Genomic DNA, 125,313 nt, shown 5'->3' with positions numbered 1-125,313 from the left:
TATATATTTCTTTAATTCATCTGACATCACATGGTATTAATGAATAAGCAGAAGTCTAATTATAAAAACGAAGATAGCGATATTTTCTGTGCGAATTTGTACGACGGTTCTGCAAAAGCGAACAGATCTTCGTTTGTGGAGAAATTTCGCATACATGCTGATATCGGTTCGTTGAATCCAAACACCGTACGATGAAATCTTTTTTATTTTTTATTTCGATTATAGAGGTTTTAACTTTAAGGTCATTCGCCTCTATGGGTTAGAAAAACCTCTAACCCTATGTACGCGGTTGGGATTCGAACCCAGGTGAGCTGCGTACAAGGCAATCAATTTACCAACTACGCTGTGCCCGCCTCCTGATGAATTCTTTGTTGAAGCAAGCCAGTTGAGCATAGAGGTCGTTGCGAGGCGCGGAAGTCAATAAGGGATAGAATCTTCGGAGAGCCGATTTCGGTGTTGATCATCTTCGCCACAAATACTACTTGTTGAATTTTTCTATGGCTTGGTGGTAGACCCAAAGGACTAGGTATCGTAGAGCGAGTCGAACGAATCTTTTATGCACATATTCAATCCGTAGAGTCCAAACAAGCTGATGAGAACTACAGATCAGGCTGGCATTTTCGAGTAGTTGGCGAACAATATAACGCATTCAAACAGGTCTGATTCTTAAAGTCACAAAATAAAAGTCCGGTTGTCGAGTTGCTTTCGAGATTAAAGCTGAGCGATGCAGATTGAAGGTTGGCTTATCATCCAATAAGACTCCAAGGTCGCTGACGTGATCAACTCTATTGAGCCTTTGCCCCTCGATCTGGTAGTTGTAAAATTTGACTATGCGGTAGAAAGTTATAATTTGACTATGCGGTAGAAAGTTATAAGAGCCAATTTCTACGACACCAGCCGATGAATGTATGAATGTAGCTCTGGAAGCCGAGCGCAGTCGTCGATATTACGGACTACAAGGTACAACTTCAAGTCATTAGCGTAAACCAATTTTCATCCAAAACCAAGCAGCAAAGTAGCATCGTTGAAGAACAGCACAAACAGTAGTTTATGTTGCTGCCTTGGGGGACCCCAGATTTGTTCGTAAACTGAGAAGAGACATAAAAGCCAAGCTGCACACGTGGGACTCTATCGCGTAAGAAAGAACTCAGCTATTTAACAAAATTGCGCGACGCTCCCAACCTTGAAATTATCTTTAAAAGTATTCGGTGCTCGAATCAGATCGTCGTGGCATAAATCCATGTTGGTCGGTGGAGATGTAGCTTTTGGTGCGCGAATGTGCAACGGTCCTCACAACGGTGAATTTCATGTTTTTCAAAGACAAAGACTAGTTGAGCGACTCAAGGAGCTTTGTCTTTTTCAAACGTCTGCTGCGATATAGAGTTGAGTGCATAGCAGCGCTAAACAGCTATGCGAGTGCACACATGAATGTGGTTAAAGAAATGGCACTCGCTTGTTCACTCGGATTGTTGGCGTACTCCTCCTAGATATTTCATGTCGTATTGGTAGGAAAGATAACTAAAAAAGTTATTGCGCGATTAAAAAAAATCATGATGTTCAGAATTGAATTCTTTGCTGCTTAAACCCCACATCGTAGGACTAAACTGCATTTTCTTATGTTATATAGCACGCTCTGCTTCACCCCAAACACATACATTTTCTAAGAAACCTCGAATAAAAGTTATGATTTCACAAATTTCTGCAATTTTTCTTAGTTCATATGTGATATGAATATACAGGTCGGACTCGATTATCCGGGGATTCGATTATCCGTGATTCGATTATCCGGGGAAAATGGTTCGATTATTCGGGTGTTTTGAAAAAATATCAAATTTCAACTATAATGTCTTTTTATAGTGCTAATTCGATTATTGGAGTCAATAGAACATTTTTTCGGGTTATTGGGGGGTCTAGAATTAACCTCCTCTCAAATTTTAACCTACCTCAAAAATAGCTTATATACGAGTTATTCCGCGCAAATTAACCTAAATAAACCAAAACTTGGAATCAACCTTCATGGATTGGAACCAGTTTTGACGAAATTGTTCATTTAGAGCCAATATATAATAACCTAAATTGTTGTGCCGTTTGAATAGCCCCTCAGTCCATGGGAACACTCTTAATTTTAACAAATTGCTTAAAAAATTGTTTTTATTCGGATTATATCTCTGGTACTGTTTGCATTAGAATCAATCAGTGAGATAATTTTTTGAAAGATTTGTTTGAGGAATCCAAAAAAAAAAATATAAGATTTTAGCGCCAGTAATATGCAACTTTTTAATTTAACACTAAAAGTACATTTTTCTCGTGATGCACATATCAGTTACTGCAGGCCACATAAAATATAATTATACCTACATTACTTAGTTGGTTTCTGGCTATTTCTTGGGATAATGATGACATGCTTCTCAGGATTCTGTTTGAATACTTTCCATGATTCTTAGCATCCCAATGCAATCTATTTCAGATTTTCGATTGAATTTTTATCCGTATTTTTACGGTTTTTTCTCTGAATTTTGATGCAGGATTCTAGAGAAAAACTTCTTAAATGTCTGATAGAATCCTTTTCAAGATAGAATTCCACTGATGATGATTATGATTTATTCCAGATACTGATAGAATCATGGTCCTATTTTCATTGAAATCCGGTGTAAATATCCTGCTCTGAGTTCTAGTGGACTTTGACACAATATTGCTCTTCTCCTATTATCCCCTTCAACAATTGATTCCTGCTCAGAATTCCAATGGCATCTTTAACCTCCTCATGCCCTCTTGTTGGTAAACAACCACGTTTCTAAATGACTATAACTTTTAGTTTACACAACGACAAGTAAGGCTACTAAAATCGACTAAGATCATTCATTTGAGCATTAAAAGCTATAAATATTATCAGTAGAACAGAAGTTATTACAATTAATCTGATTAGGTTCCGCTGAAGCAGTGCTGCCAGGGATAGTTTCTGTTAATGGTTAAAATGAAATTTTGGAATATTTTCTTAACCTGGCAATATTTTTGAAAACTGCGAAAACTTTCTAATTTGATTTCCCTCAATTACCTTTTTCATGCAATATGACTAGATCGGAAGGTAAATATTGAGCAGCTTCTAGCACTTCAAAAGAAGCACCTCTGTTCATTAAACCAGGTTTTTCGTATTTCTTGACGCCAACAGTTCTAAGGAAAAATAGTTTTGGAACCCTATACGCGGTAGAAAAACGTTGGTCTAGAAATGTTTAACGAGATTCTGACAAGAGACCCGGCTGTCACTGGAGGTGATTTCAATTGTTGGGTAGCTCAAGCAAAGATGGATGATAGGCTATGTAAAGAGGGCGCCAGCAGTACTTCTCACTGAGGCGGCCGGGAACCCATCATCTACGTACCCTGTAGTCCTTCGCTGGTGATAAGTATGAGTGGGAGAGTTTGGGAAGACTACACGCGTAGTTATTACCTGACATTCCGGTACAACATTGGTCAACTAAATGATGTTACAAGGACAAGGATCTCTTTGTGGAGGCGCAACACGCACTCTTCTAACTAGAATGAGGGTTAAAAGACATGATAGCTATGATATGTAACACCAGCACGTAAATTAAACTGGAGCCAAGAAACAGACGACCCCCTTACTAACTTTATTGTTTCTGGTATTCGAGTAATCGAATCATTTACCTAGGAAAATCGAAGCCCCGTGTAATCGAGTTTGGCCTGTATTGCAAAAGACACACTTTATTAAAAAGTTCGTCTTAAAATTCTTACACAAGTAGCTATAAACAACTGATTCATACCGTTAACTCGTTACCAATATAAATAATAAATGAAAACCAACTGAAAATACAAGTCACACCCTGAAAGTCTGAAAAATCGACTAGCGCCAAAATAGGTACATTTACATTTACCATAATAGGAAAATTTATCCTGACCATTTTATAACCAATTTTCCACGAATGAAGCTTAAATTCATAAAATAACGCAAAAAACTTTGATTCGATTATCCAGGGTGCGATTTTTTTGAATTCCCCGGATAATCGAGTCCGACCTGTAGTCACATTTTTGAGTATTCTTAAAATTTCATAAAGCTTGTTCGGTCGTTTACCTTACTAAAACTCGCGGAAACAGTTTTTTTATATTTTATTTGATTATATTGTTTTATTTGCATTACATTTCTAATTTGATATATTGGGTGTTCATCCATAAGTGGTGACTTTTCATCCCTGCTGTTTACATTATTCGGTTAATTTTTCTTAAGGTATACTATGCTTTCGAAGTTAAGTGACTTTTGCAGTATGAAGTTTTAAACATACTTGTCAAGTGAATAAGGGGCTAAACAAATCTTTTAAATTAAAAAGAGATCTAACCGTTGCAATTGGTGATTGCAACAATTTTTGTGGGAAATTGCTTAGTACTATTCGTCATAATTTCTAATGTTTCTATGTTTGCAAGTCTGTGCAATTCGTTTTTGCTAAACCGCTTCAAAATAATTTTCGGAATTTTGTTCTGAATCCTTTGAAGCGTTTTCTTTCTGGCGGAAACAGTTTCTTGTTTTCTTCTGAAGCAGCCCACCACTTTAAGGAAAAATAAATAGTTGTGAGAAAAACTGTTATAGTTGAACGACTCAAGGAGCTATCAAGTTGTATGATCTGATCGAACGGATGTTCAAATATAACTGTATTGCCTTTCTCATACAGAAATGTTATGCAATCACTCTGAAAAACGTCAACCTAATCCCGGCCCGGAGGGCCGAGTGTCATATCCCATTCGACTCAGTTCGTCGAGATCGGAAAAAGTCTGTATGCGTGTGTATGTATGTGTGTGTATGTGTATATATGTGTGTGTATGTGTGTGTGTATGTATGTGCGTATGTGTCAAATAATGTCACTCATTTTTCTCAGAGATGGCTGGACCGATTTGCTCAAACTTAGTCTCAAATGAAAGGTACAACCTTCCCATCGGCTGCTATTGAATTTTGAATCGATCGGAATTCTGGTTCCGGAATTACGGGTTTCAGAGTGCGGCCACACAGAAATTTCTCATAAAAACTATAGGAAAAATTAAAAATAGAATTTTTATTTTTGATGCTAAATGTATTCAAGGTGCATAAAACGTCGAGATTTGATGCAAACACGAAAAAAATTTGACGAAGATTCACTTTTTTGGATTTTGCACATTTTTGCCTTTCTCATATAGAAAGGTTATGCAATCACTCTGAAAAACGTCAACCTAATCCCAGCAAATTTTTTTTTCGACTCGCATAAGGTTTCTGGATTTTAACAGGGGCGTAGTTGATGGTTTACGGAGAGGGGTTACACCCTCCCTCTACACTCCCCTCCTTTTTTTTTTCAATTTGTTTATTTGATAAGGCACGTATGCGTTAGCTTAAAGGTGCCATTTTTTCATTGTTTTACATTTTGAATTTCTTAAAACTAGGGGGATACACATTTCAATATTATTTTGTTTTATATAATAAAACTAAAAAAAAAACTACAGCTAACTTATACATATAAAAGAGGGTATAATATAATATTCGTAAGATTTGGGGGACGGGTCATTTGTGTGTTCTTTGTATAGTAATTCACTTTATGATTTTTAGAAGGGAGATTGTAGAAAAAATAATTATTAACTAAGCGGAACATTTTACAAGCTTATTAACTAGAGATAACTAGAAAGAGTGGTTCAAGATTAAGGGGAATTAATTAGGACTATTTTAAAGTAGTGGTACTGTTGCGCATTTCTTAACGAGATTAAATATTGTTCAACTAAAACTAGAAGATAGGGGGGCACATAAATTTTGGGAAGATATTCAAGGGGAGAAGGGGGTGAAGTCATACATCTGTGTATCAGAGATATGGGAGGGTGGGTGGACAAGGCTGAAGGGGGGGGGGGGGTGAGATATAAACTTTCAGTTTCCGGCATCAGGAATTAACGGCCAGGATTACAGATTCGAATGGATTGATCAACTAACACTAGAAGATAGGGGGGCACATAAGTTTTGGGAAGATATTCAAGGGGAGAAGGGGGTGAAGACATACATCTGTGTATCAGAGACATGGGAGAGAGGGTGGACAAGACTGAACGGGGGGGGGGGATATAAACTTCAGTTTCCGGCATCAGGAATCAACGGCCAGGATTACAGATTCGAACGGATGTATCAAGTATTGGGACGCCGGGCGGTTTTCCTCGAGCCGGCAGGGGTTCCTCCAGACGATTTCGTAGTACGGCTCAGATACGGATCGGGAACACACCGCGCTGCGCGTGTGATGTTGTACTGTAATCTCGTGTTGTTGGTTCATTCGACAGATGTTTTGTCTCGTCTTGGAGTCGTATCAAACCATCGTTGGGGTACGGTAGGCGGAAGAGGGCACTTCTGGGAATGATAAGAGAAAAGATAGGGGCATTTAAATTTGGATATTGATGGTTTTGAGGAACGTGTATATAAGGGACATGTAGAGAATATCGCGGCTTGCTAGTACATCTCGAACCGGGACATTGGGTGATCTTCCTCGGGCCCGAAGGGAATCGAATAGTTGAGATCTGGCAGAACAGTACTCGGCGCATGCCCAGACAACATGTTCGATTTCGTGATAACCGTTGCCACAAGCGCAGATACCGCTATCCACGAGCCCAATACGCCGGAGATGTGCGTCCAGCGTGTAGTGATTGGACATGAGCCGAGACATCACGCGAATGAAATCCCGACCCACATCCATCCCTCTGAACCAAGGTTTCGTCGATACCTTAGGGATTATCGAATGTAGCCACCTTCCCAGTTCACCATTGCTCCATGATGTTTGCCAACTTTCGAGGGTTCTCTGATGAGTAATACTGAAAAATTCGCTGAAGCTAATTGGTCTTTCATATATGTCACCTTGCAAAGCGCCCGCCTTAGCTAAAGAGTCCGCTTCTTCATTACCTGGAATGGAGCAATGCGAGGGAACCCAAACTAAGGTAATCTTGTACGATCTTGCAGACAAAGCACGCAGGCGCTCCCAGATTTTCCCCAGAAAATATGGAATGTGCTTTCTAGGTTTCATTGAACGGAGAGCCTCGATTGAGCTGAGGCTATCCGAGACAATAAAGTAATGATCGGTGGGCAAAGTATCAATGATCTCAAGGGTATACTGAATAGCAGCAAGTTCTGCGACGTAAACTGAAGCAGGATCATTGAGTTTGAATGAGGCGGTGAGGTTTTGATTGAATATACCGAAGCCAGTGGAGCCGTCGAGGCTTGACCCGTCGGTGTAAAACATCTTGTTGCAGTCGACTTCTCGAAATTTACTATGAAAGATGCTTGGGATCACTTGCGGGCGTATGTGATCCGGGATTCCACGAATCTCGTCTTTCATGGATGTGTCAAAGAAAACAGTTGAATCAGAAGCATGAAAGAGATTGACACGGTTGGGATAGTATGAAGAAGGATTGATATTTTGTGCCATGTAATCGAAGTACAAGGACATAAATCGGGTTTGAGAATTGAGCTCGATAAGCCTTTCGAAATTTGCAATTACTAACGGGTTCAAGATATCGCATCGGATGAGCAATCGATAGGAGAGTTCCCAAAATCGATTTTTCAGCGGAAGGACGCCCGCCAGCACTTCTAAACTCATCGTATGTGTCGAGTGCATACAACCCAAAGCAATACGCAAACAACAATACTGGATTCGCTCTAGTTTGATGAAATGTATGTTCGCAGCGGAGCGGAAACAGAAACTCCCGTACTCCATCACCGACAATATTGTTGTTTGGTACAGCCTGATCAGGTCTCCTGGGTGGGCACCCCACCATGTTCCGGTTATTGTACGGAGAAAGTTGATCCTTTGCTGGCACTTCTGTTTCAGATACCTAATGTGACATCCCCAGGTTCCTTTAGAGTCGAACCAGATATTTGAAAGTTGAAACCTGAGCAATAGTTTGACCCATTAATTGAAGCTGTAGTTGCGCTGGTTCACGCTTCCTTGAAAATACGACTAGCTCAGTTTTCTCCGTGGAGAACTCGATACCTAGCTGGAGGGCCCAAGCAGACAAATTGTCCAAGGTATCTTGCAATGGTCCTTGCAGATCGATGGCTTTGGGACCTGTAATAGAGACCACACCGTCATCTGCAAGCTGCCTTAGCGTGCAGAAATTGACAAGACATTCGTCAATGTCATTCACGTAAAAGTTATAGAGAAGGGGGCTTAGACATGAGCCCTGGGGAAGACCCATGTAGCTAATTCGTGATGTCGATAAATCACCATGCGAAAAATGCATATGTTTTTCAGACAGCAAGTTTAGCAAAAAGTTGTTTAGAGTCGGTGAAAGACCATGCTGGTGCAGCTTCTCAGAAAGAATTTTGATAGAAACTGAGTCAAAAGCCCCCTTTATATCTAGGAAAACTGATGCCATCTGCTCTTTGCTAGCATAAGCCATTTGAATTTCTGTTGAGAGCAACGCAAGACAATCGTTCGTCCCTTTGCCTTTGCGGAAACCAAATTGTGTATCTGACAGTAAGCCATTTGCTTCAACCCAATTATCGAGGCGAAACAAGATCATTTTCTCGAACAACTTTCGGATACAGGACAGCATCGCAATCGGTCGATACGAGTTGTGGTCGGAGGCTGGTTTTCCTGGTTTTTGAATGGCAATGACCTTCACTTGCCTCCAGTCATGAGGGACAATATTACCCTCAAGAAACTTATTAAATAAATTCAACAAGCGTCTCTTGGCAGAGTCTGGCAGATTCTTTAACAAGTTAAATTTGATTCTGTCTGGCCCTGGGGCTTTATTGTTACATGATAAGAGAGCAAGTGAGAACTCCACCATCGAAAACGGTGTTTCGTTCGCGTTATTGTGAGGGGACGCGGCGCGGTAGATCTTCTGTGCCGGGGCGGAATCCGGACAAACCTTCTTGGCAAAATCGAATATCCAACGGTTTGAATATTCCACGCTCTCATTGGTACTGTTTCGGTTTCGTAAGCGCCGGGCCGTACTCCAAAGAGTGCTCATCGATGTTTCTCTCGTTAGTCCGTCGACGAACCGGCGCCAGTAGCTACGTTTTTTGGCTTTTATCAAACTCTTCATGCGCGTTTCCGCCATCGCGTACTGTCGGTAGCTAGCTGGCAGCCCGTCGTCCCGGAAGGTCTTATACGCAGCGGCCTTCTCCGCGTACACGTCTGAGCACTCTTTGTCCCACCATGGATTGGGAGGACGCCCGCGTGAATTCGCGTCTGGTACGCGTTTAGTCTGAGCTTGAATCGCGGTATCGAGAATCAAGCCAGCCAGGAACCCGTACTCTTCCTCCGGAGGAAGCTCTTGTGTCGATTCTACTTTTTCGGATATCGCGGACGCGTAGCTCTTCCAATCAATATTTCGTGTGAGGTCATACGAAACATTGATTGTATTCGGTGGCCCTGAACCGTTAGCAATATTAATTACGATTGGCAGATGGTCGCTGCCGTGGGGATCAGAGACTACCTTCCACATGCAATCTAACCGCAGCGATGTCGAGCAGAGGGACAGATCTAAGGCGCTCGGTCGCGCTGGAGGGACAGGAATCCGTGTCATTTCACCCGTATTCAAAATAGTCATATTGAAGTTGTCGCAAAGCTCATGGAGTAGGGTAGATCGATTATCGTCATGAAGGCAACCCCATGCCGTGCCGTGGGAGTTAAAGTCACCTAAAACTAGCCTCGGTGCGGGGAGGAGTTCCGCAATATCGCAAAGCCGTCGGTGGCTAACTGAGGCTCTAGGGGGGATGTAGGTGGAAGCAATGCAAAGTTCTTTGCCTTTAATTCTGGTTTGGCAAGCGACAACTTCAATGCCTGGTGTCGAGGGGAGGTCGATCCGATTGAAAGAATAGCACTTTTTGATCCCCAAAAGTACTCCTCCGTAAGAGTCTTCTCGATCCAAGCGAATAATATTAAAATCGTGGAAGTGTAGGGTTATTTCTGAAGTGAGCCATGTCTCGCATAGGGCAAATGCATCGCATTTCAAATTATTTAGTAAGATTTTAAACGAATCGATTTTCGGGATAATGCTTCTGCAATTCCACTGTAGAACAGTGATTAAATCCTTGACCTCGTTCGATGAATTAGCCATCGAAGGATACAATCGCTGAAAGGAGGGGCCATTTCGCAGTGAACTGCATCAAGAATGTTTTTACTGCGGGGAGAAAGCTTATCAAGATACTTTTAAGGGGGTCAGAAATGTTTAACGCTGTAAGAATACGGTCCACAATGTCAGAGAAATTTATTAAGCCAGCACTGTTTTCTTTCTCTGGCTGAGATATGGGAACACTTGGGGTTTTTGATGTTCCTGGAAGTGCTGGGAACTCCTTTTCTGAGCTCAGGTTACTGAGACCGGGAGCGACTTGCTTCGGTTTTGCACCAGTACTTCCTTGAGTAGTTATTTTAGGGGGACCATGAAGAGACACCTTCTGGCCTTTACGACGAAGCTTGGAAGAGGAAATGTTTTTCCTTTTTCTACTACTTCTAGGCACAGCAGAAGATGTTCCCTCCTGGGGTTCATCACAGTCGCCTTCGTCAGTAGACAAGTTGGTAAAGATGTTCGTAGAGACAGGTGGCGTAGCTATCTTAAGCATTTCTGCAAAAGATCGCTTAGAGCGTCCCTGAAGGGAACGCTTAAGATTTTCCTCGCGCTGTTTGTACGCGGGACATGAAGGGAGATCATGTGGGTTTCCCCCACAGTAGAGGCACTTTTCGACATCTCTACCACAGGAATCATCCGCATGATTCCCACCGCATTTCCCACAGCGGGCTTTATTGCTACAATGGGAGGCTGTGTGTCCCAATTGTTTGCAATTAGTACAGTTCATGACCCGCGGCACAAAGAGGCGAACAGGTAGACGAACCTTGTCAAAAAGGAGGTAATTAGGCAGGGCAGAGCCGGCGAAGGTCACCCGATAAGAGTCTGAGTTGACGTATGTTTTCTTCCCGTCAGCTGCGACTGATGCTGAATGCAAACGTTTGCATTCCAGTATCTTCACTGGCTTAAGCATGGGGTCTTTGAAACAGCCAGTCCCATATTTTAGCAGGTCCTCGCAATTCAGACTCGAATCGGAAACGACCCCACTGACTTCAACCCTGCTAGCTGGAATATACACCCTGTACTCCCTCGTAAAGGGCTCGTATCCAGCAATATCGTTTGCCTGAGTTGAACTGTTAACCACCACCCGAAGCTTATCAGGCCGAATTTTCGATATTTCTGTCACGGCCGAATACCGATCCGTCAGAACTCGAGAAATCTGCAACAGATTCAAACACTTTTTTTCTTTGGTCCGAAGGAAGATCACAAATGGCCCGGTGGCCGAGCTCGGATATACCTTGAGCCGGGGAGCCGATTTTATTTCGACGTCCATCTCACCTTGAGATGAACCGCCGTCAGGGGAAGTCATTTTTGCACGGGCCTATTGCCCAGTGCACGTTATTAAGACAACCAAGAAGGGGAAACGAAAACTAATACTTAGCTTGTGTATGTAACGGTATCCAGACGGCTTACTAGAAGAACACTGCTTCACTTCACTGACCGGCTAACGGTACTCAGAAACAGAAACACAAAAGAAGGGAAAAAATACTGAAACCTCAACTAGGCGCAGAGTGTGTAAATAACCTTGAACGCGGATTAACACTATTTGTCGCTATAGAGTGTACGGACCGATGACAAAAGACTTCTATCTCGACTGAGTGCTCGATAACGAATCAACTCCCCTCCTTTAAAAATCTCCTTAAATCACCCCTCAGACCACCACCTCATACCCCTCCCTTTCAACCCCATCATCTTTAAACCACCACTATATTACAAAGCATACCAATTTAAGCTGGGGAGTCGTTCGTTCATGGTACTTTCGCCCTCCTCACATACCCATCCCCGCATGACAAAATGAGTTAGCAAGCAGATAACATTGATCTAATGCTGATTAGGCTAATGGAGTATGATATTTTTTTGTTTCAAGTGTTTCACCGTCGACACGTAGCTCATCAAGTTCGTGGCTGGCATGCCATTGTGTATAAGTGCAAAGTGTACTAAGAATGTAATGGACATTTCCACAATTATGTTGAACATAAAAAGCCTCCGTGCCATAGTTTAGAGAAATGAGAAAGGCACAATTGCACCGCTAGGTGGATTAAAACAGTTTTTTTTTAACTTTATCTGGTGTTAATGTAATGGTAATAATTAAACTGAACGAATCGTGACTAATGAGAACGGCTTGTATCGTATCTAAAGCAGTGTATTAAACATAAATCGGACACGAAGAAGTTCAGCTGATAAGAAAAATTAAGTATGTAGGTGTCAAATTAATAAAAAAAATAAAATTTAATTTAATGTATACAAAAAGAGCCAAATCTGTGTAACATATCACGAAAGAAAACTGCATGTTTATCTAGCATAAAGACTACTATGTAATGTGAGATAGAAAGGGTAAGCCACAAAAGCGGTACCAACATACTAGTTTATATTGCACTCTGTATTTCTTTTATAATACTAACAGGAAAATGTTTTTATGCATTTTCGAGTTTTTTTTAACATTGGCCAGTTCCATCCAGTATTTTTCTACTGTATTCGTTGTCTGTTGAAGACATAAATTTCATTTCCTTTTCTTTACCACAAAATAGGCATTGTCCAATCTATTTACCATCTCGGGTGGGTAGGCTAAAAACATAAAAGTAAGTTATTTATGAGCTATTATTCATATACGTTTTGGCCTCATTATTATAAAGAGACAATGTTGAAAAAACCCATCGAAAGTAAAAGGTTGTTTAGCCCTGTATTGCAACGTTAAGGTTACTAATCACCAAAGAATTGTGAATTTAAGAATATGGTCCGACTACCCACTTTTGTTCTGTTTGTTGCAGATTTTCGTCTAATCATAAAATGAAAATTACAATAGATTTGTTTTAGTATCCGAGGAAATTGGATGTATTCCGGAGCAAACTGGGAGAAAGTCATTCTTGTATTCGCTACGAGAAAATTTATTTTTTTGCTTTTTCTGGTGGCAAACCGGAGTAAACGGGAGCTGTTGTTTCAGTTCTGTTTTCCTCGGTGGATATGGGAGCAAGAAGCGACTACTGGAACAAACCTAATCTATCCGCTGTTTTCATGTTTATGGCCACGCGTCCCTAGCATTGAACTTACGATTTTCATCTCATTTTCTATTTCAAATAGGATACAGACCTAATTTTGGCCCTAACAGAGAGGGTGCCACACTATTCTATCAATTGTACCATATACAATCAATGAAATGCGCATAAATTGGCATTCAGTATCCTTGCTTCGTTAGTAAAAAATATATCACTCCCATAAAAATATTTTTTGTTATATTAAAATGTAACTTTTGTCAAAATGTATGTTTTATATTGCCAGTAGAGACTGGCTCATGCTCTAATGTTATCCATCACATGTGATATTTCCATTATTGTTTGTTCGAGTTATGGGAAATCATTCTTAATATCAGTTGATGGATTGTAGCAAGCTTATAATGGCTTTAAGTTCGTTTGGTATCATTCTGCGAATTGAAAATAATATGCGATTAAAACAGCTTTTCAACTAATTTTTAAGGCAGAACCTCTAACAAATAGGAGTGTAATAATTCTTATGAATTCTTGTGAATGCTTCTATTGACACTGAAAATCCTTTCTGATAAGGATTCGGACAAACGTGTCATGTATCACTAAGCATGATAAATGATATTAGATTGGTTCAATATCACTATTGGGCGAACTACATCGTTTTACGAGTACCCAACTGTGTTCCTCTGATTCTGAAAATCATTCTCAAAATTTCTTTTAAAGCGAAATCAAGAAGACTGGAAACTCTTTTCAGAATCTGGACAGCAACGCCAATTCCGGGTAAAGGTGGTACTTCCCATAGTGGTGCAAACACACATGAAAACTTTTGCATTAAGTTTCCTATCCTTACACAAAGGAAGTGTTGCAATCTCTCGTTTGTACGCTGGAAGGAAAGATATTTCAGTCTTCTCAATATGTAGTCTTCGGTTAAAGACACCAAGCTGCTGAGATAAACATTCTCTGAGATATTTAGAATTGAAACGTATGGTTTGGTAGTAGAGTGCTGCACACAGAAGTAGGTTTTTTCGATTTTTTGAAAAATAAAAAGGTACGTTACCCCTTAAGGAAAATATAGCATAGTTGCTCCTGAAAATGATAGTTTGGGTGGCCAATAAGCTTCCCTGTAAATTTCAGCTCATTTGGTACACTGGAAGTGGTTCCGAAAATGGCTCAAACTTTGTATGGGAAAAATTGACCAAATGTATGAAGAAATGCATTAGTTTCACATTTTCAGATCTAGGTGGTGCTGTAATCGATCAATGTTTTCCGTAAGAAAAATGAAGAATCATTTTGTAACAACAAATCGACTCGTCAATACCGCAAGTCAATCCAACAAAAACTGGCAAAGTTATAAGCGCGCAAAGTTGAGGGTGTCATGGGTTGTAGTTGGGGTGGCTCTGTCGAAAGTGAAAAAAGATGGGTGGGTAATGTCAGAGACATAATCGGAGTGAAGTAGAATACACTTTTGGCTGTTAATACGAATGCTACAATTTTGACTATCTTCTGATAGGTTGTATTAAAATCAGTTATTTCGTTATGGAAATACCGAAATATCGGTACACGTTCATCGAAACCTAAAATATTCATATGGTAACCCTGAATAGAGCATTTAATGAGAGTGAAATAATTCTTTTGGCAACTGAAGAGAATCGGATATACTTGTACCGATATTTCGCTATTTCCATTAGAAATACCGAAATAACCTATTTTAATAAAACGTTTCAGAAATTAGTTAAAATTGCAGCATTCGTATTGACAGCTTAAAATGTATGCCACTTCATTATGGTAATGTCGTTGACATTACCTACCCATCTTTCTAATCTAAAACAGAAAAATTGTTTCGAAAACCTAATAATTGCATGACCTAAGGCTATTTAAAGCTTTTTGTGAAATCCCAACAAAAAACAAAATTACGTGTTTGTCCAACGAGCTTTCTGTCCCGCTGTGCCCCCTTGGGTCATTAAATGAAAAAAAAAATCTTTTTTAATTACATACATCCATAAAGCTGATTTTCGTGATTACAAAAATGTGTTTTTCCAACTCAAGAAACGTGAAAATAAAATAAAGAAATATGTTGACAATCTTGAAACATTTGACTATCAGAAACATTTGACATATCGAATTTCACGACAAATGATGCCCTGTCAGAAAAAATGAACACATGTTTTCTGTGTTTTCCCGCAGGGTTATTTTTGTTTGACATAAACACCATCCAATGTATATTTTTTTTCATTTTGGGGGTTGTCTTGATAGGCCAGATATAAACAACCGTTATCCTATGTATGGTTGTATATGTTTACATAAGTTTACATAAGATTTATTTAAAAAACATCAAAAAAATCGTTTCTACGTATCACAACGAAATTTTTTTTGAAATAATGTTATATTATATGTATTGGACCTAAAATTTTTCGAATGGACCGGAAAATTATATATAGCTTAATGACCTAATTATAGGGGGAAATGTTGGTTGAATGATATTTATCAAATTCTCCCAATCAATGTTCTATAGCTAAACTATAGCTATCCTATTTTCTTAGGGGGCGTATTTTACCCCATATTTTCATAAATAATAATATGCTCAAACATTAACGAAGCAGGTATTTTAGAGTGGAATTTTGACAATAACCCTACAATTGTCACGTCTGATAATCGACAACGAATTCAGTACCAGGACATGACTTTTAATGGATCTTTTCACTTGTGTAGCCGCGATATTCGCAATCAAAATAGGTAAAACGCATTGCGTCATTTAGCCGCTCATAAAATAAGCCGGGCTTAATGTAGATGCAATTAATCAGGTTTTACTGATCGTTATTTAACTGTGTTTATAGAATGATGATGCGTAAAAATTTTTCTCAGTTTGCTCCGAGGACCGAGTATTTTAAGTTTCCCATTGTAGTGTAAAAATGCTCTGTAAACTCGTAAATAAACTTTCCGAAGTAACTCGTATCAAATCATCAACAGAAAATCATAATATCAGCATCCATTAAGCCAACACCATCTCCTTTACACAACGAAACAACCATTGCTTATCTAACCGTTAATCGCACCCGCACTACCGCTTGCCAGAGGAAAACTTACCAAAGAGCATACGCCAGTTACAACTTCATTGTATACACCACAGTGCACTCTGGAACGCGTACATGCACCACATATAATTTAAAAAGCAAGAGAGCGCGGTTGTCTCGCACCAAACCACCCCATCGCCAATCCATTAATTCAGCTCCAAAAGAAAGAGCTTTTTGCTTTTTCTGTGGTGTGCCATCATTGTATCTTCCGTGTATGCATGAAACTGGCACGCTAGTGCATCATTAGAATAAAATGCTATCAGCGCTTGGCGGCAGTCATGGGATGTATTACCTACCACCGAAGAATGCGAGCTGACATGAAACGCATCAGCTGCTACACTCACAACGTCAGAACACAAACTATAGAATTTTTCTTATGTTCCCTTGTTATAGGGGAAAGTCGGCTAATACGGACACGGTGGGTAAGATGGACACTTTGCGTTTGTCACAAACTGCAAAATTAAATAAAAATACAATGGTGCGGTATCATTTCAAAGAGATTTTAAATGCTTCTGAAAGATACTACAATAATCAAGTATGAGAATTATAAGATATACGAGCAAAACAATTTTTTTTTCGACACCGTAGTAGTGGACATCATTTTTTGATAGTAGAAAATTCCGATTAAAACGTGAAAATCGTTGATCTCGGGAAATATTTCTAAGTGGGCATGAGGTACTGGGTATTTAACACTTGATTGGCGAAAAAAAAAACAGATACTTTACATAATCATTCCGAATGTAGACAAATTTTTTTAAAATTTGTGTCATGTTGGGTATGACTAAGCTGACCAACTCTGACGAAAAAATCCGTACACTGTGCGAGCTGTTTGCCTGAGCGTCGTGAACGATCACGCTTCGTTGCGGTATGGTGTAGGGATTTTTTGTCAGAGTTTGTCAGCTTAGGTATGACGGACACAGTAGGGTAGGGAAAGATGGACATATTTACTACGCCAATACAAAGCAGAAAGCCGTCAAATTGCATACCCTTGGGCTATATTTTGTTATAGCTACATTGTGATGTACTGACAGAAAATAAAATTTATTGATCGAGAAGCGTCTCACTCTGCCCGTATCCTATGTCCATCTTTACCCACGCTGCATGTTCATCTTACCCACCCCAGGTGTCCATCTTTCTCATACTACTTTTGAAATGACAATTTTAGGTCTCTTTTTCAAAACCATTTTAAACATACTTAAACATCTGCTTGTAATTTTATTTTTCTAACATCTGCTTGTAATTTTATTTTTCTAAGTTTTTATATTGATGCAACATAATCTTAAATCACGGTTTATGTGCAATTTGCGAGCAAAGCAGCCATGGATGAGTCGAATTTGCTATTTAACCTTAAGGTGTCCGTCTTAGGCACCGTTCCGCTATGTGTCGCAGTTCATTCGATGAAAAAGAGGCAGTCCTAGCAACGCTTGCTACTTGAGCGAATTGTACCGACCAATCATGGATCAGATAATTACTACTTTCACAAAATCCATTATTTCCGTTATTTTTAGTAATTGTACATCCTACGGAATTGGATAAAAAATTGTTGTACATATTTCCAATCCGATAGCGTAATAATCTTATTTTTCCAATCATTACAACGGCAGATATTCAAGTTAAAAAAACGGGTAAAATTCCGGCAGAAAATTTTGAAAAGGAACCCCTAGATTGAAACGTTAGAAGTATTCTACTTCAAAAGATCATTTTGGCGAATACAGGTACTATTCGTGTGATATTACGCAATATGACGATGGGAGTTTTCTCTGCGAATAAAAACTATTCCGGTTCTATTTCTAGTTTATCTAGTAATCATGTACAGAGCTGCATACTGAGTAGGGATGTGGATCCAATTATGTCAGACTGAGAAAAACTTTTTGATTCCTACTAACAAGCTGGTATCAAATTTCGAAGCACACCGATTAAATATAGAAGTTACTTACTCTGAAACTTATTGTTTAAAAATACATAAAACGTGGAATTTAGATTCCAAGGACGCAATAAATCAATCAATGTTTGTTTGAAACAATCGAATAAAAAAGAAAAACAAATGTACAACATCGAGATTTGAAATGCAAAATTTAAAAAGTTAGCTCGTGCTGATATATCATAAATTTATGGTGGATTGCTGTCTCATCTTGTACAAACGTTCTATACTGCGGTGGTTGTCTCGACTCTACCTATCTTTTATGGCTATTCGCCATAAAATGAACATACAAAACGGATACAGGGGAGGTGATTGAGTTGTCTGTGTTGGCACTTTTCTTGTTCTCTTTTGGTCGGTTCTTCACTCGTATTGCCACGGTGCATAATACTATAATACTTTTCTACCATCTTTAAATAAAACTATCTAGTGTTGCTATCATGTTCGGTTCTATAGGATGTTCGACCAGTATGTTTGTTTAGTATAATTGTTGTTTTGATTGTAAATAGATGAACCAGTGTTAACTGTTGTTTCACATTTGAACAGTGATCGTTACAAATATAGACGTTATATTAATAAACGTAACGTGCATTTACTTGGTCTTACTTGTAGTGCGATTGAGCCAAAAACTGTTTCAACAACTAAAATGAGCTATCTACTCAAAAAGATCATCGCATTAACAGTGCGAAACCCTACAGTTCACCTCACTGCACTGCTATTGCCGGAGTTTGCTGTCGACGGTCGATCGTTTTTGTTATTTTTAGAGGTGAACCATTAAATTGGCAGTTGTACAAAAACTGAGGAAACGAGCACGTATCCTGTCTACTAGCTGTTTGACCAAATCCATCTTTGCGCGCAATTTATTCATCACCGATGTCTATCGAAGTCTCAAAATTTCACACCATAACGAATCAGTGAAATAGCGGCCTTTGGACTTTCATTTATTATTTACAATAGTTGAAACACAAGCAGAACAATCTTACCTCATACAACAAATTGTGCTTTCTATCGTCTTTTTTTCTTGCTTTTTAATGCGTTTAGTAAAGATCGTCGTAGATTGCCTAATTGGTTGATTTTGAAAGAGCTAACGAAATTCATCCTATATCCTACGATTCCTAGTAGATTCTAACTTGCAAACATTGACACGAGTGTAAAAGTTGTAAAAAATGGCTTGATATTGTTGATAGCATTGTGATAATAGACAAACAAAAAATTCGAAGTTAAAATTGTGGTCTACCTATCTGAGAGTCTGATTAAAAACGTTTAGGCATAAGAAAGTAGTTGTGGAAAGGAGATTGGCCCGCGTGGCAGATGGCATGGCCCTTAGGATACTATTTAATCAATCAGAAGCTCAAAATGCACGGATCCAAGACGTTCGTGTCTATCGTGGATGATGTTGTGTGCCCACGCTTTGCACTCGATGTTGATGATGATGCCACCTGGAAGTAGAGCAAAGTGTTAGTGGCTTGACGGGAATTTTATTTAATTCGAGCATATGTTGCGAACAGGTTTTGCTTTGGCGCATGTCTTATATTCGACTTAACAACTCGCGATGTTTGTGCTGTCACAGTCAATATGACTGTTGATAACAGAGGCAGAAAATACGTCTATCGTTTTGTATATTTGCTGCACAGCGAGTCGTAGCCTTCTGATGATTTTAAAATACCTTAAGTATAATACTGTGGAAGAAATGGGCTTCCACTCATAATCGGCAGTGTTGAAAAAGCTCAACAAATAACTTGGGGCAGCTCAGATATCAATTTGAGGCGCACTAAATTTATAGAATATTTAAGCAGCCCAAATCTGCATATAATCAATGTACGAAATCGATCAATATTAGCTCGATTTGACAGGGAAGAGGTGTTAGATGTAACCCTCTGCTCCTGTAGCATTACGCATGAGCTGGAAAACTGACGGGTACAGAACGAGCTCGAAACGTCGTTCTCTGATCATAAGTCTTTGATTATTTAAATATCACGCTAGAAATCGTCACCTATCGTATTCCCAATACTACGAACTGAGACCTCTACGAGGAGGGTTTGGCGACTGGGTCTCATAGGTATTTTCGCACAATTAAATCTGACTAGTGACGTGAATGAGGTTGTGGATAAAACACTCACTCATAGTACTAGTTGGAGTTATGTGTGCTTCTAGAGGAACTCCTTGGTGAAATGCGGAGTTTGTTTGACTCTAAATTTTTTTTTTCCTTTTTTATTACGTCTATGTTAGTCATTTCTTTTTTACATTTTAACGACATTCAATTAGCTAGAGATTACTGGATAGGGAAAGTTATGAAAATTAGAGCCATAGTACTCAAGTGAGAGCAAGGATGTGAAGTAAACAGATCGGAAAACTAGAAGTGGCAGAGTCATTAGAACAGGCTTAATATCGTACGGGCTTAATCTTAGTCTTCTGCTAATGAGGATCGAGCTTAGGCAGTATTACTACGAATCACCCGAGTTTACTAGCATGTGTCTAAAATTTATATAGAAGAGCTTGGAGTTGCAGAAGAAGAGACGGGTCAGAGACATATAAATCTAGTTGCAAAGCTTACAGAAATACCCTTCAATCCTCTGAGCGAAGTGGTTGGAACGCCTTTGCACAAAAGCCTCAAGTGTCAACGAGGCAGTGAATTAAAAAAGTTTCTTTAGAAATCGAAAGACTTTCATGTCAGTTTAATTAGAATTGCCAATAGTGAATACTCCACTTACGAAGCTAAAGTGCACAACTTTCTTTGTGACACACACTATCCAGGCTGAACGAATGTCGGTGAGTTCTTTGTAGGTAGTGTGGATTCCTGGGCATTTGGTCGTAGATTTGCAACAACGGAAATAGCTCTTGAATGTTTTGCTCTATATAAATATCTGCGAAAACATCGAATCAACCCATATCTACTTCAAAGAAGATAGGAACACATCAATAATATTTTGAAAAAATGGAACTTGTAGTTTTGCAACAGGATATCTTCCATTAGCGTGGCGGTAAATAATTGTAAAGCATCCCCAAAGGTGGACGCCAAAATGCTTCGTCGAAAAAACGAGGAATAAATTCTATCATTGTGTGATACCTTTTGTTCTATTCACGATTTTATTTTTTCAGTGTAAACAATATTGCAATCGTTTTGTCTTTTTTATGACCATGAAATTCACAAAATAGAAGGGGATAACGCAATCAACGAGATCCGCATACTCGGATTGATTCACTTATGACATGTACATGAACCTAAACAATTCACCGCAGCTGAGATATCCTAAACTTTGCTAAACGAAAATTTCTTCGAGGAAGATGAGGCCACCCGATCAGAAGGAAATAACACAATTATAACTCATGCTGATATTTTGTTACGAAAAATTTCCTATCAAATTTTGTTATAAAGTAGAAACCGTTAGGTGTTAAAATAACAAAAATTCTAACAAAAAATTCTCTACGAATATCACATTTATAACAAACGTTGATAGCAATATAACACGATCATAACAACCTGAGATAGCATAATTGACCCCAACATAGCTTGTATTACTTATTGTATAATATCAACGATTTTAGCGTGCACGTCTAAAAATAGAATACAAGAAAAATAAAGCATACATTAGGGCGCTTTTTGCTTTGGAGCAAAAAGCTTCATGCAGCAAAAGCTTTTATAGCATTGCCAAATGATTGCATACATTCTGGCTGATTAGTTATTGCGAATATATGACACGCACATTATTTGTCGATATTGCCGCTTTGAACCTGGGTATTCTGAGTTTGATGGGGAAGTTTCCTGCATGAAACAACGACGTTGTTTTCGACCGATGTTTAATGTTAGCATAATATTCCACGCCTCCGTCAAGGGCAAAACGATTATAGATGCAGAAGACGTTTCCAGAACGCACACATTGAACTTTGCCCAAGCCTGTTTGCTGTTTGTTTTCCTGATGTCATACGCTTTGTTTTTATTCAGTTTACTCACTAATACAGCTGCCTATATGACGATAGACTGAATAGCTTTATAATATCTTTTCAGATTAGGAAAGAGGGGCTATTTTTAGATTCTGAATAGTGCGCTTTGGCGCTTCTCTTGTACGTTAACGTGTTTTACATGGTTTTTAGAAATAATGTCGATGCGACATGGTAACATTGAGCGGATATTTCACGTACATTATTTTACGGAGCATACGACAAATCTTATTTAGGATACCGCATAGATTCAAAGCAGCAAATGAGTTTTGAGGTTTCATAATAAGTCTCTTTTGGGGATTTGTTATGGGCATTTTTGATATGGGGAAGACTAAACCAACCAGTACAATTATCTCGCACCTAATAAATTGCTAGAAATGCAAATCTTTCACAGAAATTATATCTATCAACTGCGAATATAACAGACATATGAGAAAATTCGAGAAATTTTTGATGTTTCTTCGATGGGACGAATTCTTAAATATTTTATATTTTTTTTCTGTTACAATTTTTTTTTTCCAAATTTGATTAAATTTTAAGGAGTATATTAACAATATTTTTGCATATAAGTTTTTAGATATCTCAAGGATTATCTAAAACGCATTCAAATCACTTGTCATTTCAACCATTAGATATCAAACTTATCTTACGGGGAATGAAAAGATATAATACTCAAGTAAACTCAAACACTTTTTATGCGGAGGATAAAATAAAAAAGTCGCGATAGTTTAGAAATTCAAAAAACTCACAAACTAGAAACCCACAAACTGGATAAGTTTGGATTGTTCATAAAAACCCACATAAATTGGAGCAATCGCACTGAAAGTCTTATTACGATACACTACGAAAATTTTGGTGATCAGTATAATATATTAGATAGTATTTTGTTACCTGAAAATTCGTTATCGCAATATGCAGCATAGATTAGAGGAAAATTTATTATATACTCATTTGACTAAGCCATAAAAACTAGTTTAAAAATGCTTTTTGATTTCAATTCGCGTTTCTTTATTTGATCTGGACTGCTGGATACTTCCTGCATGTTCTACGAAATAAGTTTTATAGGAAAATTATAATCTTTAGAAAAGCTCTTTGATAACTTTACGATTCCAAAGCTTTTTATAATAATGGCTTTAACATTTAAATCATACGCCTCCTATTCGAAGTTGTGTGTCAGACGAGTGTCTCAGAAAATAGGCAATGTCATCTCTTAATCCAACTGCAACCAAGTCAGTCAATCAAACACCTCACTGACGAGTTCTCCGACCACATGCATCTAAAACTTGTCTATACTCAAAACGCGAAATTTTGAAAATCCATGTGAAAAATGCAAACCAAAAATCAGAAACTTCAAAAATTCGCTTTAAAAAGGTGAAATACGACGCATAAAAAGAGACTTCAGTGCATTAGCAAATAGACAATCATTTGTGTAACCGTTAGCGTTCAAAGATAATTGTGAAATAATATATAACTTACTGCAACATCATCTTTGTATGCGTACATTTATATCATATTATTAATCCAATGATAGCACCAGAAGATATAATCTTGATATAAGTTTTCTTGCATTCCTGATCGGTATATCATAAAGATAACACAGAGAGTAATAAATATCAACATGAGATATAAATTTGATAGCTTTCTGTTATGTTGTTCTGATCGGGCATGTTTCGGTTTGGTTATCCGCCTAATTTCTCAAAATAGGCTCTTCAACCATGTGGTATTGCCCATGGATGCAAAATTCCTACCTTTTCTGAGGCTGTAAGTTTTCTACCTATATTCTCATTTCTAATACGACGCTGCTGTCGTTCGCTAGTGTAGGACGCCCAGCGCTGTACGGCAGCCTGTAAGTGAAGCAGTAACATGACAAAAACATACTGCCCCCAGTACAGCCACCAGACGCGAGCTGTACAGCTTCTCTTTCCTTATTTTACACTTTTTAATATTTTTAATCTATTCAATATTTTTAATCACATCTGACGACAATGAATGCGGTTCGTTTACGCCACGACCGGCATTAACGCATTCGTGTCCGGCCTCTCCCTTTGACTACGCAGAGAAAAGTGTACAAAGCGAGAGAACAAACTTTACTACGCCACACTCTCACCGAGCAGACAGCAGCAAAACAAAAATGTATTTTACTGCTGTACGGAAAAATATACTCGGTTTGGTTACCGTTCTGGCAAGAGCTGTAGTGATGCGTCGCTGTAGCGGGCTGTACGGCTTGTGCAAATGTAAATATACCGAAAGACAGTTTACCGGTGCCGTTCGCATCACTGGTATTGTCTACACTCCAGCAACGGTCAAATTTTGTTGGAGCATAGAAAGTTTCTTGTACTGACAAAGGTGGAAATAATTTGCTGGAAGCAGTGGTTCAGATTTTGCTGTAGAAGAAATACGGGGTGGGGATAGTGATTAAAAAATCGATTTCAAAACGCGCATATGTTGTTCATTTAAATTCACAAACTTAAGTCTGAATCTGAGCCTATCTAAATTGACACATCAAAAAAAATTTTTAAAAATTCTTTATTGGTTTTAACTTCGACACCGCATTTATGTCTTAAGGTTGGACAGAGAATGCGCAAAATTCGCAAACGAAAAAAGCAGTTTTTTTCTACACCGTATGTCAGATCTTCATAAAAATCAATCAGCGTATGTAGAATGTTGTTACAGTACTGCTGATTGATTTTTATGAGGATCTGACATACGGTGTGGAAAAAAACTGCTTTTTTCGTTTGCGAATTTTACCCTTTCTCTGTCCAACCTTAAACTTTTACGGAAAATATACATAGCGAGAAAACTGACGTAGCCTTTTCAACTAAAGAAATAGTTAAATTTGTAATTTAATTTTGTTTTTATTTTTCTTGTCTTTATTTACAGGAAACTAATTGCTCCTAAAACAACCTTTTTTCACCATTGGTGACTCGAAAATCAACAAAATGTGTAGTTAGTTAGATTAGCCATTTTTAGTTGAAACAATCAAGTTAAAAATCAAAAATTACAAGTGTAATTCTACGATTGTAGGGCTATCAAATTTAGTGCCTTCTGACATTGTAGTTGGCATCATTTTTAATCAATTGGTGCATTAAATTTTGTTAGTTGTTGCTTGAAAGTTCTTTGATATTTCTGTATTTTTATGCATTTAACGTACAATGCAGGGAAAAAATCCGTTCACAAATTCATAAACAAAAATCACGATTTATTGAACTGTACAATTTACGAAAGTCGTGACCAAATTCCTGAAATTTTGGATATTAATCTTCATATTCATGAAACTGTGCGTGTTTTAAAAAAACTAGTTTTTGGTTGGGTTACTGTGGTTGTTCCCTGGGCATGTTCAGTTTTTGTTATGATTCTTGTTCATACTTTGGGGATACACTGGTTTGCAGTATATCAAATAAAACGATGGTCATGATTTCAGCGGCTTAGTCGCGATTTTCGTAATTTCTCATCATGTTACTGTGATATTTTATTCATGAGTTTAACATGGGATTTTTCTGGCAGAGTAGCACAATTTATGTTTATTATTTCAGGGTTTTAGTCACAATATTCGTAATTTATATTCACGCTTTCGTGATATTTTATTTGTGTTGAATTTTTCTGGCAGAGTAATGTGACTTATGTTCATGATTTCCAGGGGCGGCGAAACACTTTACGCCCGAGTGGGTAGAAAGCATAGGGTGCGGGGTCCATTAGTAATGATTTTTTCACTTTTCGCAATGCACACGCTTACATTACATTCACATTAAGTCACGTTCGATTATGCAAATGTAATTGTGGTACATCGACGTTTTCAAATCTGTGTAGTGCGAGATACATGCGTTGCACATCTAAATTTTTTGAAATGGTTCAAAATTTCGAGTGGGTAATTACCCACTCGGTTATTTTCGAGTGGGTAGTACTACCCATACTACCCACGCTTTCCGCCGGCCCTGATGATTTCAGTATCTCAGTCATGCTTTCTGTAATTTTTATTAACGTTTTATTAGCGATGGCATTTTGATTCTCGTTAAGTTTTAGCTCTACGTTAGATATATCAAATAGAAATAATTTTATCAAAAGTTTTACGTACCAAAAGTGGAACGGAGACAATATTTTGCGTATTGCTAGCACAAATTCGAAATTGCTTTTATTAACAAATTTAATTAATTATGGGTCGGATTCATGATAAGTAGCCCATGGAAGACCATCTCAAAAATTGTAAGACGTATAAAGATAAATTATTGATATAACATTCAATTTCTGAATTGCTTTTTCTTGATGCAGAACAAACATAAATGATATCTGCACAAATAGCTCATATCTAGAAACCAAAAATATGAATTTTATCGTTAACGTAATTCAAAACGTGACATAATTTAACGGACCGTAATCCACGAAATGACGAGATAAAACCGTGTTCCGCTTAATTTTACATGAAAGATGTACTTTGCATGCGCTTTGCCATAAAATTACACCTATCAAATTTTAAAATAAACGCAATATGTGGAGTCAAATTACGCTATTTACTAAATCCAATGTCATGTAAATTGCAATCACGTGTAAAAATATGTAATTTTTTATTCTCGTATATGTCAGGGTCAGGAGACGTAAATTTACACGATTTTTTCTAGGTATATTTTAGAAATCCTCAACGACACTTGCTTCAAAGACAATTTTCAAAATTCATTTGAGCTTTGAGATAATTTTATTCAAACTATTAGAAAAATAAAATTAATATTAACAAAAGAATTACATTACATTGATTTTGGGGGAGTGCCACTGTGTGCCGGTTCCAATCTCTTCTTTCAAGCTCAGCCCTCCACCGAGAGGTTCGGAAAATATCCATAAAGTTTAGTTGCCAAGTTTTCCAAAAAGATGTCCCAGTTTGTAGATTTAGAATTGCGTTATATTACCACATAGATGGTGACATCAAGATGATCAAAAATATATGTTCGTGATTGGATAGACTGTTCAGTTTCATTTTGAATCGGCCAATTTCCCAGTTCATGCGAAACTCTTTCAGAGCAAAGCGTTATATCTGACACCACCTCTCTTCTATTCCTCGCAAAAGTTGGTCGGATCACTACATTCAGAATATGTATATTTATACTATTTATGTACACTCAAGTTTTTTACGCGGTTTTTTTTGCGCGGTATTTTTTACGCGTTTTTTACGCGGATTTTGAAATTAACGCGGTTTTCATTTACGCGGATTTTGAAATTTACGCGGTTTTCATTTACGTGGATTTTGAAATTTACGCGGTTTTCATTTACGCGGTTTTCATTTACGCGGCGTGTATCCCCCGCGTAAAAAAACCTGAGTGTACTCCATCAGTTCAGAGCCTCGCGGATTGATGTCTGAGCTACTCCAAATGAGTGATGATGCACAGATTTCGCGAGTTGTGAGCTCCGACATGATACACGCGTCAATAGCCTTATTTACAAAAATGCATGCACGAGGCATTTCACGTGGATTAGTTATGCCTGTCTTGTTGTAAGCAATAAAGGCGGTGAAAAATAAGTTTCCTTTATGGATGTACGGTTCTTGCGCCAATGCTATGGAAGTTTTACCTTCATGCATAAGTCGCGATAGATTTATAATTGCTGTATGTTTGAGATTGATTTGTGCTATTCTAACCATTTATGATTAGAAAACTGCATTTAATTTCCAACATGTATTGCACAACAAGTTGGGATGTTAACGTATTTAGCGAGCCATATCAGGTTTAAATGGGGCACGATCATTTGCGAAAAAAATATTGGTCCTCTGTGTCAGATTCCGTGCACGATTGGCATATTTTAGACCATTAAACCATTCAGTTGACAGCACGATTGTTATTCCTTGTCTTCAGTCGCCCCCTACGACATGGTAGCAGGAACGCAGTGGCTCAATTCTTGGCCGGATGCCACACAACCTCTGGGCAGGTCCGTTTGCACACACAAAATTAGATAATCGAAATTCAGCCCAAATTCGCCAAACTACCATCAGCTGAAAATCTCACCAAACCCCCAACCAATAAAAATCTGGCAAAATGATACCTTCCTTTCCATAACGCAGCATACTGAGGAGTTAGTTCGGCACTTCCGTTCGCCATTGAGAATATTTTAAACCTCCTCAACAATTTCAACCATAGCACGGGTCGCATGACTCTGGAATTGAGGTTCCCTGTTTGGTGGGGTTTTACCACCGGAACAGGTAGTCCGAAGTGTACTACTTAGCTTCCGTAGATTATTATTCTTTAGGAAGCGAAATACTCAGGCTGTGTGCCATTTTCTGTTGTAATTGTATTGTGTTACCATTTTCCATATTCCTCCCTTCTTCAATCATCTAGTTTTTCCATCAGAAAAATTATGAGATGATCTGGCAAGGGACAAATCTCCGATTAACATGGAGAACGTCTCAATCAAATCAATATCTTTTAATTTCTAGTTCCTGGTAGGTTCTATTGAAAATTTTTCCCAGATTTATCTGTATCTTTTTGTTGATCAAGCTAGGGAAACTGACACATATGCTCGTGTCACATAAGTCTTTTCTGTTTTGTTACTAAAAATTCTTTTTTATATCATCCCTTATACGCGTTCTAATTAGAAGTTGAAGTGTTTATAGCCAACTTCTGCGCAAACTTGTATAACTTATGGTCTTATGACCCCAGTATCTCTGATCATATCACGCGATTATGATCATTATGTTGGTGAAAAATAGATGATAACCACATCGACGAAAGATGGGTATCAAACTTGTGAATTATTAAATTATTATAGAAACGACTCATTACGATTGCCCATTTCTGGTATTTATTGCATTAGAATAATTATTGATTATTTGAAAATAAATGTTTACTCACTTCAACCGAACTTGATCTGTGACCTCACTTCGGAAAAAGGAGTGTTGAAACTAAGAGAACACTGTTGCTAAAATCAATATACAACTACCCTAAAATGGGGGAACCTTGATCACTTTTTCAAAAGTTTTTCAAATAACTATCTTCAATTCAAGTCATGCTGAACAAAATTAGAATATGGTTTGGTTTTTGTTTCGATGTTTTTGTTAGAGGGCATCTTATCGTACACTGATAATATAAATTCGTAAGTATAATGAAATTGATCGTGCAATGCACGAGTTCATTCGTCGTTTTCTGCAACGAAGTTTTTTCGTACATTGTAAGTAGTAAGTTTCTTTCATTTCATGCACAAGAATGGCCGCTTGGTGAACGAAAGCTTTCGTAAATTTTACATATTTAGTGTACACTGCACGAATGTTATCGGTGATAGCAACATGATTTTTCGCGAAAGAAGCGAAATGTTTCGTTTATTATAATAAACGTTCATGTATATTATGAACGATTTCGTTGGTCACACGAATTCATTTCGTTCATCTTAGAAAAGATTTCGTATTATATTATTTTGACATTTCTCCAACAGAGAAAAACTCAAACTTATTCATACAAAACCAACGAGCAGTTCGCGATGGCTCAACTGAATCCGTACTGCTTCGGATTCTGGATCCACTGGAAGCGAAAAAGTTTCAGGAAATCTTCCTGAAACCGGCGGACACGGATACGGTTACTAAAGAGTCAGACCAAGATCGTCGTGATAATCAACAATTATCTGACATATAGGAACAAGGATTCCATATTCTATCTTTATTGAAGCTCTGTAGACGTTGACGGTTTGACAAATGGTGCTCATAAATATTATTAAGACTTTCGTATATAGCAGTGAACATTTCAGTTGCCTAACGAAACCGTTTCGTAATAAGCCTACGAAAGTCATTTCGTGGTTTTCATGAAAAACTCGTGAGAAATAAGGGTTTCAATAGACCTACAAATGATATATCATATGTACGAAAAATTCGAATATTTTATAAAAATTGTCTGAACGAAACTAATTCATTTACGAATATATTCTATCAGTGTACGTTTCTCAAAAAATTCTCATTTGATCAAACATACCCCGGTGATCAAAGATACCCCGTTTTACGGTACTATTTATTATTTTGACATTCCTAGGCGAAGCATAAATTACCCAATTAAATTTAAAATAGGACAGCATTACTACTAGAGATAAATGTGTTTTGTACTGGTTTGGTATCTTTTTGTTGTGTCGTCGATATAGTTGGAGAAATTTTTAATAATTTCATTCGTCGTGTTGATTGGAATAGAACGAAATACTTACGAATCGGTCGTTCAAAATGCACAGCAACCAGTGGACTCAGGTATCCTTCTGAGTTCTCGTATGGGTAGTAATATCCTGGAAAACCACGTCGCGGATAGTAGCTGATTGGACCGACGTTTTCCAAATCAGCCGGATTTTCTCCTGTGCACGACACCCATACTGTGTTCATCTAAAACAAATACAGTGCAGCGCATTAGTGTAAGTCGCAATAATGGATAAAGGGTAAAGTTTAGGGATGAATATTACCGTGTGCTTGGCTTGAGCCTCTACAGTCTTGATGTAATCCGAAAGATCACTTGGCATGTTGTGTGGCAGTTTGCTTGAATCATTGTAGAAAGCGGGAACCCAGCCGTAAATCTTGTTCAGTTTCAGGAACACACAGGGAGCGCTCTTGTGATAGTTGTAATGGTTTTCCAGGGTACATGGTCCATACTGTTTGATGTCCACATCACATACTGTCCTTGGTGGGGGTGGTTGGGTGTAATCACAGTTGTAAATGTTCTGTCCTCGGCCCGAAATCTGTCCGGGCGTCCTATAATCTACACTCAAACGAGAAAAAAAACAAATTTCTTGTTATGATCGAGAGTTTTTCGTTGGAATTCTTGGAAAGCACAACCATTAAAAATAGATGCATAGCAAATTTTTGTTTTCGTTGCCATTTTATTTGCTTTACAACCGACCTTTCCGCTAGCGATTTTGCACGACATGTGAATATTCGCTGAACATCACGAGACCAGGCCGACGGGACACCGAAAAATCAGCATCGCAACAATACTAAAATAGCATCACACCTGGCTCAGTTCCATCAAACTATAGTTTTGATTTATTAAGAAGTGAGAAATTACACTCAACTCTTTATTGTTGACTAATGGTTTTTAACCGCATAAGCTGTAGGTTTCGGAACTAACGCATGAATTTATTCGTTACGTGTCGCTTGAAGTATTATAGTTTCACTCACCTTGTAGAAAAGTGTCCAGTGCATCGGTCCACTGTTTGTAGTTTTTCTCTTCGGTACCTTTGTACCAAATCAGCGTACTTTCCACATTGTCCTCGGAGGGTAGCGGGCGAAAACCGAGTCCTGGAATAGAATGAAAATTTGTTCATATCAAGCGTGCGTTTTTTTTGGTAAGCCAATTTGTTTATATTTGGAAAATTAAATCACTTAACAAGTTCAGAAAATATCTTCAGATTGTTTGATAACTATTTAATCATTGATCTCAAGATATAGGCAAACAGAAGGCAAACATCCCTATAAAGACTGCTCCGAAATATATCGATCCGCCAATTTTTCCAGCACACTAGCTCCATCTTTTATACACGGTCCCAAACACCATTTGCAAGTGAATTATCCCTTAGGCTCGGAATCAAATTTTCTACCCCCAGTCCCCTAGTATACTTGCACGTATGTCAGTGGCGTCATCATCGAATATGCGATGATCCCAACAAAAAATCTATTTATAATGACTGTTGAAGCGTTAAAAAAATGTATATCAATTGTTACATATGTTAGGATATGCTCCAGATTAATGATTGGATTATTTACCTTTCATATTAATTTCATATTCGTATCCCTGTTTGTATTGAAACATCAATATGATATGAATCGTGTCCCCAGTGGCGTAGCGTGGGGGGGGGGGGGGGGTTGTGGGTAACCCCCCCCCAAACCAAAATTAATTGAATTAAAAAAAAATGATTGGTGGTTACCAATTTAAAATAAAAAAATATTTTATTTTTAATATTTAAATAATAATTTTGGAAGTACTACGATGGGATGCATATGAAAGACGGAAAGCGGAGACGGCGTATGAACAAAGAATTGCAACAGTAGCTTGGAGAACCATCCATTGTTCGCTCAGCGAAGTTTGGGTGGCTGCATGTTTTCAGAATGGTGAACAACTCGGTAAAATGGCTCAAGAAACTAATCGTTCTCAACACGTTGCATTCAAAATCACTAAGAACGCGTTGATCTCCCGCCAGCATGCTCCAGGTTTCTTGACCGTAGAAGACAACAGGTCCAATGAGCGATTTGTAGAAGATTAACTTCATTCGCTGTCGTACCTTCGTCGATCGAAGGGTTTTTCGAAGCTCAAAGTAACAACCTTCACCTGCTAGAATACTTTTCTAAATTTCACTGTTGGTGTCATTATTGGCGGTCATTAGTGAGCCCAAATACACGAGCTCACCCAGTAAATGAAATGGTGACTAGGCGGGTTAAAACATGCCGACGAGTGGTAGGCTATTGAAATATTGTTCTAGGCTACCCGCTGTAACTCGCCAACAATCTCTCCTAATTGTGTGGGTATCAACCAACTTGATATCATCGTCATCGCTTCAACCGTCAGTCGGACGTCAGTACGTCAGTACGTTCCCACAATCGTCTCAAGATTGTGTGGCACAATATTGACGTTACCGGCGAAGCTAAAAAGCTGAGCAGACCTCCGGAAAACCGTGTCTTAGCTTTATTATCACACCATACCGTAGCCCTTTCCGAGTTTCAAAAGGACTCAAAAGTATTTCAAATACTCATCACATATCACTCGATCTATTTCCGCTATTTTCCGGAAATCCGTATTTGGGCGTTATATGCTACTTTTCTCAACGATCTCGCTTGCTAACGGTGATTCATCAATATGATTGCTCGATAACTATTTGCAGCAATCCCGCTTAACACCCTTTTTAAAGATGGGACATACTACTTCCTCCATCCAATTTTCCAGTAAAATCTGTTTCTCCTAGATCTTTAAAACCACCCAGTGGAGTACTCTACACAACGCCTCTCTTCCGTGTTTTAGCAGCTCACATGGCAGTTGATCATTGCCGGCGGCTTTATCAGTCCTCAACACGCCGATCACCTCATGAATCTTCGGTAGATCTTGCGCTGGGAATCTGTCGTCGGCTGCGCATGTCCCCAGACTGATTCTTGCGATACTCTCGTCGTCTACTGCTATTTCGATATTCATCATAATACACTTATCGATCAGCTCGCACTCGGTCGTGAGAAGGTCTCCATTAGTATCTCTTCATATGTCAGGCTGTGGCACATAGCCTTTGCTTGAGCGATTTACCTACTCGTAGAATTTTCATAACTCTATACAGATGCTCCCTCGCCTATCTTCCTGTAGGCGATTTCGAATCTATATTTGCACTGTGGAAGGTGCGCACATTTGTAATGTTGGAGAAATTTTTTCCGTTCATTAGAACGTGGTCAATTGGGTTATACATTTATTAATCAGGTGATCTCAGGGGTGAGGTTCATGTCGCTGATGAGGAGCTTCACTTTCTGCCGCGGGCTCCAAATGCGCGTAAAAGGTATCTTTTTCGTTCTCGGGTTACGCTTCGTGAGGGCAGTGCACGCTAACGATGCTGTAGTTGTAAAAAATGCCTTTGATCCACACACCTGATCGTCTGGTACTTGATTACGTGTTGGTGCATCTTGCACAGCACTACAAAACTGATTCCCAACTTGTTTGTTGTGCCGTCGCTCTAGTAGAATGTAACCGCGCGATGCCCGCTTTTCCACACATTCTGTCCTGCCAAGCAAGTTCCTTCAATGCTTCGTCTTTAAAGTTGCGAGTTTTACGTTACGTTGGCTTTGATCGACTATTCCGATCCGCCTTGTCCTCCTGATTCTTCGTAACGTGGTGTTTTCCAGGCGGCTTGTTGGGTTTTACACAACCTCCTGTCTCCTCGGACAGCCGCGCGGGGTTTCTTTGCCACCTCACGTATTCAGTTCTGTCTACGGTAGGGTTATAGCGCACATGCCCACTCGCACTTGCTCATTTCGCTTCTACTGCAGATGACGGTAGTACCCAGTCGATGCCGGGATACAGATTAAATGTCATCAATAGACGAACAGGAAAGCATGGGATAGGAGCTTGTGAACACTGGGAAGTATTCACCATTTGATGACCAACCTTCGAAGTTGATGGTTTCGAAATTTTGTGATGTTGACCGTAAGATATATTCCATTTTAAAACTCTATGAAGATATTGAAGGTATTCTTTATTTTTTCTTATTTGTAGAATAGAATGGTAACCGCTGAACTGTTTTTGTTTGTGAACTTTCAATATTATATCAAATTTACAATATATTGAAGCATTTTTGAAAAACCAACGATTTTCGTCAACCCCCCCCCCCCAAACCAAATTTCTGGCTACGCCACTGCGTGTCCCATTAAAAGAACACTTCGAGTCTTGCCTTTGGAAATTGACAAGTATTAGACTTCCCAAGGAAAACATTCAGATTCTTATTACTAAACGTCTATGAAGTGTTTCAACATTTATCTTGAGATAACAGAATTATAAACTTTCAAAACCTAATCGCATGTTGTCCAGTTTTGTTCAATTTGCAAAGTGCATCCCCATATCGAAAACAAAAACGTATAGTCCTACGTCAAAAAGCGATGGATTTATGCAATTCAACAATCGCAACAAATAAAAAACTAGCATAACTATCAACCTTAACCAAACTCAATGCATTGTGATCGTGCGTTCATTTCGCGGAACTTGATGCAGTTATCAAGCAGGAAGTTGAAGTAGCAGATCTGTTTACCCCAGGATATTACCTCCAACGTTGATATATTACACCCATGAGGGTTACATAGTAGAATCATCTCGATAAGGTGCAGCGGACGTGAATATATAAATATTTACACTTCTTCTGAAGCATTGCATAGGTCTGATTGTGAAATGAGGCATTAGTTTGCTATCGCCAGCACTCAACACGTCATATATTGCTCAGTGTGATTTTTAATGCAGTTGTGAATATCAATGATGGAACCGAAATCAGCAACACGAGCCCAACCTGCAGGCGTCTAATAGATATTGCACATAGTTTTTTAGTTCGTGGGAAATAATCAACAGGAAAGGGCCTAGTTTTAATTGATTGGATCGTATACACAGTAACGAATTGATCCCATTTGGGTATCGAATATGACGAAAACATTGCTTTGATCTACGTTCGCTGATCATAAAGCATATATGATCAGAATAGTGCTGCTAAATTTGAACGATTCCGTAGAGCAGATACTTTGGAAAGTTCAGTGCACGTGTCAGTTGGTAATTCCAATGTTGGCATGGAGTCAAGATTTGCATTCAGCTCATATTTCTTATGGATGTCAGTTGGGTACTTCATCATGTGTCTAGGTAGCTGTCAAAGATCAAGGAAAAGTATGGGTTTATTGAGAAATATGGATTTGTACTAAGTTTAGCTGATTAATGGTTTTCACTTCAGGCAGCAAATGGATTATATTTTTTTCTGATGACTATATGGTCGGCATCACCTGATTGTGACTAGAAGATCTTCATTGCATATTCTGGTTTTCTTCTTTTAGTTTTTCGTATTTTTGAGTTTCAATTACGTTTCTCGTCCAATTTTAAGTTTCTGACGTAACTGACTTAAAGTAGGGTACGAGATATCGTTCATTTTATCTGCTCGACGTGCTCTATGTTTCTTCTCAAGATTGTAAATTAGCGCATACTTCATAGTTACACTCATAGCCAGGCCTGTTTGCGTTTAGCACATTATTTTGACAACCCTTCACCAAAAATTACAAAAGTCCTTCATGTATCCCTGCAAAACGTGGTTCACTTTCCATAACCAAATTTGAATTAATTTTAAGCTGGCAGGAAATATTTACCTTTGCAAATTTTTGCTTGAGCTTGAACTTGAGCTTGTACGACTCAGTTATCGATCGGGACTAGCTGAAGTTGCACAGGGGAATCAGTAGATAATTTATGCTTGGGATTAGCGAAACATCCTTCAATGTGCAACTCCTAAAGTGTTTCTGATCAATACCGGCGCCGGCCAGGCCCGAACGTAGATCGCGGAAGGAAAGGGAAGGAATTGTTAGTCCGATACTTGCTTTTGCTAGAGGTCGTATATACTACTGCGCACTTCACAAGTATCACGGGAGGAGGATATTTTTGTTAGTAGAGTATAGGAAGTTGGATATACTTCTTCTTTACCGACGCCAGAGAGGTGATTCCACTACCTGGACTAGATATCGATCCACCAATTTCATGGACCGGGGACCAACGGCTTTACTTCCCTTCCGAAGTAAGACGTGACCACAGATTTGTTCACCTCAGAAAAATCTCAACGACCTCGGCTGGAATTGAACCCAGGCCAACTGGAATGAGTGGCGGTCACGCTTACCACTCAACCACCGGCGCCGTCTATTTACCTTTGCAAATTTCTTCATATAAATAACAGATTTTGCACCTACTTACAATAACTAAAAACTTTATGCAAAATTCCCAAGTGGGAAAAATTTTGGACAAGACCAATTTCTTTGTGCATGAGGGCACATGCCTTACATGAAGTATGGTTTTTTTTGTTTTAGTGTTTCGGATTCTCCTCGTCAGTAACTAGCACCATCTGGGTGTCCAGTTAGACTATGTATCTGAACTAGTACCCAAATTAGCACTAGTTAGACACTAAATTCCAAAAAGTCACACGTCTTGCGTGAACACTAAACCACTGGCTTATACCGAGTGATGTCTCGATAGTAAGCACAGTGGTTCTGTTTGCCGACGAGGAAAATGAACCGAAACTGTCTTTTGGTATGAGTACCAAACGCCTGGAATTATGCAAAATTCCCAAGTGGGAAAAAATTTGGACAAGACCAATTTCTTTGTACATGAGGGCACATGCCTTACATGAAGTATGGTTTTTTTGGTTTTGAAAAACTTTATGATGTTTAGTCTTACAGTCTCACACATTTTCCAAAAAAAAAAAACGCGAGGTCTCAATTGAGGCAACTTTTAATGTACAATAATTTTGATTATCTGTAAAAGTGACAACAAACACTTGACGCTATCGCAAATGCGTGTCAGGTTAGCTTACCGACAGATCTACCAAAATGCCTAAGGTTTGCACTAAAATTGGTAGAATGTGACGTAATATCTTTAGTGATTCACATATCCCCACTCTCTTCTATGATTCAGCTATAAAGTTTAAAGTAAAGGGGTAAAGGTTTCAGCATTAAAAAAATCAGTTTTTTTGCCAATTTTTTTAAAGGATGGGCTAAGCGAATTGATCACAATTTTTGTACATTATTTTACATCATTTCAATAATATTCTGTAATTTTTTCAGCGAAAATATCTACAAGCGATTCGGTGGCGAAGCTTTTTGTGGAACGTGTCTGGAAAAACACTATTTGCGGTGTTAATTGCCATTCAAAAACTACTTGACCGATTTATTTAAAACTTTGCATACGCATTCTATGTAAAAAATGCCTAATCCCTACGTTGAGTTTTCGGGATAATTTTTCAATTAAGGGGGCTTTCTACTCATAAAATGGCGGAATCTTTGCGTAGATTTTGAAGAAAAAGTGTTAATCATGATTTTGTGCAACTCTGGTATTAAGGAGCGGTATGTAAAAATTGAGCAGCTTTTCACACTGCTAGATAAGCATCTATCTTGATCAAAACAGGTTTTTTGTGTTTCTTTACTGTAATACTTTTAAGAAAAACCTGTTTTAATCCACCTAATGGTGTAATTGTGCCTTTCTCATTTATCCAATAGTAAGTTATATTCAATAGGTATATTTGTGAAAATGTCTATTACATTCTTATTACACTTTGCACATATTTACAAGGGCACGACTGCCACGAACCAGATAAACAACATGTTGACGATGACGTCCTTGGAACAAAAAATAAAATTCTATGCTACGCAACCGTTTAACAAATAAAAAAATAAAATATTTTAGTGGATAAATCAGCATGAATTAAATGTTGTCTTCATGTTACCATATTTTGGAATGCAGTGGTAGGAGAAGGGATTATAACTGTAAAAGAGGATGTGAGAGAGGCCTAGTTGGTGAAACGGGATTCAGTCATCACCGAATTCGATGTGACTTTAATTCTACCCGGTATCTTGTTTCGGTTTTAATTCCTACGTAACCGTAGTAACTCCGGAAAGAAAAGTCAGATCTGAATGAAATTCAATAGCAGTCGATGGGTGTATTGTATTTATCATTTGAAACCAAGTTTGTAAAAATCATTCAAGAATTTGCTGAGAAATAGGTGTAACATTATCATACGAACTTTGATAGTTTCCCGGAGAGTATCAAGAACCGTCATAGGCGGTCAATATTTTTTTGTTTTGATTATAGAGGTTTTGACCTTAGGGTCATTCTCCTCTTCGTCGGGTTAGAGAAATCGCTAACCCTATGTGCGGGGTTGGGAATTGAACACAGGTGAGCTGGTACAAGGCAATCAATTTACCAACTACCCTATCTCCATCCCCCTAAGTGGTGGTCAATATGGCCAAAACTACTTTGATTGGTCTTTAGTAATGTTAAATCCGTTTCAATATGTATCACATTATTTGGACATTTTCATGTTGCAAGTTTATATAGGAATTTGCTATGTGGCTGCAGTCTTCAAACCGTAAGTCCGGAACCGGAAGTAGGATCAACAAATACAATAGCAGCTTGTGGGAGCGTTAGAATCGTTCATTTGAAATTAAGTTTGTGCAAATCGGTTCAGCCATCTCTGAGAAAATTGAGCGGCTTTATCTGACACATACATGTACCCACAGACATTTTGCGGTCTCGACGACGTGGATCGAATAGTATGTGACATTTGGCCCTCTGGGACTCAAATGGCAGCTCGATTTTTGAAGTGATTTCCTAATATGTATATAAGAAAGCCAAAAATCATTTATATTTCCAAGCCAAACTAATTTCATATCGGTATTGCAGTGTAGATTTGTTTACGAATGACGTAATTGATAGGTCGATTGATTTGAGATATCAACTAACGAAAGTAGTACTGTTCGTGAAATCTTTGTTCAGGGTGTAGCTTCGCCAAACGCATGCCTGCTCATCCATTTTAATTTAGGTATGTAATTTTTTTTTCGTAATAGGTCTTCAAGAACATGGTAAGCATGTTGGGTTATATTCAACATGATGCTGTTTGAATAATACTTTAACAATAATAGTATTATTTCAGCAACGATTATTGGCTGACAATTAGCTAAAATATATATTTTCGAAATTTGGACGGATCTGATTTTCTCAGATTTTGACGAATCTGAAGCTGACAAGTCCATACAAGTAACAAATAGTGTTTTAATAGTGTATTAGGAGAAGATTGAAGATTTAAAATCATTCATTTTATAAACTGGCTGTCCAGAAATGGACGAAAGCAATGTTATCAAATGGATCTATTTTACGGAGAGTACAGTCGCAATGAGACGAGAAGGTATTTATGGAACATTTTTGTCATGTTGTTGTACCATTACATTGTACGATTGATAGATTATAGTGAAGACCCGATTTTATTAGCCCACGATTTTGTCAGCCTCATATGAAAATTGATAGTTGGTAGTTTGATGGGCTCTAGTAGACGAACCAAGTCGAATGCGAGTAAATTGTTTCTGGAGCATATTTTTCTTATCTTAGAGATCCTTATTAAGAAAAAATCCAAATTTTAATTTTATTTTAAATTTTGCGCTGTCTGACCCTATTAATCAAAATTTAAACTAAATAATCGGAAAGGGTTATGAAGCTATATCTAGGAACTAAAGAAGAATATTTTAAGAACTTTGGTTGTTAAAAAGAAAAAAAAAATATATGTCCCAATTTTGTCAATACCCCCGTTTTAACAGCCTAAAAAAGGGCTGTTAAAATCGAATCTTCACTATATTAGAATTGTCTAAAGTTGATGCAAGTTATTATGAAAATTCTGCTCAAGTTAACTTGAGTGCTTATGCTACAGAATTTGCGAAGTTAAAGACTGATGAAGTACAATTTCTGATAGTCGACACTAAGCTAACAAGGCATCAATATTTCCGATCTGTATACTTCACATCCTTGCTCTCACTTGAGTACTATGGCTCTAAATTTTCATAACTTTCCCTACCCAGTAATCTCTAGTTAATTGAATGTTGTTAAAATGTAAAAAAATGTCATACCCAAATCAAAAATACAGCTAAGAAATCAACCGAATTGAGGCTAGTCTAAACACACCATTAATAAAATCGTCGATTAAAACCAACAAACGATACCGAGTTGATAGCTGAAAGTCATAGTAAGAATGTCGATAGATTCTATCATCTAATATAAAATTTGTAATAAAAAAAAGTTACAGTTCACTAAATTGGCGAATTGGCGATAATGAAATCGGATAGGTTATTTATGTTCTCATTCGTATTCATTACCAACTATTGGTAAAACTTATATCATAAAATGTGTAACAAAATCAATATATCACTATAAGATGAATTGATCTGATCTTTTCGATACCAAATTTGAGCTGAGCGACTCCAAATTCACTTATAATATATGGCTATGGGACGAAATTCTCTAAACATGTATATGGCGGATGAAGAGAATATAGGTCAAAGAAGAGGGAGGGGGGTTATGTAGAAAGAGATGGTGTGAGGGGAAGTTGAGAGAGGGCTGATGGAGTATGCAACACCCAACCGCATATTATACCCTCAATTTGAGATTTGGTTTATGAAAATCGGTTCAGTCATCACCGAGTAATCGATGTGACTAATTATGGAATACGTCCTGAACCCGAAAATTCCGGAACTGTCGATAGTGGACATTATATTCAAAGAATCTTTGATTGGCCATCAGTGATCTAGACTTGCAAATAGAAATGATGTGACTTGCAAACAGAAATGGATTTTTAACTTTTGAAGTATTACGATTGTACCGGTTTATATGGGAAATTCCTATGTGGTCGCATTAAACAACCTGTAACTCCGGAACCAAATGTCAGATACGAATGAAATTCAATAACAGTCCATGGGAGTATTGTATCTTTCATTTGAAACCAAGTTTATAAAAATCGGTCAAGAATTCCCTGAGAAAAAGGTGTGAGATTAACTTACGAACTTGGAAAGTACAAGAACCGTCATAGGTGGCCAATGTGATCAAAGCTGCTTAGAATGATCATTAGTGATTGATTTTTAACCTGTAAATCCGAGTTATGTTGCACCCTTTTTAATATGTTTTACACCATTTGGACAGCATGGTGTTACCATTTTATATGGGAATTTGCTGGATGATCGCACTCTTCAACCCGTAACTCCGGAACTGGAAGTCCGATCGACAAAATATTCAATAGCAGCTTATGGGACCCTTATTGCACCCTTTTTAATATGTTTTACACCATTTGGACATCATGGTGTTACCATTTTATATGGGAATTTGCTGGGTGATCGCACTCTTCAACCCGTAACTCCGGAACCGGAAGTCCGATCGACAAAATATTCAATAGCAGCTTATGGGACCCTTATTGCACCCTTTTTAATATGTTTTACACCATTTGGACATCATGGTGTTACCATTTTATATGGGAATTTGCTGGGTGATCGCACTCTTCAACCCGTAATTCCGGAACCGGAAGTCCGATCGATAAAATATTCAATAGCAGCTTATGGGAGCGTTATACCTTTCATTTAAACTCAAGTTTGAGCGATTCGGTTCAGCCATCTCTGAGAAAAGTGAATGAGTTGTGAAAACACACACACATACAGACATTTGTCAATTTTGACGAACTCGAATGGTATATGAAACTCGGCCCTCCGGGCCTCGGTTAAAGAGTTGGTTTTCTGAGTGATTGCATATCCTTTCTGTATGAGAAAGGCAAAATGATTTGAAATTAGTTTAAATTGTGTATACGAAATCATATGAAAAGAAATTCTAGTAAAGCGTTATTTCAATTCAAATTCGGTCGAACGACTGCAATGACAGTGACCTTCGGTGACATCCATTAGGTTAAATAACCCCGAACCGGGTTTTCCTATCTGGTGGCTCGTATCAAGCAACAAGCTCCTTTCTTTCAGGAACATCGTAAAAATTAGTCAGTCGAGTCGAATGTCTGCTGTTTAGTATACATATTCGCCTAGACGGTACATAGTCGCGACTAGTCGTTTCTTTCCCGAAACCTGCCAAAGCAGATATGTTAATTACATCAAACGCAAATTACCGGCATGCTAGATTTCAGTTTGGATTACAATCGCTCCAAATTCGGTATATCTACATTTACGTCTACAGACCAACAAAAAAGTGTGTACTAATCAATATCCATTAATATTAATATTATCCACTGTTTTCCTTCTTCCTTCGACGGGCTAGAGTTACAGAAAAAATTTGTTATGAACAACAACAATTCAGTTTCTGATCAATGTCGGCAAATGCTCAACAATCAAGACGAGGAAAAGAGTACATGCTATATGTCTATGTAGGATACCCGCCAATCCTGCGAATCTGCCTAGCTATTACCCTTTCCAATATCAACAACAAATCAATTCGATGATTGCACCGCACCTTCTATTGAAACTCATTTCGGATAAAGTTACGTACTCAAATTGGTCGGTATTAAGTCAGACCGGACTAAGTGACAAAATATTGATTTCGAGAAAAACGAGTTTAAAGTTTGAATCGCAGCATCCTTTACATTATAATTGGAAATAATTTTTCTCCATAATTCTTGTTTATTGTTACATATTTAAAGTCTGACAAAAGTCGAATGTAGCTGACGAAATGCTTTATCCAGTGCTATCATTTTCTAATTTTTTGATGTTTTGCGACTTAGTGCGGTCTGATTTAACACCGACCAATTGTTCTTTCTATATGCTCAATAGAAACGAATTAACGGGGCTACATGGTACATTAAACCACTATGATCCCTATCCTTTGCTAAGTTCAAATACAATTTTTTGTGGAGAATTCGGCAAGCCAAGAGTAATAAAAATGTAAATGAAATCTTGAAGGTCAGGTATTGAATTAATTGAAAACACTACGAAATAGTCCAATGATAGTTGGAACCGTACAGCAACAGCCAAATTCTAAGATGATAAATTGGCCCCGAGACTCACTCCAAAATCGCATTACGAGTTGTCTTGTTTTATTTAAGATTATATTATAAGATTTATATGTAAGTCAGTGAGCAAAATTTTCCCACAATTCCAGCAAATCCGAAATCGTTGAACCTGCTCAGAGAAGTAAAAGAATTATTCACACCCGGTTGCTCGCAGATCTGAAACCTTGTTGTACATCCGCATCCAGATCCAGATCAGATGAAATCCAAGCAGCTCGTTTGTTCAAGTTCACTGGAATCTATTACGGAACCGTAGACCGGAGTGAAATAATTTAATCATCAACTTCCTGTCATTATGCAATATATAAATGAACTAGTAGGCCAGCGAGCAAGCAATTCAATGAGATGCTGCCGCGTATTGGATGGATGAGAACGAGAAGCGAAACGAGATACATGTGTCATTACCGGGTCGAATGGGATCTATACGATCCAATTTAGCTACATTCATTGAGGCTGGCACAGTGACAGCTTATGGCCCGAGTCCACATAAAAGTCAAATTTTGTGAGATTTATATACCTAATATCAGTCAACGAGTTCGTCTGTTTTTTTGCCTTCAGTTGAAACTGTGAGCTTCAGAAAATCGGAAGAAATGAACCTATTTTGATCTTAGCAGGGAGGGTGGCGATCTATTTCGTTTATTATCGACCTTATAAAAATCTCTGTGTCATTCCTAAGAAATTATAGCAAAACAAAAATGGCCTGAAAAATGTGAAATAGGTACTCGTGTTTAAGCGCAATGAAAACTTGAATAGAGTGTGAATAATAGAGTGATTAACACCCTAATACTTCAATATTTCTTAAATTTAATGCGAGATGCTACATCAGGATGAAGCTTTTTATGAATTAAAAAATAACTTTAATTCTATATACGGGTCTTGGTAATCGAACCCATGTCAGTTGCATATAGAACGAACATCTTATCAGCTGAAATGTACCGTTCCTTATCGAATTTGTTTAATTTTAAAGAGAACTATGCAAAAGAAAAGAATACTTCGCATTTAAGTACCTTGAAAGTTGAAAAATTATCGTACTGATGCATTGATAAGCTGTAATGATCGTCGTTTGCATAGAGCCGAGTATTTCGTGTTTCGCGTGTTAAGTTTTGCATCCTTAGTAAAAGCGAACTAAGTATAATTTATCACGTCCTATCGCTCGGTGAATTGTTTTAAGTGTGCAAAATGCAAACAGTTAAATGGTTGTGATAACTGAAAACAACTGTCATAAAATCTAATGCTGATTAGTTTTTCATATCCAATTGGGGAAACCTGGAAGCGACACGTGATTCCAGGTCTCGTGTTACCGCTTTCATCTTGGACTGTCTATAGCTATCCAAGCAGGCAACATCAATCTTTCCAGTTTATTGGGACGTAAAAACTGTGCACGATGTTATTGCTATATTTAAAATTATTTATAACGTTTCTCAATTCGCGTTGCATCGTTTTAAAAACAAAACGAGTTTAGGATCATGTTATAACCAAATTTTAATATGTCTTGTTTGCTCTGAATAATAAAATCCATCGTTTAATCTAAATTAGTGATTCTCAGCCTGGGTCCACGGACCCCTAAGGGGCCGTGATAAGCTTTATAGGGGTCCGCGAAGATGGATAGCTTTTCCGGTTGGATATTGAAATTTACAGTTTTTTTTCGCAACAAACTTAAATTAATATATTGATATCAAACAAAATCGATCTTCACAAACGGTATTATATCGAATAACGCAAAAAAAAAAATAAAAATGCGGGTAAAATTGGTAAATAAAATTTCGATTGACTTAAACAAATCTCTTCGACCTACAGTCATGTACTGTTGAATTATTTCTAAAATTGAAAACGGATCTAAATCTCAAGGAAGCGACATACATACAGTTACACCACGTGAGAAACTGTGTATAGATAGCGTTTGAAGTTTAGCCCAGGCAGAAATTTTCATTGCGAAGAACAAAATGACAACTTTGAAACCAGGATCCTGATCATATAAATGACGATAAAATCGAGGTGCGCCTACTAGAACTAGCGCCGCGCATTAGACCACAACACATTGAAAGATTTACGTCAAAATACGGAACGGTGGAATTTGTTACAAAGTACGGATAATTGAAATCCCTCGCTTGAGAAAAAAAATTCAGTGGCAAATAACGCTGTGCAGTGCAGTGGAGTACGTAGAGTGGGACATGGTTATATGAAAAAAATAAAATTTCGCTCCGAGTAACTTTTTGGGTCCCATTTAGCTCCCAGAACAACTCTGCAAATTTTTAGTTCGATCGGTGAAACTATATTTTTGCGCCCACGGTTTAAAGTTTACATGGGATTTCGTATGGGGAAAACGTCTTTTGCAAATTAATTCTTCCAAGAGTCACCCGTTACATCCTAAAAAACAATAGATGTCTGATTTTTATAGGAAATTTGTCAAGGAAACAAAGTCTAGAAGACCACAAAACGATCTGGTGCTTGCGGAAAAAGTTATTAAGCAAAAACCGATTGATGCCCTAAAGATTAATGAAAATTTTACTTTTCATGGCATCACTGCTGCTGACGGTCGAATTATATACAAAATCTTTAAATTTCTCTTATTATTTACAAAAGAAGACTCAATTTATCCCTCAAAACTTTTGAGAAGTGGCCAAACAGTATAGAAAAATGATTTAAACACATTAAGAGAAGATCAAAACAAAATTGCATATAGAATTGTATCCCTAGTTTTAAAACACCGGTGAATTTTCTCATAAACATTTGTTCCCCCTTTTGTGGACCAAACTATATTGTTAGTTTTAAGATAACTGTAAATATTTCCTAAAAAACTATTACTATTGAATTCCTTGTTTTAAAATTTTTCATAAAAAAAAATCTTTTGCTCCCTCTCTTGTATATAGAATCTTATTTCTAGTCTTAAGATAGCTGTAAAATTTTTCTTTTTTAAAAAAAAATATTTCATCATTGTAACCTCCTAGTTTTAAAATATCCAAAATGTAAAAACAAAAGAATTTGGCACCGCCAAGCTAACGCATTTGTGCCTATCAAATAAACGAAATGAATAAAAAAAAAAATTGCATATAATTGAACAACCAACAACAGTGGTGCTAGAAAAAATGAATATTTTATCAATCGTTAGAGCATCAATTGGTTTCAGCTTAATAACTTTTTTCTCAAGCGTCAGATCGTTTCGTAGTTTTCGAGACTTTGTTTCTGTGTTAAATTTCCTACAAAAGCCATACAACGGTTTATTTTTAGGAAGCAATGGGAGACCCCTGGAGGAATTATTTTGTGAAAGTTAATTTTCCCATATAAAATCCCATGTAAACTTTAAACAGTGGGCGCAAAAATATAGTTTCAGGGATCAAGCTAAGAATTTGCACAGATGTTCTAGGACCCAAATGGTACCCAAAAAGTTGCTCGGAGCTGGAATCTATTTTTTGTCCCACCCTACTGTGCACCTACTCTGACCAGAGCAGTTTTGTATCCAGACGGCGTATTACGGAAAACAATGCTTCGAAGTCGCTAAGAAAAATCGATTTACTACAACCACATCAAAAAACTATTTTCATCAGATGTTTATAAATCACAATCGTTTGGCCAATACATAACTGGTGCGCTTTGTATATCGAAACTAACTCCCTGTACCGACAATGAAATAACAACGATTGCTCTAGTTTCTCCAAATCAACAACCAGCACAATAAGAGCCTATAAATACGGATCTATGACAGCGACCCGTAAAAGCAAGAAACAAATAAGAACTTCGAACATCTCGAAAGCTGTATCGATAAAGACATGAACGTGAACAATAATGCAAGCGAAGGCAAAAGCTGGTTATGGACAACACAGGTATTGCATTAGCGCTTAGAAGAAGGATCTCAACACGCAGCAGCAAGCTGCATCCACAAGACCCTCCTGTCCGCAGTAACTTTGTGTGAGTGTGGGGGTTCGCAACAATCCAAAGTTATATCGAAGGGGTCCGTGATATGATGAAGGTTAAGAACCGCTGATCCGAATCATTCAACTCAAAGCATGCAAAATAATAACAGTATAAACTATTCGTTGTTGCAGGTTTATTTTATCACAGCATTGATACATTTTTAGAGGCTTTTTTTGTTTTCACTGTGTCATATATTACCTTAAAATTTGTTTAAAAATTCAAATATTAGAATCAGCCAGATTAGGGCATTTACTATGTAATGGGTAGTGGTCGAAGCGATGAAATAGGCCCGTAGCCAAGACTTTGTTTCGGGAGGGATTGAAAATACAATATGTAGTTTATATAGTGTTTACGAGTTGAGGTAACCGATCACATAGTCTCAGAAAATTTAATTATCTTACGAAATTTCTCCAAACGGATCCAATATTGGTTTACAAGTTGCAAACTAAAATGAGGTGCAGGAAACAACAAATTGTATTGTCATCGCAAAAGTTCGTGTTCGGCAATGCAGTTTCTCTCCAATTCGAATCGTGATCGATTGCAAAATATGCGTAGAAATTAACTTCAGTTTACTTCGTGAACAAGAATATTGCAGCGGTCCAATCTGAGTTAGGAATTTCAGAGTATGTCGTAGAATAAAATTTCGAAATTTCCCAAAAAGAAATTTTATCTGACAGGCGATTTAAGGGTGTGGTAAAACTGGCATTGAAATCTACTTGTTACAACTAATGCAGTGGAACTATTTGCATTGCCATTACGAGAAAAATTCTTGTAAATATTATAGTTTTGCTTGAATTGAAGCTAGTAAATGATTGTATTATCGCCTGGGCTGATAGACTATCATACTCAATAAATTCCCTAATATCTAAATAGGGGTGGGAATAATACTAAAACAAATGAATTTAATCTGCTCAGTAAACTCACGTGATGCATATTCGATAACTCTAGATCGTGTTCATGAATTTTTATTAATGCTATAGTAACAATCCGCAACCGCAAATAAAAATCAACGGTTTATTTCTAAATAGTATATTAATAGTAAATTGGTAATAATATTTTAGTCAGATGATTCTGAACGTTTAGTGCATAAAAGAACACAATCCATCGACAACTGGCAAATGAGGAATTCCATGAGAAACTGGCCGATCACAAAATATGACCGTCGTCGATACGAACGAAACTTTGAAGTTGTGTTCGGTTTATGAATCTCCATTATTTTCTCTGACAATTGCAATATTTTGATACAAGAGCATTTTTTTAAAAGTGCGTAAACATTTCTACGTGCATTTATTTAAAAAAAATTGTTCGAATTTAAATTGCAAAAATCCCATTTTTTCTATTTTTTTATATTTTAGAAACAAAAACCTAAAAAGAAAAGAAATTTTTTGAATGTGATTGAATGATGGAGAACTTATCGGTAAAAAAGTTTTTCTAACAATGACTTTATACATGTTTTTAAATTTTATACTAATTGACATACAAAACTGTAATTTTATTACAGAATATAATTCTTAGTCTTATTCTAAATCAAAATGTATTTAACAAAAATCTTCCAAAATGCGATAGTTTTCGAGATATTGGGAATTTCGTTCCAACAAAAACAGTTAATTCGTGTGATTATGCCCTTTTTAAAAGTTATTCGCGTTACCCCATCATAACATGTCAAAAATTTAAGGTTTATCGTTTTAAAGACGTAAAAGAAACTTTTCCAGTGTATTTGGATCAAGAAGAAGCTTTTAATAAAAAAGTTTTCCTAACAACAACTTTTGACATATTTTTATAATTCAAAAATGCAATTTTCTTTTTGAATAGTAACGCTATTTTAAATCAAAATACTACTAACAAAAGCCCTTTTAAAAAAAATTTATTTTGAGTCAAAATAATCTTACTGATTGTGGAAAATGTTTAGTCTTCCATGCCAATGAAATGTGTAAAGTTTCATAGGAATCTAAGATGGTCGGTCAGGATTTTAATTATTTTCGGACGGATCTTCGTGGAATTCCTCAAATGTCTCATACCCCCTGATAGTACTTTTACACATTTTTAAAGCCAAGAGCGATGTTTCGCTAAGTGTTCAATCTTCGAAAAGTATCGTTGCTGCCTGAGCCTATGATTTGCGAGCAACTTGAAAACTTAACCACTCGCAATACGGCTCAATGAGCTAGCTTAACGAAGCCATGGACCTATCATATATTTACAATGTGTAAAACTTTTGAATAGGTGCCCGACAGATCACGCACGCATAACCTGCTATTTGGCGTGGAGATCTTCTTTCAGCTGGGAGAAACAAGGGCTTCTTCGCCTACAACATCTTGGATGTCATCTAACTCACTCTCGATTCCGTTATCATCATCGTTAATGCTGTGATGGTGTTCGTGCTCAGATGTTCTTCCTTGATTTACGGATCACAAGTCGTCTTTGTTATTAGCTTCCTGCTGTCTGTTTATCTGGGGGTACCGTATGCAGCTCTTGACTATTGCGTCTGTCCTGGATATGAGCACAGCTTGTTTTGAACTGATTACGTTTTGGTGTCGCTGCTGTTTCATTATACATTGCACCTGTGTGTTTATATACATACAATCATGTAAACAGACTAAAATGTTGTCGCTGACAGCAAAACTAAGTTCCTCATGTTAATTTTACCTAAGAGTGAACGATGGAACGAACGAACATTGATGTGACTAATAAACCTATATATGATCGACATCTGACCGAAAGAGACGACTGAATCGCATAACTTATTTTAAGGGGAGGTTTTCATTCAAACTGACCAAAAAGTAAGCAAAAATTTGCAATTGTTGGTGGATTAATGAAAAAACATAGAAGCATTCGTCTTCATTTACATTTTTTTCAAGACGAAAAAAAATGGCGCCCGTGGTGACATTCTGTCTAAGGCAAGGTGTGCGTGGAATTCCAAAACTGCATACAGCATGCTGCCTCAGGATTGATCTGAAACACAAAGCTGATAAAAAGGCTCTAAAGTAAACCAAAGTTTTTGGAGGAACGACTAAGAACGAGTAAAAAATTTCAAATTTGAAATAATGGGGCGATCTCAAACTTTGAGATCGATTTTTTGGCCCTTTTCCACTTTAAGCTTTATTAAAATTAGATTCACTAATACATCTATACAATTTATACAGGATAATTCTAACAAAGAATTGTTAGATTGTGTAGGTCTTTCCTCCAATGAAAGAGGTTTCCTTTCGAGAGGTCAAAAAATAAAATCTGTAAATTAGCGTTTTCAAATGAGATTACACGCAGTTTTGAAAAATCATGTTTTGAGATAAGCGCGTTTAAAGATTTGTGAACACCTTCGTTGAATTATTTGTGGTAGAATGTCAACATTGTATAGAAATATGGGTTTTGGACATCGCTGATTACGAATCTGAAGTCAAAATTCAAAATGGCCAATCCAATATGGCGGATCCCCACAATAAATTAGTGATATTTCATGCAAAAAAAAGAATTTGTGATTTATAAATAAGAATTTGAGTTAATATGTGTCAAAATAAAATATAAAATTGCGATTCAAATATGGCAGACTAAAATGTTTTTTTATTATTTCGATTATAGAGCTTTTAATCTTAAGGTCATTCGCCTCTTCGGGTTAGAAAAATCTCTTATGAAAAATTTCTAACCCTATGTGCGGGGTCGGGACTCGAACCCAGGTGTACTGCGTACAAGGCAATCGATTTACCAACTACGCTACGCCCGCCCCCTTGAGACTAAAATGTGACGCCAACATTTTACGTTTTTTTGAGCCTGTACGCACGTAAGGGAATTATAGGTAAAACCGACACTGTGGGAAAAACCAACACCCCACAACTTTCCCTTGAAATCAAATTTTTAATCATTGCATGATGACATTTTAATATTGGGCTGACAGTAGCGTTCTTACTCGTCTGGATGTTAGATTTTGTTAGTAGATTTTAAGATTTTAACCGAACAAAATATTTTCATGTTACTAGTTTTTTCAGTACATATTATTATCAGCCTTTCCTATGATCAACTGGGTGCATTGAAGACGAGTTTAAGAAATTCAATATTTTTTATCGCTTTAAAAATAAAAAAAAAATCGCTGTTGGGGTAAAACCGACACCCTTTGGTTACTGTAAAAACGACACGCTGTTAAGTTGGGTTGCGTTTACTTTTTTTTATATTTCGTTTATTTGACACGGGTCATAGCGGTAGCTTAACGGAGCCGTGGATCTTTTATGTGTTTACAATATGTAAAAAATAAAAATAAAAACAAATATTATTGTTTGTCCGTTGGATCTCGTACGCGCAACTTTTTATTGCGAGCGGAGACCTTCTTTCGCGACTCGCCTACTGCGTCATGGGGACCGTTTAATTCTCTCCTGTCCTCTGTATCAAGGTCATCATCGTTAAAAGTGGCTTGGTGCTCGCGACCAGATGTTCTTTCCTGCTTCTTGCACTTACGGGTGACCAATGTAAATCCGTCGTCATTCTTATTATCTTTATCACCGATGTTACTTACTTTTGTTTCAGGGGTGCTGGATGCTGCTTTGGCAGTTGTCAATATGGACTGAACAGCTGCTACAAATTTGGCAACCGTTTGTGGTTCAGGTATTGGTATTGAAAATTCTTTTTTGGGTTGGTTTTCCGTGGATTCGTTGGCAATCGGTAGCGATACATTCACCTCTGTATCTTCCGCGCAAGGTTGTCCGTGGTGTGCTGTCTGATTACAATACTTGCACGTAGGAGTTTGCCCCTCATGGGTGCATAACGTAGTTTGATGAATAGTAGCTTCGTGGATTTTAAGTTTTATAGTCAAGTGGGATGGGATAGGTCTTTCGATCCGCATCCTCACCACAAGAACACCGTTAGGTGTACCCGAGAAGAAATTTCTCCACGTATCACGTGTAACGGATTCTACTTCTCCGTATTACGACATGTATTTGGCGATTAGATCACGTGCTTCAAGTTGTTCTGCAAAACGAGACGTTCGGCTTGTGCTAACTTGTTGAATGATATGAGCACTACATTGCGAAGATGATGATACTGTAGATACATAACCTCCTTGAGCTTTAGCTGAAACTTCATCTTCAGCAGGTATTCCACTTCACGAAAACTCAATCTTATTGAACAGAATTTAAAGTCAACGACCGCTGTGTTGGGTCGGAGCAGAGATTTTTCGTCAACTTTATTCATGATGGCAAGAATAAATTAAAAGATTCCTTTGTTCTCGAGACAATGCACACTAGATCGAGAGGTTGCTAGTTGTTGTTCACTTGGTTCGATTGTACGTCTGACTTGGGCAGAAGTAAAAAGTAGACTGGTTGTGTTTACTTGCGACTCATTACAAAAGGCTGGGGATTTTTGTGACAAATCACTTACACTATTAGCACACTATAGTAATAGCAGAATTACACAGAAATACTTGTATTGAGTTTATTTCTTATACGTCTCTTTAAAAATCAAAAATTGGAATTTAGGCTTATCAGATTCTATCGAAGCTTTTGCTATTTCTGCAGAAATCTCATCAAACCGAATTTCTAATGTTCTCTTGGTTTGTCATAGATGTAGTTTATCACAGTGAAGCAATGATCTTTTGTATACCCCGATAGATCGTTGATGATCAGAGTCCCGAAAAATCAAAATCTGAACAAGATAGTTTTACCAAGAAGGGTGCGTCACTTATAAGTGAATGAATCCTATTAGCAGAATGTAAAACGCTTGCAAATCTTCTCTTAGGGACCATTCATAAATTACGTAACGCAAAAATTGCCCAAAATTGACTCCCCCCTCCCCCCATGTAACAAATTGTCACAAATTTCTCCATCCCCCCTCTCCTATTACGTAACAAATTCCAAGAAAAAATATGTTTTTCTTCGGTGAAAACATGTTACGTAACGATCTAGCTAACTCCCCCTCCCCCCTATGTCACAACATGTCACCACTTGTTGTACCCCCTCCCTCCCCTAAAAGCGTTACGTAATTTATGAATGGTCCCTTACGAAATAAAGTGACACTGAAGGTTTCAATGTTGTGCGTAAGGATTATTTGGAAATATCCATATCCATAACAAGAAATAATTCTGTAGCATAAAATATTCTTGTTTATAACACTACGCTTTCGAACTCTTTTGCCCTCACTACATGGTGAAGCTACAAAAAGCACATGTTTGCATCACACATACTCACACTTTATTACTCACGCATATAACATATTTTTAATAAAAAAGTGGAGGGAAAGTAAATAAAAGGGGGTGTCGATCTTACCCCTATGGGGTGTCGGTTTGTAACCAATAATTTTTAATGAAATTAATTTTTTGAAGCGCTGACAAAATTAAACCTAGTTAAGAATTTTCTGAAGAAGAATTCTGCGTAGAAACTATAATTTTATTGGTTTTGTGGTAACCCAGAAAAATTGTTAAGCTTAAGGTGTCGGTTTTAACCGCAATTCTCCTACAGTGTAACGCGAAGCATGCTGGGAACGTGCATAATGCCATGAAAAGATTTTTACCTGAGGAGCACGTCTCGAGTCGAGAGCGTCCCGTAGCGGCCAGGATGCCGCTTCGAACAATGGCATGTATAAACTTTTTTGATGCGCTAATCACAATATAGTAGACACTTATACTTTTCAAAAAATGCAAGAAAAGAATTGACTTTTGAATGAGAACCTTTTGTCCTATGCTACTGTATACGTACTCAATTCTTGCTAACATGAAAACACCATATGCTCTCATGACTAGATTCGCGAACCGTTTAACTTTTATTGAATACCAGTATAAGTAATTAATTGTTGTTTATGATCGTAGCAATCAATAGCGGGCTAGAATGGCTTTTAAAAATTTTATCGCAAAGTCTTCTATACAATATACTGCATTTTCATGTCAAGATGTTCGAATCAGTTCCTTAGTATTCACTAGACGAAACTGTATTACAAGTTGTTTAGGATTAGCCAAAATTTCGTAAAAAAATTAATTTTTTTTCAGAAATGTTTCGGGAGGGGCTTTAGCCCCCTAGCCTACCCACTGGCTACGTGCCTGTTCCCAACCAGCTTTCGACCAGGAGGACACGTGGAAAAACATGTGAGAGTCACGTAAATTTTATGATGCCAAACCAAAGAACAGCATATGACCGTCTACTCCCATCGAATCGAATTTGTTTCATCAGTATCTACCTCCAAGTTGGCAACCAGATAGACCCAAAATCAAAAGATGTTATACTTCTTGTGTTTGCGATGTCATCTACTGGTACCAAGTGTGGTCTCGGAAGCACAGAAGTTTTAATTAATTGTTTCGGGGATCCCACTTTTAAGACACCTTAAATATCTCCATAATTTATAATAATGTGACTATGTTTAATTAGCGATTTGTGTTTACTGGAACAATAATTGTGATTGGAATGAATGTCGAATACCGTACCCTCGTATAAATGATACGCATCCAATGTCAATATTTATTCGCTTAGATACCACATACGAACGAATTACACTTTTATTGGATCGCTGACATGGTCCCGTGATAACCCTATTAAAGAAACGTTAAAACCGTGTTACAGGAGGTTATATACTGTACTCATACGCCAGCCATCGTATCTTCATAAAAAAGTATTCATAGCGTTTAGTAAAATCGCCACACTAACTCTGCACACTAAACATCGACGGCGAACTTGAACAAAATAGTAAGTTAAGTCCAGCAGCGAAATGTAATACCGAGGCTTTGCTTTGTTTCGCAAATGTCAACTTTACTAAAAATAGATCAGTTTGTCTAGCGACCCACCCACTGAACCTGTAGAGCAAAAAAGTGAAGAGGGCTCGTGTTCAACATTTGTGGGGAGTTGTTGGGAGCTGTACAGGAATGGTGATATACCTATATGTTGCCCATTAACGTAAAAACTACTGCACACTTCCCGTTCAGTAAATAATTAGTCTAGGGGGACACAAGCCTGTTATCCTGCTAATGTGAGTCCGACTACGTTTAGTGCGAAAGTGCTGCGGTAACTGAATAGTCTTGTTTCCTCATATGGATGAAAAAATCACAAATAGGAACAAGGGAGGGCATGAAGCGGTCTTAGTGTCATATGGTCAGAAATTTGGATGGATTCCACTAAGGGATTACGATATTTGATGGTACATTATAAATACTGCAAATTTGTAGTCAACTTTAACGGAATAGAATCAATTTAGGGGGAATTATTCATCTACGGTCAAATATAACAATCCCAAATCCTTATTACGACGAATTGTCATTAAAATCATAATATTTTTTTAAAGGTGATCAAATTCTGTGCGGCTGATACCTATTTGGAATAAGTTTTGAGAATTAATTGATTGCATAATAAACATTTGAATTATAAAATTATAGATTTTTGTCACCTTTTTCACTTGAACCACGTTAAAAAATTACAAATAGCTAAATGTTAATGCTAATTTTAGATACAAGCCGTTCAGAATTTCATTACCATTCAGAACTTACTATGATTTTCAATTTCATTTTACTCCATGAGACTGGAGGCTAGTAGTTTTCGGATTGTTTACATGAGTTGTCTCAGCCGTGTACTATATTATTAACGCACTAAGGATCCGTTTGGAACAGCACGACAAGCTGTTGGCAATACGATCATTGAAATACGATATAAATTCGTATCTTTAAAACAACTGGCAACTCAACTCTCTACTTTATTGGATATTTTGGGCAAGTTGTTAGGACATGCATTCTTGAATAAACTTTTTTGTAATTTTTTAGGGGGAATGGGAAGAATCTTTTGCCTTCTACTGGTAGAAGTCGGGCGTTCCAATCGAGTCTACCGTCCAACTCCTTTCAGCGAAAGTAGAAGATTCTTTGCTTTCTATCATACTCGAATAAGCCTGTCTAGCTCTAATTTTCCGTTCTAAGTTTATAACTGATTCGCTCTAAAAATTTTCTGATTAGTCCCCGGAAGTATCGATCGATGACATCAGTATTTTTTAAAAGAAATACATACATTGTGAGAAAAATATACTTTTTGAATTGAATTGGAAACAAATTTATACATGGCAGCACTACCGCCAAAAATGATTTATTGTTTTTTCAATCTTTTACCAATTTCCTTCTTAAAGCATCTTAGGAATTTTTTGTAGTCGAAATAACACCGGAAAATAATTAAAATTGATTGAATGAACACAAACGTATTATATATTTGCCCTAGACGAAAAATCTAACCGAACTAGTTCTAACCCGTGAGGGTTGACTTTGCGTGGAATGACATTTTATACCAGTTTTGTTTTTAGCAAATAAAGCGTACCTGGATTCGTTCCGATAATCGACTGTTCCAGCTGCCACTTCGGAGTCCTAGGGTCTAGGGTTTGGAAAAACACCCACATGCAGACGGCAACCAGGGCGGCCAGTACACAGTAGAACAGGAAGTAGAAGGTACCGATTTTTGCTGAAATAGAAAATAAATATAAATAATAATAATAATTTTCGAAATTTCTTTTATGCATAGCAACCGTTCGTAGTCATCAAATGTGGTGGTTCTAATAATGATTTTTGGACGGGAATATCAAACGTTTATTTTAGATTAAACACGAGTATTAAACAGAATAAAAAAATATATGAAAAGCTAACAACTGGTTATGACTAGTAAAAAAATAAAAAATAAATCACATAAAAAATTGTATTGTCACGCGCCAAGATTTCTGACAAATGAAAATTTAACCGCAGCAATCAACGATCAGTTCAATATCTTGAAATAATTTAAAACTTACTTTTTTTACCTTTTAACGACATTAAATTAGCTAGGGTAGGGAAAGTTATGATAATTTAGAGCCATAGTACTAAAGTGAGAGCAATGATTTGAAATATAAAGATCGGAAAACTAAAAGCGGCTGGGTCATTATAAATAGGCTTAAAATCGTCGACAGGTTTTCAGTGGTGACCATACGTGGCTTCTCTTTTGTCGGTTCTCACGGTAAAGAGGGACAAGTCTGTCTTTACCTGGAGACATGTTGATAGACTTGAGTGATTCGTAATTATGCAGCCTAAGCTCGACTCCTGACTTTACGACTGTTTCTAATGACCCTGCCACTGCTAGTTTTCTGATCTGTTTATTTACATTCTTGTTCTCACTTGAGTATTAGGGCTCTAAATTTCCATAACTTTCCCTACCCAGTATGAATGTTGCTAAAAAGAAAAAAAGGAAATGTGACTACGTATTAGTCGAAAGAAAAAAGGAAAAAATTGGTCACATATTTTAGGGGTTTGCTCAGGAACACAAAAAGTGTTTTTATTTTTGAGGTTAGCGTCAATCTGGCGCTAGCTTAGTCCTATCATTAAGTTAGTGTCTGATTTGGTGTGTGGAACTCGAAACGCCTCTCTAATAACTAATTTAACTTATTTCTTAAATTGCTTTACAAGTAATTTGCTAGTTTATGGTATAGTTTAGCTGCCCTGATGATTCTTCTTCTGAATTCAGAAAAACTGTTTTAATTGTGATGATGATAATTAGAATTCGTATTTCTGAATCACGTATTATAACATTTGATCTATCCTTGCATTTAACTATTACTTTAATTATGAATTAATTCTACATGGTTTCTTCAGTTAAACATATGTTTCAGTGCAGCGTTCTATATAATTGTGGCGTTTTGCTGACCAAGGTAATTTTATTACAACTAAAAGTTGGATGTAGTCGAGAAAAACGCTTGAATTGTCCTGGTTTTTCTCTTCTAAGCTTAAAATATTTTTTTCATTGAGTCTTTATTCACTATGTTCCAGGTCACAGTTGCGGCCGACCGCCAACCATACTGCAACAGACTCCAAGGTAAATTAACTCTCAAGCAGAGTACGAGAAACATATCAACCGATGTCTCTTCTTGCCGGCAGATATCTGTTAAGATTTCGTCAGCTGTCAAAAATTTGAAAATGGTGCTGTTGGAATTTTCCTATAATTCTGCCGCACTGGTTCACCTTTATTTCAATTTGTTTGATGAACAGAAACGCACTCGAACTAATATTATTTAGACTATCATATTTGCCGCTTTCAATAGCGTGAACCAAGATATAAAAATCGCTAAAATGGTTTTTGCAGTTGTTTCTATCCTAGCCCACAGATCGAAAGGTAATGGTTGTCATTGTACATTACCAGACATTCAAATGTACGTCAGGAATAGCCCAGGGAAGCCACTTGGTGCCGTTGATGTTTCTACTTTACTTTAATGATGTGTATTTAGTGTTGAAGACTCGTCGCCGGTCATTCTCAGACCATTTTTACAATTTTTCGACTCAATTCAAGATTGCAGATTTTTCCAACAACAGCTTCAAATTTTGGCTTATTGTGGTGTAGCAAGAACCGTGTTTGTGATAATTTGAAGAAGCGCTCGGTGTTGAAACTCTCACGAAAGATATCCTAACAGAACCCTGGAAAGAGTTTCGCCAGGCACGTTCGAGCGAGTGGTAATGCGGGAGGGTTCTGCTTTCGACTGTCCTGGGTTTTTACTCACCTGATATTGTCACCCTATGAATAATTATAATTAACCCATTCGTGCCCATGTTGTTTGTCGACAACAACGTTTTAAACAGCTATAACTTTTGATTAAGGCAAAACTTGCTCGCAAAAATAAGTAAGGCTAACAAATGTGACTATTGCCTTTCATTTGAGTATTAATAGTTTCAAGGACGAGCTCTAGAATTGAAGTTATTGCAATTAGTCTGATTGGATTCCGATGGAGCAGTGCTGCCAGGAACAATTTACGTTGACGACCAACCAAGGAACAGTTTACGTTGACGACCAAAATGATTTTTTCATATATCTTCGTTTTGTTGCAATATTATTGAAAATTGATAAAGCTTAAGGCTGTTTTGAAAAAAGTTGGGCATGAAAAGGTTAATGAAGAAAATAACTTGAACTTATCTTAGCACAATTTTTTGTCATATTCTAAAATGTTTCGTTTGAAATCAAGTGGTACAAAATAGGCTTTTATCCTACTAATTATTTCACGCATCTTCATTTCCGTGTCCACTGGATTAGAAGTATGAGGAATATTGTTTTCGATTCCCTATTTCGAAGCTCTCGGCGAGTACCTTCCAATAATGAATACAACGGTTTGGAGCCAGTGAAGGTGATGTGTTTTGGCACGGAATGTCGTTACCCTGTATCAACAGATCCAGAATCACACTGCATCATCGTCCGTAATTAAGTATCTCTCAGACAGTGAAATGTCGCGAATCGAGATGCCATGTTCGTTTCAGATTAAGCAAATATTGTCGAAAGAACGAATTGGCAGTTTTCCTAATACGATAAAATCAAATTGAGATTTATTATAACTTTTCTTAAGGAGGGGGAGGGGGTTAAAGGTTTCAGCGTAAAAAAACAATATTTTTTGCGAATTTTTTAGAACTTTGTGTGAAGTGAATTGATCAAAACTTTTGTGCATTATAGAGTATTATTTCAATAACATTCTGTAATTCTTCCATGCAAAAATATCGACAAACGACTCGGTGACGAAGCTTTTTGTAGAACTGCTCTGGAAAAAACATGATTTGCGGTGTTACCTGTCATTCAAAAACTAGTTAACCGATTTCTTTCAAACTTTGCATACACATTCTCTGTAAAAAATACCAAACCCCAACGTTAAGTTTTTGAGAAAAATTTTTAATTAAGGGTGTTTTTACTCTTTTTAAATAAACATTTCTAATGTTCGCGAAAAATTCCGCCTTTTTGCCTTTCTCATATAGAAAGGTTATGCAATCACTCTGAACCTCGTCAACCTATTTTTTTTGGACTAATATACGTTTTCTGTATTTTAAAGGGCCGTAGCTAGGGGTATGCGGTGAGGAATTAGTCCCCCCCCCCGCATCACCCTTCCCTAAACCCGCCTTTTCCCATCAATTCCCCTCGTATCGAAAACAAAAAAAATTGAAATGTTTTGGACTTTGAAAGTATTTCAAAATTGAAACTTACTTAAAATTTTTTACCAAGTACATCATAGCATCTCAAGTTCATGGCTGTCGATCCATTGTATGTATGTGCAAATAGTATTGAATATGTAATAGACATTCCCTCCATTATATTGAACATAATCAGCCATGGAATCGTAGTTTGGAAAATGAGAAAGACATAATTGCACCACTAGGTGGATTAAAACAGGTTTTCTGAGTAAAAGCCCCTTAATTGCAAAATATCTTAAAAACTTAACATAGGGGTTAGGTATTTTTTACATAGAATGTGTATGCAAAGTTTGAAAGAAATCAGTTAACTAGTTTTTTAATTACAGGTAACACCGCAAATCATGTTTTTTTTCAGAGACGTTCTACAAAATGCTTCGTCACCGAGTCGTTCGTCGATATTTTTCCATAGAAAAATTACAAAATGTTATTGAAATGATGTACAAAAGTTTTGATCAATTCACTTCACGAAAAGTTCTAAGAAAAATCACAAAGAAATGAATTTTTTCACCCCCCCCCCCCCCCAAATGTTTGTGTTCCCCTTTTAGTTATAGCAATTCAAGTCAATTTTTTAAGTTTGCTACTTTCGCACCGACACATGGAATTGCATAACAATTGTTGAAAATCCAGATCCTTTAGGATAACAAAGTGTAACATGTTTCCTTTTTTTAGACATTAAGTTCTCAAGGACATATCTAAAAATATGAAAGAATCAGTAGATTAGAAGCTGTTTGATTGTTATCGTTCAAAACAAAAATTTACCCCAACCACCAGGTTCCCTTGTTGACTACAAATAATATTTCTAAATATCTGAACCTAAGGTAAAGCAATTGAAAAGAAATTTGTAAAAAATAAATAAACGCGATTTATTATCTGATGGACCTTGTGCATGCAACTTTCCATTGCGCGCGGAGACCTTCTTTCGCGGCAGGGAAACGTTTGTTTGTTCGCCTACAGCACTATGGGGCGCATTTAAGTTTCTCGTATCTTTCATGTCAAGGTTATCATCGTTAAAGCTCCTTGGTGCCCGCGATCAGATGTTCTTCCTAGCTTCTTGCACTTACTGGTGACCAGTGTAAACCCGTCATCATTGTTATTGACTTCCTCGCCTATTTTGCTCTCAGTTTTGAAGTGATTGATACTGCTTTTGTGGTTGTCATCATGGCTTGAACAGCTACCACAAACTGGACAATCATTTTTGGTTCAGGTATTGATATTGAAAACTGCGTTTTGGGTTGTATTGCCGTAGATGATTTGGCAATTGGCTGAGGTGCATAACGGCACTGTTTGTTAATAGTGTTTCCACAAAAAAGCGTTAGAAAAGCACGAAAAGAAGTTTCTCTAAGTATCAGGTGTAACCCATTCTACTTCTTCGTATTGCAATATACATTTTGCAATTGGCGTAGGAGGGGTATGCGGTGATATGTCCTAACGGGTGTTCAATAAAAAATGAGAATGATTTCAATATCTTTCTGTGATTACAGTAAAGAGCGTAAATCTCCAAGAGAATTGCTCTCTGGACTCCCTAGAAATGGGTGGCATGTTTCATTTCGCTCGGGTGCTGTCAGTTCAATCGAAGATGGCGTCGAAACAACAAGCACTACGCGAGCGTGTTGTACGGTTTTACGAAACGCATGATTATCTTGGAAAGTAGACCACTTACGAGACGAAAACGTGCCCGTGAGCACAGTTTACCGGATCTTGGCATCCCTGAGCGAGGAGCGGAAAGCTGGTAGCTGCGAAGGTAATGACGAAGAAGAAGAAGGAAGCGTTGAAAAAGCTGTTCGTCAACAAGGACAGAACGAGTTTGCGAAATTATCACTGCTCCCATATCTTGATTCACCGAACCCTCAAGATGGAGGACATCATCTGTCGGAAGAAGACTCGGTCCCCCGAGTAAACGGACGAGCAGATAGCGATCGTGAAATCGCAGTGCTGGTGGATGACGAAGAACTAGCGCGGGACGTCGTTCGTGCTGGACGACGAAAGTTACTTGCCGCTCTTAAAGACCCACATCCCAGGAAATGACAGCTAGTATTCCAGCGACAATTCGGCCACACCCTCCGAAGTAAAATATAAGTTTAAGCATAAATTTGAAAAAAAACAAAAATGTTATGCCCTACATCGCCATATCGGACAGAGGATTTCAAAGCCGTGGTTCAAGCCGTGCGGTCTGGCCATCAATCAACAATTCTTCTGCCGTTCTTAAAGGAGCATCATGCGGATGGCAGATACGTCTTCTGGTCGGACAAGGCGTCTTCCCGATCAACTTGCTCCTGTGCCGTCTCATTGAAAGTTTTTTCGGCTCCCTCAGTGCCCTAATATACAAAAATAATTGGCGGGCCAAGGATACGAAGCAGTTGACCACCAGGATCTGGAATTGTATCCGGAAGAAGGACAACAGCGCCGTCCAGCGCTCTTGTGAGAGCGTCGCGCATAAGTTGCGTTGTACGGCTGACGAGGGCCCCTTCTCCAATATTCATTGTCGTTTTTTTTGAAAAATAAACATTATGTTTTTAATAAAAAATACTGAATTCGTTGATTTTTTTTGTTTTTAACTACATGACTGAAAAAACAGTCATTTTCTATTGAACAGCCGTTAGAGCCTTATTTATATATTTAGTTACATGCTAAGTACAGTCTCTAGTTATCTAGCAACGAGGAGACTCATTAGGTGCATAAACATACGTCTTAGGAATATCTTAATGGCGAATTGCGAGGAAATGTCTAGAAACATACTTTATTGTTTTTTTCATAACAAAAATAAACCAAATAATTTCGGAAAACTGTAAAAAATTAAGAGTAGTAAACAAGCTGATGTTGCAAATAAAAAACTATCGACTGAATTCACGAAAATATGCAAAAATATTGAGCGGACTAAAATAAGCATTAAATGTACTGAAAACCATTCTTTGTATGACGTGCATGCGAGCAATTTCACACGCGTGTCGTGAAATATTTTCGGTTTACAGACGTCACTTATCTATATTGATGATTACGTTTACCCCCACCCCCAACTACCACGATTATTGACTAAAATCAGTCAAGCTAAAGATAACAGCAGAATGGTGTGTATGTGAATTATTAGCGAGATATTGTGAAATTCTGAATAATGCAGATATGCAGATTGATTGATCGAGCCGACATATTTCGCATGTAATACCGCAACCGGACTAATTGAATAAAATGTGACGCAACCGCACGTGAATCCACAGTTAGGGTTCCCCTTAGGATGATGGTGGAATTGATTGATGTCAAATAATTTTCGCGCCAAACCCAAGTGTGCATCCAATAATAGAACGGTGCATGAATGATGTAGATGTGGGATTTTTCACAGAATCCCGCTATGTAGTGGCTTGAATTTTGCAAAAAATGCTCTTTTTTCAGTCCCAGTAGAGCAACCGTTCAGATGGCAGATAGACGTCTCCCGTGATGATAGGTTAAAATTTTAACGCGTCATGTGACGTAGGTATTTACTATAAATAGTCTCGAACGGACCGAAGAGGACGTGTTTGTTTTGAGATTTTTCCTCCGATTCGCTAAAACTTTCCACCTTGAATGTCTCGGATCTGCCGTCATCGGTTTTCGTTTGCCAATCATGTCCCGCAGCAGGTTTTGGACGTCATGCTGTGACGTGAACGGTACGTTTTAGAAATTCATGAACACATGCTACACATGTTTCCAGTAAAACCATTCCGTTTACTAAATGCGGCTTAAAACACCAACTACGGTTCACCTTAAGCTCCGCGAATTAAAAACATTGTGAAACCCTCATTTTTTATATATCAATGACTTCACAGGGGTTCACAGGCGGTATTGGGGCCAAATACGTACAGTCACTTGACTGTGTTATCGTTCGATAAGCCAGCTTGTAACCGTGTCAAACTGATAGACCACAAAGCACTGCTACCGGTACTCTGCTAAAAGTATTGTTTTCAAGTATTACTTCGACACATTCATAAATACTAGATGCAAAATTGTCACGATCTACTTTGAGCAAATAGCGATGTGCCTGATTGGTGCCGGTACCAGGTCACGTGCGAGGGCATATGATTGGCTAAGGTTTCACATACCGGTTAATTTACTGCGCCAATATTTGTCATATTCACGGAACCATAAACAATCTTACAACTGCAACTGTTCTATCCTGGTGGATATCAGGTGCAGGTGTATGTTGCTATATGAAATTAAGCCCGTGACTTGAAACTTTGCGGTTTGAAGTTTCATACTTATTTGCAGACGACTATACAGATTTATAGGATTGGTGGATTGAAAACATTGTACCGTGAAGACGGGTTGCTATGGATACGACTTTCTTTGATTTATTGGAGTTTGGTCATTGGGAACTTAAATAGAAATTGGAAATTATAAACTATAAAAAGTCTTTGATTAGTAGATAAAAATGTTTTCAATAGACTCCAAGGTAATCAGATAGTCTTGGTTTGAGATTAAATTAAATTTTTGGGACTATAGAGACCTTTCGAAGGAAATTAGAAAAAAAATCTTTGCTTCAACTAGTTGGTAAAACAAATAATGTATGTATGTAATTGGTCCCATGATTTAACAAAGAAAAAACTGAGCGAGCGTATGACACAATTGGTTGAAATCGCAACATAGGATGCTGGCGTAGGATTCATTATGACCTTACTTTGGCAATTGGTATTCCCTGAATAGCATCGGAGGCATACAAAGTATTAACGCTGTTACGCGACATCTGACCAATTCGAAACCGATCAGTTTACATCTATTCCCATAGCTGAAAATTGGCGCCAAAACAACCGATAGAGTGAACTAAAGAGCCACATATTTGGTGTTTGGTTCATGACTAACATTGTCGGTGGTCAGTTCTCATGGTAAAGATGGACAAGTTTGTCTTTGACGTGAGACATGCTGGTTGACTTAGGCGATTCGTAGTAATGCTGCCTAAGCTCGACTCCTGCCAGTAGAAGACAACAGATTAGCCTGTAAGATATTGAGCCTGTTTCTAATGACCCTGCCACTTCTAGTTTTCCGATCTGTTTATTTCACATCCTTGCTCTCCCTTGAGTACTATCCCGATCAGAAACACATAACAGAAATATTTCAAAACTATATCTCGCATTGTTACTTGTTATAAATTTCTGTTATTTTAACTACTAACGAGACCAAATTTATAACAAAATATGTTTCAGAAATTGTGTTCTGTTATAATCTTGCTACTTCATTCTGATCGGGATGGCTCTAAATTTTCATAACTTTCCCTTCTCAGTAATCTTTAACTAATTAAATTTTGTTAAAAAGTAAAAAAAACTAATAGTTTCTCGATGGGTGATAGAGGATCATAGTTGGTGAAAAGATCGTCTTATACATACCATCAAATTTCAACCGTTACAGAGTAACTGAAATTTTGGTTATAATGAATTAATTTTTGTAACTCAAAAATTATACTTTGAATTGGCATCTCATTGGAATGTTGATAAAATTTCCCATTGCATTGTGTCATACAAATATTGTTAATACTAGAATAAATTCGTTACCTAGATCAGCTCATATTTATTATTGCAAAAAAAAATTTCAATTGTTCGGGAAAATAACAATTGCAATTATTCGGGTAAATAATTGTTTCAGAAAATGGCATTTGGTAAAGAGGCACTCGGCCTAATGACCACTTCGGTCAATTAACCATTTCGGTCAAACGGAAGTCCGCCTTAGTGTTCGGTCCAACGGTATTCGGCCAAATGATACCCTACTTGAGATGTAAGCTCTATTTGTTATGATGAAGAAAAAGAAAATTAATCAGACCTCTCGTCGCAAATACGCCTTTCATTGGATGGGTTTAACATGAACTATAGCAAGACCCTGATTATTTTGAAAGGTCGTGTCACAGAAATATTTGACCCGGAGGTTAAGAGCTTCTTGATGGTGGAAATAGTACCTCGGAATTGCCCTACCAGGCGGCGCTAGCCCGAATGCAAAGATTCAACAAATGTTTAATTCATTTTTTATCCCATCATCGAAATTATTATTTAGATGTGTACTGTCTTTAGCAAAGTTGCTCGAGAGATCTAGGTCTACCACTGATTGGTTTGGGATACTCTTACTATGCGGCGCTAGGAAGCGTACAAGTTTTCAGGACATGGTAGAATATGGTATGTCTCAAAAGACTAATAACTTAGGAAGATGATGTTTTCGGCAAAGGACAAATGGAATTAGACTCGCTAGGTGGCACAAGTGAGCATGTAATATTTTTAAAATTCCTTATCTTGAGATCATGGTAATTTAGAATCATTTGATAATATTTATCCCCATAGAGGGTGTTAGGAAGAGAACAACTTCCAGTACATGTTATGTTAAGTTCTCTATCACAGGTATAATAATTTAGGAAAATTATGTTTTCTCGAAAGTTTTTGAGGAGGATAAGAGCTGTTTGATAATGTTAACATTCAATTGGATGTCAAAGTGCAAGGCGGTGCGTTATTTTGTTTAATTTCTGTATCTCGAATTCATGGTCATTTAAAAGGGTGGTGTCTTCAGTAAAGTTGTTCGAGAGGTTAAGGACTATTGGATGATGGTAGATTAGTTTAGAATACACTCACTATGCGACGACGATGATCCAAAGAAGAGTTTAAATTTCTTGCACTAGACGGCGTCAGCGATTTTTTTTTTGATTTTCGTATTTTCAGCGAGATATAATATATAACGGGAAAAAGTCACTATATCACAGATTTATTGCACTATAAATAGGGTAAAAATTACTATATAACAGATTTATTACACTAATATCCATCTAGCGAATTTAGACTATATTAGATCAGGAGAGATTTGGAAATATAATATACGTGGAACAGCAAATCTCTGGATCATGAAAGTAGATAGTAGTATTAAAATCATGCTCTAGGAATAATGCCATCATGTTTTACCACCTGGACAATCTGTGTGATTCACTTTTTCCCTAGCTCCTCACTGAGGTTAGATTTAAAATGATATGGCATCTGTAATTAGATTTTCCTTGGACCTTCTGAAAGAATCGAAACATAAGTACTAAAGATGCTAAAGATATCGAATTGAAAACGCCTTGTCAGCAACGAATCGAATATGGGCGACAAAATAATTTTATACCCTAGACCTAAAGTTTTCTGAACCGTTCGTATTGTTAAGTGTGTGATTTGCTGAAAAACCTAGCACCCGAGGATCGCTTCTGTCTGACTTTTTTTAAATCGAATTACATATAGGTACATATCATTATTGATAATGGAAAAAATATTGATTTTAGAAGATTTAGTAATGGAAAAGAAATTTAGATTATGCAGAATGACTGTGCAATCTCAATTTATGTAAACCGCCATTTTAACAGCAAACAAGGTATCCTAGTCGAACTTTCAAATTGTGTTTGCTGTCTATGTCGGTCTTTGTGTATAGTAGAGGGACAAGAAAAAATAACCCCCAACGGACCATCCCTGAGTCGATTCCCAGTACCATCGGGAGTGTCTGCTCTAAATTTGAGCTAAATTGGACTAGTCTAGCTACCTGACCAATGTGTTTGAAATTTGTAGTGGATTTTTCGGTAATTTACATGGAGATAGCTTTCATTTTCACCACTAGTTGGCACTGTATACTTCAATTTATCACTGCAAGTGAAAATAAGAAAAATGAGTGTGTTTTATACAACTTTACCGAAGACTGTAAATCAATCCAACAAACTTGAGAGAAGTTATTCCAGTGAGTCTATATCGCATATGGTCTAACAGCACTTGGTGGAGATTCCTACGAAATTTATGTTCTTTTGTGAGGTTATGGTTGTGTTTAGCTGAATAGTATTATTGAAAGAATTTGAGTACATGAAATAAGTTATTTTTAACTAGAAAATTTCAATTCTCCATTTCACCGCATAGGCGGTGCCAATACTAATTTCTCTATGAAAAGAGATAGAAATTAGGCGTCTTCTACTAAGTTGTTTTTCAGTAATTTTTATGAGCATGTCCATATTCTATCTCTCTTCCTTTAAAAGTTATGGTATCCGCCCTCTATGCGATGATATATGGAACAATAATTTTGTAGTCAAAAGATGACTCATATCATGGTACTAAAATGGTTGTATTTTGTGATGATGTGTGACGACAGGGGGGTAGGGGGTCATGTCATGCTACGTAGCTTTTTTAAAGGGGAATAGGGGTTGACCTAATATCACGACAACCTTACCCGTTTCATCTAACTAATATCGTTTTTTATTTTATGTTTATTTTTTACGGGACAAGGGGGGGGGGGAGAGTTACCGTCAAGGATGACCCCTAATGAATGAATGCTATGGTGGGTGATGGAAATCATATTTCCTCTGCATTCAAACTTTTGATTCTGCGTGAAACTTCAATCAGCTTGATAGTGACCGAATGTGGGAGGCGTTAAATCTGATTGCTGGTTCCAGTAAATTCATGCAGAAACGAGTAATTGAATTTGATGTTTTGCAACAGGTTCCATTTATCAATTTATCATGCAGAAACGAGTAATCGAATTTGAGGTTTCGCAACACCGCTGCTAAGCGGCGGTATTGCCTCCAACGTACCAACACTCAAATTTGATTTTGGAACTAAACTTTGCTCACAACTTCTTTGTCGGCATCGATTAATTTGTCAAAGGAAAATAAATTTACCAATATATTCGAAGTTTCTTAGTACGACCTTCCAATCAATAGCAGCTTCAAGATCAATTAACTTGGTGAAATTAAGTAATGCAATATAATCAATACATTTGCGATAAAAATATCTATAAACTAAATTAAATTAAATTGCGGAGAATTTACGGTTTAAAAAAAATCCGTGCCATTTTGGCAGGCCGCATTTAGACGCGGAACATTTTCCCAAAATGCGAGATTGTCCCGTGAAATGCGGAACGTCTCGTCAATTTTGTTTCACCAATCAACAAACCCAAAGATAAGCTGACGTCCATTGCGACCTGTCATATGTATTCAGTTAATTTCAATACAACTTCCTAATTCGTCGGTTGGTACAAATAAAACTTCGAACGAGAAAATTAACTTCCACTAGTTGTGTACAAACTCTGTTTCCAGGCAAACATATCGCTCACTTATATTGATTGGTGTCATAGTTCTGGTTGCCTCATATTTTGGGAGCTGCGTGTGTCACCCACTATTCTAGTCACCATGTTGCTCGGATCGACTACATCTCGAGTGCTATTAGTTGTTGGGTGATTTTTTTCCTCTCGCTAAACGGAAACAATGCAAACATATCCGACAGAGAGACGATCTTTACGGGCCCACACCTTTCGATGATTCAAACCGCACCCAGCAGCCGCCGTTTGTTTGGATTGATCATTGATACAAATCAAATCGCGCGGCTGCCAATGCTCGGCAGTCAGCGTGGCATGGAAGTCAATTTTGTAATCGGTAGTGAACACGCAATTTTCGTGAACCACAACCGCGTTCTTTGACCGAGAGGTCCAATGGTAATAGAATTAATTAATTTCGACCGAGAGCGGCGCGATTAAACAATCGTAACATGTATGCGTTGGGTGAACAAAGTGTGAGTGCCACTATCGGCAAACGGAAAGTTCACTGTGTGGACAGTGTTGTCGAGTTGACCGGCCTCTAATATCGGTGATTGTTCTGTTGCTTTATATTTTAGTAGGTCATTGAGGTTGGTCTCCTGTTTTGGGGAGTGTGACGGATTTACTTCGATGGGGGGTATGTGCAATTGTACATGTATTAATGCGAGGGTATAAATATCAAGCCACCCTCATTTTTTAGAAGTAGATTAATCCTTTAGCAAGGATTTTCAGTGTGCTTATTCAATATGTCTTTGTTGCATATTGGGAATAAAGCGATATTTAAGTGCTTGCCATTTTTTCCTGTTTATTTGACACGGCTTAATGCGTTAGCATAACTGAACCGTGGGTCTTAGAAAATTTTTACAATATGTAGAAATTAAAATATACTCTCAACTATCCAGAGGGTCTTGTTGACGCAGGTTACTGCTGCGTGTTGAGATCCTCTTCCTTGGTGGTGAAAATTGAGGTACGTTGTCTGCCCCACATTGAGTGTCATTCGGTCCGTCTTCTCTCGCGTTTTCGTTCACGTCCATATCGTCATCGGTACTGCATTCATGATGCTCACGGTCGGATGTTCGTGTTTGTTTCTTGTGCTTCCAGGTCGCTGGTGTAAATCCTTCTTCATCGCTGTATGATTCTTTATTGATGATGTTGGTTGTTGGTTTGGAAACTTTTGTTGTAATTGTTGTTACTTCGATGTTGGTAACGGCAGTTGGTTTAGTGGTGCTGGGTTCGATAGTTGTTGAGCTGGTGTTTGTGCATGCCCGGTCCGCAGTCGTTGGTTTACCAACCGGTTGTGGTTTAGCATACGAAGAATGTATACCGGCTTTGGTCGAATCACGTGGAATTTCTTTAGCAGTATCTGCGCAAGGTTTTCCGTGGTGTAGCGGCTGATCGCAATATTGGCACGCAGGAATCTGCTCTGGATACGTGACTAGTGATCGTTGAGAATGTGTAATACCTTGAGGGCATTTGCCTGAAAGCTGAAGTACGAAGGAATAGGTTTTGTCGAACGCATTCTCACCACACGAACGCCGTTGCGGAGTCCTGGGAAGAAGTTCCTCCAAGTATCTTCTAATACTACTCACTTCTCCGTACTTTGACATGATTTTTTTAGGATAACGGAGGAACTAGTACGTGGTGCCAGGTCACGTATCTTTATTTCAATACTGTCAATATCTGTATACGTTGGGATATTGTATAAAATGTCATTACATTCGACGACGTGTTTCATGTTGTTCTGGGAAGCGAATGATTCTGCTTGACTAATGTTTTTGAACATATTCAGTACCACATGACGTAAATGGTGGAATTGCAGCGCATTAACTTCTGCTACGTTGAGCTTCATGTTCACCTTCAACAATTTCTCCACTTCACGAATCGATGGTCTTACCGGACATTTCGAGAAGTCAACAGCAACACATACTCTTGCTTTGAGTAAAAATTTCTGAAGTGCCCCCCCCTATTTTTCACAAAACATGTTTTAATTTTATTGCTTAGGTACCCCTAAACACCTTCATGAAATATTTTGTCGTTAATCAAAATATTTATAATAAATTTAGTTAATTGAAAGTTTAGGCACCTTTTTATTATAATATTTTTTACAGCCAATGTTTATTTATTTATTTATTTTATTTTCAGTAAAATGCAATTTTAAATGGTTTCTTCATGCGATATTCATACCGTTCAAGTTGTAAAATGTTGTGTATATTATCAGCTTTGAATTCCAAGGAAATTTTTTTTGGGCAATCATAACAACGCGCGAGCGAAACAGTCGCTGGTCACCAACCTTGGGACTCCGGCATAATGCACAAACCCTAATGCTATCCCTGGCTATGATAGTGTCCCCGGAAAAACACATGATTATCGCATTGGCGACAGTGATCGTACCACTGCTTCTAAAGCGAGATCACATACAGCCGCAGATGAAATGTGTTGGGTCGGCCCTGTTGTTTACCACCAAAAAATAATAGAGTCCAGTGTAGTTCCCAGAGATTAGCAATCGTGTTTTTATCAGTCTACCTCTAACCAACCGTTACGATACATAGTCTAATTTCTAAAGGGACCCGATCCAGCCATAACAGTAGTCTTGTGTGCATTGTACGAAGTACAGGGGATATTGTTACTTAAAATCGAGATGAGTGAGTCTCAGAAACAAAACGTCGTACTCCGGTTAAAATACATGTTGCAATTCTGAGCAATGGAATCTGCTACACATACCACTTTTTACGCATATCAAGGGCAAATTAATATGTACCAGTTATGTCAACATAACTGACGACATATATTATAAACAGGATTTTCGCGTATATGTGCCCGCCCACAAAGTTGAGATCGACGAAGTGGTCACCGGTTCGTATTTGTCGTAGATCTACTGCACAGCGTTGGCCGTTTCAAGGACCCTTTTATCATGTGAGCGAAGATTTCGAATGGTAAAGACTCGATGCGGTAAGAGCGCACAGAATCTTTAGGGTGACTCTTGCATTAGGAGTGTTGAAAAACTACTTTGGGGAGAGTCCACGTGATATACTACCATTCCCTGCGAGCAAACATTGCCCGGAGAATCTGAATCGGTCCCTTAAAATGCGCTCTAAGCATTGTTTTGCAGTAAAACTGCAGAAAGCTACACAAAATACGCTGTCTTGGCGCAGGAAGTGTGCAACTCCGACATCCCCTTGTGGAGACATCTGATGCTGTATCTAAAATGAGATTATTTGATACAAAGCCTAAACAAACATTCTTTGATCTTTGTAATTTCAAATCCAACGAGGAGTTTCCAGCGCTTCCTTTGAACACCGAAAATCTCGGGTGGTTCAACGTTTCAACAAAAGATTCAACTTGGCGCTGGACTGGGTGTGCTTATGTTGAGCACCGGACACTTTGTGTTATTGCGGAGACTTAAATTCTCAAAGTACGACATGGAGTTGTCTTCTCCATTTTTTTTTTATTTTGATTATAGGGATGTCAATCTTAGGGTCATTCGCCCATTTTTCCGTTTAGGAAAATCTCTGTAGTAAAATCTCAAACCCCATTAGCGGGGATAGGAATCGAACCCAGGTGAGCTACGTACAAGACAATCAATTTACCAACTACCATATGATCGCCTTATTTCTTCACGATGAAGTTTAGTAGGCGGTCTATTTTACTGCCCTTGAATGTGGTCTGTCCCATTTATGTTTCTATGAACTTGAGAAAATGATAGAATTTGCAGCAATTTTCACTATTTTTCAATTTGAAGTCTTTGCATTTGAAATTTTCGTGTCGCACAATTCCAATACGTTCGTTATTATTTTTTTATCTATTTTACATTTGAGAACACCATTAATTGTGAAAACAAATCTGAATAGGACTGACATGGCCGCAACGTGGTCTTCTTGCACCATTGATGAAGTCTCGGTTTTGCGCCCCTTAGCATTCTATTTCAGTTCGATTTGAGCATCAATTTAGTGTGTACATGCAAATGGCAATGCGATTTTGATTTTTTTAAACTTATTCCTGTGGGATGCTTGTGTAGCACAGGAACCCCTGATAAAAACTCATCTACGACAATAAAGTCCATCACTCCTTCCGAATATCTAGACCAAGCGTAAGCCTCCGTTACAAAAATCTTATTTATATTCTAATTTCAAGATAGCTTTCATTTTTTCATAAGAAACTATTCTTCTCCATTGTGTATATGGTATTTCATTCCTAGTTTTAAGATATTAGTGAAATTTCCCATAAAACTTGTTCCTCCTCTTGTATATTAATCTTTATTCTTAGTTTTAAGCTAGCTGTAAAATTTTTCTCGAAGGTAACTAACCCATTTTTTATATATATCAAACGAGATTGCTAATTTTAAAATAGCTGTAAACTTTTTCATAAAAATATTGTTCTCACTCTTGCGTATTATATTATATTTCTAGTTTCAAGATGCCAGCAAAAGTTTTCCTCTTACTAAAAAAAATATTACAAAAATACCTTACCTTCTAGTTTTAAGATATCTACAATGTAAAAGAAATAATTTGGCACCGTCAAGCTAACACGTTTATGCCTATCAAATAAACTAACTGAATAAAAAATAAAATCCAATAAACACAGACGCACATTTATTTCACAATTAGTGGCTGATGATCAGATAATAACGAGTGACCAACCAGTGAAATTTGTGCCGAATGCCTCCAAATCGACAACCAGCACTATGAGGCTGAAAGCTATTTCCAAAGTCAACAGATTCTTGTTATCTACAAGTGGTGCAATCAAAGAAAAATATCCAACGACAAACACTAAGTCAGTATTGACTATAACGTTATCGACGAACGCACAACTGCTTCCCTTCCGCGGGTTTCGAGTGGATGGGCATAGCGTAGTTGGTAAATCGAATGCCTTGTACGCAGCCCAAGGTTCGATTCCCAACCCCACACATAGGGTTCGACGAGATGTTTCTAAAAGAGATGTTCTATGAGGTGAATGACACTAACGATAAAATTTATAGAATCGAAACAAAAAATGTTCCAAGAGCAATAGCGCACTAGCTCGAACGGGTACCCATTTTTATATGAATATTACAATGCAATTAACAGTGTCAAATGTGATATTTCATGTTTTACTTTCTTGCTTCAATATTTCGTAAGTGTGAATTACCCAAATCAACTTTTCAATCAATTTACTAATGTGTTTATAGGCTACATTTGTCATTAGGAGATGTATCACTAATATAAAACATCCATTAGGCCCATTGTTTACAAACAACATTCAGCAGCCAGTATACAATAACATCGCAAAATGGTAAACAGTGCGGACTGGTTCACAACTTGGCCACACTGCCACCCATATGAGTCACGATCGTACCGACTTATTTAATCGCACCAGACATGGGATCTACAACTCAGACTTTAACAACTGTACAAGCGAACATCACGACGGTCAACAATGTTCGTTATTATAGACTTAACGAGGAGCGGTGGCACACGCGGCATGTGATTTACTACGACGAACGGGGTCACGAAGCAGTTCATTCGTCGGTGCTAGAACCGGATTGAGATTCGATTAATGCACCATTGCATCTGAGCGATGCACTGTCCTTCGCTGAGGTCGACCGATTGCCGGTCTATTGTAATCAATTGACTCGCAACTACCACGGCAATTGAGTTTTGTTTTTTTTTTGTTTTGTTTTGCCTGCTACAACAGGTACCTTGATCTCTTTGCCACTTTGCCGGTGCGGTGATAATGTTGCCACGCCAACCACGCCCGAAGAGCACACCGGTATAGAGGGGATATAGCAAAAGAATGTGATCGTTCAATTCATTCAATGTGATGATGTATTGGTGAAAGAGTCATTGCACCGCTACTAGCAGTTTCTAGTTGAATATTCCGCGCAAGGGGAGATTCCACCCTATTTCGTGACAAATTGTTGCGCCTTCGGGTAAGGTTGACTAACTATGCCTCTTATGTAGGTGCTAGTTGAGTAATTTAAGGAGAAGCAGCAGAAAGCCGTAATTGTGCCACTATGAAGCTGGTCGGTTTGGGCTAAACATTTGTATTTATAAGCAAAGTTACCGGTGTTTTTATTACTGAGTAATGAATACATCCATCGGTATACGTAGCGATGAATAACAGATAGAATGTAAGAACGGACAGTAGGAACTCCCAGATTTAGTTGATGGCATAACTGGTACGAAAAAATCCCATAGGGATTTTCCTAGATTTGTGCAAAATTGATACCGTAGTTCATGGTATAGTTTAAAGATTTGCCGAAAGTGGGATTAATACATAACTTAATATCCCAGAAAACGTTATATATTGACCAAATCAAGATTAAGGAATAACTGAAAACCTAAATTGATAACTTTATAAAAATATCCTGCGTCAAAAAGCGCCCCGCAGATGGTAAGAAGATTTTTTTGACTGTAACACAGATTTCAATGTGGCAATTCTGACGATAGAATATAATGCCGCAGCATTTTTATGTTTCACAACCGTTTTATACATCAAATGACAATTTAATTCTCGGATTAAGCCTTGCATTCCCGTCGCACATAGATTTGTTTCTTCGTCGGCGTCGTAAATAATTCACCGTGATAGCTCTACTTTTCTTGATTACTTTATCGTGGCTTCAACGCAAATACCTCTGAAAAATTACTTCTTACAAAGGTAGCCCCTCCGACGGGACGGTCGTTACAGTAACAGTTACGACTTGGTTTGTTTAACTTCACAGCTTTCTACATGTGTGATCTAGTAGGTATGCAGTGATGTCATTTCTGCGTGGTTTTTCGAAGATCTATGAATTTGAGTCTTTTCTACACGTGTCAAGCGATTCAAACCTAGGAAAGGGTTTGCCTTGCGATGAATCTTCAAAAACTGCATTGAGCTACAGGAATTCCACAATATTTTTTTCTAATAACGAATAAAAGCGACTATTCACAACATCCCCATCGTGTTTACTCAACTTCAAACTGCTTTTCAAAGTTTGTTATCTAGTGGTGCAATTATACTTTCACATTTCTCCAAACTATGATTTAATAGCTGGTTCAATATATCATTGTGGAATTGTCTATTATATCCTTATTACACTTGGTAAATATAGGCATCAAAAATAAATCCTCCTTTGAAAAAAAAATTATTTCAAGTTTAAATAGGAATTTCATATGTTACCGAACAGTTCAGTCTATTTATTCGGAACCATATATGCGATCCATGATAGATGATAATGTGAGTTTGTGAATATTGATAATTCGCAATTTTCTGATACACTTCTGGAACCGCTATAATGGTCAATGTGGCCAATGATACTTCGGCTGGCCGTCAGTCGTCTAGAACTGCAAATGCAAGTTGTTTGAGACACATTTTAGCAAAAAGATTACTTTTTTGCATTCATCGCGGTATCGTTTTGAGTCGGAACTTTCCATGTGACCGCACGCCACAACTCGTGACTCCGGAACCGGAAGTCGGATCGAGATGAAATTTAATAGCCATTTATGGGGATGAAACACCATTCCATTTGAGACTAAGTCGGTCAAGCCAACTCCGAGAAACGGATGCCGGGGTTTCAGGAACCAATGATGCTGGCCAACAGGGTCAAAGAGACTTTGAATGGCTGTTAGTGACCTAGTAATGCAAATCCAATTATGGTCACATTTTGGAAAAAATCACCTTTCTACATTCATCGCAGAATTCGCTAAAATCGGGATTTGCTGCTTGATCGTACTCATCACTCTTTAATTCTGGAACCGGAAGTAGGATCCATTGGAAATTGAATACCAGTCGATGGGATCGTTGTACCTTTCATTTGACACTAAGTTTGTGAAAATCGGTTCATCCATCTAGGAGAAAAGTGACATTTTTGGTCACATACATTTGTTGTACTCCACGAACTGAATAGCTATACCTTTCTACTGAAAAAGGCAAAAAGTGGAGCGAAATATATGAAGGTCTTAGATGTCATTTTAGAGTATACATTACTTCGTAAGATATGTTCATAATAATATTCTAATAGCATTATTTAATTATTATCATCGGTGTACACCGTACAGATACCTTTTAAAACTATATGTTTCTTATTAAGAACTTATATCTATGCGTAGCATTATTAAAATCAAACACTTAAAGAAGTTTCGTTAAATCTGCGGCAACATCTTTCAGTGGATTATTTACGAAGAACACGGGGAAGTGCATACAAATTAACGCCCGAGAGATCTGGACTGTCGATATTACCTGACAGCAAAAAACAAAAACTCTTTGCAGGAAGATACAGCGAGTCGCAAGAGTCTGCAGACCGAGTAGCATTCATCTATCGGCATAAGGAGGCAATACAACTGGATCATTCCGTGGAAGTTTCCTGAGAGCGAATCTCACAAAACATCTTTGTATACGTTCTAGTCGGAAACTTTGTACGGTATAGTATGGTGCACACACTTGCACAGCATACTCCAGAACACTTCTGATCAAGGCATAGTAAAGTGCTTTTAGTGCGTAGAAATCATCGAAGTTCGCCGTGTTCCGCTTTGAGAAGCCCAGCATTCCGAAAGCCTTAGCAGTTGTCGTGGTGATATGGTCGGAAAAGTCCGAAACAAATTACTTTGCATTTATTAACGTTGACTTCCATTCCGTTAAACGTACACCATTCTTAAATAAAACCGATATCTTCTTGCAGCACTACGGCGTCAAATGCCAAAACCTAAAAATATGTTTTTTCCTTTAACATGTCAAAACCTTAATTGATTTATTTGATTTGAAATATAAGATTTTGTTGAAGGATCAATATTGTAAAACCAATGCTTTGACTTCTAAAACAAACAAACAAAAACTAGTTTACATGTAAATTTGAAATATTTTCATCAAAGATTTTTGTTTCCACAGGCACTCTTCGGTAGCCAAACATTGCATATTCCGATTCCTTATTATTTCAAAAAGAGATGAAATATTACGTAGGAACATGATATAGTGGGACCCATTGTTTTGTTAAGCATTTATATACAACGGTGTATCCCATAAAATGTGTTTATTTTATTTTTAATTTATATATACTATAAGCTATTAACAAAAAGTTATGTATTACACCCACCTTCCAGTATGTAGAACATATTAAGTTAATTATTTACAGTTACAATATGCGAAAGTTAAAAAATACTAATTTTAAGGTTAAACTGCCGAAGAACAACGATTTCGACTAATAAATAAATCTACAGTAGAACACGGTATTTTGAATAAAATTATTCGAAAGTCAATGTTCTAACTTACTTTGCTGAAGATGTCACATACCTAAAAAAATTTAAATTATGGAATTTCGTTGTGATTTTCGGTTTACCTAGGTTCGCTATATAAGGCCTCAAACAGGTATTGTCCCATTTGAATACATTTGTAAATCTAACCCTATTGGTTGAACCGAACAAAAGAAAAATTTGACTTTTGTGGTCGTATGGTTGAAGTCTTCAGAAAAGTAGTAGAATATATTATATTGAACAATTTTGTTGAATATTCCAGTTTAACCTCATAACTTTCCGATGTTGTAATCGTAACTGATTTATTCAATATGTTCTACATACTTGTCGGTGCGTGCTTATAGTGTATATAAATTAACAATAAAATAAATACATTTTATGTAATAAACCGTCGTATATCGGTCTTCCAAACAATGAGTCTAATTATATCCTGTTTCTAAGTAATATTCTGCTGAAAAGTGTCTATGAAAACAGGAATATTTGATGCAAGTAGTGCAAATTTACATGCAAAATAGTTTTAGAAGTCGAAACATTGATTTTGTAATATTGACACCTGCAGCAATATGGTGTAGTTAATTGACATCTACAAGTTTGTAGAACATATCAAAGTAATCGATTGAGGTTTTAACATGTTAAAATAATAAAACAATTTTTAGATCAAAATAAAACAATTTCGTCTCGAAAATTAAGTCAGTTGTCTGTGGTGTCTTCGACAAAAATTTTCATAACATAATCTTCTTTAATTTTGCCGAAGATATCTATCCCCTGAAAAAAATTCTTGATTTGTTTTTGTTCTACTTTAAACCAATCAAAAATTTGCTTATTTACAAAGTTGCAGAATAACATTATTAACATATCCTACGAAAAACTGCAGGCTCTAAAATGACTTCTAAGGCTACAAATAGCTTTTGTCCCACATTTTTAAGATTTGTTCCACTGTGGCATGGTCCGTACCAGGAGGTGTCCTTTTACAGGTTGACGAAGGGTTTAGTCGTATTGTAGCAAACCGAACACCATTAGCAATGTCGGGAAAAAAAATTCTTCAAGGGTTTGTTTTTAATGGATACTACTTCACCGCATTGCGACATTATCTTGAGCCTTGCTATATCAGGTACCCGTAGGTAGACTATGTAGCCGTCTGTTGTATATTTCCATATAGACGGAAATCCTGACCTTAACGTTATCATATTCAACGAAGTATTTCATATTGTTCTTGTGGATAAAGCCATCTTGTATGATTCGATTTTCGAATTACACCAGGACTACAATTCTAGCTCCACTTCTCGCACTGGAGGGCGAATTCTAATAGTTTGAAGCCTACGATCGCTGGAAGACTACGCCATAAGGTAAGCTCACAATTAAAATAAATAAAGTTCGTATAAGACTTCTAAAGCTCGCTTTTTAACCCGTTCCGGGACCAATGTCGTCGAAGGTTGAAAGTAGACTCATTATTATTACTATTAGCAGTAACAATCTGGTTGTTGAGGAGGCATAAGGTTAATGAGAAATTGGGTCATTAAACTAAGAATAAAATTCTTTTTTTTATACTTACACCGATGGAGCCCATCTTGCTAAATATTACAATAAATATTTTCAACACTTAAAACTTCAGAAAAAGTTTTCAAGTAATTTCTACGAAAATGTAAAAAAGGTCCTCATTTGACACTATCAGTCTTCTTTCACAGTGAATTTAGGCACATATGTTAGCATTTTGACAGTTATCCCAGCAAAAGCACGAGGATCGTGGTAGTTCAATGGAAGGTGTGGTCCAAATAATTCAATTTCATAATTTTTGTTTTTTTTGCGCACGAAAAAGTGAAAAAGTTCGATTGCGTATCTCTAAAATTAGCTGCATCAGGAATAATCAAAAACAGTACCTGTCTTAACCCATTCATGCCCATGTTGTTTGTTGACAACAACGTTTTTTAACAGCTATAACATTTGAATAAGGCAAAATTTGCTCACAAAATAATTAAGGCTAATAAATGTGACTATTGCCTTTCATTTGAGTATTAATAGTTTCAAAGGCCAGCTCTAGAACTGAAGTTATTGCAATTATTCTGATTGGATTCCGATGGAGCAGTGCTGCCAGGAACAGTTTACGTTGACGACGGAAAATGAATTTTTCATATATCTTCGTTATGTTGCAATATGATTGAAAATAGATAAAACTTATCAATTTAAACTGTCTTTGGCTACATTTTCCACGCAATTGGACGCACAGCGAGCGAAGCACCTATCTTTATGAAAAAGGCTTTTCGTGTTTCTTAACCCTAACATTTTCAAGGAAAAATAGGTTTGAAACCCTACATGCACGAGACAAAAGTTGGGTATGAAAAGGTTAATGACCCAATTCATTTCAGTGGCGTCGGTGATGGGTAAATTTATCTTTAATCTATTATTTTAAATTTGGGGAGAGTAGAGATATATGAACCACGGAGTTAGGTGAACCAATGAGGATATTACGTAAACTTTTTACGATTTTTGTGCATACTTCATGTGTTTTGGTAACTCTATCGGTGCCTCTACCGTCACACGCATTTGCGATAACATCAAATGTTTGCTCTTGAAAAGTTTCGCGACTACCTTCGGTTAAGAACATGCCAACTGTGGTTGTCCACAATTTCTCTTCAAATTGAACAAATACCATTATTCTAAGTTAGTCGAGGCTGTGATGACTCATATAACCCTCGAACCCAGTTTTTCACTTTGCTCGACAAATCTACATCCTAAGATACTTAAGTTCCGGTTGTCCTGTGTGCCGAGATGAGCGCCAATCGAAGAGTCACAAAGAAGTTCTGCATGTTTATGGCACCCACTTGAAAATTAAGTCAAAAATTTCGGAATTTTTTACTTTACGTCACTTAAACGTAACCCTCATTCTATTTTATTTTTGAAAAATCGGAAGAAAATTTTCAGCAGCTAGATCGAAAAATAGTGCCCTTCAAAACCCATAATTGTAATATGGAATCTTAATGGGCAATATTGCCCAGCTCCGAGTCTAGACTCACCCGGGAATGGGTGCCAACACCTGTAGCGATCTCGTGCGGGCGATAGACTCACGTTGGGCCTCAAAGAACGTCATTTCTGCGAGGTATTGTAATAGATTGCTAAAGGTTTGCCAAATTCCACTCGTAAAAAATGTAAATATATAAGTTCCACGCCTTTCACCACTACACTAACAGCGGGTCAAGTATGTTGCTTTGTACAACGTGTACAACAGAGCAATATGCACGCTAGCATTGGTACTCGCGATTTTGACAGATCGTTTAAGGCAGGTAACTGCACTGAAGCCACTAAGCCAAACACCACCGTAAAGTTCTGAATCGTGGCTAGAATACTGCAACAGTTGCAGGGTCACAGACGACTCCGGCACTTACCCCATGATCCTGCGGTACGGCCGAGAACGGTTCCTTCGTGGGAGTTGTACAGGATCTTGCGAAATGGAATTGGTGGTGGCCTTTCTCGCGCAAACACTGCTTTCTGCTCTTCCTCGGCTTGGTGGAGTGGGGAGGCGTGCTTGGACATTTTAGTGCGGTGGTTTTCTCAGTTACTGATAAAACTAGTGATTCAAACGAAAAAGCCGTACGGATAACAAACTTTCACGAGCAATTGGATTCTTTTCACGTAGCACCACAGTACACACTTCAAGGCCACGAACAAATCACTTTAGCTGGTCTCGGACGGGGTGCGGATTTTCTAGAGCGAAATGACACGGTCGCCTCGACGGTGGATGGTTTTGCACGTAAATGAAATTGAATTTTAAGTAATTCTGGGCCAAATTTAGAACTCCGAGACCACACTCACGAGTCCGAGTCACGACAGCTTCTCACTATTATATATCACTTTAATATTCAAAATTCCACACTGTATTCTGTCTCAGGCGCGAAAAACGAGAGACGACCAAATATAACGACCGAAAAACCCTATGCACTTTTCGGTGGGCGAGAAAGACGTACAAAAAAGAAGAGGAACTCGTATTTATAACAAGACAAAAATAAAGCTCAACTAAAGATATATTCTATTACAAAGGGAGTTCTCAATTCGCGAAACCGTCCAAACAGGTCTCCGATCGCGAAGAAACTGTATGTATTGTTGATGCTTCAACGATCGTTCTGCCAGTAAGCAACTTTTCTTCTTTGTCGCTACAACCATCGAGGGGAACACCAATACAGCCAGCGTGTATTAATAGGGTTGCCTTCTTGCTAACTGTTATCCACAATCATTCTTATGATTAGCTATCGATTGCGAATCAAGGGTCGATTACTCACCATTTGTTAATCGTGGAAATCTGGCAACCCTATTTAGACTCGCGCTATCAGTTACAAATACGTGTTGGAAAACCAGTTTCCTTTACCCTCGTATCGGCGTAACGCTTTCTATTCCTGTATAAGACTCGTGGTACGCAGTGTTCATTGAAACGAATACTACGGAAGGTGGAAACCCCTTTTCATACGCAGCAAAACACTAGCATAAGAAGGATATGTTTTTATTCTTCTCTGCGGTGCTGTGCTACGCATGTGTAACAGCCGAACGCATAATACATACCGACAAAGGCAGATAGAGGTAGCATAAAACGGCAAGACAGATTCTTGCCCAGGTAGGTGGGTGCTCCACCGAAACGCGTGTGGCGCATACTACCACGTTTTAACGGTAAAGAGGAATGAACGTAGCAGAATGAAGGAATGAACTTTCATCGCACGGGGATTGCATGGCGGCTGCATGGCGCCTGAATGAAGCTCTGTTCTGTACGGACAGCGGCCCTCTGTATTTGATAGTGGGAACATGTTTTGAATTGATGAAGTGAACTTGTTTGAGGCACCCCAAAATTCGGTATGCTTATTGATTGTTAGCATTACATTAAGAAATGTTCAGTCGGCGGTTAGTTCATGTAGCTCCAAGAACAAAAATGGAAAGAGGAAGAAGTTTGAATGTTTTTGCCTTTCTCATATAAAGAAAGGCTATGCAATCACTGTAAAAATCGACTTTTTAACCGAGGCTCGGAGGGCCGAGTATCATACACCATTCGATTCAGTTCGTCGAGATCGGCAAATGTCTGTGTGTGTGTATGTATGTGTGTGTATGTGTGTGTGTATGTGTGTGTGTGTGTCATTTAAACTCACACAATTTTCTCAGAGATGGCTGAACCGATTTTCGCAAACTTAGTTTCATCTGAAAGGTATAACGCTCGCATAAGCTGCTATTGAATTTTTAGTTGATCCGACTTCCGGTTCCGGAGTTACGGGTTGAAGAGTGCGGTCACACAGTAAATTCCCATATAAACTGGTACCACCATAATGTTCAAATGATGTAAAACATATTAAAATTGATGTAACATTACTCTAGTTTGCGGGTCTGGATCACTAATGATCAATCGAAGCAGCTTTGACCACATTGGCCACCTATGACGGTTCATGACGCCCTCGGGGAACCCGCCAAGTTCCTAAGCTAATATCACACCAATTCCACAACGAATTCTCTACCGATTTTTACGAACTTAATTTCAAATGAAAGATACAGTAATGCCATTGACTGCTGCTGAATTTCATTCGGTTCTGACTCTTGCTTCCGGAGTTACAGGGGTGTTAGTAAGGAAACACTGGAATTTCCCATATAAATCGGTACAATCGTAATACCTAAGAGGCTAAAAACTATTGAAATGGTCACCAAATTACTTCTAATCGCAGATCTAGATCACTGATTGCCAATCAAACATTCTTTGACATATATTGTCCACTATCGACGATTCCGGAAGTCCGGAATTCCGGGCATATTCCACAATTAAAGTCACATCGGTTCATCGGTGATGACTGAACCGATTTTCTCAAACCAAGTCTCAAATGGAAGGCAAAATATGCAGTTGAGTATTGCGTAGCCGCCCCTTCCTTCCCTCCCCACCTTGCCCTTACACCTCCCTCCTTCATCACTCCCTTCTTCTTGGATCACCCTCACGCCCAGATTTCCTTCATCCACCCCGTATACCGAAATAAGATGAAGGATTTCTGACGCATCCTCCACACCCACTCTACTAAACCCCCATTCCCTACACGTTCAAACGCATTCCACCAACCTTTACAAATTATAATCACATGAAGATAACATTGAACTCATGCTTATTAAGCTAATTAAATATTATTCTTTTGCCTTTCTGATATAGAAAGGTTATGCAATTGCTCCAAAAACCGACTTTCTAACCGAGGCCCGGAGGGCCGAGTCTCATATAACATTCGACTCAGTTCGCCGAGATCGAAAAATATCTGTGTGTATGTATGTGTGTATGTGTGTATGTGTATGTGTGTATATGTGTGTGTATGTGCGGATTTGTTAACAAAATGTCCACATCGGTTACTCGGAGATGGCTGAACCGATTTTTACAAACTAAGATACAAATGAAAGGTATAATATTCCCATAGGTTGCTATTGAATTTCATTTTCAACCGACATCTTGTTCCGGATTACGAGTTGAAGAGTATGGTTACAAAACAAAATTTGTTGATTTTTCCAAATCGGTTTCTCGGAATTTTCTGAACCGATTTTGACAAACTTAATTTTAAATAAAAGGTCCATCAGCTGCTGTTGAATTTTGTGTGGATCCGAGTTCTGGTTCCTGAATTACAGGGTGATACGTACGATCACGCAGCAAATCCCGATTCTAACGAATTCTGCGATGAATGTAATAAGGTGATTTTTTTCCAAAATGTAAACACAACTGTTGAATTTGTAGATCTAGGTCCCCAACAGTCATTCAAAGTCTCTTTGGCCACACTGGCCACCATCGACGAATCCGGAAGCATCCAAAGTCAGAATAGCGGTTATATTGGTTTCTCGAAAATGGCTAGATTTGCTCAACTTAGTCTCAAATGAAAGGTGTTACGTCCCCAGAAACTGATATTAAATTCCATCTCCATCCGACTTCCAGCACCGAAGGTACGGGTTGTGGAGGTCGATCACATAGAAAACTCCGATTCAAACCGATACCGCGATGAATGCAAAAAGGTGCTCTTATATATACTTACCAAGTGTAATAAGAATGAAAGACATTTCCATAAAGTTATATTGTACGAACCAGCTTTTAAATCATAGTTTGGAAAAATGAGAAAGGCACAATTGCACCTCTAGGTGGATTAAAACAGGTTTTTAATGGATTCGTATCGTATTTTAAGCCCGTCATCGGTAAAGTATTTTGGCTTAGCAGCTATAATACCCTGTTGCATTCCTTGGAATGAATCTACCTTAAGTACCCCCAAATAATAACATAATAGAACATGTGTACTTACACCAACTAGCCGGCGTTCTGCCGAAAATTGCTCCCTCGGACGGGTTCCATAGAAACAGTTTGCAGCTATCCAGTGCCGTCCGGTTGCTCGGGGTGCGGTAGTATTGCTGAAACTGGTCGAAGGGTTCCTCCACTTTCTTTGGCATTTTGCTGAGGGTGTTTCTTCGCTTGGGAGGGTATCAATTGCGTTCCACTGGATGCCGTAAGTTGCTGTAGGAAAAACACCCGAAAAAAACGAAGGTTTTTAGAGAAGGGTGAGAAAATGGGGTGAATTACCATTTTGTGCGCGTGGAAGTTCGAATTCTATTGCACAAAGCAGCTGGGACTAGATAATGTGTGACGAAAATACGAAAAATACTCCTAGTTCACTGTTATGCCGAGAAAGGTTGGGGTTCATCATTCCATATTATAATTTTGCGAACTAGGGTACGTGTTTTATCCGAGCCTGGCTGGGTGTTGTTTAGCTATCTTATGACGTTTTCGTTTTTTCTTGGTGCTACACCGGTGTAGTGCAAAGAAAGAGATAGACTGATTACACCCAAGTTTGAATGAGTGTAACACCGACTACACCGGTGTAGTGCACTGTCAAAAACGAATATGCCATTAGTGCAGCACTAGCTGGCGAAGGACAAATCGAAGTGGGCGCCTGGTTTCCTCAAAGTTGTTTACGACAGTGCAATTTTTATATTTATCCATCTTTTGTGACAATGACATACAGTTCGTTACATAACATGAATGATCTAGTGCTAGATTTATGGATTATCCCTTTCACGTCCCATTAGCATTTCGTAACTCTTTGCCTTAGAAATTTTGAGGTGAAGTATCAAACAAAATTATTTTAATTAAATTAGCTTTCTTCCAGTCAGGCTAGAATCTATTAATGCAATTCTCATAGCCTATTTAAATTAATCCATTAATCGGTAAAAAAGACAGTCAAATATTTTGTTACTTTGAAATATTTTGAAATATTGGTGGGCGATTTCAATGTGCTGAATCCGAACATGAAATCCGAAAAATTTACAGTGGAGCAGTTTTGGAGTTATGCAATAAAAAATATCTTCGGTTATAGTAGACCTATATGGAATATTACTATATTAAAATTGAGGAAAATGAACATGTTAGAACATTTTGCTTTAGTGCGACTAATGGCTCTGACGTTGTTTACGAGGTGGTTGAACTATTTTCTTATTTTTTAAAGAACAAGGAGCATTTGATCAATATTTTGTAGATTTTAACAAGTGTATTTTACGAAATCCTAAAGTTTGCTAAAAACCAATGAAAATATGTGCTTTTTAGTTTAAATCGGATGAAAATTCTGAAAGTTATTCAATTTATTTTCGAATGAAAAATTTAGAGTTTCTAGGAGTCTGTTTTGGTCTAGGGCTTGTTTCATAATATATGAGGCATTTTGTGTTAGAATTCTGTGAAGGAGGGGGGGAGGGTTCAGCGCAAAAACATTTCCATATTAAATTTGCAAAAGGGCGAATAAGATTTGTAAACAAAATTTTATTTTGATGGTTTCTCTTAATTTACTATAATTTCGAAGCAGAAAACAATTGAAATTACTTCTACGAAGGGTAAAAAATTACATTAACGCATATTTTTCATGAAATTCCACTCTGCAGCAGACAAATGAGCGAAACAAGTTTGTTTACAAAAAACAATTTCGCCCTTTTGACGAAATAATATTGATTTTTTCGCGTTTTTTTGGATGTTTGGGTGAAGGGAATTTATCAAAACTTTTGTTGATTATAATGTAGGGTAAAGTGCCTATTTTCACCATACTAAGCAGGGTGCCTCACTAATTCATTAATTTCTCGGCCTATAATCAATGGAATGCGTAAAAATTGACATCAACACCTTTACTTCGTTGTTAAGAACCAATATAATAACACAAATGTGCTGAAAACAGTGATATTCTCGTGTGTGAGCGCAACGAAAACTCGAATCGAGTGCCCCTATTGTTGCGCTCCCATTTGACTCAATGCGTTGAACAAAGGTGGCAGACGATACTCTAACCAACGTCTTCAAATGGGTAGGGTGATAATAGAAACATGGCAAAAATGGGCTCATCACCCTACCATTTCAATATCATTTTGTAATTTTTCCATGCAAAATTTTCGAAAAGCGACTCAGAGACGAAGCTTTCTGTAGAACGTTTCTGAAAAATTACTTTTTGCGGTGTTAACTGCCATTCAAAAACTACTTATCCAATTTATTTCAAACTTTACATACACATTCTTTGTAAAAAAATACCTAAGGGGTTTTTTACTTATAATATGGCGGAATTTTGCGTGAAAATGGTAATTTTTATTTCAAATGGTCGGTGTTAATTAGGACCGAACTTTGTGACGAAATATTGATTTCGAGAAAATGAGTTTAAAGTTTGAATCGTAGTATCCTTTACATTTTAATTGGAATATTATTTTTGCCATAATTCTTGTTTATTGTTACATATTTCAAATCTTGCAAAAGCCGAATATTGCTGACGAAATGCTTTATCCAGTGCTATCATCATCTCATTTTTTGAAGTTTTGCGATTTAGTCCGGCCTGACTTAACACCGACTAAATGAGTAAAAACCCCCATCAATTGAAAAATTATCTTAAAAACTCAGGGTAGGGGTTAGGTATTATTCACATAGAAAGTGTATGCAAAGTTTGAAATAAATCATTTAAGTAGTTTTTGAATGGTAAATAACACCGCTAATCGTGTTTTCCCAGAGACGTTCTAAAAAAAGCTTCGTCACTGAGTCGCTTGTCGAAATTTTTGCAAAAAAAGTTTCAATCAATTCGCTTTATTAAAATTTCTAAAACAAATTTGCAAAAAAGTGTTTTTTACGCTGAAACCCTTATCCCCCTTGAACAAATAAAATGAAGAATTTTGAGAGAAATTGATCTTGAGTCTTTGACTTAGTTTAATGAAATGTTTCAAGCTTCTGATAACAATAATTTCACGCTCAGTAAAGTGACAAGTCATCAAAAAATTGGTTTAATAATATTTGTATATATCATAAAGAATGGTATATGTACAAAATGTGTTGTAAACTGCACTCTTCATAACACCCTGAAATACATATTGGAAACTTATGACAGCGCAAGCTTCACGAATGGTGCTCATCGCACTATTTCGTCATATTATATTCTACAGTAAGATTCCGTTTTTAGCACGTTCCGTTTTTGGCATGCTCCCTTTTTGGCACACTCCGATTTTGGCAACAAATGGGTTCCGTTTTTGGCAACATTTTTGTTGGTCATAACAAGTCTTTTAGAAATTCGCAAAAGATATTTTTTGTACCAATTTATATCACATTTGACTTCATTTCCAAACATGGGAGTCATATTAACCCTCAAAGGCGCAAACCAATTTATTTTTAATATTGTGAAAATTGTCTCATAGCTTCAATACATTACTGTGATAATTTTGAGATGTTTTTCGCAATGTTGTTTTAAAACAGTGTTATGTATTTAAGGGTTACCTATATTTTACACTATATGTGTTTTATTTAATCATTACAATAAGTGTAGGGATGCATTATTTATGTAGGGGAATGTGTTCGGTTGTCGGAACACTTTTGTTTTTGGCTCACAACATCACTCCAATTAAACAATATATGGGAATAAGCGTACTAATAGAAAGCTAGAGGCCTTAGCCAATAACTTATCAAAGAATTAAATTTCATTTGTCAACTTAAAAAAAGTTATTAACAATTTAGTGAAATGATAACTGTTTACCATTTTGAAAAATGTGGTCGGTTGTCGGCACCCTAAAACAAATTTACTAAAAATGGAAAAATATGAATGATGATCATCACGATTCAAAGGGAAAAGGAAATTTATTCAGTTCAATACCCATCAAAGGCATTATGAACATCATTCTTCATCAGAACCACAATATGTGTATGTAAAAACTAGTGCGAATATTACGCACTGCTAATGCACTGACGGGTCGCATTCACTGCCATTGAGTTAGTTTCAGGCACTCCAGTTTTTTACCAATGCTTCAGACAGATCAGATAGAACTCAGTCAAAACGGGAGGGGGACTACAGGGTAACCCCGAGCGCCCCACACAAATTATCTGGTCGTGACAATCTGGTATATACGGTGCTACCTAGCGGTGAAAACACGACCGGTGGGCTTTCTTCATGTAAATGTAAAACGCTAAACCGGAAATCGCCTTCCTGGTTTTCAGAATGGTGCCAAAGATCGATCTCTGGTATCTATTCGTAAAGCCCGTTCCAAAATACCCATATTGATTAGGTTATTGAGAGCATTTGCCACAAAAAATTGGGTGCCGACAACCGATCATGTTTGGGTGCCGACAACCGATTTTAGTAACCCTTTTGAAAACTGATCAAAAGAAAACTTGTGGCGAACATTTAGGCGCCATTCAACGTTGAAACACAAAATAGAATAAACTCACATCGTAAATATTCAATGCGCATACTTTTTCGATCGATTTACTTCTTTCTGTAACACTAAGCAAATCAAAAAAAACTTTTGAGTAGAGTTTCACTTGCTCAAAAAATATATTGGTTGTAGAACAGAACATTCGAGTCTGCTTCAGCAATCGGCACAAAACGCGCTAATATATAACACAAATAATATTTATCAGAATGTCCATATCTGGTTTCTGTCAAAAGCTACATAGGGGTGCCGACAACCGACCAGTGCCGGCAACCGACGACTTTCCCGTATAATATGGACAAGTTGCAAGTGATTTTTACAACAAAAATGGTTTTCTTCAAACCTAAATATCTTCAAGCATTGCAGTTCGATTTTCAATCTATCAATTCCATTTGAAATATCAACGAAGGGTTAGTTATGGAGAAGCAATAAATTTATTATTTTTTAAAAGAGCTGTGTTTTTTTAACAAAATTGTTCAATATTTTCAGAAAGAAGTCATAACAGCCCCAGGAGCGAAATCAATTCTACCATTCAATGAATTGTTCAAGTTTTGACGTTCAGTGGGCCGAAGAAAAGCGATTCTAATTAAAAGCTATTTTACATATTCGTAATGAGACGAATTGCACTCGAGAAGTGCGCGAAGATTGTGGGAATTCTACATGACGGCACAGTGGGAAGAATGCTACTTTCGACGCTCAAATCCTCTAGCGCCCTAGGTATGTATCCTGAAGGATTTGTGTCTTCGGAAAAGTATCTTGGATGAAAATGAACATTATTTTGACAACTGACTGATACACGTTTCTTGCAAAGAATAAGCACAGCCTTATGACTGAACTACAATTCGGAAAACTGCAGAAAGGACTAGACACAGCAGTGATTTAAATAAGATTACTTTATAAATTACTTGATAAATTTATTCTCAGTTCGAAATATTACATTTGAATTCGAAAACAAGAAAATATTTGCATATATTTTAGTTTACTCAAAAATTCCCTAGCGAAGTAGGAACTACTACTAACTATTCCTCATTTCATTTGTCTGCAAAAGGCCCACCTTGCCCCACTTTTTTCTCTTCGTGGTTATAAAGTTAAAAATTCCAGCAGCCGCCATCTGCCGCTTCCTGGGTTATTACAAATTTTGTGGAACATATTTTTTTAATATTTTTGATGAAAACAACCTTAAAATGTCATGATAACATTTTATCACTTTATTTTTATTATTGTATATTTTCGGAAATATAGGAATAAAACATTTATTTCTAGGTATATTTTTCATAAACAAATGTTAAAATTCATTTTCTCGAGTATTTTTTTTAAATGTCATGTAGCGCCATCTACCTAGGTTATAAAGTATAAATGTCTTCAGTACATGTGTTAGAAATATCAAAGCAAACAACTTTGCCGAAGAAAGTTTTTTGATAGAACACCTCTATCAAAAGATAGAACTGATCTAGATCAGTTTCTACTTATCTAGATTAAAACCAAAGTTGTCAAAATAATGATCATTTCCATCTAAGATGCTTTGCTAAAGACACTAATCCTCCAGGATATATACCCAGGGCGGTAGAGGTTTTGAGCGTCGAAAACTTGCCCCACTGTACGACGTCTGAATTTGATAAAATCATGAATAAAATTGCATTTGTTTATTTTTTCTTTCATCTCATTTCATTTCACATATGATTAAAAATCCTTGAAACATTTTTGAAGTCGTAAATTGAAAATCCAAACTTTAAAAATAAGGTTCCATTTTTGATACGGTTCCGGTTTTGGCAACTGAAAAAAATAAAATTGTTGCCAAAAACGGAATCCTACTGTACTAACAATTTATGTTACGTCATTAAAACGTGAACAAGTGCATTTTTTTCCGCCTCAAGTTGTATCACCTGAAGTAGCGGAAGGAGATACAACATTGTATCTCATGTTTCCGATGGATTACTTCGCATCCCGATCAGAAGAGCATAACAAACAAAACAATAACACTATTATAACTATGGTTGATATTTATAACAACTGGAGTTATATTTAGATAACAGAATTGAAAGTGGATTGCGGACAGTTTTCTATACTATCAAAATTATAGCATAATCTATTATGAGACCATCAATTAATGAATTCATCGTTTGTTACTAGGTCACTGTCATTAGATAATTATATCTTATATAGCTCTCTCACAGTGGACGTATATACTTTTCAAAAAAAAATTATATCTCATTTAGTTTTAACTTTGATAAAATCATATCAAATTTTGTTACAATTTTGTTATCATTAGCCAGGTTTTTGTTTTATTTTTTGTTATTTTAACAACTAACCAGCCGGATTTATAAGAGTTTCTGTTTCAAAATATTTTTTGAAATAAATAACTCCAGGTGTTATAAATCAGTTATGCCCTTCTGATCCGGATGGCACCGTTTATCGCTTCACAAGCAAGCCTTTGAAATTTACCTAGCTGTTTAGAGTTGATGTTTCTTTTGTTTTAGGTCACCAAACTAGCGAGGCATATGACTATTGTAGAGTATAACCCGTGAACCATTGCTGCCCAATTAACAATTCTGGTTTTATAGCACACTACAAGTACATATTAAGTTTTATGAAGAGCTTCAAGAGTGCCACAAAACTTTCATTGTTACTAGGGTGGTCTGAGACCCCATTTTTTTATCAATTGTTCTACTACACACTGGAGTGGCTCAACATATGACATTTTCAGCACAGCACTTTTTGAGTTCCTTTTTTGGTGGTGCACTGGCAGTGCTCGAAAAAATAATAAATTCCTGCATTTGGGTTGAACCATAAGTTTTAAAATCGTTAGAACTATTTGTTTTTAAACTCGTAGTTAGTTACCGTCTTCGACAAAAACCAATGAAAATAAGCACTTGTTAGTTTGAATCCGATGAAAATTGCGAAAGTTTTTCAATTTTTTGTGAAATGGCAATTTTTGTGCTTCTCTGGGTCAACTTTTTGAACCTTCTTGATTCCAATTTTTTCTAGGGCTTGTTTAATAATATATGAGGGACTCTCTGTCAGAATTCTGTTAAATGGAAGAATTTTGAAAGAATTTAATGTGAGGTAATATTATCCAAATGACTAAAGACTTCTGATAACAATAATTTCAGGCTCAGTGGAGTAATGTCATAAAACATTTGGGATTAAGAAATACGCATAATATTTACATGTATCATACAGAATCGTATATGTACAAAATACGTTGTAAACTGCACGCTACACAATGCCTTGATACACACATTGGAAGCTTATGGCGGTGCAAAATGCTGAATTCGGGCAATAGCTTCACAAATGATGACTTAACCACCTATTTCGTTACGTTTTGTTCTACTAGCAATTTATTTTACGTTATTAAAACGTCTAGAAGTTTATAATTTAAAATTATATTGGATTCACATTGGCTTCTACGATGTACCGATTTTACTGTACTGGTTCACAAAACTTCAACATATTACAATATATTGCGTAAATCATCTAAGTGCAATTACAAAGTATTCTACGTTCTTAAAATCATTCTTAAGTTCAGAATTTGAGATTTTAAACCTAAAATAGGTCTTGTTCGATGTTCTACATAATGTCAAAACACGAACTACTGGTTGCTCTAGAAAGGAACACAAATTAAAAGTTTTCCAAATTGTTAATTTTATAATACTTGACGTATCACATATTTTTACGGATTCGTATAGTTTGTATTAACATTGTACAAAACCCAGTTGCGCAGCTAGCGTTTCAAAATACGAATTTTATAACGTGGGGGTTTAATTTACAATTTTGTATTATAAGAGTGTTACTTTATGTAATACACTTGTAAATATTACACGCAGTATTGCATACCAATCATTCGATGACTTATAATTTCATCGAGTCTGAAATTATTGTTATCAGAAGTCTTTAATCATTTGGATAAACGAGTTCGAATATTACCCCACATGAAATTCTTTCACAATTCTATCATTTACTTGTTTAACAGAATTCTGACAGAGAGTCCCTCATATATTACTGCACAAGCCCTAGAAAAAATTGGAATCGAGACGGTTCAATATATTGACCCAGAGTAATACAAAAATTGCCATGTTGCAAAAAAAATTAATAGCTTTCGCCATATTCATCGGATTCAAACTAGCAAGTGCTTATTTTCATTGGTTATTAGCAGACTTAAATTTCCCATAAAAATGTCGTCAGCAACCAAATTTAAGTCACAATTCGTAAAACTCGCCTCATGTCATTTATATACATAATAAATAAAATAGGACCTAAGACACTACCTTGCACTCCAAGAGGAATGTCGAGAGGACTAGATAGGAAATTGTTGAAACAAATTTTCACCCTAGTGAGAAATTTTGGTTTTTACCAAATTTTCCTCCTTAGGGTGAAATATAGCATAACGTTGAAACTAGTTTTCTGAGTTCTATCACATAAATAGTTTTCAAACCACTTATGTGCTATCCTTTCGATACGAAATCGCTCTAAAGTTTTCAAAAGTAAAGGTTTCAAAATTGTCTCAAAAGCGCGTTTCAGATCCAAAAATACAGCAAAAATAGTCTCTTTAACCTCGATTTTCTCTTTCCATTTTGCTAACACTAGATTCAAAGCGGTTTCGCAAGAGTGTCCCTCTCGGTATCCCGATTGCTCCGGAATTAGCAAATTATTATTATTCAAATAACTCATCAGCTGGCCTTTAACAACAAGTTCTAAAATTTTCTCTAATGTGTGCAACATGTTAACGGGGCGGAAAATCTTCCAACTTTTTGGCAACACTGTTTTCCCAGCTAGCCAATTTACTAGAGAGAGTTGTTGTAAGACCTGATCAGTTTTTCTATTCCGTATTCCACTGCGATGTTTATCTGTGCATCGATGTTTTTTCGGGCATCAGTGAGAGATTCAGAAATGGAAGCGAATTGTTCCATCTTCTTATCCAACTCAATGATTATCGAACTGACATCCTGCACACCAGAAGACTGGCCTGATAAACATAAAAAATTTACGAGACAGCAGAAGGTTGTGGAACGGAATTGTTCGTAGAATCGTGCAATCACAACAGTTCGGCTTTGTGCGGTGTGTGGTGTGATTGAATGAAAATGAATACGCTGCTGTGCCACTCGTGTGCAAATGACATTTCGGGAACGCACATCTCCTGTCGTGGATTTTGCAATGCTACCTTTCATCCCAAATGCAGCGGAATTGCCGAAAACTGCTTTGACGATGTATTAAATAATAAGCAGATATTTTGGCTATGCAAATCCTGCACTAATCTGATGTCCGATAAGCGTCATCGACAAGCTGCAAGAGCTGCCTATGAGGTTGGACAGGAAGAGGTGTTAGGTGCACACAACCAAATTGTCGAACAACTTAAGGGTGAAATCCTAACTGAGTTGAAGTTGGAGATTCGTTCGAATTTTACGGCTTTTATAAATTCTAATTCGACAACAGTGGTGATTTGGTGATCGTACATTAAAGTTTTGGCTTTACCTCTCGCGTATTGTACGCGATGTATCTGTTGACCAAATTTCCATTCTGGCGAAACAGCGTCTTATTACCGATGACGTGGAAGTCGTTAGACTTGTTGCAAATGATCGTGACGTAAGCATAATGAATTTCATCTTGTTTAAAGTTGGAATCAAACCTGAGCTCAAGGTGCGAGCTCTATCTGTTTCAACATGGCCCGAAGGAATTCTTTTCCGCGAATTCAAGAACAATCGCACCGCATAAGCTGGAAATTTTTGGAAACCCCTCTATCCGCAGCCAGATCAGTCGCCAGTTCAGGCCGATACTCATCAGCCTGCTTCACCATCATCAGTTCAATCAGCTATGACGGAATAATTCAACCACCATCGGGACGCATGTCACTAGGACATCGTGGAAGCCCCTAGTCCTCCGGAATCAGTTCATCAACTCGTCGCGCAGCATTTACATAGCCCGATTTCGGTGATGGATTGGTCTTCCAGAACATTCTCTCAGGCAACTTTGTTGATCTTATATACGCTCGCGGTGGTATTATATCACTATCGCCGGGACTGCACAAACTAATGCACGCAGCGCTGCCTTCACCGGGACGCCTGTTATACCGTACTACGGAAGCCCCCGAGCGCTCCGACGCAGTTGTGCTACCAGCCAACGACCAGCTCAGTCGTCCCGGCCTTGCGTTCGGAGGTCCTGAGGGGGTCTTCCGAACTCCCTTCTCAGGCGAGTATTTTGCTTTAAATGACGATCTGCTCCCTGAAAACCTTTTGGTTTCTAGCATGCCATCACGTCCTTTCAACATGTCGGCACGATTGTCACGTGGCGCTGACGATTTGCGGCTATACTACCAAATCGTCAGAGGGCTAAGGACGAAAATCGAGGACTTGTACTTGGCTGCTCTTGACGGCGACTACGATATTTACGTTCTGACGGAAACTTGGCTTAATGATCGTATTACATCGATGGAGCTCTTCGGGGATTCTTATGCGGTTTATCGTGCGGATCGAAGCGCACATAACAGTGTTCATGGTCGCGGCGGGGGAGTTTTGATCGCTGTTTCTTCCGCACTAGCCTCCTGTGAATTTGGTGTGGATAGTTCATCAAGCATTGAAGCTGTTTGGACGAAGATTACTACGCAGACGAAGAACTACTTTATTGGAGCTGTTTACATTCCTCCAGAAAAGCGACTTGACTGCACTATTACGCAGCTCCATCTAGACTCTATAGAACACGCTTCTTCTCAGGCTGATGCAAACGATGTGATAATAGTTCTTGGTGATTTCAACCAACCAGGACTGATGTGGGTTTCTTCTGGACGTAAATACGCTTACCCTAACTCGTTATTATCGACAACAAATCCTGCCAGCCGCCTACTTCTGGACGGGATGGCTTTTCACGGACTAAATCAAGTAAGCACGATTTCCATCCATCAATCCCGCTTTCTTGACCTTGTGTTCGACAGTGAGAATGCTTGGCCTGAGTGTTCTGTTAGTGAAGCTTCCAGTGTGATCGTTCCTTTGGATAACTATCATCCCGCATTAGAAATATCCATTTCCATCATTAATTCACCACAATATGAAGAAGCTTTAGCTGTGAATCGTCGTAATTTTCGCAAAACATATTTAGCAGCACTATGTCGCACCCTATCGCTGATTGACTGGAGTGTACTACTTGATCAAATTGATGTAAATGCTGCAGTCGATCTCTATAACCGATTACTCATTGACTGTGTTGCAAAATCCGTGCCAGAATATCAACCTCCCAAGAAGCCTCCCTGGTCTAAAGCCATGCTTCGGAATCTGAAACGCATCCGTGTCAACGCCCTACGTGCGTACACGAATCGTCGATGCCCTATACTCAAGCGCTTTTTCGCACTCGCCAGTAATGAATACCGCTGTTTCAATAAATTGCTGTACAAAGGATATGTGAACCGCATCCAACAAAACTTACGACGAAATCCGAAGGGATTCTGGGCTTTTGTTAAAACGAAGAGAAAGGAAACGGGTCTTCCGTCTAGGATGGTCTACAATGGCGAGGTAGCGACTACAACGGCGGAAAATGCTCACTATTTGCCAGCTACTTCTCAAGTGTCTTCACGACTGATGTGCCATCTGCCATCGAGCTCGAAAACGCGACCCGTGATGTTCCCATTGGTGCAGTGGATATGGATGTATTCACTATTTCAGTACAATCGGTTCTCTCTGCAATACGGAAAACAAAATCGTCTTATGCTCCAGGACAAAGTGCTATGCCGTCTGCTGTTCTGAAAAAATGTTCCGATATCTTAGCGATGCCACTGACGCACCTTTTTAATGTGTCGCTTCAGCAGCAAAAATTTCCCGATGATTGGAAGTTGTCAGTTATGTTTCAGGTACACAAGAAAAATGACAAAAGCAACATCGTGAACTACCGGGGAATCACTTCGTTGAGAGTTGAGTCAAAAATCTTCGAATCGCTTATCAACGAGGTGCTGTTTTTTGCTAGTAAACATTACATAAGCCCTTGTCAGCACGGATTCTTCCCTGGTCGATCGGTAGAGACGAATTTAGTTAGCTCCACATCGTTTTGCATTGAAAACATATCCAGGAAAATCCAGGTGAACGCGTTCTACACAGATCTTAAGGCCGCCTTCGACATAGTTAACCATGAGATACTGCTTGCAAAGCTTGATAAACTAGGGTGTACCTCGAGATTCTGCCACTGGCCTCGATCCTACCTTGTCCACCGCGACTGCGTCGTGCAAATTAGTGACTAACTTATACCAATCACCTGTCAGCGACTATCGACAAAGCAAATCGACTTCTAGGTTTTATGTTCAAAATTTCCAGCGAATTCCGGGATCTTCTGTGTTTCAAGGCTTTATGTTGCTCACTGGCGCGCTCGCAGTTGGAATTTGCAAACATCGTCTGGTGCCCTTATCATGCAACGTGGAGTGAAAGGATTGAATCTGTCCCGCGCAAATTTATACGATATGCTTTACGTCAATTGCCTTGGAATGATCCGTTGCACCTGCCGCCATATGAGAACCGTTGCAGACTATTAGGACTACATACTTTGCAAGAACGTAGACATACTTTGCAGGCCATTTTCATATCAAAGCTTCTGTTGTCTGAGTATGATGTTCCCGATATCCTTGGATAAATCAACCTCTACGCCCCAACCCGTGTTCTTCGCCCTCGGACATTACTACACATCGAAATGCGAAACACCAACTACGCTGCTAATAGTCTGATTTTAGCGATGGTTCGTCGCTTCAACGAGCTTGCCGAGCACTTTGACCTCAATTATAATTCATCACAATTTCGTCACAGTTTGCTGTTACATTAGGTTAATTATTTTTAGTTGTTTAGTGTCAGATGAACACAAATTTTAAATACAAATACAAACAATGTGTCTCCCAAAAATTGACGGCAATATTTTAGCACCAACCAAGTTCACGGGCTTATCAAATACTGCAAGCATACGAAAACAGTTGTATTCACGGTCATCCTGAAGAACTTAAAACCTTGATTCTTCTAAGTAGCAATTGCACTCATATCCCGAACACGATCCATAATTAGTCACATTTGATGATCAATACGATTTTCCCGGCCAAGCTAAACCACATGGACAGCTCAATCGTCACACATTATCCAGCACCTGTCGGCAGATATCCTGCACTAATCCAGCTGAATTATTTATCCTTATTACCTGCAAGTCAGAATGCGCACGCGACACACCGCAACAACGTACTACGAGCCGAAAACGTTTCACTCCACGCACGGTTAGTAGCAGACTAAGACGGATCAAATGGTCGAACTTCACGACATTCGCGACGACGACGGCGGCTGCAAGCTTGCAAGAGCTCAAATCTGACCACGTATTAGCCTCGAGATGATCACTGCAAGACTGGCGAACCGTGTGTCACTTTCATCATAAATGGTTGAGGGTAATCTTCCAATTTAGTAAATCTAGAGTATGATGAGCTTAAACGAACGTAATTCAGCACAATGCACGGTTGTGCTACCCTTGACAAGAAGATAGGGAGGGGCGGGAGCTGCGGGAAACTGTTTTGGTAGTGCTGGAGTGTGATAGAACCTATCGCCTGAAGCGGTGCAGTAATGTTTGTAGATAGAGAGTTAAATTGATTGCATATATTTCGAAATTGTTTGCAGGTGGTTAATTTCAAGGAGTACGATTACTGTAGGCCAACTAAAAGAAATTAAGGATCGCTCACGTTGTGCTGTATTTCTGTTCGGGGATTTCAATTTCAATTTTAGCCCAGTTGTTGCACGACTAAGTACACTTGTGACATAGTTTCTTGGTAAAATTATCATATTAGATTTGAGCTCGCAACGCATTCATAGATTCAAACATGATACCTATTGAGCCTATATATTCTCACAATTGTATTACCGACGATAAGAAACATACAAATACAAATTTTCTCCCACAGGGACAATTTACGTCCTGAGCCCGCATGGATGATTACCTTTATGTATCAGCAGAAATGATGTATTCAAATTTTAATGGGCCAACTGGCAATGGCTCAGTATGCTACTCGAATGGGGGAACATACATATATCTGCAGTTATCTGGAACACACCGAAGAAAGCTGGATTACGTTTGCGTAGGTAGGTCCAGCGCCGCTTAGAACTTGAACACGCGTCACAACGTGCCCTCGTTCGGTGATGCTACCGATGCTGCGGTGAAACAGGATGCTCGCATACGTCCGACGGCAACGAGCTCATATGTAATGAATGTACTTTATATTCTTTTTCGTTCAACTGATCATATCCGTTCCGCCTTCGAAGAAGACTGGGTAGCGAGTGTCTTGACAATGTTGTTGCTGTAAATGCGATACTGATTATCTGGTTATGATTTTTCCACGAAATTCAAGTTTTTTTTATTCCATTCGTTTATTTGGTAAGGCACGTTTGCGTTAGCTTAAAGGTGCCAAACCAGTTTTGTTTTTCATTTTAATTACTTAAAACTAGGGAATCACATATTGATATTTTTTTTGAAATGAAACTAAGGAGATTTTATAGCTATCTTATACACAGGAGGTAATATAATTTTCGTAAAATTAGGGGTTCATTTAGTTTTTATGGCAATATGGTTGGACGTGTTTAGCATGGAGATTATTGGGGAAAATAATTTTTAACTAAGGAGGACAATTTTTACAACTATCTTAAAACTAGAAATAACTAGAGGGCTTGAATGAATTTTGTAAAGATTCGGGAAGATTAATTACAGTTATTTTTATGTGGCAGTAGAGCTGGGCGGTTTTCAACGGGACTATGTAATTTTATAGTTAAAATTAGAAGAGACAGGAAGAGCTAAATGCTTCTGAAAGTTATTTTGGTGGAGGGGGGGGGGGTAGGGTATGATACTTCTGGGTATAAGAGTCAGGGGATGGAGGGTGGACAAAGATGGCAGGGGGGGAGAAAATTATTAACTTTCAGTTTCAGGCATTGGGAGATCAACGGCATAAGTCACAGACTCGGGTGGCCTTCATCAGGAAGAATTATGTACTGGGGGGTCCTCCTTGAGTCGGCAGGGGCTCCTCCCGACGATTTAGTGGTACGGCTCAGATGCGGATCGGAAAGTTGCGCGTGTGATGTTTGTGCTGTGGATCCCGTGTTTGTTGGCTCATTCGACAGACATGTTTGGTGCCGCCTTGGAGTCGCATAAAACCTTCGTGGGTGTATGGTACAGGCGGAAAAGAGCACTTCTGAGAATGACAAGAAAAATAAAAGTGGCAGTTAAATTTGTATCTTGATGGTTTTTTAGGAAATTGCATACGAGGGACATATAGAGGAGATCGTGGCTTGCCATAACATCTCGAACCGGGACATTGGCTGGTCTTCCTCGGGCCTGGAGGGTATCCATCAGCCGAGACCTGGCGGAACTGTACTCGGTGCACACCCAGACAATGTGCTCGATGTCGTGATAACCGTCGCCACAAGCGCTGATACCACTATCCACGAGCCCAATACGCATCCACCGTGTAATGGTTCGCAATGAGTCGGGACATCACACGAATGATCTCACGACCCACATCCATCCCCTTGAACCAAGGTTTCGTGGATACCTTAGGAGCTATTGAATGTAACCTTTCTAGTTCACCATTGCTCCACGAAGTTTGCCAACCTTCGAGGGTGCTCTGATGAGCAATACTGCAAAATTCATTGAAGCGAATTGGTCTTTCATAAACGTCACCTTCTAGGGCACCCACCTTAGCTAAAGAGTCCGTCTTCTCATTGCCCGGAATGGAGCAATGAGAAGGAACCCACACCAAGGTAGTCTGGAAAGATTTGTCAGATAAAGCACTCAGTAGCTCCCGTATTTTCCCCAAGAAATACGAGGAGTGCTTTCCATGTTTCATCGAGCGAATAGCGTCAATGCAACTGAGGCTATCCGAAACGATGAAGTAATGGTTTTTCAAGGACTCCAAGGGCATATTGAGTGGCAGCTAGTTCTGCGGCGTAAACTGAAGCAGGGTCACTGAGTTTATAGGAGGCGGTGAACTTTTAATTGAAAATACAGAAGCCAGTGGACTCTTCGAGGTTTGATCCGTCAGTATAAAACATCTTAGAGCAGTTGCCTTCTCGGAATTTATTATAAAAAATGTTTGGAACCACTTGTGGGCGTATGCGGTCCGGGATTCCACTAATCTCGTCTTTCATGGATGTGTCGAAGAAAAAAGCAGATTCAGAAGTATTTATGAAATGCATGCGGTTGGGATTGTAAGAAGAAGGATTATTATTCTGCGCCATGTAGTCAAAGTACAGGGACATGAAACGGGCGACAAGCCTTTCGAAATTTTCAATCACCTCCGGGTTCAAGATATCGCATCGAATGAGCAATCGATATGAGAGTTATCAAAAGCGATTTTTCGGCAGGAGAACGCACGACAGGACTTCGAGGCTCATCGTATGGGGCGATTGCATGCACCTTATGGCGATACGCAACAACGATACTGAATTCTTTCGAGTTTGATGAATGTAAAGCGAAAGCAGAAGTATCTGTATTCCATTACCGACAGTATCGTTGTTTAGTACAAAGTAATCAAGCGCCTGGGTGGGCACCCCACCATGTTACGGTTATTGTACGAAGAAAGTTGATCCTTTGTTGGCAATTCTGTTTCAGATACTTAATGTGGCATCTCTAAGTACCTTTCGAGTCGAACCAGACCCCGAGATATTTGACTGTGAAGACCTGAACGATACACACCTAGAAAAAATCGTGTAAATTTACGTCTCCTGACCCTGACATATACGAGCATCAAAAATGACTTAATTTTAAATTTGATTTTAATTTTACATGACGTTGAATTTCGTAAATCACGTAATTTTACTCCACATAAAGCGTTTGTTCTGAATGGCAGTAAGTGTAATTTTATGTCATTGCGCATGTAATGTATATTTTTTATGTAAAATTAAACGGAGCACGGTTATATTTCGTCATTTCGTGAATTACGGTTTGTTAAATTCTGTCATGCTTGCAATTACGTCAACGATAAAATTCATATTTTTTGGTGTGTAGTTTGACCGATTAATAGAAGCTGTATGGTAGATCGACAGATTTGAGTCCCGTAACAGAAACTACGCCATCGTCTGCAAGTTGCCTTAACGTGCAGGAATTTTCAAGACATTCATCAATGTCGTTGACATATAAATTGTATAACAGAGGGCTTAGTCATGAGCCCTGGAGAAATACCATGTAACTAAATCGTGATGTTGATAAGTCACCAAGCGAAAAATGTATGTGCTTTTTCGACAACAAGTTTAGTAAAAATTTGTTCAAAGTCGCTGAAAGACCATGCTGGTGCAACTTCTCTGAAAGAATGTTGATCGAAACTGGACCAAAAGCCCCCTAATATCTAGGAACACTGATGCCATCTGCTCTTTGCTAGCATAGGCCATTCGAATTTCGGATAAGAGCAACGCAAGACAATCGTTTGTCCCTTTGCGAAAGCCAAATTGTGCATCTGACAGTAAGCTATTTGCCTCGACCCAACTGTCGAGGCGGGATAGGATCATTTTCTTGAACAACTTCCGTATACAGGACAGTATTGCGATCGGTCGATACGAATTGTGGTCGGAGGCTTGTTTTCCTGGTTTTTGATGGCGATGACCTTCACTTGTCTCCAATCGTGTGGGACAATGTTAACCTCAAAGATCTTATTAAATATGTTCAACAAGCGTCTCTTGGCAGAGTCTGGAAGATTCTTAAACAAATTGAATTTGATTCTGTCTGTCCCTGGAACTTTATTGTTACATGATAAGACAGCAAGTGAAAACTCCACCATCGAAAAAGGTGTTTTGTTCGCGTTATCGTGAGGGGACGCGGCGCGGTACATCTTCTGTACCGGGCGGAATCCGGACAAACTTTCTTGGCGAAATTGAATATCCAACAGCTTGAATATTCCGCGCTCTCGTTACTACTATTTCGGTTTCGCAAACGCCGGGCCGTGACCCAAAGAGTGCTCATCGATATTTCTCTACGTCCGTTAGTCCGTCAACGAACCGGCGCCAGTAACTACGTTTCTTAGCCTTCATCAAACTCTTCATTCGCGTTTCTAACGTCGTGTATTGTTGATAGCTAGCGGGTAACCCGTCGTCCTGGAAGGTGAGCATTATTTGTCCCACCACGGATTAGGAGAACGTTTTAGTATGTTCGCACCGAGTACTGGCTTAGTCTGAGCTTGATTCGCGCTGTCGAGACTCAAGCCAGCCAAGAAGCTGTACTCTTCCTCCGGAGCAAGTTCTTGAGTTGATTCGATGTTGTCGTATATCGCGTCAGCATAGCTCTACCAATCGATATTTCGTGTGAGGTCCGTGACCTCGTTCGATGAGTTAGCCATCGAAGGATACAATCGCTGAAAGGAGGGGCCATTTAGCAGTCAACTGCTTCAAAAATGTTCTCACTGTAGGGAGAAAAGCTAACATAAGACTTTTAATAGGATCAATAATATTGAAAGTTTTTATTATACAGTCCACTATATCCGAGAGTTTGGTAATTCCAGTGCTGTGATTATTCTGGAACTGAAACAAAGGAACACTTGGGATTTTTGATGTCCCTGGAAGTGCTGGAAACTCCTTCTCTTAGCTTAATCCTCCGAGACCAGGAGCTACTTGTTTCGGTTTGGTTGCAACACTTCCAATAGATGTGACTTTCGGAGCCCCTTCTGGCCTTTACATATATAACTTTAGGAGATGAAATGTTCCTCCTCTTCCTATAACTTCTAGACACCCTAGTAGATGTTCCCTCTTGTGGGCCATCGGCCTCGCCCTTATTAGAGGCAAGTGAACATAGATGTTTGTTGAGGATGGTGGTGTAGCTGTCTTGAGCATTTCTGCGAAAGAACGTTTGGAATGTCCCGCAAGGGAACGTTTCAGTTTATCCCCGCATAGTTTGTGCGTGGAACATGCCGAGATATCATGTAGACTCTCCGTACATTAAGGATACGTTTCGGCTTTCTCGCTGCACGAATCATCTAGATGATTCTCCCCGCATTTTCCACAGCGGGCTTTATTGCTACAATGGGTGGCTGCGTGACCCAATTGCTTACACTTTGTGCAATTCATGACCCGCGATACAAACAGACATACAGGTAAACGGACCTTGTGCAAGAGGATGTAGTTCGGTAAGGCAGTATCAGCAACAGTTACACGATAGGAGTTTGATTGAGGGTATGTTTTCTTACCATCCTCCGCCACTAATACTGAATGCAAACGCTTGCACTCAAGTATTTTCACCGGCCGAAGCAAGCGGTCTCTAAAATGGCCAACCCCGTACTACAGCAGATCCTCGCATGTCACGCTCTCATCGGTGACGACGTCTTCAGACTGTACCTTTATAGCTGGAATATACACATTATAATCCAGCGTAAAGAGCTCACCACAAGCAATATCGCTTGTCTAATTTGAGTTGGCTAGCAACACCCTAATCTTGTCCGAGCGGACCGTCGAAATTTCGGTCACAGCCGAGAACCGTTATATCAGGTCTTTAGAAATCTGAAGAAAATTCAGCGATTTAGTCTTGGGCTGAAAGAAGACCACAAATGGACCAGTTGAGAGTTCTGGGTAGCATTTGGGCCAGGGGGAGTCTTAGGGATTGAACTCGATTCAACCTCCATTTGACTATCCGGAGAGGGAACCATCGAAAACGTCAACGTACGGGATCAGCGCCCGCGCAGACGGAAGGAAGCAGTAAATGTGTTGCGAAAGATAAAAACCTCTTATCTTTAAACTGGTGTCCAACGACAATCCGATCCCGCTTATATAGCTGGCTATTGTTTAATCCTCACACGCGAACAAAAGACTGTGGACCGAATCGAACTGGCAAGGTAACCTTGAACGGGGTTTAACACTATTCTTTGTTATTATACACTGCACGGACTGGAAACAAAGCACTTGTGTCTCGACCGAGAGCTCGAAAACGAATGAAATTCAAATTTTGAAAACCAGTAGTAAATTTTGTTAAATATTTTTCAAAGTAAAAGAAATAACGTCCAATTTTTCTTACTACCTATTTGCCAAAATCCTACGTACGTCGCTTGCTATTGACATAAGGAATCAGAATTTTTTTGGCTATAGGTCAAAAAATTATGGATGATAGAATTCCGGCCGTGGACCCTTCCAAAAAAAACTTGTATGGGGGAAAATGCTGCACAGCCGCCATCTTGTGATGAACTTACTCGAAAAAATTACTTTGTGTGATTCAATACTTATGTTATAAATCCCATTTAACAAGATCTCGATTCATCTCTTTATTGCGCCAAGAAAATTTCTCGAAGAATGGCTATTTTTCGTGCTCTACAGTGCACAGTGTTTACAAATAGGCAAAAATGTGATCGAAATTGTTTTGATTACGAAAAAACGATTTTCGAGCTATAGTGTATTCAGAAAAGTTTATCTATAAAATATTCCTAATCTTATTAAAGTATTAATTTGGTGATTAATCTCCCTAAAGCTGAGAAGCTAATTTTTGTTTCGTCGTGTATGGAAATAATAAAAAAATGTAATCAGCATAGGTGTAGGGAATATAATAAGAATCAACTTCGCTGAAGAGTATGTATCTATCTTTTGATTTTAATACACATTTGTGGAGTTTTCTATGATACACCCCTGAAAATCACTTTTTTCAAAATAACTTTTCAGGGTTGTTTTCGCACATCAAAACGTCTGTATGGTTTGTCGGTGATATTTCGTGTTCTCGATGTAGATGAACTCGGTGGATTCTACTTCACATTTTCCGTTTATTAGACTAAGCGGTACTGACGCGGTTTGGATCTGACTCACAAAATTACTAGCTGACTGACGGACACAATATAATATGTACTTATCTAAATGTATTTAAGGGACGGACGAACAGTATAAACAGTATTGACGGAATAACTTACAAACGTAAAAACGTAAGAACGTGCCTGAACTGCTGTGAGCTAGGCTTTTATAGTCCTGCTGTACCCATTGATGACTGTAGATTAGTTCAACCGGAAACCCTTTTCTGACCGGAAACACATACTGACGACGATATATGACTGACAGAAAGGCAAAATATCCTCACTACCACTACACTGAATCAATCTGATCTAAAGTGCATGCCGATGGCACTTATGTTGTGGGTACAGTGAAACTCTATTACTGTGTTGATAAGAAATTGGACATAGGCGCAAACATACCGCCCGCCTTGAAAGACGTTACTTTCAACACTACATATTGCTAACCTGACTTGTACGATTAACCTTACTGCTAATATATTTCTATGTGAATGCTGTACTTATTTTCTATATACTGATCATGTGATCAATTGACCGAAATCGCACTAAAGTTGCCTGCCTTGTGATCTGGTGCTCGAAGTTCAGTGGTGTACCATGGGCGTCGAGGACGGGAGACTTGAATTCGACTCCGTCAACTGCTATGCAGCCGGCGTCGATAAGACAAGACCCGAGCGACTCCACTGGTCTCACGACTCGTGGCTGCTTATGTTGATTCTGATGATTTTGATGGTTATATGCTGGACGCTGTAATCATTGGACCACGTTGCCGATGTTAGCTGTGACGCCTATCGTATCCACACGGTAGCGAGCTGACGACCTCGCATGCTATATGTTGAACTCCGCTGAATTTCATACTGGACGGATCTGGATGATTTGATGATTCAAGAATCCACTCGCAGTTGATTCCTTTCGTTGGCCTCCTCCACCCCTCGCAGTGAAGATCCATGTACTAAATCGGCAGTGATTACGTAGTTCTGCTGTTTGCTCTTGTAGGTTGATGTGTCGTAATCTGCATCAGTACCTATATGGGAAGGCGGATAAATTTCTGTTGCATTGGTATCGATTAAAAATACTTAACTTGGGATTATGTTGGGATGGCAGTTCTAGTCACTTCAACCAGAACCGCGCCATCCCCAGTTGCTTTGTTGCTGGCACCTCGAAGCCACTTGTAGTGTGTGGCTGTAATTTCATGAACCTTATGCTGTGCTTGATGCTGAATGTTGACTGGCCCGTGGCCATCGAGTGGACGAGGAGGAGGGGTGGAGTGGCAGCATTACGTTATTTCTAATTTTGAGGTGTGTTAGGTGGATTGGTAACTTGATGAGATGCTTGTGCTGCTGACAGGCTGACGTTGGTATCGATGATTTAACGGGCTAATGCCGCCAACTGGCTGACGATGTACTGAATGGTGGAAGATGGTTCATTCATCTGATCAGCGGCTCTAACCCGCCAACTGGCTTTGTATTCGATGTTCTGGTTATCCTGTTCAGCCGACTGGATGACGACGTGTTCGATGGGCTTGTGCCGCCTATGAACTGATGACGTACTGATGTACGCTGGAATATATGAAAGGGTGCTTTTTAAAGGCAAAAGGTTATAACAAAAGGACTTCCCTGGAACGGAGGCCTTGTGGCCTCCGCGGTCGCCCACTGCGACGTTGACTGCAGCAACGACTTGCTGGATATTTTCGGAACGGTGACCCGTTGGCCTCTGCAAAACGTTCCTAATGTTGTTCTTCTGCTGATGAATTGCTGATTTCAAATTGCCGCTCAGGGCATACTGAGAATTGTGCTTCTTGTTGAAGTGCGGTGCTTCGATATGTGCCGATTTCTGTATTGCTGAGATGGATTCCAATGAAGAATTGCATGCTGCTGTTCCGATATGCTGCTGCACTGCGATTGCTTTCGCGAAGGTTCCAGCGAAATTGTTCCCTGGACTGCTGCTATACTTTCATACGATGATTTCGATGGGCCTTGTCCCTCGGACTGGTTTGCTGTATGGTATTGTGATTGGTGGTACTACAATGATTTTCGCGAAGGCTCCAGTGAAAGTGTTCACTGGACTGTTGCTGTGTTACCTTCCGAACGAGCTCCGGCGGGTCTCGACCCCCGGACTCAATCCCAACTTTTCCTCTGTGTTGGAATCATCAACAATAACTTGTTGATGCGATGTATACGTTGGGCGGTATTGGGGGTGCATTTCCAATTTACTGGAACTCAGTCCAGCTCCGGTACACATCATGTGCAACGGACTGCAGGGGCATTCACAGCCGAAATGGTTCGACACCGAACCTGGTTGAATTGCCCTAAATTCAACCCGTGAAAATGCACCCGAGATGGGTGAGGACAAATACCACCAACGCTGTAGTACCGTCTGCATACCTTCTTTTCTTAGACCAGTCTGTTGTTTAAATTGGTATTGACCTTGCTTGGTTTCCAGCGACCTGAACTGTAATGATGTTCAAACGAACCGAAGACCGAAGTTCGTTAACAAAGTTGCAGGTACACTTCCTTCCTTATGACTCGATATTCGTAGCATCTGATGTACTTGTTTCTTCCGACAATAACTGCTCCTTGATCCGATTGTATTTGTTTCTACTTCAGTGTTGTTGAGTTGGTTCGAATGCGAAACCCATTCTGATTTGCTGCATTGTATAGGATGGACTCACTGCTGGATTGAATTGGCTGCTGCGAGCCTTTTGACTGATGCTTCATGACGACTTTATGCGCTGTATTTCAGAGTAGCCGACGAAATGAACGGAATCCTGATCCACCGTGCGTGGATTAAGGTGCTACCTGATCCGCCTTCGCATGCGGCGAAGAATTGTCTCCCAAAGATGGGCAGACAGCCGAGCAATCATTCCCGCGAATGTCCTGAAATGATTGTGCTTGTTATGTGAACAAGCCTGAATGACTTACTGGCGCGCACCGCAGTAATGTCATTGCCATTCTGCTGAATGGACCTTGATGTAACCCCTAATGCCATAGGCGCGCCTGACTTATTGTAAGCAGGCTGGATGTCATGAAGCTGCAACGAATCGACCACCGAAATTCGTTGCCGTAGCAGAAGGGCCACTCCCCTGCCTGCAGTATTCCAACAGTCTCCGTTTGCTGAGATGTAACAATGTTGCTGTCACACAGAATACTGACGATGTAATTAGCACGATTTCCCAACAACAATGTGCACGCGCTGTGCAATCGCAGTAACGCTTATTTATCCATTCTGGTTAGAGTAAACCGTATCCAGAATACCACTTTTGTAGGGGTGCCGACCTATACAGATCGGCCTGCTAAGACTTCATGAAATGTTCTCACTAAACGTTCTGATAATCTGTATTGAAACGTTATCCGTATATCCGTTTGAAAACGTTATCCGTGTATGTATATGGTAATGACTTTTTCTAAGACCGTTGGATCGAAAATATGAGCACTGTCGCTGAACTGACGTTTTCTGTGCTGTCTTGTGGGAAAACAGTCTTCACCATTCACTCGATAATTTTCTTACTCACAACATGGTCAGTAAATTGAAGTTCCAAAAACTTCCACTTTAACTACTGGTACACCGATTTCTGTTTAGAACTGCACAGGAATTTCTCTACTGCTTGCGGTTTTTCCACGACTGTTTTGACCGCAGTATTCTGGTACCGGAATTTGTCCAAGGTGTCGGATGTGGGCAGCATGAAACACACAACCGAGTAATCATAATTCACAATAACATCGAATTACAAAGTGCCGTAGATGACATGCCCAATCTGATTAAACGAAGGCTCCGTCTTAAACGTACAAAATTCACTCGATTCCGATCAAATCACACGGTCGAGCAGGATGGCTGATTACTGTTGTTATTCGTCGAGTGATACCGTTTGACGTTTCTTAGATAGCTGTTCTGTTATACTGAATTTCGCCCGGTAGATCGGGTCAAGACGATATAAATTGTAGGTGGGCACATTTGATTGCGACAGTTTATATACTGATAATTTTACTGATTTTTCCCACTGTGGCACTTGCAATTTCCGTGCCGCATGATCACGACCAACTTGGAATGCAATGGCGGCGTCGCCATACTGTTTTTCAGCAGTTTTCACGGTGGCATTTTCGAGTCACTTTTCACCGATCTTTTTTTTCTGTGTACCGTACATAGTTTTTTCGCCGCTTTTCTGATTACTGCAGCTAACACACCGAGACAGATTTTCATATACAGAGGAATTTACAGTGACGCGCGTCGTCACCAACACTGGTTTCTTTTCGCCAACGGATTGCGAACGACAATGAAGGCCGATCTATAACTTTTGCACTGACCGATTTTTTCTCTTCTTTTCTTTCTCGTCGCGACCGCGGGGAACCAATACATTTCCGAAATCTGACACCGACGATCCGGTTCGAAGGACCAAAATGTTTTCGCACATCAAAACGTCTGTATGGTTTGTCGGTGATATTTCGTGTTCTCGATGTAGATGAACTCGGTGGATTCTACTTCACATTTTCCGTTTATTAGACTAAGCGGTACTGACGCGGTTTGGGTCTGACTCACAAAATTACTAGCTGACTGACGGACACAATATAATATGTACTTATCTAAATGTATTTAAGGGACGGACGAACAGTATAAACAGTATTGACGGAATAACTTACAAACGTAAAAACGTAAGAACGTGCCTGAACTGCTGTGAGCTAGGCTTTTATAGTCCTGCTGTACCCATTGATGACTGTAGATTAGTTCAACCGGAAACCCTTTTCTGACCGGAAACACATACTGACGACGATATATGACTGACAGAAAGGCAAAATATCCTCACTACCACTACACTGAATCAATCTGATCTAAAGTGCATGCCGATGGCACTTATGTTGTGGGTACAGTGAAACTCTATTACTGTGTTGATAAGAAATTGGACATAGGCGCAAACAAGGGTGATTTTTTGAAATTTCAAAATGTTCTAAGATTTTGTTCGGCATAAGAAAATACACTATTTTTGTTATGCAAGTTTATTTCTATCTCTTATGTCTGTGGAGTTATCGAAAGTTTTAGTGCCAAAAAAGCAACATTTTGGTATGAAATATCACTTTAATCCGCAAATTTCCGCAGAAAAAGCCTTATTCATTCGAGTCTATAAAGTAAACGCTATCAAATCCTGGGAGAACCATTTGTCGCATGCTGTCTCTTGCACGCAAAAACATATTTTTTGTATTTGTATTTGTAAAAATTTTATTCATCTAACATATGTCTCAATGAAATTTCCTAAAACTAGTGTGATTCAATTCGTCTTCTAAATACAGATGTGGCGAGGTTAAAATCAAATAATTCGGAGAACTCGTTGAACCTCCGAACCATTGCGATGACAGGACTGTTGGCAGCATAGTCAGTTGGCCTCATTTCAGGAACAAGCATCACTTTTTGGCGAAGAGTACGAAATGACGCATAGAAATGCATTTGTGCTAGTAGGTCAGGTACGTATTTATCCAGCAGTATTTTGGCCACAAAGACTGCATGCGATGTCATTCTCCTTTCAGCAAGGGTGTGCAAGCCTAACAAACGACAGCGGTCTTCATACGGCGGCAAGTTTTGCGGATCACTCCATGGCAAGAAACGTAGAGCGTATCTGATAAACCGTCTCTGAACGCCTTCGATCCTATTGATCCAAACAGCATGGTAAGGATTCCAAACGACATTTCCAAATTTTAGCATCGAACGCACTAATGAACAGTAAAAAGCTTTAAAACACAAAGGATCACGAAATTCGTTGGATATCTTAAACATGAATCCCAGTTGTCGATTGGCCTTGTCGATTGTAGCAGAGAAGTGACGATGGTAAGTCAGTATTACTTCAAGGTCTTTGATGTAGTCAACACGTTGTAGCTGATTTCCAGAAATATTATAATCAAAAGGGATGGTGTTCCTAGTTCGATGAAAGCTGATGACACTGCATTTAGGAATGCACAAAACCATCATATTCCGCACACATCAGTCGTTAAGAGTATCCAGAACGGTTTGCAGTACCAGGCAGTCGGACTGATCACGAATTACGTAATATAGTTTAACATCGTCTATAGAGAAACTTGTTAAACTGCGGTCCGAGTGTACTACCTTGAGGAACTCCAGAGCTGTTTGAAAGGCAATCAGACTGAGCAGCGCCAATACTAACAGAAACTCGGCGATGAACGAGATACGATCGAAGCCACTCACAAAACCTAGTCGTGCAGTCAAGTTTTTTTTCAGTTAACCAGTGACTCAATCAGTTTTGATTCAACTCCAAGCGAAGTAATTCCACGGTAATGTTCAACGTTACGCTTGTCGCCATTTTTGAAAACAGAGATTAGTGTCGAACATTTCCAGTGCACTGGAAACGTTTGCTGCTGAAGCGACATATTCTAAAGTTGCACGAGTGGTGTAACCAAGATGTCCGAGCATTTTTTCAATACAGCTGCAGGCATAATACTCGGACCGGGATCAAAGGACGCTTTTGTCTTCTGGATAGCCAAACAAACCTTTTCATCGTCGATGACGAAAACATCCATGCAGAAAATGTCAGAAGGGACGTCTCGAACAGCATTGTCAATCACCTCAGGCGATGCCGAATCTTGAGAGAAGACGCTCGAAAAGTGCCGTGACAAAACAGCTACACTTATCTTCAGCAGAGAAAGCTGTATCGTTGTCGAGAAACATTTCAGATGGGAGACCAGTTTCCTTCCTCTTAGTGTTAACAAACGACCAGAATCTCGTGGGGTTCCGACGTAAGTTCAGTTGTATGCGATTTACGTAACATCTATAGAGAAACTTGTTAAACTGCGGTAATCGCTACTAGCGAGCGAAAAAAATCACTTCGATAAAGGACATCGTCGATTAGTAAAAGCACGAAGTGCTTTACTACGCAAGCGTTTTAGTCTGCGTAGTTTCATTGGACCAAGTTGGTTTCTTGGCAGGTTGATATTTTGGGACTGAAGCTCCAACACATTCCAGAAGTAAACAGTTGTAGTGAGTTACAACATCGTCGACATTTGCAAAATGTTGCAACTCATTCCAGTTGATCCGCATTAGAGAGCGTCGAAGAGCGGAATAATCTGTCTTGTGAAAATTGAATTTATCAAGAGTCGGTTCGTCGGTATATTCAAAAAACGACCATAAAACCGCTTTAAAAGGCCATTCAAAAATTACATCACACATTTAAGGGTAAAAGGAGGAAGTATGAAGCATGTGGTTACATGGGGGAGAAGTAGCAGGGGGAGGGGTTAACATAGCTTACCAATTTTTTTACTGTTGGGAAAAGGAATGAAACAACACATAGTTAGAACGCTAAGCCTTGGTGGCAACCACAAGCTTTTGAAACATTAACCTCTGATAAAGATATGTTTCAACTCGCTATGTTAATATTAAAAATGCAATTTATTATTTTCAGGATGTGAATCGACTGTAAAAATTTCGATGAATATGCGTTTAAAACTTCACAATTTGTCGTTGACCTGTATGATTGCCAGCGTCTATACATAAAATCGTAATTCATGGTGCCAGAGTGATTTCGTCTTTCCTAATATCTTTTGGTCAATTGTCAAAAGAAACCCCGCAATCCATCAAATTACAGAAAGGATCATACTCAAAAGTCCTCCAGGGTAGAAACCAACACAAATCTAGTGCGCCGATTGTTGAAGAATATCATTATCTAATTTCACAAATCAGAGGATTTTTACCGAATAACAATACTCCGTTATCGGAGGATGCGAAAAATCTTTCGGTCGGGCCAGGTGACAACACAGTCACTGCTATGCAAGCTATGTTAACCCCTCCCGCCCTTACCTCTCCCCCATGTAACCACATGCTTCATACTTCCTCCTTTTACCCTTAAATGTGTGATGTAATTTTTGAATGGCCTTTTAAAAGGGTTTTATCGTCGTTTTTTGAATATATGTTTTTGCATGCAAGAGACAGCATGCGACAAATGGTTATCCCTGGATTTGATAGCATTTGTTTTATAGATTCGAATGAATATGGCTTTGTCTGCGGAAATTTGCGGATTGAGGTGTTATTTCATAACGAAATGTTGCTTTATCGATAACTCCACAGATGTGAGAGATAGAAATAAACTTGCATAACAAAAATAGTATATTTTCTTATGTCGAACAAAATCTTAGACCATTTTGAAATTCTACAAAAACATCCTGAAAAGTTATTTTGAAAAAATTGATTTTCAAGAGTGTATCATACAAAACTACACTCCAAATGCGTATTAACCCATTATTGCCCAACCTACTATATATAGTAGGTGCTAAGAATAGCTCCTATTACTTAAGCAATAACGCAGAACAGGCATTATCAACGAGTTAATATTGTTCATATGCTCTTACAGAATACGTTTAGAGAAGTTAGAGTGGTTAAACCGGTGTTTATGTTTTATTGTTATTAAATTTTCCCTTAAGGGGTTACACATTTTTTCATGATGAAAAAAATCGAATTTTTGTAAATTAGATATTCTCAAACTACATACGCAGAGGAAAATTTTCTCAAAATTTCATTAGGATCGGAATACTAAAACTTGAGTTACAGCGATTCATAAACCGCTACCCATTGACCACTCGTAGGCGGTGCGTAGTGTCTGATACGCTAGACCGTTGACTTGCTGCACCGACAGTAAAACTCGATTATCTCGGAGTTGTATTTTGTTGAAAAGTTCATTCGCGGCGACCACGATATCTCAGGAACCAATTAATCGATCAATCTGAAATTTTCACTGGTTGTTCATTATTATATCAGCTACTTTTTATACAAAAAATAATTTTACTGGAATGACTACATCATTTTTTCCAATCGGAAAACTCAATTTGTGTTACGCGTGAAAAATAAGTTGGGCAATAATGGGTTAAAATCAAAAGATGATACATACTGTTCAGCAAAGTTAAATCTTATTAAATTCACTACAACTATGCTGTATACAGTTTTTTATTATTTTCATAAATGACCAAATAAAAATTAGCTTCTCAGCTTTAGGAGGATTAATCACCAAACTAATACTTCAATAAGATAGGGAATACTTTATAGACAAACTTTTCTGAAGACACTATCGCTTGAAAATCGGTTTTTCGCGGTCAAATAATTTCTGTCACGTTTTTGCCTATTTGGAAACACTGTGCAGTGATGTAACCCCTTAAATAACCTTTTAAAGAGCAAAAAGGAGCAAACAACAGCCAAAGATGCTGTACTAGCACTAATTTTTTATTTTCGTAAAGTGGCTGATATGTTTGTCGACTCGATTCTCCTAGATTTATGTTCATCGCAAAGGTATAAAATGAAACATTTGAAAGCATTGCGACAAGCAGCTCCGTATTTTCATTGTGACGAAAAAAAAGCAACGTACACAGTTGTTGGTCTGGGCGTAACGTAATTAGCCATCGTACCAAACGGATAGATCCATCAATGAATAGGACGTACATGTGATTCTATAGTTTTTATGGTGCTTCGAAACAAAATAACTATTAAAGAATCGAGTTGGTGATGAATGAGAAATTTGATGAAAATATTCCCCACTGCATATAATAGATTGATATTGTAAGGTTAATGTCATTACACGAGAATGAACTTCTCATGATTAGATTCTGATTGCAAGAACAAAACGATTAGAGAAACTTTTTCAGCGTTATATACATTACATACTGCATTATGATTAAGCCGAGCAACAGTGCTGAACAAATCCGTACACCACTCGCTAACGAAGCGTAATCGTTTACCATGCGCAGGCACACATTTCGCAGGGTGTATGGATTTTTAGGTCGGAGGTGGTCAGTAATAATAATAGTACCTACATATCATGCTTCTAGGTTAACATTGTCGAAATACACTACAAATACACATTCCTAATTACGTTCTGGATCTGAACTGCTTGACTATTTTTTTGTCGAACCTACAGTTTAACTTTTCTTGTGAAGTTGTGCAATCATTTGGTTTCAGTGATTACTGGACACAAATGGTTACAGTTGATTCCGTTCAAACTTTCAATATAGCCGTCATGCTGAAAAGACGTAAACTTTTGGCTAGAAGTTGGTATAACTCTCTTGCATCAAACATTTCCATTAGGGATAATTACTAAGATCTTAGTTTTTATCTTGATGCTAGAATATTGGATGAACGAATCGATACATAATACAAATTCATCATGCGCGCCTTCTGCAACTTCAAGTACTATGTGACTAAAATTGATTGCACAGTGAACTAGGGTAAGCTTTTTCGTTGTTCATTATAATGATTATTGCAAAGCGTCAGTTGGATGAAGCTTTCTAGCTCTTCTCATTCAATTCAGACAAAGATGGCGCAGTTGTTGAAACTTATTGATGTGTACAAAATTATTAGCACCATGAAATAAATATTGCTGGAATGGTGTTATTTATTAAGAAATTTAGAATAGTTACGATTTGAAGATCAGATTTCTTCATAGTTTGTAATTATTTTGGTCTTAATTTGTTATTTGATTTTCTTAAAATTCAGTATAATTGCTCTAGTTCTTTCAAGTAGAGTTCGTCGCGGTTGCGGTATTTACCGCAACCGCGCGGTATTAATCACACACCCGCACCGCAAAAACTGCGGTGCGGTGAGACATATTTTCTCGCGGATGGGGTGCGGTAAATGAACTTTTACCGCGCGGTATTACCGCAACCGCACTTAAAAAATAATTGATAAAGTCTGCAGTCTGCATTAAAAAGTGAATTAAAACTTTGACCTTTACCATTTAAGTCTAGTGCCATGGGTCTCAAGAGACGAAGTCGAAACGCGAAATTCTTAACTTATAGTTAGTTGTAGTGCCCTTCAAATAGATGTATCTCCTTAGAGAGCAATTTAGTGTATATTTTGAGCGAATTATTATGGATCAAAAATTTATATCAAGTGACATAATATATACTGTTTTGCCTTTCACATATAGAAAGATTATGCAATCACTCTAAAAATCGTCAACCTAATCCCGTCCCGGAGGGCCGAGTGTCATATGCCATTCGACTCAGTTCGTCGAGATCGCTATTGAATTTTTTATTGATTGGACTTCCGGTTCTGGAGTTAAGGGTGGAAGAGTACGACCACACAGCAAATTCCTATATTAACTGAAATGAAAAATTCTCAAAGGGGGGAGTAAGGGAAAATTTCAAAATCAAATTTGCATTTTTGATGTCAAATGACTTTAAAATGCATGAAACGTTCAGATTTGATGAAATCTCTAAAAATAATTTTTTGACGACTTTGGCACATTTTTGCCTTTCTCATATAGAAAGGTTATGCAATCACTCTAAAAATCGTCAACCTAATCCCGGCCTATATAGGCTTAGGTAAGAGTATGCAATGAGGGGTTGCTCCTTTAAAATTAAAACTAGTTTAAAATTTCTTATCGATTTGAACATTTTCGGCCGGGTCGGGACCCACCGGATCTTCCTCCTTGATCCGCCGCTGGTTTCAAGCGATGTTTCAGTGTCGACACATAATATCTCACGACTTGGCTGTCGATCCATTGTAAGTATGTGCAAATCGTTCTGAATATGGAATATACATTTCCATCATTGTATTAAACATAACAAGCCATGGAATCGTAGTTTGGGCAAATGAGAATGGCACAATTGCACCACTAGGTGGATTAAAACAGATTTTTTTTGCTATTTTATAACTGGACCGAGCTTGTACAAAATTTTGAATCTCCTTATAAGTTCAGTTCAGAATAAATGATTATTAGAGACCACCGTAAAGAATTTAATTTGCTATTGGTTGTTTTTGATGTACATAGCAGGGCGGGGCAAAATGATCGTTTTTTAAGCACAGCACTGTTTTGGTTCCTTTTGGGGTCCAAAATAACTGTGCAAAATTTGGAGTTTTGACCCTGCGTAGCGGATTGCGTTTGAAATTTGTATGGAAATTAGTATGTGAAAACCTACTTATTTGCATTTTTAATGCTACATACTGAAATTTTTCCTGCAGTTTAAATAGATAGAAATTTAACCCAGGACATGCTGAACAACTTTGCCGAAGGATGTATGGTGTTAGAATGTCTCTAAAACAAGTTATAGCTGTTCAAAGTTTGGTAGATCGAAATAAATGCCAAATCATTTTTTTTGCCAACACTGCGGGTGTACCAATGATGTTTCATATAGTATACCAAATTAACATAATATATTTTAGATTTACCACTTTGATGTGTTTGGATGAATTATTCAAAAGCCTTAGCTCAATTTCATGAGCGTCGATAGTTGATCAATAGGGCGTAATGAGGGGGGCGAGAATTTAATAGTAATAGTGAGGTACCCTCCATAATGGGGTGCAAATAGGCATTTTCTCCTATAATGTTTTGTTTAGTTACAGGAGCCAAAACAAAAAGAATTTTAAATGTTTCACATGCCCTCGACGATTATCGCGACCAGCGAAACATGATGTATTACCAATCAAATATTAAAATATGTTGAGCGGCACATGGCGCCCCCTAATAGGGATCTTTAATTTGGAAAAATTGTGCCAGTTTTTCGTATGTATTGGTAGCGGGTGTCCTTGCGAGTACACTCATATCATTCTTAAGCCTTAATTATTCTTTTATGATTTTTAAATTCAAAAAAACCAAATTAAATTCAACCAGCAAACTGACAGTTGTCCTATTAAATGACGTATCTGCTAATATCTCGTTCGCCTCATTGTTAACCGGGACAGCACCCCACACAGCATGATCTGGTACTTTGTCAATCCGCTAACAGCCTGCCATCCCAAGTTTCATCTGCAAACTATGGTAGATCTGATAAGGCAACCTATAGAGTCGTGCAAGTCGCATGGGTTTGGATGTGTTATTGTCCTAAAAGGAAATAAACTAAAAAATGTTTTTTTTTCAATAGTTTCGGGCCTAAAAATTGGAAAAGGACTGAGATATTAACTCACGGTACTAATCTGCATCAGAATATGACTTAACCCGCACACCCCCAAAGCTCCCTATTGTGCCGCTCCGGGTGGTTTTCCCCTCTAGCACCGCCATTGCGTCTTATGATACCAAGGCTTGTATCGCATATTTTCAGCGTTATATACATTGCAGACTACATTATGATTAACCCTCAAAAAGGCAACCGGGTCCCAGAGGCCCGGCACGTTACAATTTTTTAGTTACAAAAAAATGTGTATGCAGTATAAGCTTGGGCATGGAAATTTTGATAAGTAGCTTTGAAATCTATAACAAAAATAAAGAATTGTGAAATTTTCATCGATGGAGTGATGCGCAGCTATGTTTGAATTTTTTATATGCACAAAAAGGCAAGCCGGGCCTGGCAGGCCCGGTGTGCATGCAACATTTACTAGGAATACCACGGGTTTTATACATTAATATTTATCCAACATTTTGAAGAGTTCATCTTCATATTAGCAGGATTTTTTTCATGTTTTGATTGATTTTATCTTTTTACATTTTCTTATAAGAAAAAAATCTTGAAAGTTTGAGCGAATTCTATACATTTCTTTTATAAGAAATGTAAAAATAGCATACGATAGTGACGTGTGTCATATTTTTTGGGTAAATACTTTTATGTCACCCACTGTGGTCTACTTGACAATTATTTGGATACAACATAACCTAACTCTGTCGTTATTGTCTATTCTTTGTGTTATAGTTGTCATAATTATTCAAATTGTAGGATCTAAAAGCAACAAAAAATTTAAATGGCTATAAAACGATATGCCCATGTTTTCAATCGTCTCAAAGAATCTGAAATAATGGAAGAAATTCGAGCAAATTCAACAGCAGACGATGCCGAAGCTGATATGCTAAGCGAGGAAGAAGATGCGAATGATATTGCTTCCGACAATGAATCTGATGCAGACTGGGAAGAAGAATCTAAATATGTACTCCGGTTATGCATCAGAAGAAATTAATAGCAACCCAGAAACATTTATTGGTCGTGTTCAAACGAAATGGAGCTCAGAACCAATCGACAGTCGACGTGATCTTCCGAGTACTCACCTTTTGGAAAAAAATTAACCTTTTTACATCCATCGCCTTATACACTGAAATCGGGATTTGCTGCGTGTTCGTACTCATCATCCTGTAATTACGGAACCGGAAGTCGGATCAATTAGAAATTCAACAGGAACCAATGGGAATGCTGTACGTTTCATTTGAAACCAAGTTTGTAAAGATCGGTAAAGAATTCGCTGAGAAATAGGTATGACATTATTTTAGGAACTTGGTAAGTTCCCCCGGGGCATCAAGAACCGCCATAGCTGGCCAATGTGGTCGAAGTGCCTTCGGTGGGTCATTAATGATCTAGACATGCAAAGCCAAGTAATGTTGCACATATTTTAATATATATTGCATCATTTGGACATCATGGTGGTATCAGTTTCTATGGAAATTTGCAGTGTGATTGTACTCTTCAACACGTAACTCCAGAACCGGAAGTCGGATCAATAAAAAAAATCAATAGCGACCGATGGGATGGCTGCACCTTTCATTTGAGACTAAATTTGTACAAATCGGTCCAGCCACCTTAGAGAAAAATCGGTGAGATTGTTTGGCACATACATACATCCATATATACATACATAGACGCACACATACAGACATTTTACGACCTCGACGAACTGAGTCGAATGGTATAAGAGATTTGGCCCGCGCGGGTCTCGGTTAAAAAGTCGAAATTTCGACCGATTGCATAACCTTTCTATATGAGAACGGCAAAAAGGAGCTTAAATTTAGACGGGCCTGAGAGGCCCGGCTTGCCCTTTAATGTTAGGATTTTAGCTTGCCTTCACAAGGGTTAAGCCGAGCAACTGTGCTGAACAAATCCATACACCACTCGGTAACGAAGCGTAATCGTTTACCATGCGCAGGCACACATAAACGGATTGCGGGTTATATTAATAACACCACTGAGAACTGACATACAAGTAAAGTTTTCAACTTGTGTAAGAAATAAAACTGTCGTTTTGAAATGACAACAGCAAGTAGCAATTTGCCACAGGTCGGCGCTTCGATCGGCCAGCAATCGCTATACGAAACTTGTATGCAATCTTGGATTCAATGGAGACTAACGCATGCGATCCTGTATGCGATGGTGATTTTCAACATATTTTCATTTAAATGTTTACACAGGTTTTTCGGGAATATTTGTTCTAGCTTATATGTCTGTTCTCTGTTTTAATAACTGTGTACAATGGGTTAGGGCAATGTGCAACATGTAAACATGTCAATTGGGGTAGCCACAACAGATAACTTGACTAGTGGTTGCAGTGACCAAGTTTTCGTTAACAGGGAAAAATTGTGGTAACTAATTTGTTAAACTATACTATATCGGAAAGAGAAATAAAAACACGAATAATCCTTTTTAAATAAAAAATATTTTATTCAGTTTCCCTTTCGATTCAATAATTTTTATAAGTTTTTTGTTTGTTTAACTAATAACCTTCCTATTATGTATATAATATTGTAGTTATAATGATAATAATAATACAGTGAAATGTATATTAATCATAAATAGTTGGATTCATGTTTCTTCATGTTTAGTTTATGTCGAATGTTTTATACCACAAAACTAACTCAAAGGTTGAATAAATTAATACGTACTGCAGAACGACATTCATAAATGCTTCGTTTTATTTCTCAAAATACTATGCAGGTTTCCTTTCGTCTATTGTTGCGGTACGTCTAGCTGATTTTTTTTGGTTGCTGCTTCTTTTTATATCAACAAAAAAAGCACTATCTGTTTTCTTCATTCTCTGATCCTCTGTGAACGGTTTTCACTAGTTTATCAATATACATCATTTAGTATAACAATATCATCATTCTCAATGCGTGCAACAGCATCCAAACTTTCCCGATCGGTACATTCAGGTTGATGAACTTAAAAAAAACCCGCTGTGTACAGTGTGGTGGATAAATAGGAGAAGGGTTTGTAAAAGTAATAATCGATACATCTGTGCACCAGTTTTATCCTGTATCGCTGACATACTGCCTGGGTCGGGTACTTATTTTTCTTCCAATGGGACGAATTATCACATATTTAAATATTTGTAAATGCACTATGAGTACGATTGAATCATCTCGCATTCTTTCAGAGTAGAGGGTTTCATTGAAAGCTGTTCAGGGTAAAGTGCACGGAAGGCTGCTATTTATGTATGTAGGGTTACTGCTCCCTAATTCATCTTAGCTCCTTTATTCATCTCACCCATTTGAACACGTTAGTTAGAGCAGTATCTGCTATCTCTATTCAACGCATTAGCTTAAATGGTAGGATGAATAAGGGTACGTTGTACTCGACTTTTCGCTTCGCTCAAACGGGAGCATTTTACATTTTACAGGCAAATTTTTTAACTGTACTTCTTCTTAGGTACGTAGCAAAGATGATGATACCTATTTAAGCGCAATCCAGTCACTATAAGTCGAGTTATCAATTGAATAATGTGACATACTGACTAATGAGATGAATAAGGGCACGTCCACCCTATGTATGTACGTAGATTATCCAATATGAAAGCTTTCTGTTATTTACTGTACACTGAAAAAGAAGAGTTGGTAGTTTGGTTCTTGTTTAGATCTGCTTGCGAGAGAGCTTGCTTGAATCTATGAGAATGTTTCGGTTGCAAAACTAGCGAGGTTTCGCCCTCGGTCAACTTAACAATTAATTAAAACAAATTAACGGGGCTGCACAATAATTTAGCTAGTATGTGTGTGACTCTCTTACTATCCTAGATGTGTTTTCCTACCTTATATTACGTTTTCGATTCATTTGTTCTGTTTTAAATTAATTTACATGATTCTCTTCTTACGTTTGACAATTGTTTTGAACTAGATTTTTTTTTAATTTGCTTCATCGTAATTTCATTAAACTTTAGTGGTTTACTCGTATTTTATTCTTTTCCAATTTAATTAATTTATTTTCTAACTAACATGTTCTTTTTGTTCTTCTTAATATAAAATTGCTAGTTTCTAGGTGCGACTCTGTTCGCTTTTCACCAGTTATTTAGGTAACGTTTTTTTCACCAGGAAGGAAATGACCCCGAATTTCGTGAATGAGATCGATACCAAAATGTTACTTTGAATCAAAATACGATTTAATCGATAAATGGCGATCGACTGACGTATCATGCGAATGATGGTGTGATTTCGGTTAATTGCTCATTTGGTCGACTGGTAGGTGTTCGTGGATTGCGTGAATCTTGATACATTGGTTGAATAGGTGACACTTTTGATTGGTTTGCAAGTTACTTTTGTTAATTTGGTGAAGGATTTTTTTGGGCTACTCGATAATGAAAATAACAAAACTCCGGTTGAAAAATTTACACGGGGTTTAATAGCAGAAATTGTTGACTCTGGCGGCCGGAAGAGACATCCCGTTTTCCGTTAAGCGCCAGAGCAGAATCAGCAACAGTGAGTTGTTTTAGTGTAATTAATAGAAGTTAAAAAGAAAGGTATTAAAATATTTTGAGCGATATAAAGGAATGTATAATTAGAGCCGTAGCGTGCGGTTGGCCAGGTTGACCCCCGCCAAAGGCGCCTACGTTGGGGGGCGCTAAAATGTTAATCTGCTTTTAAGTGATGTAAAGTCAAGAAATTAGTCAGGATAAGAGTATCATTCCCAGGCACATACGAAATTATTGTTTGATATTCGAACTGAAAAAGAAAGCCAAAGCAGACAGTAAGAAGGCGCATAACTGAAAATGCGTCAGAAGACTACGCTACGGTCCTGTTAGTCCAGAATAAACAACAAACAACACAAAGACTTCAAATTTCAACAAAAAATAGCGAAAAATATTGCAAACTTTTTTCGCTCGTTTTCTCAGTTTAATAGATACAAAGGGAAAGGAAATGTGGTCATGGTCAGTAAAGCAGACCACCTTTTTAAAGCTGTAGCAAAGATCGTAGAGTAAGCTAGATCAAGAATGATCGAGAAGATAACCCCATGCCGTAGCATGAAAATTGAAGTCTCCTCGATGCCGGGAGAAGTTCCGTATTATCACAAAGTAGCCGGTTCCCAACTTAGGTCTAACCAATCCAGCACTAAGTTGAATATCTGGTTGAAATGTCACATGGTTTTTGGTATTCCTGGAAGCGTTGGAAATTCTTTGTTTATTCTTAATTTGACCAGGTGCTGTTTGCTTCGGATTTGTGGTAGAGCTTTTTCTTGCTGATATATATATATATATATATATATATATATATATATATATATATATATATATATATATATATATATATATATATATATATATATATATATATATATATATATATATATATATATATATATATATATATATATATATATATATATATATATATATATATATATATATATATATATATATATATACATATATATATATATATATATATATATATATATATATATATATATATATATATATATATATATATATATATATATATAGCGGCCTTTCAAAAGAGAAAACAATATTGTTACGAAGACTCATGTCATTAGTGCAATATTGAATGCATGACGCGCGGCACAAAAAACCGATCATGCAGACGATCCTTGTCGAAGAGGACGCAAAGCAGGCTCGCCAAAAGGTCACCCGACACTAGTTTGAAGGCTCGGTGCGATTTTCACTCAAAATTTTCGCTAACTGGAGCAAGGGGTCATGGAAACAGACAATCCTTCAGTAGATCCACGCATGCCAAGTTCGAATCGATAACTACCCCATCGATCTCAAGTTTGTGAGCGGGCATGTAAACGCGTTAGTTCTTCATTGAAGTTTTGTCGCCAGTAACATTATTTGTTTGCTTTAGGCAAAATATCACAATCCTGAGCTTATCTAGGCGAAATTTCGAGATATCTGGCACAGCTGAATATTTATGCATCTTGCGGAATACTAGAATACTTCGCGGACTATCATTGATCCGAAAGAAGATCGGATACGGTCGAACCCAGTTCA

General features: G+C 38.2%; 2 protein-coding genes across 4 annotated transcripts in view; both read right to left on the bottom strand.

Annotated features, from left to right (window-relative positions):
* Positions 1–17,905: 17,905 nt before the first annotated feature.
* On the bottom strand, positions 17,906–99,035 carry LOC131682129 (sodium/potassium-transporting ATPase subunit beta-2-like). 2 transcript variants are annotated; one of them, XM_058963365.1, is made up of 7 exons: positions 98,859–99,035; positions 85,304–85,512; positions 56,147–56,287; positions 31,096–31,215; positions 30,384–30,676; positions 30,138–30,306; positions 17,906–19,480 (listed from the first exon to the last, which is right to left on the bottom strand). In XM_058963365.1, the coding sequence occupies exons 2-7, from the start codon at positions 85,446–85,448 to the stop codon at positions 19,377–19,379; spliced, it is 972 nt and encodes a 323-aa protein (XP_058819348.1). In that variant the 5' UTR covers positions 85,449–85,512; positions 98,859–99,035; the 3' UTR covers positions 17,906–19,376. The 2 variants fall into 2 exon arrangements, with proteins under 2 accessions (XP_058819348.1, XP_058819347.1); XM_058963364.1 differs by lacking the exons at positions 85,304–85,512; positions 98,859–99,035 and adding an exon at positions 81,407–82,121.
* Positions 99,036–124,813: 25,778 nt separating this feature from the next.
* LOC131682127 (protein madd-4) overlaps positions 124,814–125,313 on the bottom strand; it is a 789,972-nt gene continuing 789,472 nt past the window's right edge. For both annotated transcript variants that reach the window (XM_058963362.1, XM_058963363.1), the window contains one exon: positions 124,814–125,313. This exon is cut by the window's right edge and continues 6,220 nt beyond it. The gene's annotated coding sequence lies outside the window, so the exon portion shown is untranslated.

The sequence above is a fragment of the Topomyia yanbarensis genome, chromosome 2 (assembly GCF_030247195.1).
Source record: "Topomyia yanbarensis strain Yona2022 chromosome 2, ASM3024719v1, whole genome shotgun sequence".
Lineage (NCBI taxonomy): Eukaryota > Metazoa > Arthropoda > Insecta > Diptera > Culicidae > Topomyia > Topomyia yanbarensis.
The sequence above is the reverse complement of the archived record's forward strand: the minus strand, read 5'-3'. Positions and strand labels throughout refer to the sequence as shown.

Coding starts and splice junctions, on each gene's coding strand:
- LOC131682129 (XM_058963364.1), bottom strand. CDS start 81,554: ATGTCCAAGCACGCCTCCCCACTCCACCAAGCCGAGGAAGAGCAGAAA. Junction 56,288..81,406: donor CCGTACCGCAGGATCATGGG/GTAAGTGCCGGA, acceptor TTTCTATTTCAG/CAAAAATCGGTACCTTCTAC. Junction 19,481..30,137: donor GCATTTTGAACGACCGATTC/GTAAGTATTTCG, acceptor CTCTACTTCCAG/GTGGCATCATCATCAACATC.